The 117671-nt window shown below is 43.3% G+C and overlaps 7 protein-coding genes and 1 non-coding gene across 15 annotated transcripts; 4 read left to right on the forward strand and 4 right to left on the reverse strand.

Moving 5' to 3' along the window:
- The first annotated feature begins 2854 nt into the window (after window positions 1-2854).
- cxcl14 (chemokine (C-X-C motif) ligand 14) lies at window positions 2855-9395 on the forward strand. Its single transcript, XM_053879489.1, has 4 exons — window positions 2855-3083; window positions 4275-4380; window positions 7557-7670; window positions 8245-9395. The coding sequence occupies exons 1-4, from the start codon at window positions 3020-3022 to the stop codon at window positions 8258-8260; spliced, it is 300 nt and encodes a 99-aa protein (XP_053735464.1). The 5' UTR covers window positions 2855-3019; the 3' UTR covers window positions 8261-9395.
- An 864-nt stretch (window positions 9396-10259) lies between these two features.
- fam13b (family with sequence similarity 13 member B) lies at window positions 10260-46277 on the forward strand. 4 transcript variants are annotated; one of them, XM_053878285.1, is made up of 24 exons: window positions 10260-10488; window positions 19210-19361; window positions 20796-21005; window positions 23030-23242; window positions 24029-24206; window positions 24353-24497; window positions 29846-29976; window positions 37028-37072; window positions 38351-38446; window positions 39445-39547; window positions 39719-39792; window positions 39862-39913; window positions 40283-40406; window positions 40657-40728; window positions 41025-41298; window positions 41456-41594; window positions 41667-41748; window positions 42296-42469; window positions 43642-43847; window positions 43909-43992; window positions 44058-44153; window positions 44224-44564; window positions 44633-44734; window positions 44808-46277. In XM_053878285.1, the coding sequence occupies exons 3-24, from the start codon at window positions 20840-20842 to the stop codon at window positions 44929-44931; spliced, it is 3021 nt and encodes a 1006-aa protein (XP_053734260.1). In that variant the 5' UTR covers window positions 10260-10488; window positions 19210-19361; window positions 20796-20839; the 3' UTR covers window positions 44932-46277. The 4 variants fall into 4 exon arrangements, with proteins under 4 accessions (XP_053734260.1, XP_053734261.1, XP_053734263.1 ...); XM_053878286.1 differs by lacking the exon at window positions 40657-40728; XM_053878288.1 differs by lacking the exon at window positions 20796-21005.
- Window positions 45904-55649, reverse strand: klhl3 (kelch-like family member 3). Its single transcript, XM_053878290.1, has 15 exons — window positions 55485-55649; window positions 53980-54114; window positions 53803-53909; window positions 53613-53734; window positions 51430-51592; window positions 51245-51354; window positions 50478-50594; window positions 50256-50405; window positions 50066-50183; window positions 49772-49972; window positions 49607-49708; window positions 49422-49550; window positions 48401-48541; window positions 48195-48338; window positions 45904-48135 (listed from the first exon to the last, which is right to left on the reverse strand). The coding sequence occupies exons 1-15, from the start codon at window positions 55502-55504 to the stop codon at window positions 48107-48109; spliced, it is 1788 nt and encodes a 595-aa protein (XP_053734265.1). The 5' UTR covers window positions 55505-55649; the 3' UTR covers window positions 45904-48106.
- A 4530-nt stretch (window positions 55650-60179) lies between these two features.
- LOC128767133 (heterogeneous nuclear ribonucleoprotein A0-like) lies at window positions 60180-61731 on the reverse strand. Its single transcript, XM_053878886.1, has one exon. The coding sequence runs from the start codon at window positions 61632-61634 to the stop codon at window positions 60744-60746; it is 891 nt and encodes a 296-aa protein (XP_053734861.1). The 5' UTR covers window positions 61635-61731; the 3' UTR covers window positions 60180-60743.
- A 5479-nt stretch (window positions 61732-67210) lies between these two features.
- LOC128767134 (heterogeneous nuclear ribonucleoprotein A0-like) lies at window positions 67211-68671 on the reverse strand. Its single transcript, XM_053878887.1, has one exon. It carries the CDS (start codon window positions 68610-68612, stop codon window positions 67731-67733), a length of 882 nt encoding a protein of 293 aa, XP_053734862.1. The 5' UTR covers window positions 68613-68671; the 3' UTR covers window positions 67211-67730.
- Window positions 68672-70395: 1724 nt separating this feature from the next.
- maea (macrophage erythroblast attacher, E3 ubiquitin ligase) lies at window positions 70396-79847 on the reverse strand. 2 transcript variants are annotated; one of them, XM_053878939.1, is made up of 10 exons: window positions 79658-79847; window positions 76967-77157; window positions 74808-74990; window positions 74483-74686; window positions 74165-74287; window positions 74029-74105; window positions 73834-73942; window positions 73218-73351; window positions 72333-72528; window positions 70396-72260 (listed from the first exon to the last, which is right to left on the reverse strand). In XM_053878939.1, exons 2-10 carry the CDS (start codon window positions 77033-77035, stop codon window positions 72165-72167), a joined length of 1191 nt encoding a protein of 396 aa, XP_053734914.1. In that variant the 5' UTR covers window positions 77036-77157; window positions 79658-79847; the 3' UTR covers window positions 70396-72164. The 2 variants fall into 2 exon arrangements, with proteins under 2 accessions (XP_053734914.1, XP_053734913.1); XM_053878938.1 differs by lacking the exon at window positions 79658-79847 and adding an exon at window positions 77734-79273.
- Window positions 79848-81251: 1404 nt separating this feature from the next.
- Window positions 81252-81324, forward strand: trnak-uuu (transfer RNA lysine (anticodon UUU)). The gene has a single exon. It is a non-coding gene; the product is annotated as a tRNA-Lys (tRNA).
- Window positions 81325-82183: 859 nt separating this feature from the next.
- Window positions 82184-99921, forward strand: LOC128767146 (C-terminal-binding protein 1). 4 transcript variants are annotated; one of them, XM_053878935.1, is made up of 12 exons: window positions 82184-82402; window positions 83042-83141; window positions 91687-91841; window positions 94533-94677; window positions 94925-95028; window positions 95146-95248; window positions 95547-95671; window positions 96137-96226; window positions 96300-96430; window positions 96500-96627; window positions 97320-97434; window positions 97581-99921. In XM_053878935.1, exons 2-12 carry the CDS (start codon window positions 83114-83116, stop codon window positions 97774-97776), a joined length of 1320 nt encoding a protein of 439 aa, XP_053734910.1. In that variant the 5' UTR covers window positions 82184-82402; window positions 83042-83113; the 3' UTR covers window positions 97777-99921. The 4 variants fall into 4 exon arrangements, with proteins under 4 accessions (XP_053734910.1, XP_053734909.1, XP_053734911.1 ...); XM_053878936.1 differs by lacking the exon at window positions 82184-82402 and adding an exon at window positions 82423-82917; XM_053878934.1 differs by lacking the exon at window positions 83042-83141.
- The last annotated feature ends 17750 nt before the right edge of the window (window positions 99922-117671 follow it).

A 117671-nucleotide genomic window follows, 5' to 3' on the forward strand; every position in this document is an offset into this window, starting at 1 on the left:
TTCATAAATGCAGTGCTCTCAGTCTCACAACAAGCGGCCAGCGTGGAAATATGTCACAGACATAGCAAAGTCTCAAGAGACTCACCAAACTGCGACGTCTCACGTCAAATTTCATGTTTTTATACTTGTGTCCTTTTGATATAATAGTTGCTGCATTCTGCAAGTTTTTTTCTCTATTTTTTGTCTTCATGAACCCCCCCGGGTCATATGTACTTTTTGTCCACTTCAAGGTGCTTGTGCTATCTGCTTGAGTGAAAATGAACGGGGATATATGTTTCTTTTATACTGTTGTCTTTGTCACAGTTGTTCACCTAACAAGGGTGTTGCATGTAGTCTAAAGCGAAGATCTAGGTATTTTGGTTGTGTGCGGATGATGCGTTCTGATACAAGTTTTCTATACTACTGAAAATAACCACGAATTTTTTTTACTGGATTTAAACTCCTATGGTGCCGCCAAACTATCTGAAAACAATGGCCCTGTGTCTCTAGTTTTAAACGCCACTAGTCATCACGTCAAAACATCGTTCTTCTCTGGGTTGTATACAGTGCTCATGCATGCACCACATCATCTCTTCCGATTTTTGCGCACACATTTCGCCGCTGCCACATAGAGGCCTGGCATGTGTACTGCATCTCATTCTCAGTTTTCCTGTGGAATTGTGGTTTTTAACAAGCTGATGATGAGACAGTTGCCACAGCATCAGCTTTAGAAAAGTCCCAAAAAACAGCCAGAGGTTAAGTGGCGAACTGTGCGAGGGTGTGTGCGCGTCGTTACGATAATTGCTGGTCATTATACTCAGGTGCATTCCTCAGGTGCAGCTTTATTGTTGGAACACAGCGCTTGTGCTCAGAGGCTGTTGTAACGGCACAGATGTTCATGACACCTGCCTTTTGTTTTCTCATATTAGCCCTTGACAAGAGCATTTCACTTTCAAATCCACACATGACAGTTGTTCACAATGATTGCTTATTGCCCTCGGGGCCGTGAGCCTCGCCCTTCACCTGGGACACCTCAGAAACCGCCATCACAATTCCTCAAACATTGTTGGTGGAAGGATGTTGTTTCCCTCTGTATTTTCGTGGTTATTAAAATTGTTTCTCTACTCTACGAGGTCCTCCACTGCTCCCTGGTCAGATGAACATGCTTCCATCAGAGTTCCTGATGTGTCAAGGCCCCTGGCTGACTGATCACAGGGGCCGTGTGTGACCGCCAACGAGTCCCTGGTGATTCAGGGTGATGATGGACCGTTTAATCCTGTGGTCACTCTGTCCCTGGGGGGAGGTGGGTCACAGCTTCTTCTCTTACAGGTCAGAAGTTGGACCAGACCGAACACTGAACCTTCTTTTATCCAATTGTTTGTCATTATCTACCTCAGTCGTGAGGTGGGCGAGGCTGTCCACAACACGGTTTTGGCACAGTTAGCGATTTAGATAACGCATGTAAAACACTAGCTTACGCAGAATAAGCACTGTTTTAGCGGTTTATTTAGAACAAATACGAACCAATGTGTAGTACGTTGCTCACATTAACAATATATGTCCGAGTATAAGCCAGTATACCGCAGCCACAGGCGATCATGCGATGCAGCCTTTATTACGTACATACATACCAGACCAGTGCCAAATCAATGGAGTCATTCTGATGTTGGTGTTCTCAACAGGTTCCTGTCAACCCCATGTTTCATGTTACATTTGGTCCAGTGTGTTGACATTGGACAGTAACACTCATGCGAAAGCATGCTACTCATGTGTACGCTAGGAATAAGTTGAGAAGATGTTTGCCGTTAGCTTGACGTGTTTCGACTCGTGTTTGTCAATGATCGCAAAACTTACCTACAACTTGCAGGGAGTGAGACATACACTGGGATACGTCAACAGTTTTGTGCAGGGACGAAATTTCGGAAAACATCTGCCTAGCTAGTTCCTATAAAACGTAAACTTTTTTGACCCCGCCTCTTCAAAGAATCCGAATTGAGAACCGCTAACTGAAATAGAAATGAGGAATCAAAATCATTTCCTTTCAAGTGAAGCTCAACCCTGGTGAGCGTGCTCTTATCTTAACCAGTGTCTAATTCAACGTACACCTGGGTATTTTGTGTTTACGTCATACGTCGGAATGCAACGCAGTTGCTGATGTCATGCTATACACTAAATTCTTTGCAGCAATCTGTCATCCATTTCCTTCACTCAGCACATTTCCTAAACTGTACTTTGTGAAACCTAGCGTTGGTAATTAGCACGCCATGATGAGTCTCACACACAGACTTATCGGTGTGAGTCTGAACCATGTGAGAGCCTGGCGTCCTTTCCAGGGTGTCCTACTCCTCTTGCTCTCTCGCAGGATCAACTCCGAACTGCAACTTCGTGACGGCGAGCCGTCTGGTGGCCACTAGCAAAACTGCAATATAAAACAAATACTTTTGGATTTATTTACTCGACAATAGCTAATGAAAAACAGATGCTTATGAGATCGATTGATGTAAAATAGTGTTTTCTGGACTGTGTTGTTGCATTTTTCGGTAAACTAGTGAGTAAGCAGAGATAATGGAATGAACCAGTATTAGAAGATGTGTGAGTCATTTGTTACGCAACACACCCAGAGAGTGAGGAGAGTTTGGGAGGTGCAACTTTGAGATATCTTCTATACAACGATGATATGGATCCCGACCAAACAGGCTCAGCTGATGTGTGTATATAACAGTTTCTCCTCTTCCTCCTCCTCCTTCCATGCGCTCAACTTCTCCCTCGCAGTCCACAAGTGTTTTGATTCGCTGTCTGGCTGTGAATATTAATGATGCGCGGTCAGAAAGAGCTGCAGCTCTCCTCTCTTTCTCTCCTCAGTGAGCCGAGCGACTGAGGCTTCATCCAGACCATTTGGTTGCACAATCTGAAAAGCAGCCTCCTCCGACTGACTGGATACCACTGCTCCTCCGAACTTTGCTTGCTTTTGAGGGGCATTTGACGAGCTCTGATTCCAACCTGCTGGGAGGACTCTTTTTTATAAAAAAAAAAAAAAAAGATGCAGCGGGGAGCAGCAGTGCTACTTTTGCTGGTGCTGGCGTTCTATGTGCTGAGCGCAGAAGGTAAATTCACTTACTTTGTTGTGGTTTTTTGAGACACTAAACGCTATAAAGACTATATAAACACTACATTTATGTGTTTATATTCATTAAAAAATACAAAAATGCTTTGGATTATTGCTTCAAAAAGTCGGCATGTAATGATTTAGTTAATAATCTCTGCTTTTGATGATTAAAAAGGCATTTATTAGTTAAACTTATTAAAATAATATTTTATATATTATTTCCAAAACATCAGATATCATCTATTTGAGTCTGGAGTCCATTGTTTTGCAAAATCAATTTTCAAGTTTTCTCGTTCATTGAATCTTGCGCCTTCTTCAAGAGAGACATTTCTCCAGACCGTGTACGACGGATGTAAGAAGGATGTAAAAATCTCGCCCTGTTTTACGGCTCTTTGTGGTCCAGTGTGTCTGCGTGTGCCTCAGCGACAGATTAAGTGTGAGCCGGTCAGATGGGTTGATGGATGACAGGAACCTTGAACCATCCAGGTCGCCCCCTCGCCGGACAAATGAGCTGCAGAATGGTGTCAGACATGAAAAAGTCATTTTCAGGAAGAGGATTTTCTGAATCTACTGAATAGATTTTAGTACTCACACTGCTGTTTCTGATCATCTGCAGTTTGTTTTCTTCGGGAAAAGGATCATGTGACCAGAAAGCGACCAATCAGAGGAGATATATGTTTGATAATCTCGTGTGAATGTTTTTTTTTCAAGGGCATCTGCGCTTTTGGGAAAAACGTAATGATGCATCAATGAGTAGTTAAAACGGACTCTGAAATATAGATGTATGTATTTTAAAATATCTGCCATTCTTACATTGTATTATTATTATTATTATTATTATTATTAATAGTAGTAGTTGTAGTAGTGGTGGTGGTGGCAATTGTTGAAATTTATTTATTATAATAATGTTGGGGTTTTTTTCTCTGCATTTTTTTGGAACTTAAATCTAAATTCTATTTTTCAATTGTTTTGACCACTTTTTTTTCTTTTTATACATCACCATTTGCTGTCTGCAGCCCTTTATTATTATTATTTAATTCATTATCACGTGTGACTTTCTTTAACTTTATTTAATTGTAGTACTTTGCGCCTTTTTTTTGTTTTTATATTGACCATTAGTTAAGTTAAAAAGACCCGATTGATCCAGATTCATTTGAGGTTGAAATTCATCTACTTGTGTCGTCGACAGCCTACAAGTGCCGATGCACCAGGAAGGGTCCCAAGATCAGGTACAAGGACGTCCAGAAGCTGGAGATCAAACCCAAACACCCGTTCTGTCAGGAGAAGATGATTTTGTGAGTCAAATCCTTCATGAATATTTGTTCACTCTGTTCTTTGGTGTGTCAATGGAGATTTCAAGGACATTTTTTTCTGACTCAGTTTTGCCACCAACATTAACCAGTGAGCCAAGATGATTGAAGTCAATCATCGGGTCTGTTGAAAATAAACACACTGTGACAGAATTCATTGCTGGTTCTTGAGATGACCACATTGAAACGCAGCCAAGTTTGGAGCTGTATTTACAAATCAGGTTTGTGAATTCACTAGTATTTGCCTCTTGACTGAGTCTGGCATTGACCCCAGTCCGGACTTATTTTCTACTGAAGAGATTCTGTTCTTTTTCTGGCTCAACACAGTGTGTGTCAACAAAGCAACAGTTGCTGAGTCAACCGAGTGTGTTCTCATCTCAGGCTTCATCTGATGCGTTTGCTCGTGTTACTGCCATGTTTTAAAGCTTTTCTCTTCATTTGGTTTCGGGTCCGAATGGTGGCCCTGGACCTTTCAAATTCACCTGCACACAGACAACAACTAACATCAAGTGGAAACGTGTTCAGGAGTCGTATGCCTTTGTGTGACAACCTTTCCAGGGTGTCCCTCAGTGGTAGCGACACCCATATAAGCAAACACGACATCTAGTGGCCAATGCTGGAATTACAACAGTCGTTCGTTCTCTGTTGCAATAATGAATCGGGTCCTTCCCTGATTTTGGGGAAATCTTTTCTGGGCGGTATTTTCATGTCAGACCAGAACTAGTCACTAATCTTTCAAAAAATAAGACTTTTGGGGAGTGGGCTGTGATTCTAGGTATGAGGTTCTGAACATCTTTAATTGGTCAATTTTACTAACATGGAATATAACATTAATATTATATAATATTCTTTAATATCTTTAAGAATTAAAGAATATTAAAAATAAAAAAGTGTTTTAGGCTCCACTTAGGCTCCAGGCAAAAACTATTACCGTTGGTTATTCACCTATTTTGTTTGATTGCTTTGTTCAATTTCATTTATTTATCGGCGCTCGATTGAAAGCATTTTAGACAGTCAAGCTTGAAATGTGTTTTATTGACGTGACCTCTGCTGCCGCCTGCCGTCGACCCGAAGTAGTGTACAGTAACTTTTATTTACAAACAAAAACACAAATATTAATCTAAACCTAACCGAAGGTCTCAACCTAAAAGAAGGAGTGATATAAATTACTGATTTATGACCATTTAAGACTTAAATAAAGTCTGAATATGGAGTACTGTTCTGTCGAGGGGTGTAAAGTTCAGCTGATAGGCGAACACAGGCTGCCTCAGATGTCCTTGACATTAATGCCCAGACCAGTGGTGTGAGTCAGAGAAGTGTGTTTGATGCTGTGATATCCCTCAGGTTTCCCAGCGAGTCAGAGCAGGAGGTTCTATTTGCATGTGACAGAGCCACCACCCGCTGCTGCTTGGGGAAAAATGAGTCTCTGCGGCTCCGGAAAGCCTCCAAAAGCAAGAGAGAGGTTGCGTCTTTGTTTCAGCTGTTTGCCTTCCAGCTCACTGTTTGGCATTCAGTAATGATACTACTCAGCACACGTAGTGGGGAGGGGGTGAAACCCTCCCCCCATTCTCCCAAAAAAGAGGGCATTACCGCCAAATTTGTTTTATTATATAACCATGCTCTTGTTTTCATGTGCTCCACGTTATTTCTGCAGCATTTTAACAGTCTGCTGTCATGTTCTCACTGTAGTCACATGACTGCAGAAGTGTTGAATGATGCGCTTTCCAGCTGCTTTTCATCTGTCATGTGAACTTCATCCTGCAGCTGTTCCTGTCTGTTCAATAGTCCAGCAAATATCTTCAACCCCACTCAATACAGACCTGTCACCCCTAATAGTTCACAGCTAAGGACAAGAACGTTTCACATTCATCTTCATCATTAATGCAAGAAGTGCGTTTGATGGTTGGGTAACAAACACACCACGTATGTTGATGTAGCCTATAGAGTGTAAACAAGCAGGGATGACCTTTGAACTTTACTAGTCAGCATTAGCCATACTGTTTCATTTGTGTAGTCAGTGGCACTGCCTCCGCTGTTTCATGCTTCAATTGATTCTTTTTAAAAACGTATTTGTCTGTTTTGTTATCATTTAACATTTATTCAGAGTCACGTAAAAACGGAGCTATAGTGTCTCAGCTATATATATATATATATATATATATATATATATATATATATATATATATATATATATGTATATATATATACATATATATATATATAACAAATAAACAGATCACAATTTATAAGTGGAATATGAAGCAAAATCTTTGGCCCGGGATCTGAAACAGATCCTTTGGATTGTTTTCAGATACAAACACATTTTCAAGCCGTGACACACACACAAACACACACGAAGCCCATAATCGTTTTAGACACTGAATGCGTCCTTTCTTGGTGAGAGTCAATTCTTTTCTTCTCGCGTCCCCTCATTGAACATTCATGCTTGTTTCGGGGCAGAGGGTCTCTCTGGCATCCCGGCTGTTTTTCCCACATTGCTCTTGTTTGGCCTGAATACGCCACATGCAGGCAGACTTTCTCCCGCTGCTGCCCAGAGACTCGGTGGCAGACAGAATCGAGGGATTCTGGTGGTTCAGATGTCGCGTTTTTCAGTGGCAGCAGCATAATATTGCTCCACTGCAGCGTGGAAATCTTATTGCGGCTCTGTGTGGAGGAAACTAAAAGCGAAAACATGTCTTCACGGTTACAGCAGCAGTTGTTTTACATCTATCCACCCGTCGCCGTTGGCTGTTGCCATGCTTTATGGGGCCTGTGTATGAGGCTGGTTTTTACGTGAATATAAATGACATTATGCTGCGGGCCATTCATCACCCTGAGAGGCACGAAAAGAGCTGAGCTACAAGGATTTGAAATGATTTCAAAATCATTGACTGAGGTGTTGCCATTAACATCAGGCATCTGTCTCAGACTCAGAGAAGACCTGTTGCAGCGGCGAAAAGAAAATGTATTTGCAATCTGGTTCAGGAACATCTCACGACTTTCCAGAGACTTAGATCGAAGGATACCATCAGAGTTCTGCTCAAGCTTTATTGGAAGTTGGTGCTTCAACACACAAAAATGTGTTTAAACAAACGCAAATGCTTAATAATGCTTAAGATTTTATTTTGATGTTTTATTTTATTTCATTTTTTGTCTCTCAGTGTGACGATGGAGAATGTTTCACGGTTCAAAGGACAAGAGTACTGTCTTCATCCTAAACTCCAGAGCACCAAGAACCTGGTCAAATGGTTCCGGATCTGGAAAGACAAGCACAGGTAACGTCAACAGAAACAACAAAGGAAAGTTACACAGGGCATCTTCAAGGTTTCAGATGGCAGTGAACACATCGGCCATGGTTGCTGGACAGAGAAGGGGTGGAAGGTCTAGTCCAGGAGCCAGGAGGGATCCTGGTCTAGGAGTAGGGATCCTGTTCACGAGTGAGGGAAGGATGGAGCATCAGAGGAATAACTGCAATAGACCTAAGACTCTGTTCCTACTCTCCCCTATAGTCACAAGCTTTTGGTCACAACTTAAAGATCAGGATTGCAGATATGCGCTGTGCTGTGAAAGACTCAAGAGTAGAACCACTCTTCCTCTATGTTGAGAGAAGCCAGTTTGCCTCTGGTGAGAAATTAACTCTGTAATGTCCAACTGGGAGGAGGCCCTGGTTCAGACCCATGTTAGTCAGTTGGTTGGTGTGGGAGCCTGTGGTAGACCCGGATCTCTTTGTGCTGGCTGCTGCCCCCGTGACCCAACTTTTAAACCAAGAGTACAGCAAGCAAAACGGGTGCGTCTATATTCTGTCTCAATACAGGTGGTCATAATGTTCCGGTGATGTCTCCTCTGCAGGGTCTACGAGGCCTAACTCTTCAGCTTCACCACAAGAGGAGAGAAAATCGACAAATTTTCACCACCAGGACTGTTTTCTGTGAAGCACAATATGTCATCTGCAAACAAGCTCTTCTGCATTGTTCCTCCACATCCATCCAACTGTCTCACGTATCAAGCCACATTGCTTCGCAACAAGTGAACTTGCTTTTGAGAGATGAAGAGTGGAGGTGAAGGAGAAAAGAGTCTCAGACTGAGGCTGGTCAGTGAGACGGCGTGTTGGATTTTTCTGAATCAACTCCACTTTTTAAAATGTTGTGCCATTCTGTGTATCATTCCGTTGATGAGCAAATATGGATGACGTGCACTCTCATGGCACTGCTGCAAAAAAAACAAGTCTTTCATTCTGTTTTCTCATTTTACAACGTGTGTTTCTATGAGACCATCTGTGTTCTCTCATGGCTTGAATCCTGAGCCTCTTCTCGGACATCATCGCGAGACTCATGACTTTGCGGTCAGCCTTTCGCTCGATCCCAAGACTATCTCGACGTCATTGCGGACGGACCACATGCGCCGCTTTACTTCCATGATTTCACCCTTAGTGTATCTCAACTTGGTCCGTACAACTTTAAAGACATGACTCTTCCCCCCGCTAAAGTAGCTTTTGTAGTTTCTCAGTCATGACTATAATGTTGCGACTGGAGGAAGGCACTATTTTTTCCTGATTAAAATAGATAAAGCTCTAGTTTCAGTCAACTAAAAACTAAAATTATGTCCAGGATTTATTCATACGTCATAAATATATGTAGTCCTACGAATTTCTGGGATTAAAAAAAACATTTTGTAATGATGTTAATTATACTCCTCACTAGTTCACCTGGATTCAACTCTCATCCATTTAACTCCATCTCCATCACTTTTGATGAATGTGCGTTACTTTTGTTTTATATATGCAGATATACATGTATAAATATATCAAGAGCATTTTGTAAATGGAACACACTTGCCTATATACTGTAGAGAGTCAATCCACGTGTAGAGTCATGTATATTGTATTACTGCAGTATGGTTATTTTGATATTTAAATCTTGGGTTGGTAACAGATTTTTGTAAACACACCAATGTACATTCCACTCTATGTGAAACAGCAGAAACATGAAATAAAGTGTCTATAGAGCAGTGTGTGCTTCTTCATTGGATCTGATGTGTTTCATTGACACTATGACACCAGTACTTTAAAGTAAATGACGACCAATTGATGGGTTTACAATGTACTACTACGACCAGTACTAATATTACAACTAATTCTACTTCTGCCTTTATTACTACTAACTCTGCTTTTGTAACTACAGCTTCATCTACCACTACCACTGACTACTACTACCACTACAATGAATCGGAGAACAACTATTACCGCCACTTCTTCTTTTACTACTACTACTGCCACTACTTCAAGTGCTGCTACCATTAGTAGTACAACTTAGTAACGCAACAACTACTTCACTACTATTTCTGCTTCTACTTGAAGTACAAGTACTACACGTACTATAAATGCAACTACTCCTACTCCTTTAGGACAAAAATACTTTTACTACAAGTACTGCGATTACTGTTACTACTACTATTACTTCAACAGGACCTAATGATGGCCTACGATGTCATTACTCAAAGTATACACTAGATGGCGGTATAAATCTACATCTGTATTTTGCAACATTTAACCACAAGTGCAAAAATATATTGTGCCGTATAATGAATTACTTTCATATGGGATTTGATATTGTTTATTATTAATCCATTTACGGCGATAAATGATCATTCCAGGGTTTCAGATGAGAAGATACACAGCACTCTGTCCGTTGTTGTGTAAAACGCCATCTGATCGGATGAAGATATTTTAGATGTTTTTTTTTAGTCCATGAATTTAGTTCTTAACTGTAGCCATGCGGGTATTGTGAGGCGTGTCTCGTACATGTCTGTACCAGGAAAGGCGGGGTCAGTATTTGGCATCTGTCTCTCCCAGCGATGTGACTGAAGGAAGGAGGCGGGGTCACTATTTGGCAGGTTCGTCCCTTCGCTAAGCAACGACCTGCAAACGGGCATCCGAGCAAAGAGAGAAAATACACATCGCTGCAGAACTATAAACGCACGCCTGCCATGTTCTCCACACTCTCCCTGCAGTTCCACGTCTGATCTCGTCGAGCTATCGCCTACAAGGACATCGGCTGCAGAAAACGAGCCGGAAACCGTGTTTGTTTTGACCTGGTAAGGAAGCTGCTGATTAGCTGAGCTGGCTAAGCTAACGGAGTCGCTCTGCTTTTGTCTTGTCATTTCCTTGGATACGCTTCGCTCCCGTTTGCTTTCGCTGTGTTCAAACTAATTTGTACAGCTACTATCGTCCTAGACTGACTCGCGAGGTTTTGCCGTTTGTAGTTGTCTGTATATTTTTGGAAGCTAACGGCTAACGGTTAGCAGCTGTAGGAGGGTCGTCTCATCACATCTGTAGCTCCTGCGCAGAAACAAGCGCTACAAAAAGTCAGTCTTCCTCGCCAAATATCTCATTTTAACTGGTCAAAACTCCTAAAATTATTCATTTAAATGTCATTGGTCATGTTGGTCTTTTTCTTTTTGACATTTTATTTGAATTTCACGACTATATATGTCGAAAGTATTAGATCGATAAACGATTATTTGTTGTTGTGTTCCTTTTGTATTTATGTCCTGTGTTGTTGCCAGTTGAAGCCAGTAGTTCTAACTGTAGATCCGATAGAAAGTGGTCACGGACGCCTTCTTGTGCTGGAATGTTCTGGTACAGCCGCCTCTGCTCTCGGTTTGACCCTGAGATCTTCAAGGCTGCTGTCTGCTGCTGGTTTAAACGTCTTTTCAAAGTTGAAAATCCAGACTGCTGGCTCTGATTTTGATCGATTTTGATCGACTTTGTTCATTACCACAACGTTACACTTAGCTGCCTTCGATAACAGGGAACTGATGCTTGAACACTCAATGTGTTTCCATTCAGAACCATCACCGTCAAAATGGATTGCGTTTCTGATCATTGCAGCAAAGTTCCACGCATTATTAGGTTTCCTTTATTCCTCAATTTGATGAGTCACTGCAGCAACAGTAAAAGACATTAATAACACAAACCATCAGCATAAACTGAAACACAAAGCTTGCATACCGAAACATATTAAACATTACTAAAAAGATGAATTATTGCCATAAAATACAGACATTAGCCAAGTAAATATGATAAACAAACATGACAAAAATTATACATATAATACTGATCTGTTATAGTGAATGATGTGATCTGTATTTTTGCCCCTCTAGGGCTCAAGATGTTCCCAAACTGTTGGGTTTAAAAGGTGGTCCTTGTGGGCCTGGCTGTTATAACATGACCCGACCAGGGGTCTGTGCTCGATAAGAGCAGGTGATAGTCATCAGTGCACTTTGAACCGCTCACTAAAAATAGGTCAGTTTAGTCGGAAATACATGTTTAATCATTACTGTAAAAACATGGACTCCAGTATTGTTCATCAAAATATGTTTCTTTCCGTCTTTCTGCAATACTGACTGTCATCCCTGCTTCTCCCCACTCTGACTAAAATGTCTTGCATTTCTGTCATAAGTATACGCTTGTGTCCAATTATTTTCTTGTCCATAAAGTTGCTGCATCTGTTTATTGTTTAGCGTTTATATTTTGTGGTTGCAAATACTAGACAAACAAATATTCTCGTTGTCTCCTTGGCCCAGGAAATTCTTCCTTCAATAAATTGCCCAGACGCGGAAATGCTGAAGATGAAAAAAATGCTTTTTATAACATTCAGTTTTATTGAACATGTAAAGAGGATTGTGTTGCATCAAACATTGTATAAGCGCTTGAGCAAGTCACCTCTCGCAGTGCGCTGGGTTCGTGCACATGTTAACAAGGCCCCTCGCTTCTTATCCTGCCTTAAACTTTACAGATCCAGTAACTCAACACCTCAGGTTACTCAAAAAGCATCTTGCATAATTTCTCCCCATAGGTCAGCGAGGTCTAAGAGGTTAGCAAAACAGTTATGTAAACTAGGGTAAAGGTTTGCCTATGGATGAGCAGGATTGGAGGAAAGGTCATTCCTCCGGTGCTGATGTTGGAAAATTGCTTCCTTTGCAGTTTGCATGTCAGCTGATAGACCACACCGTTGTTTTATTACTAGTTAAATAACTGTTGCTCCATAACTACTGACCTGAAACGGGGGTTTGTTTTTACCTGGTCTACTATACTGTTTACTGAATCTCCCTCCAGTATTTAGTAGTGAGTTTGATGAAGTCAAAAGTCAATATACCAAAGTAAAGGTGTCATCACTGCTCAATGTGCACTATCTCACGTATGCACATATCAGAGCGATACAATAACTGAGCCACAGCGCTCCAGAGGTTTCCTGCAGTGTGAGAATGTTTGTTACTCAACATGACCTGTTGTTTTTGTACAGTGGATAATAAGCAATGGAAAATATGCCTGAAAACCTACCAGGAGCTGAAACAATGATTGTATCGCCCACATTTTAGCTGTGAGGTTTGCTAGTACTAATCCCTTGTTTCACTTTTTACTCTTTTTACTGCATGCATTTCGATTTAGTTTTTTCCGATTTTAGCACTACATCCAATTTTCTAAAGAAATCTGAATAACATTTGCTACCTGCAGGCCAGAGTAAGTTGTCCAAACAACCTGGCTTAAAAACCTGCTCCTCAGGGTGGACCTTCTTACACAGTGGTGGGGGGTATCCATTCTGATCAGACACCTGAAACTTTATCTCATTGCAACTGAGTTTTCACTTGGTGGATTTCTCCCAGTTTCTGCTGGATTCTCTTGTAAGTCAACTATAAGTAAGGCTAGGTAAATTGTGTAAAGGTGAAGCTGTGCACCCAGAAACGGAAACAATCTAAGGGTGCATTAGTCAGGTGACATGGTGCAAAGTCAATCCTGAAAAGTAGCTGGCTAGTAAAAATAAATTCCACCGGGCAAACCGATGCTTGTGTTTTTACGCCGCCAAGAAAACTTTGTGTCTTTACTGACTTGGGCTGCCTGCAGTGTGGGATTGTTGCTTCCTGTCCAGTTTGTTTAGGACTTTGTGGAGAGGCGCCATTCTAAATGGAACATGGTCCAAATCTCCTTCAAAGCCTGCTTTAAAGTCTGGCAGATATTCATTCGTCACATTCTGTCCCAGGCTGAAATGTGTGTTTCATGGATCTCAAAACACTTTTGTATCCTGTCATTGTGTGTTAATCTTGTGTGAATCTCTAAATGACTCGAAGACAAGTCAGAGCATGTTTGTTCTTTGCAAATGAGTGTATTTACTTTCGTTTCCTTTGTACGACTGAATAACTTTCTACAGCGGCCTTTGTTTTCATTGCGTCATGTGCAGTTTGCACACAAAATGTCACCACAAGTGCAATTTATTTTTCAGAAAATCAAATTTTAATGTTAAATGTCCGAGTGTGATCAATAATTTCCACTTGGACGACTTTTCAGTTCGACCAATGGTTAGTGATCTGACTGATTTGGGCCGTGACCTCAGTTGATCCTGTCTGGTTTCAACTTGGCACTGATTGTTGACGTTGATAGCTCTGTGAAGTCGCGTGGTTGTTTCGCACTGGCCTCAGTTGTTTCCCTGAGTGAGAACCACTGTTCACTCTGTAGATATCCTGCAGTCTTAAATGTCAAACACTTCAAAGATTCTATTCAATTATTGATGTTTTTTGGCATCAATATTTGATCAACGTTCAGGAAATTGGCTTGAATTCAGTACAAAACTCAACACAAGCTCATGAAACCCCTGGTACAATGGTCTATTCAGAATTGAATAGTTGTAGCTTTGATGAGTGATCCAGTTTTTTCCCCATCAAAATAAGTTCATAGCCGACGTTTGAGATCATTCTGAATAGGCTGTTTGAAACATCACCAGGTTCCATTGACAGAGACCAATGGCTGAATAAAAAATCTTTGAGGTTTGAGGCTTGCTGGGTTCTCACTGCTGCCATTCAAAGCATTGCAAAGCTAGTCTTCCCTCTTCTGTTTCGCCTGGTCACTTTATGTCAGCTTTATTTAGCGAGCATATTGTCGCAGCTGCTGCTTTTGCAATTCCTCTCTGACAGTAGCACAGATGGAGATGACAGGACCGGCCTGTGTTCTTCTCCGAAGTCACGCCACAAATTTGAAGAGCAAATTGTGATATTTATCCGCCGGCCCTGGACGTCTTCCTCCACAGTGTTCTCACTGTTTCTGTAAAAGAGCTGTCCCCTTCTAATAGGCTCCATTGATCTTAAGTTGCAGAAATGACTGAAGGATATCTATCGATCGTGGTCTGGAGTTGCTCTCTGTCGGGGAACTTCACGCACACGCAGATTTGGATCGATGATCATTCAATTAGATGCTGTTGTCTGTGACGGTGCAAAAGTGGAAGGCAGTGGCTGTAACCACTCAGCTGGCAGCTTTACTGCTTGTTGTTCATGCTTTTATGTGCTTCTGGAAAGGTTTATCGCATCATTTCGACATTCTAAATAAAAATAAAAAAAGGAAATTATTAGGCGTGTGTTAAACATACTGAGGACGAGGGACGTCTCTCACCGTCTGCTGTTTCATATCAGGCCACGTAGAGAGTTTTTCAATTATGTTTTGGATCCCAAAATTAACCAGGATTAATGCCGGACTGTGGGAGGCAGTGCCCTGGGAGAACCCACGCCTGCAGAGGGAGAACATGCTCGACAACGATTGACCTGGATTCTAGAGAGAATCCTTTGCTTTGTGTTACTGTTGCTTTACCACTGAAACAAATACACTGATACGAATTACGTTCACTTTTTGTTTGAGTTATTTAAATTAATTATCAGACATAACTGGTTTAGTTACGACTAGTTTATATTTCCCTTCATTTGTTTGCCTCGGTGACTTTAACACACAAATACACCAAAAATGTTCAGATGTGTGTGATGTCTCATTTAACTTTATTATATCAAGCAACACTGTGGCACTGTAAATTGCAGGGTGTTGTCCTTTTGTTGACCCATTTGTGGCTATTGGATGGAACCTAATCCTCTCTCGCAGCTGCCAGACTCGCTTGACAATAATCTGTAGTCTGAAGTAAAAAAGCATTAATCTGTATTAAACAGTCAGTTCAATCCGAGACCCGTCTGGAACACGGAGGGGTGTTGAGCTCTGGGATGCCGAAGCAGCAAATTCTATGTAAATGCATCTTCTCTGCTTCTCCCACACGTGTAAACAGAGGCGCGCTTGTGTTTCTGCAGCGTCATCGTCCCTCAGGCCTGAAAACAATGTGTCTTTTCTTCTGAAGATTTCTCTGACATTTTCGCTCTCTATCTAACCCACTGGAGAGATGGTGACATCATGCAGGGCTGAACAGAGCTGATATTTACTGACGCTCACACACATCATCTTTTATTTTTTTATTATTTCTATTGTTGGTTTGCATTTTCCGTACTTTGACAGATTTGATTTTTGTTTATTTCCTTGCGGGTTATCTTCTTATTGTCTTATAATGGCTACCATTTGCCTTTGTTTTCATTTCTTCCTCTTGTGTTCTCGTTATTGCTTATTTTACGGTCTCATATTTCATTGTCTTGTCATTTTTATAGTCTATATTTTTCAGATTTCTATTTTACCTCTTCCTTTCGTTGATGTTATTTGCGATTATTTTACTGTTTCTCCTGGTTCTTTATGTGTTGAGTCACAGTATTTTATTTTTTTTTACAAGGTCTTCTTTCAGTTCATTTTATCCCCTTCAACTTCAGTGTTAAATATTATGAGTGACAAACTACCGATATATAAGACCGGAATGTTGTCATGTTTCACAAAAGATATTTATTCGCATTAAAAATGTCGCTTCAATTTCTGATTTCCTCTAAAGCTCCCTGGACTGGATTCTAAGGCTGTCATACACACATCCACCACCATAACCAGTCAAAAGCATTTTGTCGTGTTATTTGTTCCAGCAGATGGTTATCATCTGTCACATGTCCTGTTGTTGATCAGTGAGATTATCATCTGTGTGTCTGTATGATTATGAACCTGCTGGTTCAGATTCATGAGAAGAATACACTCAAGGAAGGACAGGCGATTCCACTGTAAAAGATGGGTCATTTTTTAAATCGTGACGTCAACGTCTTGAAAATGATTTTATGTTTCAGTCCACACAGTCATGTTTAAGTGTAATGTTTAGTAGTAATGCTGTTGTTATTGCAGTAGTCATAAATATTGCGGCACATTATTACTCCCTTAATACCTGCTACTCAAGGTCCCTTGATAAATGCTGTCATATGCCCTATTCCGACGACCTGTTTTCCTCAGGGGTGAAGTAAGAATGACCAGACATTTTAGTTCAGTTAAAACGTGCCAGAGACTTTGACCTTTACCAGCAGAGTCTGAGAAAATTGTACCTGGTAATATTAATCCAATGTGACTAGACCAGCAAATTCTGGGTGAACCAAGACAAACGGCACTGTTCATGAATGCCAGTGTGACTGCTCTGTTTAGTAACCCAGGTGCACAGTTTAGTCTGTGTTCCTGTTTCTTTATAAGTTTTAAGAAACCTATAATTGTCCGATCAAATTTCTGTCTCAGAAACCTGCTTTCTTGATGGCTGTTCCTCGCAGTCTAATGTTTGAATCTAAGAAGAATATTGCCGTTCTGTCCTGTTGATGTTATTCTTCACCAATTTTCCAAATTCTGCCGACAATAGCTCACTATATGGCAGCACCTTAGATGGTTCAGCCACATTTATTGTCTATATTATGTGTTGTTATTTTCGTTTGTTTTTCAGCAGAACTTTGACTAATTATCAACCCTGTCAAATATGTTTGTTACATCATCGTTTCTGTCTGGAGTGCTGTTGGACAATAAAGGTTTTTGTGGGGTTGTTCATTCACGTCAAGGTCAATGGAGCATAATTATGCGGAGTGTAACAACTCACCATTAACGTACCTTATGTCTCGTGATTTGGCAAATACCAAATTGAAATAGTGAAGAACAGAGTGACAGAATAACCAGATCTGCGATGCTAAACTCGTCCTCGTACCTTTTGTCAGTCCCCTCACTTCCATTACCAGCTCTGTCTGAAAGGCTTATCTGGTTTTCCCTCTCTGCATTCCAACTCCATCATCTCTTTCTTCACCCTTTCAACCTGGACTTTCTCGGCTTCCCTCCGAACAATTGAGCCATTGTTGGTGTCTGAGGTTCGGAAGGAGGCCGTCAGGACATTTCAGGTCAGTTATGGGCGATGTAGTGGAGTGTTGAACAGAATTACCTTGTGGTGTGATTCACTTTAAAACTCTCTCACCGGAGGAACTGACAAAGGCATTCGTTCACAACTTGGAAAAGTGTCCGGCCAATTATCAGCTGCATAGTCTGCTCAGTTATTTTCTGCCACCATTTTGAGGAAACCTTGGGCGGAAAAAGCTGCATGAATTAAGTCTCCTCCTTTGTTGTGCTGAAGTTTATTTTGGCACAAGTAAGTTGTCACTTCTGTTTGGTGATGTGTTATGCCCCAGGTGGCATTGTCACTTCATTTATTTGAAGTTGTGTCTAATCTTTTCAAATGATAGTCGTATGAGCCAATAGTAATGCAATAGCTTCTCATCAGTGTGAACTGCTCTGCACAGTTGTTTGTGAGTCATGAGAGGTCAGACAGCAAGTTTGTCGATCGACTTTTAATACCAAGCCAGCAGGTCCCTGCAGTAGCAGAAATGGAGACACTTAAATGTTCTCCTCAATATTTAACTTGAGTGTTGCGAGCTGCTCCGTCTGTTGAGGTGATGCAGAGAGCCTAAGTAGGTCATATGGCTTGTGTTGAGTCAGCGTGGCTAGGACGGGAATGAAGGGAGGAGAAGGATGGAGGACAGAGAAACGTTCTGAAAGCATCAGCAGAACTGGACTCGATCGACGGGTTTGTTTGTTAATACTCGTGTTGCAACATGTCTCATTAATGCTTGTTATGCAAATGTTTCTCACGAATGCAGCTGCGGAGGACTGTGTCAGACGTGTTTTTATGTGATCTGAAACACATACTGTTGGATTCATGTTGTCACCCCACCTTGGATGTTTGAGCGCAAAATGTTTGTGTCACTCGAATAGGGAGCTTTTGTCCTCAGTGTTTTTGCCTTCAAGCCATGTGACACTTGCTGCTATTATCATACCTGCCATACCCACTGTCTTAAATATGGTTAATAATAACAAATAGGTCAGTTGTTTGTGGACAAATTCAGCTTGAATATGCTGCAGAAAGAGCGGAAAACAAAAGCTGGATTAATGCTCTCCAGTCCCTTGTAAACAACAACATTGGCTCGGAATTCTTATTAGCTTTCCCAAAAGACTGAGAGAAACTTGAGAGCTGCTGCTGTTGGCTTGAATTGGTTTTGGATGTATTTTCAAGACTTAATATCTTTTTTTTCATCTTGTATATCTCAACATTTTTTGTTGAATGTTCTTCATAACGTCTACCTTGTATCACTTAGCAGTGATCCACAGCTTGCATTGCTTTTGTTTTGTGTGTTTGCTTGGAGAGTGTTTTACGTTGCTACCTGACTAGTTAGGTCATGGTTCAGTTTGATCTGTATCCTGAAGCATTCCTAACTTTGTTTTCAGCCAGAAAATGTGGACTATCTATTGCCATTGAGAGTTCTGAAAACTACTTCACTTTCTATATATGAAGGATTTGTGATGAAATATATCTATGTGGAAAAAAAGTCAATTTTGATTTTTGTGTTTAACATTCCCTGTTTTTATTTATTAGTATCTAGTAATAAGCTTATAGAGTCCTCGCATCACACATTTGATTGTGCTGAACTATATGCAATATATTGGAGACGCTCAGTGATGGATTGATATTACATAACAAGTTTTTTCTCTCTGTTCCTTGTCTCCTTACATCTGTCTCCTCCTTTCTCATCTTTCCACCACCTTCTTCTTTCTGTCCTTTGCTGGTTTCTCAGTGAAGTTAAGGGGAATCCTGCAAGAGGGATTAGCGGTCCGTCAATGAGGAACTACCGGCTCATCTTCTGCCACAACCTGAAGCAGCCATAGATGGTTCACTGGTTCACTGGTCAGAGGAGGAGAGGCTAGGACATACTTTCACTGCTACACGGTAAGAGACATTACGACCCTCCAGGTGGCTGATGTGGTGTCATCATCTGTTAAAAGTTTATGGTGTATAAAGAGCCTCCTTGTAAAGCACAGTTTTACAGGCAGAAGGTAACGTTTTATTTTATCAAAGGTCACTGAGGTCGTTCCTCTGCTTAATCTGAGTCAAAAAGTTGGATTGTGGCGTATCGCTTTTGATTTCTTGGTGTGTATCATTTGTTAATGTCAGAAGAACATCAGCTCCCAACATTGCTAATTTGTATAATAGTAATTTTCAAATTGTTTATTTTTATACGTGACAGTTTACTATGTACGCAACATTTCTGCACTAACAATCTATTCAATCTGGCCTCAAAAGCATGAATGTATTGTTAAAATGTTTACGTTTTCCTAACAAATGTGTTGCAGCGTGATGGGTGCTGCGCCTCGGCTGCCTGTTTATCATTTTTCACACTCCAACAGTGATGCAACAGAGTCACTTTAAAAAGGCTGCAAGTAAATAGTTGACTTTCTAAAATAGGCTGTCAGGGATGAATGACCTTGGGATGGGCGTTTGAGCTGAGTACCGGCGAGTATTTACTGCGGACGACTGGAACATTCTTTGAGGTCGCACCCTTCTTTTGTTCCATCAGCCCTGAATGACACTTGGATACTAATTGAACTTGTTTTGCTCAGGAACACCTGATTCTTGCTCAACAATTAGAAGCATCATCGACATGTGCTTGTTTTTTTAACACCACTAATTGTTGAAAGTCATCTCTGTTGTTGTGTTAAGTCAAAGTCCAGAACATTCTAATGCAGGAATTCACCATTAAAAAAAGCTTCGACAGATGCCACACCCCTCCCCGTCAGTATTTCTTCCACGGCTTGTTCAAAGTAGTATTTAAAGCCTTATTTCTTCTGTGCAGCCTTGCAGTATCAGTGCTGTTGTTCTTCCATCCATTTGCTTTTTCTTTGGAAATTTATAGTTGTTTGTTTAGGATTGTTCAGTGTATATTTATGTAAGTGAAATCACTGCCCTCCATTAGACGGCTAATGCTGACTCATTGTCAGTGTGAGCAATGATAAATCATCTATTTGGTTTGTTCTTTCTTGCTCTCTTGGCGTTCATTTCAAAACGTCAGTCATTCCTCGTATAACTCATTATCGGTGTGAAAATGCACTTTCTGTTTGTACTGTCTTCTTCCTGCTTCACTGATGACTTGAAGGACCTGCTGCGAATACCTTCTCTGTCCCATGACCTGTCTCCTCCCACTCCCCCTTGTGATGACGTGTTTGTTTGACACTCGTGGTCAGTTGTTTGTGACCAGTGAAGGATGAAAGGACTTGGTTCACCTGGCTCTCGATTGCTGTCTCAGGGTTCCCTTTTCCTTTGGAGTAATGGTGTGTCATCGTTCGCTGTATTGTGTATTCTAACTTACCTGTCTGTTCTCTGAAGACGTGCGCTCTAGGCGGGGTTGTGGTGAGGAGGAGGAGGTGGCCATGAGGAAAAGCGGCCCTCCGTTGCCAGGGAACGAAGGCGAGAGCTCGCCCAGCACCACGCGGGTATTTGGCGTCCCTTTAGAGGAAGTGTCACGCACGCACACGGTGGGCGGCTATGAGGTTCCAGAACTGGTGAAGCACATTGTCGACTACATCGAGGAGCACGGTGAGTGATGTTTTAGTTACCAGGTTTCGCTTGTCCAGCCCTTATGCTCTGGTGCAACTTATTTATAATATCAAAATAATCATTTGTTTCTTAATGTTATTTCACACTGGCGGAAGGAATAAACAATCCATACGTCCGTAATGCGCCCTGATAATCTTGAGTCTGTCCCACTGCTGAGTGACTCGGATCTTGCGTGATCACATCAGAATGAATGCCAAAATTTTATGTTCCATGTCATGTCTGGAGCAATGATTTCCACCAACGTGGTGTTACCGCTTCATGCAACGCAAAATCTGACTTATATATGCTGTTTTTGACTTCATGATGTGCATTTATAGTGTGAAAAAATGGTAATTTAGTCACTTAAAGGATAATGGATATATGGTCATCTTATAAGTCTCCAACACCTTCTGTGTCTCATTTGAAATACAAAATGCTTCACATTTCTGCTCATCTTAATGCAAGTTATCATTTCTACTAGAAGATGTTTGATACACAATTTTACCCTTTAGTTTTTATTAGTCAACTTCAGGTGTGCTTGAATTTCAATCGAGGCTATTTTATCATTGCTTATTTTGCTTTCATCTGAATGAACCTTTGTGGGGGCTTTCTCTCTGTATTCCCTCATTTTTGTGGTCTATTTATCATTTTCTACACACGTCTGGTCACTGGTGTTTACCTGTCATGGCTTAACTTGGATTTAAGAAGAAAAGACTTGTCAACCACTAAAGTTCGAGATTCACTGAACCCTCTGTCAGACGTTTCCACGGTCCACTTCCTCCTCCGTTACATAACAGCTTGTTCAGCCTGAGCTCCACTCACAAGAACAGACGGCATTGACTGATGAGAGCGACTGACTGATGTCCCGGCCCCGGGCACTGGTCGTATTCCCCCTCTGGAACATTTCTGTTCAAGCCTCGCAGAGCAGGAATTCAGGTCTTATGTAATTTTTGTTGTAAGAGTGTGGTGATGGTTCCAACTTCACCCTTAGATCTGTGTTCATCCAAAGGAAAGCAATACAGAATGTGACAGCGGAGTGGCTTGTGAATTTGGACTAAGCATCAATTGCACTCTCTTGAACTTGTGTTACCAGGCTTTGCCAGAACTCTAAGTTCCTTCAAACATTAGGAAACATGGTTTCTGATAAAGTCAGCTCACGAGGGAGAAGGAGGGAATAAATAAGAAAACAAAGCATCAGCATTTTAGTGACACCACTTCTCCTGTTGCCGACTTTCAATTGTTGCGAAATTAGTGTTGGGTTTTTCCAAGCTGATGAGGGTAAAGTCTGAGGACAAGATGAAGACCTGCTATCAGTAACTATAGGTCTTGCTCAGCGGTGCTCGAACAGTCTCTGATGTTTGCTGAACCTGTAGTTAAAAATGGACAGATTTCATCGGTTGCAATAATGCCCTTTACACCTGTATGATTTGTTTGTGCTTTCATTTTTATCAGAAAAATGAAGTCCTTAAAATTGAGATTTTGAGGAAAATATTGAGTTATTGTGGTCTTCTCATGGGTTTTACCCAAACTGAAGTCCTGATATGTTCAGTTGAAATGAATTTTAGCAGTTCATTTGGCAATGAATGACTTTGCTCTTTGTTTATGAAATATTCACTGCTCGCAAAACGTGTTATTTTGACAACCTTTTAGCGGCAGCTGACTGGTGAGGCAGGTTGGCTGTTCTCATCCCCTGCAGGGTGACTGGAACCACAAATGTTTAGGTCATTTTCTTGTGGCCATTTCAGGCCTCCACTGCGGTGGCATCCAGATATTGGCTGAATTGACGACTATGATGTCTTTTCTATTGTGCAGCTCTGCACTTCAAATGCTGTTTTTGTATTGTCATTATTACTTCAGCCCTTGAGAATTTCACTTGATGTCAATTACTCGGGAGGATTCACAGGATACATTTCAAGTATAGATATATATCTACGTTTAGATTCCCCCATGTCAAGTTGATGTTGAAAGAGTTGCTGTTGTTTGTTTGTTTGTTGTGGGATTTAAATCAGTATATGTCTTCTCAGGACATCTGGACTTGGAAGGACTCTTCCTGGTAAATGGCAACGCAGAGCGAGTGGATTGGCTCCGCCAGCAGTACGACAGCGGCGAGGAAGTGGAGCTGGAGAAGGTAGCGGACCTGGCGTCTGCTGTCAGCTTGCTTCGACTCTTCCTGCAGGAGCTCCCGGAACCGGTGATCCCGAGGGCCATGCAGGGACACATCCTTCAGCTACACCAAGGTGTGTGTGGCCAGAAAGCGCTAGAATATTCTAACCACGTGTTTCATTTAGATTTGGACGTTAACAGCTGCGCCGGAATTATCCCCGTAGTTCACTCCATATTTAATCTGAGAGATATTTGCCAGGTCATTACGTCAGTGTAGTTCAGAAATCAAGTGATGAGTTTCTTTTCAGCAAAATTGAAACTACAATATTTGAAAGCTATGCTGGTGGAAACACCACAATTTTGCAATCTTAACAATTTTCACAGTCCTCTTCTGTTTTGTTAAGGTAGATAATCAGCTTCCTCTCTGTCTTGCTGCTTTTTTAGATTAAATGTATGCCATGAAAGGTTAGGTTGACCTGTTTAGAGGATTCACCTTATTTTACCTCATAATATCCATAATGCTGTAATGATAATTATTTACTTGTATATATTTTTTATATTTATTAAAAACATCTTTTATGTAGTTTTTTTCCTCAACAAAGAAACTAAGATGTTTTTTGCACACCTGCCAAAACAGTAAACCGCCTTTGCCCAACTGCATATTTATTGCACCATAACAATAATTCTCTTGTAAATCTGGCAAGCGATAAGATCTACTGCTTACAAGAAGAAACGTTTACAGTGAGCTATTTATACTTAAGGAAGTCCACATAAACTTCCTTCTTCCTCTAATGTGTATTCAGGACTCAGACTAAATCGTTATGTTGTAACATGACGGTTGTAATTTAGGCAATAAAAGTGACTTGTTATGCTTTGGGGGTAATTACCGTAGAACTCACCTTCATCTTTGACATTCCCAGACTTCAACAATGAAGAGGACTTCTGCAGAAACTTGAAATACCTGCTGCAGCAGCTTCCCCCGCTCAACTACGGTCTTCTGCGGTTCCTCTGCCGCTTCCTGTCCAGCGTAGCTTCGCTTCAGCAAGAGAGTTGGAACATTGGGGCGCTGGCCGCCGTCTTTGGACCTGACATCTTCCAGTAAGACCGGTGTTCATGAATAATCTCAGTCATTGTTCCAGTGTGATCAGATAAACAGATGGAGAACCATGTTTTCCCCTAAGTTGACAGTTGCTTGCTCACTCTGACCTTCCTTGTAACACACTTGTCCTTTCTTGCTACCGCAGTCTGTCAACTGAAGGAGAAGACCTTTGGGACCAGGAGTCTGTCAGCCGAGTTCTGGCTGAGCTGTTGGACAACCAGGATGGCCTGTTTGACTCGGAGGACGATGACGTTTCCACCACCAACGACTACAGCTCCATCAATGAACAGGTATTGACCGCTTCACTCTTCTGCATCCAAAGTTCCTCCTACTAGGGCCATAATAAGATCCATTTCCTGTCTGAGAACGAGACCTGCCTTTGTTATTTGGAGGTAGGAAGTCTGCTGATTGGCTCCTTTGTCCAGATGCTTAATGCTTCCACCACCCGCTCAGATTTGTACGCGTTAAGTCAAAACTTTTCCCCTGTTGCCAAGCAACGTAAAATGAACCATGGTGCCAACTCCGCGGACAATAACATTGCAAACGTTTTACCTCACAGGGGAGAGATTGCATTGTGTTTTTAAATGGCACACCAAGACAGCAATTAGCCCACACGTCGTGATCGCTATCTTGCTTTTTCCTTTTAACATTTAACGGCTGATGGCAACGATAAAGAATTGGCTGTTGTTTAAATGTCACAAACTGCGATATAAGATGTGTTTTAGTCACTCTTGGCTCATTTCTTGGCTCATATTGGTTATTGTTAACCAATATAGGACTGAAGTTATAGAGTACAGAAGTTTGGCACCCTGCTGTACAGTGTAGATGCTACGTTCAGTCCTTTAATTTCTTTCTCATATGTGACATTGGTTTCAGGGTTTGCAAAATGGGTACAGTGCTACTTAACTACCCTAATCTTATCAGCGGGGAAACACCGATTCTTCCCTTACTGGCGTCAAATATAATATAAATCTCGACATTTGTCACATTTGAAAGTCATTCGTCATCTTTTACTAGTTTATTTTCCCGGTTTTGTACAGCACTTCTAGACAGACGTGGGAGTATGAAGTCGAGGAAACGGAACAAACAGAAGAGTGCAAAAGAGTGATATATAGAGAGACTGTGGGCTGCACAATCAAAACATCTGCGCTCAGATCTATGTCACTTATGTAAGAGTCGGAACTAGTAGTGTGCAGGGACAGAGTACCACACGCAATGTGAGTTCTACACAGAAAGTAATGGAGGGATTGAAGTCAAGAGAGCGGAGGCTTATAAAAAGACACTGCTGCTTATGTAATGATGGAGCCCACACCTCTGTGGCTCGAGCAAGTCTCAGTCATGGAGGATTATCCCACTCACACATATGCACAAAGTGCATATGCCGCTTACAGCCGGTTAAGCCATGTTACTAAAACCAGCACGAGGTCTGTGATGAGGACAATGCCAACAAGGTGACATACTCAAAGAGGATGCAAATTGTGGACTCATGAATGATGCAAATCGATGTTCGAAGTTAGGCCAATATATTTTCAAATCACCTATAGAGCAGAGTGAATGAAGGAGATTCCCTCCATCACTTGCCGGACGTTGTGTGCAATATCAACTAAGATGACTGGAATCAGTTCCACTGAAGAGAGTAACTCTCTGAGGAAATTCCTGTTAGCATGAGATCAGGTTCTTCTTTAAATGTTGGGGATCCATTTCTGAATATTGACGGCAAGTTCTGGGACACAGACGCAAAACCAAATCAAATTATCTTGAAACAATGTCATGGGAGAACGTCCCAACAATGATGTCTTGAAAAGGAGGAAGTGAAACTCGTGAGACTGAAGCTAGTGCATAGGCATCTGTGTGTTTGATGTGCTCACCACGATGACTCCACAGAGCTCAAGTTTGCTGATCACAGACAAGGGATCGAGGCCTTTATTCTGCGATGTCAAGCTGCCGATATCAACACTTGTTTTTACTGTGTAATCAAGCCACCAGGACGCAGCAGCGTGTTACATCCTTGTTCTTGTTCATCCGCATCTCAACACGGTGCTGGTCTTATTCTGCTGTTCAGACAATACAGCAGCTGCTGGATTTATTGGTCAGGATGCGATGTGTGAAAATTCAGACCTGTAGCACGACAAAAAGAGCCTTTCAACCTTCATTGTTCCTCTTTATTCAGTTTACCATTTAAAATCAGCTGTATTAAAGTGAACTAGATAAAATTTGGAGGAAAACTGTTCGACAACATTGTAAATAATGCAATTAATGTTGATATACAATGCAACTGTCACTTTTTTGTCTGTGCTAGCTTGCAGTTGAAACTGGTGCTGCACCACGCTTGGCCAAAGGTGTAGTGCAAGCGTGAGAAGTAGGTGAAACGTGGTGAGAGAATTGATGCTAAAGTCACTGAAGGTGTAATTGTTTCACTGTTCATTACTCTATTACAGTCTAATGAGGTTTCGGTAATGGCTTTCAGTGTCATTATAGAGAATGAACAGTAGCTCCTCAGCAGGAGGAGTGGCCCACTTTATGATGTCTGTGTGCAAATAACAAAACCAGACCACTTCCTGGAGTCCGTCTCCCACTCAGCTTTCTCATATGAGAAGCGTTGATATTTCTTTCTTGACTGTGGTTTCTCAGCTCTTATTTTGAAGTTACATTCTCCTCATCTTTCGTCGGCTCTCCGCTCTTGTGTTGATCTTGTAGCTTCGATTCTTTTGTCGTTTTTATTTGTTTCACTGCCTCTCTTTTTCACCTTTTCCACTTTGTTTTTATGTTTTGTTAACTGTCAGTTCCTGTGTCACCACTGTTCAGGTTACATTAAGATTTGTTTTTTTGTTTTTCTTGTGACTTTATAATGTCTGACCCTATATATATTGAAGATGGGTGCTTCCTTTTTTGCCTGGGATACTCGCCTGTTTTCTCTCCAAAAGCATTTCTTAATAAGCTCACATTTGTATATCCACAAATCTAAACTCACTGTATTTCGACACGTCGCATTGCCACAGGCAATATATTGGTTTATTTACTTTTATTTTTGTGTTTTTAAGTGCCGACTTCCTGAAGAGGTCCAAGAACTGCAGATTTGTCAAGTCATGAGTCAGTAACCTCCGATTACTTGATGCCGTCAGACGGATGTCATCGCAGTTTAGGGCCTGTTGTCTCGTTTTAAAATGCTAACGTTGGTTTCTCTCACTGAGGACTGAGTTTAACCGTCAGAATATACTGTCGCGTGTTGTATGAATCATGTTAGGATCAGCAGGGAAATCATAAAGAGAGCTCTTTTCTGGAATAGTTTACCAGGGTTAATGAGGCTTTATACCAGTAAACTTTCAGCCTCCTGTCCGAACACACCACTCCGACTTAAATCCAGCTTCATTTTGGTACCAGCTCTCAACCTGGGCAGCCGCTTCTGACTCATTTATTGTCCAAGTTCTGATGCCTGTGATGTTATGACTTAAGTATGTGCTGCAGTTAAATACCACTGTTGTATTTGTGCAACACACAAGTACAACAAAGCTCTTTCCCAGGCAGCTTAACAACCTTCAAAGAGGAAATACTCTGCTGGCACTGGGTAATAATTGGTGCCTTGTGTCGACTGTGCTGATGACTTTTTAGTCGGTGCGACAGGAAACAAAGAGCTGCTGTGCAAGACCATGAAATGTTTCGCAAACTCGCTTCTGACTTTCTCCTGATCTGGCCGGCGTTGGCTGAAAAGTTTAACCGATGATGTCAGTGGAGCTGGATGTTAAATCCCCTTTCTTGATGCGGCTGAATTCAGGCCAAGGTTAAGACCTTTTGTTCCAGCGCATTTGTCTGCCTGGGTCTTCACCCACTGAAATACACCCGCACTCCCCAGTCCTTCAGAAGGGACGTTGAACCCATGTCCAGCAAGGGCACAGCAGCGCTTGTGGTATGCTGACGGAAACACTTAGTAACTCCGCTAATGCGATTAAAATCTGCCACAGACTTCAAGGCAGGATAATATTTGAACCCGCGGCACTTCCTTCTCAGCTCATTAATAAGCAGCGTTTATCCGCTGGTATTCTTGCGTCACCACTGTAGCTTTCTTGTAACTCAGCACAACCTTCTGACGCTTTGGATGAACATCGATCTAATGCAGCGCTGCTCTCCACTCATAACCCATCATATCAACAGCTTCATTTAATGAATAGACGCTAGAAAACGTTTACACAACCAAGCGTTTGGTGTTTTTTTACACATCAGTGACCAGTTAACTGTTACAGTTTGTGCGCTAGATGGGTGAAACTTATCTCAGTTCACTTTTTATGTGTCTTTAGTCTGTATTGTTATTATTGAAACATACCTGTTTTTGCTTCTCAGGTCTCAAGAAGTTTTTGGTGCTTTAGCATCAATTCAAATGTTTTGCTTCTCGCTTCTAACTCGATATTATAAGTCGTTTTTATTTCCAATTTGTCTGGTCCACTTAAATTTGCTTTCTTGCTGCTCAACCCAACTTATTTGCGATTGTCAGATCCACTGGTTTTACAGCTGGTTTGTCCAGATCCCTCTGCATATTCCTTGCAACATTTCCCATTATTTCCAAGCATGCTTTAATAGATGACTTAGGCTCTTGATTTTAGTGCAAGACCGATGTCCAAGATGAAATCATTTTTATTTAAAAGGAAGTAGGTTGCTAGAGTGATAACAGTATACACGATAGTCCCATGTGATCTCCACAGAGAACCTGTATGCAGGCAGTAGTGCATCTTCTGACTCATCCCTTCAAGTCTCCATGTGACCATGCAAAAAATGTTTCCGTAGCCAATCAGAGCCACCGACACAAAGGTGTTGCCATAGTGACACTCCAGTCAGAGCAGCAGAAGCAAGCCGAGCAGAACCATCAGGTAGCAAAGGGAGACAACGAATGACAGACTGAGATGTGTATCACTTTGTCACGTACCGTTGAACCACAATCGAGGTCTCTCCGCCAAACTGGCTCAACCACATGTTTCTTTCAGGTGTTGAGTACATGCTGTTTCCGTGTGTGATGACTGACCTGAATTATGAGACGGTAACCACGGAGAAAAAAAAATCATTCATACACAGCAGGAAAAATATCTATAAATCACCTTAAGTGCGTACTACAGTAGTTGCTTTCATCTGCCCTTTCAGGAACATTTTGCAAGGCTAGCGTTCCTCTATATTTAGATGTGTTATGAAAATCGTGTTGCTGTCCGGCATATGAACACGCATGGATGGAACCTTATCTTCTGCCATATCTTTTGACGACTCCAAACTTCCTCATTGTTAAGGTCACCGAAACAAGAGTCTTTCGGGAAGGGTGGCAAAACATTAGCGTCACCTTTTTTGGAATGAGAAAACAATTGCCTTTGTTGAAATATTGCATCTGTTGATTTCTCTTTATACTTGACATTGTATTTATATTAAATTCTCTCATGACATTTGTATATATTTATAAATTCATTTTCCAGTGCATGATTTAGCTATATTACGAAATTTTGTACTTTATACTAATAAATTAAGTTGTGTATTGTATGGTTTGTTTCCTTGTTGAGCGAAAAAACACTGAAATTCAGACTGGAACGAAACATGAACTGTCCCCTCCTGTGTTTTTAAGCCCAAACAGCAGCTGACTTTGGTGCCCTTTGAATTGTTTGCGCAGATCACGGAGCTGCTGGATGACGACAAGTGTGAAGCCGAGTGTGAAGATCTGCCACAGGATGAGGGGGACGAGTGCGCAACCTCCTCCGACTCACCACAACAGACACCATCAGAAGAAACCCCTGCCTCTAGGTGAGAGCTGAGAAAGTTCTTTGTCAACACAGTATGTGCGGGCTAAAATTAGCCTCAGCGAAGTCAGTCACATGCTCAGCTAGTTGCGCTTCGCAATACTCTACTATTGACTTTATTCTGTTTGCTCAGCGACTCAAAACAGAAGTCGACACCGCAGCACCACTACTTGTCAGAAACATCATACAGAGATTTGCACCCGAGTTCAATCCCCCCTGCTGGAACATGGAGTTCTTCTCTGTGTCTTCTGATCCGGTGATCTCCTTAAGTTGATTACTGGGTGGCACACAAGCAGCTGCAGGAAGTCACCTAGAGAGCGTGTGGAACATGTTTGTAGAAGAGCTTCCTGCCATTGTCTCTTCTTCAGCTAGTTATATTTAGGTCCACCTTCGATTATCTAATGGAACACGCAGATCAGAAAAGTGTAGTGAAGAAAACAATAGTTTTATTGCTGTTGTGACAGCTCTTAGGAGAGTTAAGACTGTGCTAGACTTTAAGTCCTATTGGAAACTGCTTGCAGTTTAAGTTGTTTGTGTGGCAATACGGGGAGATTTATGTGTGTAGTCAGTGCAGCAGGTCTTTGGGACTGAGACCTACTTCATCCTCAAGTTTCATGTGGTCGCTTTAGTTGGTATTAAGTCCACGATAGCTGCTGCTGGCCCGCTGCCACCATTCACACCGCAGTGTCTGAGCTCAGTGTCTAGTCTGAGGGATTACCGCTGCATTTGTTGGCCCTGGATTCCACTGCCTGTTTCCCAAAACCATTTAATGAAGGCTGTAAGATTTACAATACATGAATCTCGCTTGCATCTCTATATTTAGCAAGGCTCCCTGATGCATGGTTTGAAGGTTCCGAACCTGATCACAGGCTTTAACAATCGGTTGAAGGGTCAGAGTTTTAAAGGGAAAAATGGAATTGACCTGATGAAAGGTTGTTTTTAGAACCAACCAAAGATAATATCTTATTTATTCTTATTTTTTTTTATCAGTTTTGCTGTACTAAATTGTGAATACTGCGGTGGTCCAGTAATAGTCCTTGTCTGCTTCACATGCTCACACGTCGTACTTGCTGACGGCTTCCACTCTATATATAATTCCTGCTTTCTGTCTCCTGTTCCTCTCACCGCCTCTCTCTCTTTTTATAACTTGATTTTGCTGTCCGGCTGCTTTCCTCCTCATCAGTCTAATCAAATATCCTGCCGTGGCTTGCAGGATGAAATTTGGCAGTGATATAAGGGAGAGCGAGAAGCGCTGGTTGGAACGGCGTAGGTCAGTGAGGGAGAAATAAAGCGGCTCAGATTTGAGATTTTAGGGTTTTAGATTAGATAACAGAAATAAAATGCATGTGACCAATAATTTGGATGAAATATTAACTTGATGATTGAAAAAAACACAACACTTCCGACTATTTATTGGAGTTAAAGTTGTTGTCTCGTGATTGAAGGAGGAAGGGAAAAGTCAGGTCAGTGAAGTTGATCAGGAAAGTTGTAAAACTCAAGTCATGTGTTGTGACACTTATTAGTTTCACTTTATGTGAAGCGCTATTGTGAACGTGCAGGGAGTTGAGTGTGCTGTTGCCTGTTAGCGTGGCATGACGCCAGAGACAAGTCAGCGACTGAATCTCTGCCATCCAAGCCGTCTCCTGCTCTGCATCCTTCGTGTCTGGGACCCGTGTGTTCTGCCATCTATACATAGATGTGTGTTGGATATATAGGTCAGACCGTGTGTTGGCAGGTTCAGGTTATGTCCTCAGTGTTTGACCCAGTTACCACACGATTCCTTATCATAGGAAAAAAAAAACAGTTTCACAAAACATAAGTTGATATTGAAATCATGTATGAAATGTTTTGGGGACGTCACCTGACTCTGGTGTTGCATAAGTTCCTATATCTGTGCGTACGTTCATTGTCATCCACAACACTTATCGTCCCCTTTAGTTGGAGAACAATGAGTAATGTGATACATGGTCTGAACTGATAGCACGTCTTGGTGCCGTGCTTTATCTCTTCTCACCCACAGTCCTTGTACCACTTACCTCCTGGTGGTTCCAAGAAGCACTCACGGTGAAAACACATCCTAGAGTTGTGTCTGACACAAACCGCCTCAACATCCAGACTCAAAGGGGATTTTTTTGCCGGTCACTAGGGGAAAGGGATTTTTTTGCCGGTCACTGAACAAAAACAAGCCGAAGCCAAACCGATTCCCCTAAATGAGGCGCCGTATTAGTTAAATAACAGTTTGGTTATCTAATATTCCTGCCTCTCGAGAGTGCAACACTACTATCATTTGTCGTTGTCAGTACTTAACCTATCTTAATATTCATTATTAGTGTTTTCCAGGGAAACATTTCGTTTTGCATCTCTCAAAGACGTTTTGTAATGTGACCAGCAACAACACCGAATCATTTGTGATGAACTTCACAAAGATATAATGTGGCTTCTCCCCACTCATTGTGTGGTTTTACTTGAGAAACAAGGAGATGATTCAGCACTTTGGATAAAGTGGCTGATACTGCAAATATTGTGGCATGATAACTGAGCATTCAGGTTGGGGATGTCTGCATTTTATTTAAGAACTGAGTTCAGACACAGGAACATGGGTTCACTAGCCATGGAAATTGTCTAATTTGATTTTTTTTTTTTTTACATGTTTTTATATTTGTTTTAAATGTATTTCTCAAGTGAAAATGCTCCCTGTGATCAAAGCATTGCCTACTTTCCTGTCAGTGGTCTTGTTTGTTTTTCACACAAGCAAAATAGATAAATGGATTTAATTTACTCAGATATGATCCTATCAGTTGTTTGGACATTTCATTTCGCAATCTTTATTTTTGGGTTGTTGTTTATTTTCTGAGCTGTTTCAGGTAGTGTTTGAAGTGTATTAGACCAAACCCTGCAGCTTGTGTTGCTACTTTTCACTTGTTTAGTCAATCAGATGCATCATTCCTGGTGTAAGCGTTTATCTCCAAACTTCTCTTATCTTTAAAGCCGTCACATGACCTCAGTGTGAGGACGTTGAACCAAACAGATGGAAAGTACACAAAAACTTAAAATGGTGTGAAAATTAGCTCAACTAAAAGGTTATTCAAATTATAATACCATAAATATATGAATGATTTGTTTTGTCTTCATGAAAGAACTGTGCACCAGGTCGATATTTTATCCAGTTTTTGGTCGTAATTTATTTAGCGAAACAAGAAATACTCAACAAAATTTGGGGTGTTGAAGAAAGGCAAGGCTGGTTGTGATACAGGTAACTAAATATTGACTATAAAGTAAATGTAGGGAAAGAAAAAGGGAAAATTATTCTATCAAAGTAAGAAGGTATGAAAACTTTTCACCACAGGGATTATTTAATATTTGAACATAAACTTCAAGCAATATTTCTAATAATAACTCTGCTGGGCCGCACAAATGCAGTCAAAGGTGCCGCATGTGGCCCTCGGGCCGCGCTTTCACCTGGTCTGAGTACTTCATTTAAAGCATCCATATTAGTCTTAGCTAAGTTGGATTTAGTTTAATATGCGTGAAAAGAAAGTGATCTCATAAGTACAGAAAAATGACGTGATTTATTGCCACAATATAAAAAGCAAATCCAAACCAACATGAGCTGCAGCGTGACTTCTTCCTTTGAGAGACGTAAGTTACACAACAGAAGAGAAAAGTCCAGTAACTTCTGTGCAGCTGCTGTTATTAATGAGAATTATAATAATTATACCCCCTCCCACTTTTTTTTTTCTAATGACTGGTTTATGAAAGTGTCTGCCTGCGTGTGATTGGCTCCCAGACTCAGCCCCTCCCCTCTCATTGGTCCTCCCCGGGCTGTTGCCTGGTTACATTGGAAACTCCTTGATTTGAGCCGAGTGCTGGATGTTTACTGCAGCACTTTTGGAGGAGTGCAGGCTTGGACTAGGATCCCTCCCCTGCAGAGCCGACCCGGCCAGACCGGCTGATGCTGAGCAGCGCTGAACTGGGAAGATACTGGACCCAGAGAGGGACTAGGGAAGCCAGGGTGTGATCCTGTAGGAGATGTGTCAGGCGGATCACAGCAAGGAGGAAGAAACACGGCTGTGCAGGATTTGGGTAGTAACCTTCTCAGCAGGAAATAATAAAAGCTGATTTAGTTGGGAGAGGAGAGCGCAGTCCGAAGATCACATCCAGAATCTCTAGTCTGAGACCGGACTCCACAACAAACAGGGCTGAACTAAGTTGCATCAATTCACAGCAGGGAAGATGAGAATGGCCTGTGAAATTCTGCTGCAGAGGTAAACATCACCGTTACGCAACTCATCTCTGACTGAATGGAAGCATGAGGGAATGAACGCAGGCATGTCGGCTGTTGTGGTGAAGGATGTGCTGTGGAAGAGCGGAAGACAAATGAATGACATCAGGGTGAAGGATGTGTGAGTCCTTGGTGCGTTGGTTTTAACCTGCACGGCGAGTGCGATTGTGTCACTGCCTCTTTGTCTTGATGAAAAGGGAGAAGGGAAGAGAAAGTCGGGTTCTTTTCACAGTCAGAACAATGAGGAGAAGTGGGTCGTGGTATTATCGCTTGATTTCTGATGTGATGTTATGCAATGTAAGTAGAAACTGAAAGCTGGTGAAGAATGTCTCAGCACTTTTTCTCTGTAGGAAAGTTGGTCTCATTGCCAGTGTTGGTTTTGTAGCGCTGTGTTTCAGTCCAAATTGTACTTTGCTGTAATGATTGTCCCCTGGAAGTCAGTGTCAAACGCAAGGAAACCGTCTCACATGTTTCCTATAGAATGACCAGGACCCCCGATACTGCGATTTTGCTCGCTTTGAATGTGACCCTCCATTGGTCCCGCTGCACCAGTGCGCTGACACCTTCAAAAATAGATTTGTCTCATTCCCCCAGATGGATTTCATGCTTAAGGTGCTGATAAATTAAAGCCTGTTCTTGGTAAAGGGATGCATAAAAGCATGAAAATCAGTGGCACTTAAAGCCTCAGACCTCGACCTTTGGTTCTCACCTGGTCAGACCAACTTGACTGACTCCACTGGTCACTCAGGCTGAGTCAGTGTGTGTGCACTTTTAACACACCTACTTTAGTTGTGCTGCAGGAATACGATCCAAGCCCTCATCTCTCTGTGTTGATGGTTTACATGTGTGTGGATGTAACTTTTCTACTGTTTATAAAACAGCTTTGTGTGTGGGAAATGTTGTGGCAACCGCAGAGAGTCTTGGTCTGAAATAGGTAAGCTTTCCTGCTGCGTGTGGGTGTGCTCGCTGGACAGAGGCAGCCGTTTGTCTTCCAGTCAGGAAGCAACACAGATGCTGACAACAGAAGGAGAGTGATAATCTTTAACTCGTCTCTGTTGTGAAACGTCTACAGAAGTATCTTCAATCAGCTCTTAGGCAGACTGAGCTCAAGAGATGCTCTTGATTTTCGCTCGCACTGTCTGTGAGGAAGCTGCTGATAGCACAAGAAAATCATTCGCTTCAGTTGTGGCCAGACCTGGACGTGCTTCACTGTCACATGCAGCCGCTGTCTGGAGGCAATGTTACAGCTGTTACAGCCGTCATGGAGGTCGTGGCTCAGATTTGTAATTGTTAGATGTAACAGACATGTTTAAGTTTCTGACAGCTCATGGTGCTGCCATTACCTTGTGTTGAAAGTTTAAAAAATGACTCCCAAAATACTTCACTCCATTTCAATTGTGAGGGATGATACCAAACTAGCATGAACAGATTCAGCCAGTTCCATCTTATATGTATAAAGTGGCCTCTGTTCTGGCTTGTTACACTGAGAGTTGACAATATTGCTGCCACCTAGAGGTGTTTATTGCCCCCTCACTGCTCTTTTAACGCAGATAGAGAAGATAATTTGCGGCCTCTGAGACACTAGATGACCCCCAAGCAACTCTCAGTTCATGTTCTCCTGATAAACCCAGTGTATGATCAGATACAGATGGTATCTTGGCTTTGTTTTTTCCCTAACATGACTCCACGTCTCCTGAGGGCGATCTGCTACATTTTCTTGATGATAACAATCGCTGTCCTCCAGGGGTCAGCGCAGCAGGAAGGTCTTCTGTCAGACCTTATCTGAGCTTGAACGTGACAGTCGCTGAGCTCGAAGCAGGAGTGGAGGTTCTTGTTCTCACGTTTGATTTTGGAACTAGATTTGAGAGAGAACTGACCCTAAATGTGAGGAGTCGAGAGTGTTGTAGTGGAGACCACCTGACCTGAGGCCAAGTCAAGACCAGGTCCCGAGCATACAGAGAGCAAGACCAAACAAACTCAAGACAGAATAGACACACATTTATTTCTTACAGCAGAAGAAACAGTAAATCGAGCTGAAATTGGTTGGTTTCAGTCTCATAGATGTGAGGACCAGTTTGTATTTCATTTTCTGAACCAGCTTTAACTTTGTTGTCCCCCATCACTTTGCAATGGGCAGTGACTCCGTCCTAAACACCTCACGAAATGAAAGAAACATTTTTAAAGAACAATCATAAGGAATAAAAAACTATTCAGCCAAAAGAGTAAAATCTTGGGGACGTTTCGATTTCTGTCTGTCGTATCACTTTCAACGCCGAGGCCTGGATTTGAATGGTGGCCATGATTGAACAACCTGAGTTGGTGTTGGTGAAAGCTGAGAAGCGAAACCGGGCCACAACTTTGTTGCGTAAGCTCAGCTGCTGTGTCTTAATTGGAGACGGGATCGACGGCCGTATCTGAGACGCACAAATGTCTGAAGTGTAGTCTGGCGTGTCCTGTGTTACATAAACACCCAAGTCCTTGAATGCTTGTCAGTATTTATGAGAACAACCACTGATGGATGAATCAACAAAGTCAGCGCACGCACACACACACACTGTAGGAACAAACATGACCTCCATCACAAAGTTCTATCTGCTCTGTAGCCTAAATAATAATCCTCCCACCTACTGTGGCGCCACACGTTTGTGTGTGTTCTCCTGCCATCTTCCTGTCGTGACCCTTGCTGCCCAAAGACATCCACCCGAGGTTGGTGGTGTAGATAGAGTTTGTGGTGTTCTAACTGCGCTGTCCTTCTCTCTCCTTGTCTCCGCAGCTCCCACCTCTCCCCCATATCCATGCTGCCGGCCGACCCTGCTGAGTAAGTACACACACACACACACACACACACACACACACACACACACACACACACACACACACACACACACACACACACACACACGCACAGGCACACACAGGGGATTGAGGCAGTATTTCATCAGGAGAGTTAAAAAAATGTTTAAAGTCAAAAGAGTTGAGCTCGTGAAAAGTTGTGAGAATGTTTCTAGCGATGAGAGCAGCACAGAAGCACGGCGCCATGAAAACATGGCGTCAGTGACATCACATGACCTTCACCCGTCTGACGCGGCGAACCGAATCAATCGTCTGCGGTTTTACACGTTGACACAACTCTGTGTCCCGGAGCCTTGACATGAGAAACAACATTCTCAGGCTCAGAGCTGCAGAGCGAACCTCATGTCGAAGTTATGAACCGTCGTGCGCACAAACATGTTGCATAAGAGTTTCATCCCAACCTTGTCCTTTTATTTCAAACCATTGGTCATGTGAAGACCAGTCTGAGTGACTCCCGTCTGGCCTGTTTTACTCTTGACTTCGTTATTCCACCTCGCCTGCACTCTCCTCTTCGCATCCCTTAATCACCGTAACTCTTAATGGTTGCTCCCGATAGAGAGCTGTGTTCCGCTTCTCAGTGAGACTCCTCAGAACCAAACTGAAGTGTGTCTGATGATGAAGCCATGTGCATCAGTTTATTCTAAATTCAGTGAGGATATGAACCAGAAGAGTGAGTAGTCAAGTTCCTGGTGTGGAACGTCACCATCTACGGTTCATTAAAATAGGCTGGTCCACGGAGAACTTGGCTTCATCGCAGCTATTATTAAAGCCTGGTTGAGTCAGCGGTGCACGTCGGCTGTGCAGAGGTGAAAGCGCAGCGTCTGATGTTGCCTTTTATAGGAGCTCATCTGAGGCCTCTCATGAGCTGTGAAAAGTGATTATAGCCTAAAAGTGTGACGGTTCAGACTGTTGTGTCGCACATTTCCATGGAGACGACAGTGAGCTCATGCGCTTTGTTGCATCATATACCTTCAGCCTCAACATTGAGCCGTTCACACGCATCTTAGATTATCTCTAGATTGTGATGATTTACTTAAAAAAAACCCCAACATTTTGGCCAACAAGATTGGTTCCTGTTCCTTACCACTCACTGTTTTCCATTATTTTCTTTCATTTATTATATTTCTGACTGCACTTGAAGATTATTGAGGAGATATTTTAATCCCAGTGGAAGCCATGATGTGATGAAACTGGAGAGAAGGTTTGGAATGAATGTGAGCAGGTGATGAATGTTTTTCTGCAGGATCATCGAACGCACCATCCGCGCAGCAGTGGAGAATCACTTCTACGAGCTGAAGACCTCAATCAACCACGAGCAGAGCAACATCGAAAGCCGAGAGTGAGCATCTGCGTAGCTATGTCACAACTTCATTAGATGCATGCTTCTCTCGGGCCACACGACGCGCCCGTGTCGGGTCACTGGTTAACACGTTGACAGCCGCGACCTCAAAAACATGGCTGTTTATTAGAGCAGCTGTCCCGGGTCACTTGTGTCTGGTGTGAACCCCCTTCTATTTCAGGGTTTGTGACTCCAAAGACACGCATCAAACATCAGACAGGCCTGATGTTTTTCCACTGCTTATAAAGGTCACCTTCATGCTGCAGTGGCAGATTTACTAAAGGAAGTAACATAAAATAATACCATTACAACAGCTTCCCTCACAGCTCTCACCTTAACAAGCAGTCATGTCGTACTGTAGCGGCTGGTTAGCTCACTGTGTGACATAATTCTGAGCGGGAAGTCATGGGTTTGAATCCCAGTGAAGTAACTTGTGCCATTATACTTCCACTCTGTAGTAGTGGGGAAAAGTTTGGATTATGAGACCTCTCTCCCCCCAGCAGTGTCATCATGTGACCAGCTGGATGTGCAGCATTAGTTCTGCCGGTCACTTAGTTATGATGGTGCTTCCTTTGGGATTTTTCTGTAAAAACACACTGAAAACCACCAATAGTCCTGTCCACTTCCATGATATCTGCACTTTGTTTGAATAGGTAAGGGATCATTCATCTGGAGGCATGGCGGCCCTCATTCGAGCAGAAACCCTGAAAAACCATCACATGAATATTTAGTGCTCCCGCCATGACACACACATCTGAAAACTTTTTCCACCACTGTGTTAAAGCATCCGCTAAATAACATTTCATAATGTATTCTGTCGTAAGACTGTATTTGTCAATGGCTGGCTGGTGGAAAGCACCCTCGTACCATAATGCACTGCAACAGTTGAAGCTCTTATTGTAAGGGTTTCACAGGCCAAATGCCCCGTCTCCACTTCCCCTTTGATGTGAAATTCAAAACTACTTTTCAAACTTCTGTTTTGTCCTTCTCCATTCCAGTGTGTCAGAAGAGCAGGGTAACCATGGGGACCTAGCAGACCGCCGGGGAGACCCAGCCCAGTTATCACTGTCTGACCAGCTCACGCAGCAAAAAGACCCAGAAGTGAGTTGTGCAATCTTAATGGCTCCAAAACATTTTCCTTTTCCCCATGATTCTAAGTGAAACGCTGAGAAAACCAGCGATTATGTACACAGGAAGTGAAACAACCTGAGTCACATGTCCAAATGGCGAGTTAGGTTTCTCTTTCATCTGATCAACTCTCGCTCCCTTCAGAGGTCGGCAGACTCCGGCGCTGCCCCAGAGGAGGGTTCTGGGATGGACCTGGACTCCGACACTAACACTGCCGGGTGAGGAGGCAATGGACACCCAGGTGCTGAAGGAATCTCCACGCTGAATTCTCCCTCTTCTTTTCTCAGGCACGACAGTCAAGCCTGCGACATCATGGAGCAATCTGAAACCATGAGCTACGTGAGTTCACATCCATCACTGTCGAGTCACTCACCATGGTTCTAGCTCATCTGTCCGTCAGTGTCACTGAAAACTGTCTGAACTTTGGACAGTTTTTGGAGAGTTAGTTTTTGTGCTGCCATTTTTATTAATCCTGGTTAATATTCAACTTAATCCTGTTTAATTTTGTGTGAACAAACTTGAGCTAATATTTGTTGGTTAAACCTGCCACAAAGAATTCTGGCGTACCTGAACGCACCAGAGGGCAGAGCGTGAGAACTTTCTTTCCAATCTTTCCAGTAAAATTCGAATCAGTTGAACCGTGACGGCAGATTCATGTTGTGGGTCGTGTTTTATTTTTTTCCATGTTTGTCCTCCCAAATCGTCCAGGATTCATGCGGGTGGGACCAAAACGCCAACACCAGCCAAGCCAACAGGAACCTGGAGTCTTCATGTCCCTCCAACAGTAGCCACGCCCCCCGTCTCCAGCTATTCCCCGACCACCAGTGGGAAGGTACGTGTCCCCTCTGCCCAACTACAAGCGAGTTGGTTCTCATCTCCATTCACCCAAACGAGTGCAGCTTCTGTTTAATTCAGAAAGTGATTTGATAAAAGAAATGGAATATGTAACCATGGCGACAGACTTTCATCCAGTGCTTCTCTGCCTGGTTGTGTGGACGGATGCGAAGTTTGTGACGGACCACTCTCATTGCTGGTCTCCTCTGCTGTGTCTGTCGTCCATCCTCTGTCCCTCCATCCCAAAGCCTCCTCTTCCTCTCATCTCAACGTCCCCCCCATAGACTTCTCATCCATGCACCTGCAGAAGGAAGGGACAGGTAAGTTCTTACTCATCCTCCCAGCGCTCGCTCCGCCACCTTCATCGCCCCCTTTGGTTCTGATGTGAAGTGCCTCTGTCCAGCTGACCCGCACTTGCATGTGTGAGACACGGCAGACTTTAACCATCTTCACTCTTTGAGTTCCTGCACTCACTGGCGAGGAGCTTTCCTTATGTCTTCGATTCTCTTTGTCCCAACTTGAGTTTGCAGACTAACAGTGAAACGGCTGACCTTGGGTTTCAGCTTCTGTGGCAGCAGGCGACCTTGTACTGAGCTGTGTCTCGGGTTCTGTCCAGATCCGGTCCCAGCGTTTAAATCCTGGCAGGACGAGAGCGAGAGCGGTGAGGCTCAGCTCTCCCCGCTGGCTGGCCGCATGGTGCCCCTCCCTCTGCTGCCCCTGGAGGAGGACGCAGAGGAGGACGCAGAGGAGGCAGGACAGGCAGTGTCACCTTCGTCGTCCCGCTCCCACCCTCACCTCCTCGCCAGGCGCTTCCTTGACTTCGGAGCGCACGCCGCCCAACGCTTCCTCCAGCAAGATCCAGACGCCACGTCACCCACAAAAACTCAGAGGTATCATCATATCGATCATCGCCCTGCTGCGCTGCTCTGATGCCAGCAGGACCAGGCTGGTTCAGTGCAACAGAGCAGGAATATAAACTTTCAAATGGTAGAAGAGCTTCAGTGAATTATGGGACCTGTCAGGATAAATGTCTCCTGCCCCCTTCAGGCCGCGGCGAGCATCGTTCGGCTCCAAGGAAACCTTCCGAGGGGATTCGATGACCCACCAGCTCACCAAGAAGCTCCAGCACCTGAAGAAGAAGATCAAGCAGTTTGAGGAGCAGTTTGAGAAGGAGAGGAACTACAAGGTGAAGCTGAGACGCTGGCCAACCTCTGTCAGGTTCCTGGCTGGACTGACACCCGTCTCTCTTTTGTTCCAGCCCTCTCATGGAGACAAGGCAGCTAACCCCAAAGTTCTCAAGTGGATGACCGACCTCACCAAGATCCGGAGGCAGATTAAAGGTAGGACCCCTGGAGGTGGTCAGCTGTGCGTGTGTGTGTGTGCTCGCATCGTGACCCATGCTGAGCAGCTCCACCTTACCTCACCTGTGCTGGTCCAACACCCACACGCTTGGAGCGGACATGACGTCCACATCATGACCCCCATCCTCCAGTGTGCTGGTTTCTTGTGACCCCAACATTCATCCCCGGTGGAGGGGGGCTCCGTATAATGAGGCACAGTGGACGGGCTGCACACATTGGTATGTTGTTGGAGACCCAAGTTTAGCTTCCAGATGCCCAGACTCCAGATCCGATCTAAATTTGAGCCTGTCCATCGCCAGCGGTCTCGGAACCAGCCGCTGTGTGAGTGCAGCTCAGCAGCCCCGCCCGTGCCGTCATCAGACGGAGCCCGACTCTGGACCCCCCCCCCTCCCATGCGAGGCGACCGTCACGGCAGCCGAAACACTTTCACTCTGTTCAAAGTTAAAAAGTCCAGAACCAGAATAACGTGAGAAACCGCTCTCCTCCTCTGCTCTCCCTCGATGTGATTGGCTGACGGGCCGCGCAGGACGCCAGCACCACCTTTTCCCCAGAAGCTCGCTGAGGCACCAGGCTTTGCTCCACTCACACAGACGCCACCACTCCCCCTCCCCCTCCGCCCCCTCCTCTGTCTGCCCGCCCTCTCATTACGCAGTCACCCCCCCAGCCCACCCCCACTCAGGCCCGACCTCTAGACTCCTCAGTAAGTACCAAACACTCAGTAAGTAGCCAGAACCACGTCTTCGTCAGGTGCCGTCGTGAGCAGTGTTGTGGTGTTGTCTTGTTCCGACGGCATGTTTCTGTCCCGGCCAGACGGCGGCGTCTCACCGCCGCGTCCTGCGTCCACTTCATTTGTAGCTCAACCTGCTGTCGCGCGACACCGTCAACTCAACTTTCACCTGTTGGCATCTGGTCTGGAGCGAGGTGTAAATGACTCGAGAGACGCGCCGTGGTGATGCCGCAACACCCGCCATTCAAAGTGCTGACGGACCAGTCGGACAGACTTTGGTTCTGTCTAGTTTTTTAAAATATAATGCTTATAAAAGATCTGGAAACTGTCAATAATGTGACTGATTGAAATATTATTATTAGTAGTAGTAGTAGTAGTTTCACCAGAATTAGTCTTGGATCAGATGAATTGGCCGCAGCTGGGCGAACAGCTGGAGGGCTTCACATGTACTCATAGAACTGGAGTCACATACTTCTTCTCTGCACATGCTCCGCCCTCTTCACTGTCGATCACTGAGCCAGTAAATCATAGCAACACTTGCTGCGAACAGAAACTAATTCAGTGCAAATAAATATCAACTGTAATTGTGTTGTGAGTCCCAAAACACTTGTGAACAAAGTGTTCCTGACCTCGCCATGTCACCGTCGGCAGGTGTTTGTGTTTAATAGTCCGACTCTTGATCGGCGAGGCCGATTCAGGGACTCGCTCACCACAGACTGTAGTGACGGGGATTATCTCGACTTTTGCTTTCAGTTCTGGGCCCTGCACCATTCCTGCTTCCGCTTATTCATGTTTGTAATGTTAGCGTCACAAAGACACTGTTACACACTCGCTTCAGTGACACGTCACCGTGAACGGATTCATTTGATCTGAAGGTGACACGTCACTGGTGATGCCCTCATGAGAGTTCATTTTCAGAGGCCACTAGATGGCGCTGTCTGCTGCATAATCCTGAGCTTGCCATGTTGGAACGTGCCCATCCCAGGAGCATACGTTGGGCCCGAACATGAGCTCTGAGTGTCGTGTGGGTTTGTGTTTTCCGAGCTGGTCCTCGTTGAGCTGCCGGCCACTCGCTCCTGCATGTCTTCACCCTCCGCCACCTTCGTTCCCGTTTTTCACCCCTTCTTCTGTCGTCACCCCGGCAGACGCCAAGCACCGCGCCGAGAGCGAGTTCGGCCCCCTGACTCGCCCTCGAAGCAACACGCTGCCCAAGAGCTTCGGCTCCACGCTGGACCACGGCGCAGCGGGCGAGGCCAGGGAGCCGCGGCCCACCAGGGAGGAGACTCTGGAGCTGATCCAGCAGCGGGTGAAAGGGAAGAGGCAGGAGGACGGCTGGCCAGAAGACGTGAAGGTGAGAGGCGGTGCGGTGGCTCCGCCTGCAGCGGCTCGCTGACCTCCTCTGCTCCCTGCAGAAGATGACCAAGGAGCAGCTGTCCTGCGAGAAGACGGTCCTCCAGAAGAACTTGCTGCACTACGAGGGCCTGCACGGCCGCCCGGTAAGTTCACCTGACCCTGACCCTGACCCTGACCCAGCTCCCGCTGACGGCCGCGTCTCTTGCAGGTGACCCGCGAGGAGCGTCTGGTGGTGAAGCCTCTGTACGAGCGCTACCGACTGGTCAAGCAGATGCTCACCAGAGTCAGCATTGCGCCGGTGACGGTAGGACGGCGACCCCCCCGCCCCGCCCGACCATGCCGCGGCCCGCATCACCCACACGTGTCCCTCGCAGGTGTCGCCATCCAGCAAGAGGCGGAGCCAAACCCTGCAGCCCATCATCGAGGGGGAGACGGCCCACTTCTGGGAGGAGATCAAGGAGGAGGAGGAAGAGGAGAAGAAGGTGGAGCAGAGGGAGGAAGAGCGGGAGGAGGAGGAGGATTACGAGGATGAGGAGGAGGAGGGGGAGAGCAGCAGCGGCGGAGAGATGCAGGGCTCTGAGGTCATCATGGCCGTCGAGCCCCTGACCCTGAAGAACCAGGCTGATGGTCAGACCCGCTGCGGAGGCCCCGTGGAAGAGGGGTCTGGGAAGCTGGCCATGGACCTGCGGCTGTCCAGCTCCAACGCTTCGTCCATGTGAGAGAGACGCGCTCGCGCGCTGGCGCACACTGATGATTTCACACACGTGCTGTGGGTCGTTTCAGGCCGGAGCTGCTGGAGCAGCTGTGGAAGGCTCGGGCCGAGAAGAAGAAGCTGAGGAAGACCATCCGCGACTTCGAGGAGGACTTCTACCAACACAACGGCAGGTGAGTGCAGACAATACGACAGAGGTCCAGACCCGGCCGCCCGGAGTGACCCGAGTCTGCCCGTGCCTTGCAGGAACGTGCAGAAGGAGGACCGGGTCTCCATGATGGAGGAGTACCGGGAGTACAAGAGGATCAAGGCCAAGCTGCGGCTGCTGGAGGTTCTGATCAGCAAGCAGGACTCGTCCAAGTCCATCTAGACGGGCGGCGCCACCAAAGCACCACCTTCAGTTTCCCACGCTTTTAGCTATTTATCGCCACCGACTCCAGTTTTAAGGAACTCATGTCACCATTTTAATGTTTGTAAATAGAGGACGACGTCATCGTCCAGCCGTCGCCGCTGCTCACCTTCGTCGTCGTCTTCATCACTCGGCTGATGTTCTCCTCCCGGCTGCTCCACTCACTGTGACTTTTTCTCTTCTTTTTTAACCTCAATTCCACCTGCGGAGCCGGAGCCGTCGGTGACCCGCGGAGCCGCGGACGCCGGCGCCGCTTCCACTCCCAGCTTGTTCGGAGGTGTCGGAAGGCAAACTGAGGCCGAGCGTCACGAACGAGGAATGGAGAATCCGGCACCACCCAGCTTTTACCTTTAAACTTCCCAAATATTCTCACGCGGTCAGCGAACGCACCGGCGGAGGGTCACTCTGTGACACGACTCCAACGGACTGCAACGCTTTTAAACACTAGAGTTCAGAAATTACAGGTTGATGGGGGAACACGGATCTCAAACACACAAAAAAGTAGGTTGTTACAAAATAAACAAAAAACGAAGTCCAGCCCGGACTGGACCACGGATTGACCGGGACCTGGAAGCGGCACTAGAAAGTGGTGCTGGATTCTCAACAAACGTGGACTCGCGAGCCGCGTCTCCACGATTGTCTCGGCTGAATGGATCTGCTCGTAGCTTTATGGAAACACGGTGCCAACACTGCCAGCACTGACCTGAACGCAGCGGAGCGTCTTTTTCTTTCCTCCGGCGGGCATGTTCAGAGGTTTTACCGACCCGGCGAGGTTTCATTTCCTGCTGGCGGGTCAAATGAGGACGGCGTTTTAACCCCTGCCGCGGGGTCACTCACCCTGCGGCGCCGCGGCCGGGGACTTTTTAGGGAGGCGGGTTGTTAGTCTGCTGGTGATGATTGTAAACGTCTGGAGCTTTGATAGAAAACAAGATGTTATTTGCACAGCATTCGCTCGGATGTGTTTTTGTTTTGTATTTCTAATATGAGGCACTACTTCTATACAAATATATCCTGTACATACATTTAAAAAAAACACCTGAAGGAATGAATGTTAAGTTATTGTTTGGCTCTTTGGTTGACCCTGGAAATGTTTCTTTTTTTTTAAGTCCTGCTAAAGCGATCATAACTTGGTTTCTCGTGACGACAATTCTGTGTGTCTGCGTCATTCTGTCGCTGTGTTGGATCAGCTGATGTGTATATGTGTGCGCTTGCATGGCCAAACACCATCCTATAAACAACACCGTGTGTCACTTGGTTTCCCGTCTTTCGTGCCATGATGACTCAGCAATAATAAAGAAGTGGAAGAAGTTGGACGTTTCGTGTGTCTTTGATTGCCCGGAAGGAACGAAGCGACATGACGCGTCGGCTTCAGTCGCGAGGTTTCGTGAGAGCAGAGGTCGCCCTCTAGTGGACTGTGGCAACAAGGGTCATTCTTACGACGCTTCTGGAAAACTAAAAAAAAAATCATCGTGAGAAACACCTCCGACTCTTAACTGAACAAACTTCCCTGATTTACTCAAATGAACTCAGCTATCCCTCCTGCCGAAATACTACTGCGAATACGTGGTTTTGCTCTTTAAAACAATGATCGGAAACATAGCGGCGCAGAACACAAATAAATAAACAGATCTTGCCATTAAAAGTGATTTTTAAATCCATGTTGACATGAGCAATTCGACCGCAATGTCCAGCTAAAAAGCGAAACGAATTTAACATGAACCGTAACTTGACGTAGTGACATTTTATTCCGGCGGCGCAACAGCGCCATCTACCGGACCATGAAAGTAATTAAATTCTGACGCTGTTGCTGCGAAAGTTTGTGTTTTTATATTGGAACCATTGATTCCTACAGCGGTCACATCTGAAGGGGAAGAGAACTGTCCGACATTAAACTGGTCAACGGATCCGTAGAGATCGATACCAACACGGCAATATATCGAAATACTTTGACCTCGTATATAACACTTCACAAGAATAATTATCGAAACTGACAAATACGTATCTTAAATGACAGACATTATTTCATACATTTAAATTTCATGTTCATAAATATATATATATTTTTAATCCAGTCCAAACTTAAAATGTAAAAATAAAACATATCTTTAAAATTAAGAATGTACATCCTATTCATGCACATATTTTTACTTCTGCAGGACTTAAAAAATATATTTAACTAAAGGGTATAAAACGCTGGATTGTTCAGCACCGGCTGATCAACAGTCTCAAGGTTTTTCACTTTCGTTAAATAATATGAAGAGCAAAACCAAGTCATTAATGTATTAAAATTTAAAGTGAAGGGGCCTAAACTGTATAAAATATTTTAGGTGAATCGTATTTCATGACGAGTTCGAGTTCGGTTTCAGTGAAAACAAAACATAGTTTTAAAACAGAAACCGGTGCTCGCTTCTCCGCTTCAAATTGCGTTTGGCGCCATCTGGTGATCGTGACCCGACACTGCTTGTATCATGGTGAGCGTCATCTTGACATTCCTTTGATCGTAATATCCAGTGGAAATGAAGCCCGTCGATCACTTGGACCCATCCAACTCACCTGGACTGGGACACACCACGCAGGACCAGCAAGCCGCCGATGCTGCCGAAGAATGAACAGCGCTGATGTGGATTCAAGTTCTTTATCACAACGTTAGAATCACAATTGTTTGTTGGGCTAAAAACAGAGTCGATAAATAAAACCCATCTGGAGCCTCTACAGTGTAATCGACACGTCTCTGGACCCATGAAATGTTTTGGCTGTGTGGAAATGCGACTGCAGGTGGTGGCGGAGCGAAGCGCTCTCAGGAGGCCCGAGCCTCCGCGGGTCCCGCTCACATGACGGTTGGGAACACCCACTCCTGGCTGCAGTCCACATATTCCGGCCCAGACGCTCCGAACTTTAGCACTTGAACTGTGGCAACACTACAAAATTGGCTCAAAAGTGCGTCAGCAGGTCGGCGACCTCTGGAAGGGGTCGGGTGGCAGCAGTGGTCAGTGAGGACTCGCTCTGCTCGGCTTCTCACCCTCAAGTCTCTGTGGCTTCTTCTTTTTCCAGTGCAGCAAAGAAAGTCAGGAGCGGCTCCGGCAGAAGGATCCAGTCCCTCGGCAGAACTCGCCCACCTGCCAGCGCCTGTCCTTCGTCATAGCGGCTTGTCGATCACTGCGACACCTGCAGGGAGACGGTGGGGAAGCCTTGTGTTCACACAGCAGAGCGCCAGGAGGCCTTACCAGCGTAGCTGCGTCCGTTGCTCATGTTGGTGGGAATGAGGCTCCACTTGTCCGTGGCGGGGTTGTAGAACTCCACGGACGAGAGGTTGCACGAGCCGTCGTCGCCGCCGATCACGTAGAGGAGGCCGTTGATGGCGCACACACCTTCGGGGGGACGGCGAACGTGAGCACGCGGCTTTGACGCGGATCTGGTGGCGGTTCCTGACCTGCGTTCCTCCGACACATGTTCATGTCGCACACCGGCCTCCAGGAGTTGGACTGCGGGTCGAACACCTCCACGCTCTTCCTCACCAGCGGCCCATCGTGGCCTCCCGCGGCGTAGAGGTGACCGGCCAGCACGCCCACACCTGCGGGACATGAGGCGCACCGGTCAGGCCGGAAGCTTCCTGTCAGTCTGGAGGAGACGCTCACCATACTTGGCCCACCATATTGTGATATTCCACACAGTTACAAAATAAAAATATAGAAATATTACTGAAAAACGGACATAACAAATGAAGTCAAAGCCGTTCGATTAAAAACAACTTTTTAACGTAACAATTCTTTTTTTTAATTCTGCAAGTGTTACCCAGATTAAACTGGAGAACAAGAAGCTAAAAGTAATAATAATTTCCAACTGTGACATGTAGAGATGAGACACGAATGTGAAAATCAGAGGTCAATGTGTCATGACTCATGATACATTGCCATATTTATTGCAATCTCTTCAGGATATTGGAACATTTTGTGGATCCGAAAAAACGTTTTTGTGAAAGTTCAATCACAAACTGCAAGGGAAAAAAACTCTCTTTTATATATATATATATATATATATATATATATATATATATATATATATATATATATATATATATATATATATATATATATATATATATATATATATACATATATATAATTTTATTGTCTGCGTTGTGTACTGCTAAGTCACCACTGTTTTATCCAATCTTGGAGTTGAAAAAAACAAAAACGCAAATATGTGCAGCAAAAGGGAGACAGAGATTAAAAACTAAACCTAAAACTACATACAGAGACGCTGACAGATGACAGTGTGTGACAGCGATGAGAATCACAGAAGTCGCCCCAGATGAAAACAAAACCCACCACAGCTTGTAATAAGCAACAAACGGACCTCACCAGATAGACATTCATTTTAAATATGTTACAGTAGAGTGATTCTAATGGTAATAACTAAAGAGTCATAACTAAAGAGAGAGAGAGTCTCACCCGCCCCACTGCGCCGCGTGCTCATGTCAGCCACGTAGCACCACTGGTCCGTGGCGGGGTCGTATTCCTCCACCGAGCTGAGACACTGACGCGACGCTCCGTCGTAGCCCCCGACCGCGTACAGCTTCCCTGCAGCACCAGAGCAGGATTATTTTCACCCTGGGACCAGATGAAAGGCTCCTCACCGTCGACAACGCCGACCCCCACGCTGCTGCGCCGCGTGTTCATGGGCGCCACGTACGCCCACTCGTTGCTTTTGAAGTTGTACGCCTCCACGGTGGACAGACCTGGGCAGCGTGAAGCAGCAGGTCAATGTCTTGGGACTGGACACAGCCAGATGTTTCAGGCACCTATGCTTCCGTTGAAGCCCCCCACGGCGTACAGCAGGTCGCCCAGCACGGCGGCGCCCAGGGTGCTCCGTCTCTCCTGCATGCTCGCCACCGCGCCGCTCCACTGGTCCCGCGATCCTTCGTACACGTCCACTGTCCGCTCGCGCGACGAGCTGTTGAACCCTCCGATGGCAAACACCCGACCTGCCATGGAGACTACACCTGCGAGGAGAAGGTGTCACGGTGAACTGAAACTGGAGCCACAAGAGGGTGTCCTGACCACAAGACTCCTATCCACAATCCCTTCTCTGGTACCTGCCCTGCAGCGCCTCGACGGCAGGTCAGCCACCGAGTACCAGCGGTCCTCCTGGAAGTCGTAGCACTCCACGTTCCTGATGGCTTTTGGCGCCTGGCCTCCGACCACGATCATCACCTGTCGGGCCGAGCAGATGCGTTAGACGCCGCGGGACGCCAGAGTGGCGGAGTGCATGCCGCGGGTCGGGACCTTGGGGATGCTGACGGGAGTTCTGGGCCGGGTCCGGTCGGTCTTGATGAGGTGGCGCTGGTCAGCGGGCAGCAGGTGATACTTCATGGCCTCGATGAGGAAATCTTTGCAGGTGTTGTTGTTCTTGATCAGAGCTTCTTCCTCCACAATCTGAGGAGAGACGTCACTTCAAGTCACGGAGCGAGGCAGCAGGACCGGATAGAACCGGACCGGAGGGTTCACCTGCACCAGGTAGTCGCGGGACAGGAGCGGAAGTCGCACGTGCTCCATCAGAGTGGGCATGAACTCCATGCGAGCGGGTTCATCGTACTTGATCCACGAGATCATGGCTTCAAACACCTGCAGGGGGAGAGCCAGTTTACAACCGACGACAAGTACGACCCTGTACGACACGACATGAATGATATTCTATGAAGAAAAAAAACATTATGAAGGCTCCTAAAAAGCCACTTGCACCATGTTTCGCCATTCACACACAGTGTTAAACCACCGTCTGAACATCTGCTGCTCTGAACCGACTGTCTCAGGACGTTCCCTGACACTAGATGGAGTGAGACACCCATCAAACATGTCACCACTGATCATCCAACAAAAGCTATAAATGAAAAGGTCTGATGGAGACCAGAGAGCGAAAGCTCCAGAGTTGGAATTAGATATGTGGCGTGTCAGGACTACAGACTCTCTGCTTTACATTTTTTGGTTTATCCCCTACTTTGATTTGTCTCAAGATTCTGCCTGCTTTCACAGAAAAAAACATCATAATAACTAAACAACAGTAGCTTGCAGAACAGAAGTAGCACATCCAGCCAGACGTCTGAAGAGACAGACCAGGTGAGGACGGCTGCAGACTGGAGACAGATTTACTTCTCATAACTAAAAACTAGCGTACGTGTTATAGGTACAGATTCAGGTCCAAGTCCGGATCTTAGACTGTACTGCATGTGAGTTTCAAGTCACATGACACTCGTGGTGTGAGTTGTGCGTCTCACCTTTTCCTCTGTGGAGACTGTCAGTTTGTCGCTGGAGATCAGGCTGCAGAGCTGCTGAAGTGAAAGAGCCAAAAACTCCTCTCCCTGGACGACCTCTGTGAAGTGCTGCTCTGAGAGACAGAAGAACCCAGTCACCAAAGACGGCCTGTGAAAACCAAAGCGAAGCCAGGACAACAGTGAGCTACCTGCGTAGGCATGCGCCTGGTTGAGGAGCTGCGTGCAGGTGTGCAGGTCAGCGAACGCCAGGATGCCCAGACAGTTGCTGGGGTGAAGCTGAGACTGCAGGAACTCGCAGCACACCTGGCGGACGTCCATCAGCTGGAGGAGACTCGCTGCTGGGAGGAGAACCTGCAGCACACAAGAGACTCCCATGATTCGGTTGTATCAGAATTCAAGGTGGACCTTTTTTATTATGTTATTTATTATGTTTATTAGGCGAATCAATAGGCATCCATTCAATTTTAGTATTTGCCACCAGACTGATCAAATTTAAGATGTTTTTTTACACATAAATGATGCGCTTTGTGCTTACATTTTAAAATACAATGACACTCAATGGTCTCCTTCACCATGATGTTTTGGCGATGACATCACGGTGTTCTGTAAAATGTGGCGCACAAGGAATTGACCACTGAAAATGTTTCCTTTGATGTTGTTTATATTGATAATATACGTGTATATTATTCATCTCGCCTGTTTAACACAGTACGTTTCTCCACTTGAAAGTGATCAATGGGTGCACATTGTTGGGTGCACATTGTTGTTCCTGATAGTGATACTCCAAAAACTACTTCTTACTGACAGCAAACTAGTCGCAGAAAATTCTACTTGGAGCTGAATTACACTATACAAATACCTGCACCATCGAATATACTCTTATGGAATTATTTTATTATATCATACTGTTGTGATGCAACAGTTTTAAGATAACATAACCCTAAGTTAGATCTGTAATTTTATTCATCTCAAGATCAATAGATATCAATGCGTGTTATAATAACCTTGCACAATATTTATACATAAAGTTGCATATGGTTTTGTGGTTTTAGGTTTCTAGTGTAATTACATTTGGATGCAACATATTGCAAAATGTTGTAAAAGTTATAGTATATATTTGTCACAATAAATGATTGAAATGTGTAGCCTTTTAAAAAGTTACAAAAACATGAGTACAATGTGATTTTCTGTCATCTTATTTCATCCTTTCTGACACAAAAGTGTTATTTCAGATGTATTCGGAATCAGAAGATTGATAAAAGGACGTGCAGTTATAAAAAAGTTACCACAAGATGGTGGCATGAAGACAGTTTACATAAGTTAGTAAGTTATACTCGTACATTGACAAATGGTCCTTACAAATATGTGACTTGCAACATTCGAGGATCAATATTACAGGGTTTTTTTGGTTTTTGTTTTACCCTTCCTAAACATGTTTCTTGTGAAATGGGCACGACGCTCCACACGGTTCTCCAGGCTGCAGCGAGGGTAAATTGGAAACTTCTGAAACAAAACTCACTGCACTCGAGTCTTGAAAACGAAGGAAGCAATGATGTGATGTTACATGCTAAACGGAATCAAAACTCACTGCAGAATCAGATCTGAAACCTGCAGGTGACATTTTACCGACTGTGTTGCTGTAAGATCAAGTGATACACCCTCTGATGCAGCGCATGTGTAGTAAAGTGAGTTTCATTAAAGGAAGGACCGCTCAATTTGACAAAAAATAATAATGTTACGTCAAATTTCCAACTCCTTTAAAAGTCTGAAACCTGCTCTGGTCTTCACAGAGACGCAGCAGAGCTGCTCTGGAGCTCAACATCCAAACAAGGCTTCAGTCTGTGAGAGCCAGGCTGGTGGTTGTGTGGTGAATTATGATTGACTCAGACAATGTGACTCTTTGATGAGGTCCTTCTTTTTCGCTCCCCTGGGTCAGCAGGAGAAAAGACAAGGCCAGCTTCTGTTCTGCCCCTTCCCTACACGTTGAAAACAAGCTGAAGAAACTGTTGCTGTTTGACTGAATATGTTAGAAAAACAAGCATTTTCGGAGGGAGCCAATCAGGCGAGCAACAGAGGGAGGATTTCCTGCTTCTCTCCCAGCTCACTTCCAAGAAGAATAATGAAAGGAAGTATCCACGCTGAGGATTCAAACCCACTTTTTGGGATTCAAGCAGAGCAGCGTCAACAGCCGCTGCAGTAAAACCGTCGGCACCGTCTCATGATACAAAAATGCTCCAGGTTGGAAAACAGTCCATGAATGATTCACAGAAAACACCGACCTCAAGTCAAGGTCGTTCACTTCAATCTGACTTTCTGCCCATTTACTTGTGTGCGGAACACTTTTGAGCTTTAAAGGAGAAAGTGACCTCACCTGAACGTTGTCTTCTGTGATCTCGATCTCAGCGGTGTAGATGTAGTCCACCAGCTTCCTCAACGTCTGCCCATCCACCTCCCTGATCACGACCTGACGGGCTTTACTCTCGCTCATGTCACCTGACCACACGTGTTATGAGTCACATCTCGGGGTCCCACCACTCTGACTCTAACAGATGTGTGTGTACCTGTAAACATGGCACAGAAGTAGGGGCTGCAGGAAGCCAAGACCACGCGGTGGGCTGGCACCTCCACACTGTCGGCCACCAGCTGGACGTCACACAGCAGCTTCTTACTGCACACAACACTCAGTTTACTTCTCTCCTCCCAGCCACCTGGCCTTCCACTGAGCTCCATTCAAACACCTTCTCAGGTCGTTCATCAGCTGGAATGCCTTGCTCATGTGCGACTGGTTGAAGGTGAGCATCCCTCCGCTGACCATGTCCTCCTCTGCATCCGCGGTGCTGTTGGGATGTGGCGAGGCCGGCATGACTGCCAGACTGGGAACACGTGAGAGGCATTAGTGATGCACGACTTTCTAATCTCCATTATCCTGAGCACTGGAAAATGTCAAGCGACTAGTGACAACCAGGACTGCAACTGAGCTGCAAATACCTCAGTTAGTGAAATGAAATGAATTTTGTTGGAGACACTAGTTGTGTGTTGAAGCACAACCATACTGACAGTTGACTAGTCACAGCTGTCTTAACCAGGGGTGGTTGAGACCAACTGTGCCACAAAGGGCCACAGTGGATGTAGGTTTTGTTCCAACCAGTCAAGAGTCACCAATAAGGTGTCTTATGAGGGGAAACCATTGACTGTCAGTCTGGTGTTGCTTGTTTCAGGCGAAACCTCACTGGTTAAACACTATGTGCTTGATCTTTAGAACATAACCCTGCATGACTGTGTCTGATCCCTTTGAGGATCAGACACAGTCATCTTAGCGGTAAATGTGCGCGAATTCACCAATATGTAACTTGTTCGGTAGTATTGTAAATCGCAAACCTTCATATAATGTTCAGTGTCGTTTTGAAACTACATTTTAATTGCTCACAGTAGATTCGTGCACCGACGCCTCAGAGCCTCAACAGCTGGCAACTTATCGATGATGGATTATAGCTGACTATGTCAAGTGATCCTTGCAGCCCTGGTGACTATATTAGAAATGAGTCCGGTGGAGAAGTTTGGAGACAAAGTTAGGGTTCAGACATGTGAACTGACTGATGAAAGAATAAAAGAAGGCACTACATATGTATGTTTGGGTCTTGAATCCAACATGGAAGTCACTTCTCCACTCTGGCTTGGGAATGTTCGCCAGTGATGGCCAAGACCTCAGAAGTGTTTCTATAAACCACGCAAAGTGGATGGCAAAATTCAGTGTTGTCACCTGAAATTGATATTTAAGTTTATACATGTGCATGACAGGTAGGAATGCTAGCGCGCTTTGTTGCAAACTGGTCTAGAAAGTCATTGGAAACCAACGGAAAGGTTTGCTAACATCCAGCGGGAGTTGTTTGTTTTGGTTGTTGAACGTCAAGTTAGCTTCAGGTGCTAGCACCCTCTTAAGAAGCGGACATCCGTCACTCACCCTCGACTTATTCCAGTGCATGAGGACGATGCTATCCTGGTTATAAAAACACATGGAAGCCACGGAAGTCTGATTCTTAAACCACATTTAGCAGCCAGAGAAACAGCACCAGCAAAGCTAGCTAAACCCAGCTAGTCAACACAGCTAGCAGCAGGAGATCAGCCACCGAGGGTTTCTGGGATGAACACCCGCGGAGAGAGCGGCCCCCGCGGGCTGCGGTGGAAGTCGAGGCGGAGGGACTGATAGCGACACCGAGTAATCCGGAGATAGAGAGCGACTTACCCCGGCGACCCTCCGTCCATCCTCCTGGAGCCTCGGAGCTCGAGCAGCGGGCGCGCACACGCCTGACCGTGCGCACCAGCCGTGCGGGAGCGCGTACACGCTTAACCTCTCTTTGATATTTTCTCACAGAACACCATTTGAATGTCATGAAAAACAGCGATCTTGCTGTTAAAGTAGGAGCTGTCAATACAGTTGTACTTCTTACAGAAGTATTTCTTTAATTTCTTGCATCATTTCCTGCTTTACCTTTATCTATAATACAAATTTGTTGTCTCCCCACTCTTTATCCCAGTAAACTTTGTTACTTGACTGATGTGATTCTACACTGAATGCAAACCGATCGTCTCATCCTGTGTTGTCCTTCACCCAAAGGTAATGACTAACTAACATAAGTTCATGTACTTCAACTATGTCTTTGAGAAGAATGCAGTGGCTCAGCAAACATAACAGTCTGAATGTATGGGTCCACTGGGCTTGAGCTGCCCACCCAGACCTGTTTTGTCTCCAGAGGTTCTTTAACTGATAGCTTTGCCTGGTTTTTGACACCACTCTCCCACAGTGAAAGAACCTGCTTTGGAAGTCCAGAAGAGGTTCAATTTGAATGAGAACACCAGCAAAGCAAGCAGAATGTGCCATCTAAAGTGTGACTGCAATGTTAAAGTGACAAAATTTACATGTTTATTTTACTTTTATTATAGAAAACATTATCCAGGAACGGCAGGACAACTCAGGAAGACACGCTGGACATTTCAAAATAATGTCTTTAGATTTCAAAGCCACATAATGGGTAATATAAAACAACCTCTGCACCCTAATGCAGACCCAACAGTAAGGTGGGGCGCAGTCCCCGCCTTCTCTGCTGGGCCCCGTGCCCGGAGCCTCAGTGAGCTGCTGGTCCTGAGAACAGTCGCTATGCACCAGTGGATGTGATGAGTTTATTTCAAAAGAAGCAAACCTTCTCTGGTGATTCTCTGTCCTGCAGCAAACACTGGTGGAGCCCAGAGGCCTGGAAATACACCACAAAATGGAGCACCCAGCCGCTACACAGCGAAAACATGTCTGTAGATGTTGTTCATTTTGCATTGTACTGTGATTAAATGAGAAGTCACAACAGCACTTTTTCCTCAACACCTACTTAGAGGTTTCAAAAATAAATAATCAAATGTGAAACTCAGCCCAGAAAACCAGAAAGTGTAGACTCTGGAAATACCAACATCAGAGAAAAAGTCATAAATCAACAGCCAAAGAAAACAGTAGCATAATATCATGCATTCTTTCCAATCACAAATCAAAAAGCACTCCTGAAGTATTTCAATCAATTGGATTGATAAACAAAGAAATCCAATTTTGCCCTTACTCTTTCACAGTATCTATATTCTAATGTGGAGATGTAAGTGAACAAGACGACAGTTTCCTTATTCAAGAAGAAATACAATGAATATAGTCCCAATGTGAAATCCAATTGTGCAAAAATTAATAGTCAATTTTAAAATCACTCCATTGCCAAAACTATTAACCCTTGAGGAACCGGTGGAGTCCAATATATCTTCCCAAGTTTCTGAGTTTGAGTGAAAGTTCAGATATTGCAAAACCATGAAGTCACTTAGAACAAAGTATTTTGAATTAGTTCACGGATACACCGCTTCCGCAATCTTACTGGGATGTTTATGTCTGTAAATGAAATGGATTAAAAAAAAACAAAGTAATTATTTGTAGAATTTAGATTTTGTAATTCTTCTTCTTGCTGTTGTGGACCTCGATCGGTAACAGACTTGAAGGTGTGTTACCGCCATCTACTGGAGTGGAGCGTGGCCATAGTTTTTGTTACTTTATACTGAAGAAAAATGTCATACTGTAAATCACTTTGACGTGAGCTGTTAAAGGTGGTTGTAAACAGTTGAGTTGCTGAAGCTGAGTCACGTGTGTGGCGCTGATTCCATCCAACAAAATTGGCAACACACCCTGTAGGTGGTCCTGACAACAAAGACAGTAAAATAACAAATGGAAGCGATAAGTGTGTGAGAGGGGCAGATGGGGAGCAGGTGGACGAGCTTCATTGATCTGGTTGGGTGAGGGGCACTTCTTGACTGTTCCCTCTGAGCTGAGCGTGAAAATTCCCTTCTTAAAAAAACCCCCACCACTGACTGTCCTCAACATTCTCACACGTGAGCAGACAGATATGATAATATTGTGTTGTATTACGCTCATGATTTAATCCAAAGAGAAGGTTGTCCTGATCCTCACCAGGGATCCAACCTTTGACCTTCTGCTCCAGAAGATTGATCACATCAGTAAATATCACAATGGAAATGTAGCGATTCCAATACCAATACCAATTTTATTTATAAAGCACTTAAAAAGCAATGCAAGATTGACACTAAGTGCTGTACAGCAGTAAAATCAGGATAAAACAGACATTAAAGACAATACATACATAAAGTTAAAACAAGAAAATAAAATAAAAATTACTAAAAAGAAGATCAGCTGTGTGGTTGTATAAAAGCCAAAGAGTAAAAGTGCGTTTTAAGAAGTGTTTTAAAAGTGGACAGTGATGGTGCCTGTCTCACATGGGGAGGGAGGGCATCCCATAGCCGGGGGCCACAGACTGAGAAAGCCCGGTCCCCTCTCATCTTCCGCTTGGTTTTAGGTACCTGAAGGAGGAGCTGGTCAGCTGACCTCAAGGACCGCGGAGGAACGTAGGGGGTTAGAAGCGCCGCTAGATACGGAGGGGCAAGACCATTTAAAGCTTTAAAAACGAACAGAAGAACTTTAAAATCAATTCTAAAAGTCACAGGCAGCCAGTGGAGAGAAGCTAAAATTGGGGTGATGTGTTCACTTTTGCGTGACCCCGTTAAGAACCTGGCTGCAGCATTCTGGACCAGCTACAGACGGGACAGCGACGCCTGGCTAACTCCTACAAGGAGACAGTTGCAGTAGTCCAGTCGGCACGTGATAAAAGCATGAATCACTGCTTCCAGATGCTGCCTGGATAAAATGGTCTTCACCTTAGAGAGTCGACGGAGATAAAAGAAACATGACTTGACAACCGCGCTGATCTGAGAATCAAATTTTTAACATAGTTGGACAGAGGACCCAGGTTAAAAGACAGAGGATCACAAACATTACTGGGTCTAAAAATCATCACTTCAGTCTTTTTATCGTTAAAACTCAGGAAGTTTAGGGTATTATATCATATTATACAGTGTATAGTATTATATAGTGTATTACATATTATATACTTATATTATATACATATGCGTGTATTATATTGCACAGTTCTATAAATCAATGCATCACAGTTCCATATGTTTATAATGAACTATGACACCTAAAAACAAAACATATGAAAGCAGGATTATACAGAATGAATAAGATTTAAATCTTAAAATCTGGATCCCATCTGAGAATATTGAAGTAAAACAAGAAGTAATAGGAAGAGAAACTAACCTTAATTTGCAGAAAATGCATTCAATAAATAAAGTGTGTTTTCGCTTCATTTAATAAATGTAAACCAAAATGCCTTATATTAATGAAATAATATACCAAGTTATTTCTGTTGTTTATGATTGTAATTGCTAATCAGCAGATCTTTTAAAGGGAAGCTGCTTTGAAGGTGAAAAATAGGCAGATGTGCCAAAGCATCACAACAAAAAAAGGCTTTATATTTCAGTTGTTTATATCTTTAAATGGATAACATGACAGGATCTTAATTTTATTTTAAAGGGATTAACACGTGCTGCATTAACACATTCAGGTTGGGTCATGAATGTTCCTCTGACATGCACTGGAAGTGTTTTTATTGGTGTGTTAATGAAGTGACTGGCACATCGGAGTGGCCAGGACAGTGGCGCACATTTACATGGTAATTTAGAGGCACCAACTTGATGACTTCCCAGCTGGACTCCAGCTCAACTTTCACACTTGGATGATGATGTGCTGAGATGGCTCCATTTTAAACTCGTGACTGTGGCCTGCGGTGCGTCTCCTCAGGTATAAATGACCCACAGAGACACGTGTTGTCGCACACACTTTGTCAAAGCTAGACTAGGACTAGGGATCTTTTTAAAAAGAGCTATTGTAATGTGTTTTTATATGGTGTCCATTGCACAGCCATTGTGCGCATCCATCACCAGCTACATTGTGGCCACTGTATCGAGTACATTGGCTGGTTTCAGGTTGCTGTTGAGCGTCTCTTATTTTAGTTCTTGAAAAAGAACCCTCGCCCTGTGTGTTTATTGCAACTTATAATAGACATTAAATGTATCTGTAAAAACCATCAATCACATATCACTAAAGTAGAATTTATGTTCTGATTTCACTATTATATTCATCCAAATATGTTGAAGCACTAAATAGATGAATATTTCTTACAAGACGGACAGAGAAGTGTTGAGGTTGTTGGGTAGATTCATTAAAACCAAACAATGTCAGAGAAAATGCGGTTCATTCGACTGTTTTCTTCATGATCAGAGTAAACAGATTGACGTGTTTCAAACCACATCGTGTCTGTGGACGGGTACTGACCACTGCAGAACTCTTCACTTCAGGGAGTCTTAACTGGTGCAACAAGCACAGAATCCAGGTCACCAGCATACAGCGAGGCGTTCAGGGTCAAGCCTGTGAAGTGTCTGAGGGAACGTTACATTTCAAGCATTGTTTTTGCTGACTTATTGACCTTGATGAAAGAAGACATGATTGTGATTTTCAAAACATTAAAATGTTTAATAAAACCAGAACATAGGGGCCAACTGAGCACTTTACATTTTAATTTGAACAAAAGAGCCTAATGGGACGGGAGAAGCGGAATCTGAGCGCAACTTACAATAGAAATCATCCATCTATCAAAAAGAAATATCGTCACAGACAGGTGTTTTGGATCAAGAAACTCAAACACTCGAGTCCCATGCTGTCCTGTGACACCGCCACCGACCTCACTTAAAACCCTGAGTTCAAGAAGCGACAGAACAAAAAAGACTGGTTTGTTAGACAAACTCAAATGAACGTTGATAAGCAGTGACAAAAACAACAAATTTCTTCCAACGTAATAAAAACAATTCACAACTTTTTGTCAATAATGTCCACACAAATGGAATAGGAGGACAGATGGGGTCCAGGTGGGGGCAGATGGGAACCGGAGGACAGTCTCATTCATTCGGCATGGGTGATGGGCGCTGCTGCTTCAGTCGATCGACTCACCCCCCACCCTGCGTGTGTGTGATTTCAAGTTCGTGGTACTCGGATTGATACTTTACATTGGATCTAATAGCCGCCGCCGAACCCACCTCCGCGGCCGTAGCCGGCTCCAGCACCTCCTCTGTTGTAGGGAGCCCCGCTCCTGTAGGAAAAGTTGCCCCCCTTCATTGCACCATAGTTGGAGTGCTGCTGTCCGTAGCCATCGCCAAAGTCCCCGTTACTGTAACCACCCCCCATCTGGTTGTCGTAATCTTCGTAGCCGCCACCGTAGCCGTAGCCTCCTCCGTTGTTGTAGCCGCCGCCGTAGTAGTTACCACCGTAACCACCGCCGTAGCCGCCACCACCGTAGCCGCCGCCGCCTCGGCCACCGCCATAGCCCTGCATCCCCCGTCCGCGACCTCGTCCTCCGCGGCCGCCGGTCGACATTTCCTGCTTGGTCATGGCCTTCTTCACCTCCACCTTGTTACCGTTGATGGTGTGGAACTTGGTGAGGACCGCCTTGGTGGCGGAGTCGGTGTCCTCGAAATAGACAAAGCCGAAGCCGCGCTTCTTGCCGGTCTGCTTGTCGGAGATGATCTCGGCCTTCTCCACCACGCCGAACTGCGAGAAGAACTGGGTCAGGTCGTCGGCCTCGATGTGGTCCTTCACGCCGCCCACGAAGATTTTCTTCACGTTGGCGAGGATATCGGGGTTGTTGGCGTCCTCCCGTGCGATTGCCCGCTTCAGCTCCACGTTGTTTCCGTCTACGACATGTGGCTTCTCCGCCATTGCTGCGTCGGCCTCTTCGGGCGCGGAGTAGGTCAGGAAGCCGAAGCAGCGGGACCGCCCGAGCTGGGGATTCATGACCACCACGCAGTCGTTCAGCGTGCCGAACTTCTCGAAGTAGGCCCGGAGGCCCTGGTCCGTCGTCTCCACATTCAAACCTCCGACGAAGAGCTTGCAGAGTTTGGACGACATGATGGCAGGATCTCTGGAGAGGATGGAAGTCCTGACTGTCCCTCGTCTTCTTCAATGAACAACGAAGGGGCGGTCCGGCTGACGCGCGCCGGGCTTCTTGTGTCGTTGCGGTCGCCGATTGGCCAGCTTGAAAGAAACTCGCCCCATCCATTGGCTGTACACATCGTCATCGCCATGCTGCTTTCAAGCGCGTCGGAAATTTTGAATTCCAAAAGCCGGCATGAATGAAAAAAATGAGAATCTTTAACATTTCCAGGCGGCTTTTCGAACTCATTTTTGTTCAAAGCACATTCATAAAGGGAAACGTTGCCTATCACGTGCACTCCGACATCAAAACTGTCCAAACACCGCTGGAAATATCGAGAATAAGTGCGGCCTGGAGATCATTGTGTTTAGGCGCCATCTTTGACCGGAGCCTGCTTTAGTGCCACTATTGTTACGTGCGTGTTTGTCTGCGAAACTACTCGAGAAATCAGCATATAATTTGATCAAATACGCGATCAAAAGTTGCTAAAAACAACGCAGAATAAACTACATGCTATTAGAATTACGTCAAAACAGTACATTCTCATTCTTTTCAGCACTTCCCCTTTGCTTCAAAGATAACACACGTCCTGGTATCATTGATAAAACGTCTGCAAAAGCGTCTTAAACCTGATAACTCTGATTAAATTAGAGTATGAAATGCATCTTTAGTGAAACCATTCTAGCAGATGAGCCCCGAGGACATCACACAGCTACATCAGCCATCTGTCCTGCAATCGATACCTCTTACAACCAAAAACACAATTATCAACAAAGACTCGAAAAGTCTCACAGTAACCGTCACAAACAACACGCAGGTACACATTTTTCCACTGATATAATAGTAAATAAAGAGTAAGTGAAGTATTGTAGTATAAAAATATATCGATTTATTTAGAATTCCGATTAAAGAGCCGACAGACCGGACACCCGCTTCAGTCCTACAGAGGACAAGAGAACAAAAGTCAAAACTTAAACCCTGTCACGTTTCACACACAACAGTGACTTCTCAAATGGCCTCCTGAAAGCGTGGTACCCCACTAGAATCGGGGGGTCGAAGCCAAACCTGAGTTGATCAGTCTAATGTCTTCGTCAGAGCTACTGTAACTGATTTTAATATTCAGCAGATAATCAATTTGCTCCCCATTGTCAGGGTTTTGGGCGTGGGGGAGGTCGGCCCCGGTTTCAATGGGGGGTGGGGCATGAACTGAGAACCGAGGCCCTGCAGAGCATCAATCAGAGGGAGGTCAAACAAAGGCAATCCTGATTAATCTGTTTAAAAGCTGTGAATTCTGGGTTTCAGGTTTCACAGCAGAAGCCGGGTTTAATCCTGTCAACACACCACAAGCGTCATGATGAACCTTCATTTGTCTCACAAGTATTTTCAGCCTTTTCAGTTAGATATCAAGTGAACAATCTAATGTTCAACCCACTAATATTTAGATTTGAGTTTTTCAGCTCCAATTTCACTTTCTCTTTATTCTCATCGATTAGTTTCACTTCCTCTAAATATGGAAAATATGATCTATGTTTTTATTTTCTGATTACTTTGAGCAAAAATGGCTGACCACATTTGTTACCACTGGATCCTGCGCTTGTCTGCTGTGTACATTCACTCTGCTCCACGAGATGTAAACGTTTCTAACCTTCCTATGATCATTCTGGCCTGCAAAACATTCCTAACAATGTGACAGCTTTTAATTTTTTATTTTTTGCAGTTTACATCCTGACAATGTACAATGTTTTGGGTGTCATGCTCATACTTCCTGTTTCAGGTATAATTTCATGTTGGTGTTTCTCAGTTAGTTATACAAGCATATCCTGTTCAATAACAGCTAAAGACAAACATGTCTGTAAAAAAACTGTAATATTGGCAATATTTAATTTTATTTCCGATTTTAGTGCGAGCATGAGCACACTGGAGGAAAAGGCTATGAAAGCGAACAAAAAAAAAAACTACACTACACTCAACATTTTCATAAAACCACGATATTGCACATTTGTATATTTGTAAATATGTTGTGATCACTACATGTATGATGACTACCTGCTTGCACGAATCATTTTTACTTATTTCTGTCTTTGCACTAACAATATAAGAGCTCCCGTAACGGTGAATTTCTCCTTTGTGAGATCAATAAAGTCTATCTTATCTTAAAAACAATAACTGAAAATGCATTGTCTGTTAACAAAACTAATCGAAACTAAAATAATAGTGAAACTGTCCTTTGTTTTCGTCCCTTTTATTTCATAAAGAAGCATTTTGAGATGATTTTAAATCCATTTATTTTGGTTGAGCTGGTTTTATGACCTGACAACACTGACTAGTACATCTTTACAAACTTGATGGATTGGAGTCTATTGTTGAGTTTTTATTACTATTTTTGTGACCTAATTCCAATACCCCCATTGAAGGAAAAAAAAACCTCATAAAAACTAAACTGAAACTAAATTTTTTTCAAAAACAACCCAAGCCACTTTAAAAGCTAATTAAAACTAACTCAATTTGAAGGACAAAAATCCAAAACGAAATAAAAACAAATGAAAAATCCTAACCTTGAGCAGAGGCCCTTCATTCAGTTGAAAAAATCACTACTTTTAAAAGTCTCTTTTCAAAGCTTGTACCTGACTCGAAATGTTATGTCGAAATGAAATACTAAGCTGATGTGAGCTTGTTTTAAGTGGTCACTCATTTAAAAAGACATTCCATACTTAACAGTTAAAACAGAAGAGGGGACTTGTTGAAGTTCAGCAGAAACATACTGAACCATCTAATATTAAGTTTATAAAGCTTTGCTCTGCAGCAAGCCATTTATGACAAGTTGTTTAAATGGTGTTGCATCAAACTTCTTGTCTGTCAGCACTTCCTGTCTGGAGTTTTCACAGCCAAGTCAGCCTGTACCACCTTCACCTATCTTTATCATCCTCCCAAGTCACACCTCTCCTCTTCAAATCCTGCTTTATCACACGCTTAAACGGCACAGGTTCCTTGTCCAAGATGTTTCCTGTCCCCTGGACATGTCCAACCCATCTGTCCTATCCAAAATGGTCCCTCTGATCGATTCAGATGCTGCGTTTTCTAGTCACTCCCAATGAAAACCTGAGCATCTTCAACTGTCTCTGCTTCCTGTGTCTTGTGTCAGAACTCCTGTGTGAAAACCAAACATCACGGTTGCTCTCACTACTGTCCCACTGAGTCTCTCCTTTACTGCAGCTGCCTCTCCTCTGAACACGCCGGCAGTTCTCTCCACTCTCCTCTTTACCCCTTTTTAATCTCTATCACTCTGTAGGACTGATCCCAAATACTTACCTTGTCTTTCACTACTCTCATCTTGACTGATTCTCCTACTTCTCATTTACACACATTCTGTCATAGTTTGCACTCACATCGTCAGCAAACATCTACAGACACCTCCCCACTGTCCTCACACACGTTCCGCACAAACCTCTCTGATGCTCCTGACTTCCTCTCTCTAGGAACTCAGTCTCTGGCTTTCAGCATGAAGCTCCTCCTATCAACTCAGTCTTCTTTATCTTATCTCCATGACACATTCGCCAGTTGAGCCCTAAAACAAACACTACTGCACATATTTTGAAAAGAAAGCTGGTCTTTCCACTTTTCTCACACTAGTTCATACTAGCTTTTTTGCTGTGTTTAGTTCCTTAATACAGCGTGGCTTTGTTATAGTCACATTTACTGCACTACAGTGATATAGTTCTCTCATATGCTTCACTGGCAGGTATCATTGGTAAACTAATTATTTCTGCTGAACTGATCTAAATATTTTCTGTAGTTTTTAATAGTTAATTGAATGACATATCTTTCAGCCATCTATTTGTCAATTTAATTTTGGATGCACATGAAAAAAAAAACTTCATAAAACAATATTGTCTTCTATAGACTACGATAAGTTGAGATTGCAGTACAACTGCACTAAACTGCGTTGCAACTCTTCCCATGCCTGACTGTGTACTACTTATTAGTCTAGTATAGACACAAATGTTCATAAAGAATGACGCTTTATTTATAAAAAGCATGAACGCCAACAGCATCTGCGCACCCACGTTCAGCCAGCTCACCTTCGTACCATGTTACAAGATCATTATCTCCCTGGTGTAATTACACCCCTTGGTTCAGATACAGTTCCCCTTGGAAAAAAAAAAATTCCTCTTGTCAGACAAATAAAGGTTCAATAAAAGCTTGTGTCCTCCAAAAAGCAGTAATTTCATCCGTGTCTTGTCCACGTCTGGTTGACTTTAAAACACAACTTGAAGTCTGCAACCCAGTTCAGCTCATCAAGACAAGCTGTCACTTATGGACGGGGTCGGTGGTGTCCCACCACCACAATGAAGACTCACTACAGACATACAATAAAATACATACAATAGATATCAGATAATTCAGTTTATTAAGACATAACACAATATCACAGTAGGTGATCGCACCAGTACACGTGCAGCTTAACATACAATACCTTTACATGGCGTAAGGTTAGTGGCACTGGAAATTTTAGAGCCTACATTTACCTCCACGTTAAAAGTTCTATAAAATCCAGTTAGGCACCATCATATAAACTTACCAAAGTCCATTTATCCTCTTCGTAAATATTCCCCTACTGCAATGCAACTATGAAATAATTACAACACAAAGATAATAAAAAGGTTTTTTATTGTATTTGTGCAAAAGAGTAATAAATTGTGAGCCTTCATTGTGTTCATCTAAACCCCTGTGGTCCATGAGCAACAGCCTCGGAAGTAGAAAGCAGTCTTAAAAAAACCTTCACTTGATCCTTTAAAACCCCAGTTTCATAACCCACTGGTGAATCCAGAGCGTGAACATCACCTTTGGGGGAGGGGCTCAGCATCGACGGTCCCCCATCAGCGAGCAGGCACACCCCGCCATGTTCAGGGTGATCCCCCTCTCTCATGTCCAGGTTAGCTTAGCAACCTGGAGGAGACGAGAGACAGATAGTGAGATACAGAGGCAACAGGGTTTATTCGGAGACTCCATGTCGACGTGAACAGAATGGTGGGGTCTCCTTCCACCGTTTCACTTTAAATTGTTCAGCCACGTCCTTGTAATTTAAAATGTAAATATGCTTGAGCTACGATTAAAGATGCAATCTTCATTTCACCATACATACGGTTGACCAACACAGAGTAAAGACAGGTTGATTACATACCTAGGTTGCTGGATGTGGATATCCTAAAGAGATATTTCAGACGCCTATCACAACCGACCCCAGGTAATGAACAGGGTCCTGATGTAGCCTACAAACAAACTGCTACGGCTATTTTGGCTTGGATAGCCTACTGGAATACATGTAACACCTAAATGTAAGAATAAGAGATAAATGACACAACCCTCATCAAGAGAAATAAACGTTAGAAAACCACAATAAATTATCAACACAACCCTACAGAGCCTACATGCATTGGCTGTGGGTTTTATTCTGAAACCATGGCACCCACCTGAAGTAAGATAGAAGCCTATAAAGATGACCTGTGGATAAACTTGAGGAATCCTGGTTAAATAAGTAAAATAACTAAGCTAATTTTTTATAAGATTTTATTTAAAAATGAACATACATGTGCATACCAGAGCGTTTTAGACAGTAAATTTGATCTGCAGACATTGAATTACACAATATACATAATATATCGCTACAATAATGGAAACTAAGACTGCATGAAGGGGGTGAGGGGGGGACAAAGAAACTGGATCCTGTAGGGTTGTACAAAATAGATGTCCACCTGTAACAACAGTCTAATTCTTCATACATAAAGATTCACAAATAACAAAACTTCTAACGACTTAAAAGGGGGAGTCAGACAATAAAGCAACGTAAATAAAAATAAAATTCCTCTAAGCGACATCTCTGTATCAAAAGTGTGTCCTAGTCAGGTTTCTGGGAAGTGACCTTCCTACCTGTTTGCTTTTTGTGGTGGGGGGTTCTGTGTCCGCATCTTAGCCATGGGTGGGATTCACGGCATTAGAGAATTTTGACGTCCAGATCCTGGATGGGGCGGGGAGGAAGTAAGGGGGGGTCGTGTTCCACTCTGCAGTCTCGTCTAGTAACCCCCACCGTAGCCCCCCCTGGGGTAGCCGCCGCCACCTCCCCCTCTGGCGTAGGGAGCGGCGCTCCTCTGGCCCCCGAAGGGCCCCTTCATGGGCCCGTAGCCGGAGGAATGCTGGCCGTAGCCGCTGCCGAAATCGTTGTAGCCGTTGCCGCCATTGTAGCCGCCTCCCTGCTCATATCCGCCGCAGAACTGGTTGCCGTATCCACCCCCGTAGCCACCTCCGTAGCCGCCGCCATTTCCGTAGCCATAGCCGTCTCGGCCACCGTAGCCATTTTGGTTTCCCCGCATGCCTCGTCCCCGTCCTCTCGGCATCATGCCGCCGCCTCTGCCGGACGCCTGCATCTCCTGCCTGGTCAGGGCTTTCTTCACTTCCACCTTATGGCCGTTTATGGTGTGGAACTTCACCACGACGGCCTTGTCGGCGGCGTCGTGGTCGGTGAAGTAGACGAAGCCGAAGCCGCGCTTCTTGCCGCTGTCCTTCTCGGTGATGACTTCGGCCTTCTCGATCTCGCCGTACTGGGAGAAATGGCTGATCAGGTGCTCCTCCTCGATGTCGTCTTTCAGCCCGCCGACGAACACCTTCTTGACTTTAGCGAGGGCCTCGGGTTTGTTGGCGTCCTCCCGAGCCACAGCGCGCTTCACCTCCACCGTGTGGCCGTCGACGTTGTGCGGCCTAGAGGACATGGCGTAGTCGGCCTCCTCCATGGTGGAGTAGGTGACAAAGCCGAAGCAGCGGGACCGCTGCAACTGCTTGTTCACCACCACCACGCAGTCGGTGAGCGTTCCGTACTGCTCGAAGTGCTTGCGGAGGCCATCGTCATCGGTGTCGACGTTCAGTCCCCCGACAAAAAGCTTGCAGAGCTGGTCAGACATTCTGGTCGAAGACGGTCGACTCCCTCAACAGTAGTAGGCAGAGCTCAAAATGGTGGTCGGAGGCCGACGCAGGCTTCATTTATACTCCTCTGTCATGTGACATCCCCTTTCCGGCTCAGTGTTTTTAATCTACGTCACAACTGCGGCCGAAGCGTTCTTAATTTCTAATCCTCTTATTTAGTCACAAAAGTATTTTTTTTTCAATGCTATACCACTTAGTATTTAGTAACGGTAGTTATTATAATCGCAATTCTCCTCAAAGTTCCTTTTTTTTAATTTCTTGCAACTAAACACTTCTGACAAAATAACTATAACTTTTATTTTCACGATAAAATCGTAGTTGTTTCTCTAAAAAAAATATGCATTTCTAAATAATAATATTGTATGAAAATATTAACATACTGTATACTCTTTTATTCACTCACTTCTTGAGAGCTGGGACTTAAAAAATGCAAAATTAAAATTGCTAGTTGCTCTTGTTCCAACTTAGTGAAATAAATCAATGACATTGGGTTAAAATGTGTCATTTTTTTAAACATGATTAAAAAAAAAATGACATCACAAGCAACGTGTTTGCAGAGAAGTCATCAAAGATGATGACATTTTCTTCCTCCCCCACTCCATTCATCTCTCCATTGTCATGCCGCCCCTCAGCTGACCCACATTCACACTATTAGCACGTGTATGAAAGCCAACAGAGCACAGCGGTCCTTTGACACTGAGGAACTGTGGTTTCAGGTGAGAGGCGACCACATTTGCACGACAACAGTCGGCCATGTTCCCCCCATGCCTTCATTCACTGCAGCCTCATGAAGTCATCAGAGCTGAGGCGAAACTGTGAATGAGGCGATTCACATTCAATGCATCCCCATGACCCCACGTTGGGGAGTAGATGACCAATCTCTGGCCAAACACGGGCAAAAAACACAAACAAAGAGAACGCTCCTGCAGTTCTGGTCATACTATTTCACCTAGACTGTAGTTTTCTTTAGCACTAAAAACTCCAGCTACAACTTGCTTCACACTCAAGTCGTACAGTGGCTTGTTCAGTTCAATAAATAACCGTGACTCCAGAAGTAACAAGCTGGCTGATACAAAACTGCACTGGAGGAAATAAAGCAAGTTCACCCTCCAACCTGCTTGAAGAGAAGCTGTTTTTTTCTTTTAGGAAACACAACTGACACAGAGTAAAGGCAGTTACTGAAACACAGTTTGTATGAGTGTGTTATATGTGTGGGATTTAAACATGTTCATTTTGATGAATTGCAAATAATAATAATCACAAATAATGTTCTGAATATTTTCAGTCTCCAATACCCACATTGTACAATGTGATATAACCAAAACATTCATGGTGAAGGAGACTGGCAAAGCTCACAAATTAAATGAAAATTGAATTTCATTTTGAAGTTTAAAAACTTCACAATCGAGACAGAAAAAACGTTCGGAGCACCAACGGTTCCCTCACCATCTTATTGTTGTGAACAGATTTAACTTATATCGGTTTAGATCAAATATTGAAATGCGATTAATGATAAAACCTTAAGTGTATTACTGGAGGCCGACCTCTAGTTTTGGCACCTCCAGGAGGTCGTTGCTGTGCTCTGTTCGAACTGGGAAGTGAGCTGCATCTTGTTTATCATCTTGAACAGCTGTGTGAACACCAGGACATGAGCAAGCTGAATATGTCCTGACATCATTGAGTGCAGGAGGGAAGCAGGAGTAACTGACGCCTCAGCTTTTTCAAGAGAGGAAAAACAGGACCGCATTGAGAATTTCCACACAGTCTTCTTTATTGTCCGGCACATTCTTGAAAAAATAGCTGTCAAGTTCAAAATAAATCGTCAATACTGAACTACAATCACTATGAAATGAACAGCTCGTTCTAGTCATGAATGGAAGATGAGATCCTCACGCACGAAAAAGGAAGACGAGAACGTTCCAGACGGTGCTGACGACACGTTTGATCAACGCGAGAGTTTTTTTTTTTTCTTAAAAAAACTTCCACTGCACCAAGCAAAACCTCTGCAGGTGTCTACCTCCAGAGTCACGCGAGGATCATCGATTGGGGTCTACTACAGTATCTACAGGAGCCTGTATGGTCCAGATCTGGTTCACAGTCACAATGGGAGGAAATTCAATTTTCACACATTAATGCCCAAACAAAGAGTGGAATTTCAAGAACAGCATGCATCACATAATGAGATGCTACCAAAGGACATTGAGGCCATATTAGTTTTGCACGTGTTATTCGGGTTAGTTGGTCAACACAGGATTGCTCCGAAAACAAAACCCTACCAACATTTATTTTTTAAAAATCTCATCAGAACCAAACAGCTAGCTAGTCTACGCCCTTCAAAGTGACGGCCTGTACGATAATGTCCGTGTGCTTGACAGGAGTCGTTTCTGGCGCCGCGTGGTGATGTGAGGGGGGAGGGGCGGGGTGTGGTCACCTGTCTGCAGGACCAGTTTCAGAACCAGGAGAGCCGCACAGAAACAGGAAGTATTATGTGAATTTCAACAAACATGATGTCAGCTGCGAGGCGAGTTAAAATAAACAGAATATATTAAGAATATACGCAGTTTAAAAAATCCTAAGAGTCGTTAGGTACATCAAAGCACTTCTACTACGACCTCAACACCTTTTATTGATTATCTGAAGTTTGCCTTCTCAGTGGAATTTGGGGCCCCAAACTTTATTTTGTCACAGAAAAAGTTCTAACACTAATCGAGGGTGTTTCTTTAGAACAGCTTTTTTTATCGTAGAAAAGAGAAAAAAAGATGTGAAAATGACCTTGAGAGTAAGTTGGATGAACTGCTTCGTCCTTTGTCAGCATTACTCTTCATTTCCATCAAAAATTTGGACCAACTAGTTGCATCCAATACAGTGCTATGAGACTGTTTGACTGACTTCTGCATTGTAATACAACACATTCACAATGTATTTAGTTCAAATAAAAAACAAAAAAACACTTGAGTTGAGATCTTATTTTAATCCATTTCAACAACCCTGAAGCTTATCTCAACTCCTGTTTTGTTCCATAAGTGTATTTGAACTGGTCTTTCCATGATCAACCTGGCAAAGTACGGGACACCTAACAAAGGCCGTCTGAATCCAACTATCAGGGCTGCGTTGCATTTCGACACTAAACGCACCACACCTACGAGAATTGTTGGGAATATTGCAACCATTTTAACAACCTTAAACTTCTTCCGATACGCTTTGATTTTAGTGCAGTTTTAGAGTCCTGAATTATCTGTACTTGTCCCACCAATTGAGCCCACTTTTTTTTTGCAGAAAAGATTTGCAACTTGATGAACAACTTTGACGTTGACTTGAGTACAGGTGAAACCCTTTTAAAAATGTTCTTAATGGTATGGATCTTTTGAACAAACACCACAGTGGTCCTGAATCTGCATCTGTGCGCTGTTAGTCTGAACTAGTGAGTTGTTTTTGGGAGTCGGGGAGGCACTGGCCCCGCCTGCACGGAGCCGGGCCAGATGGACAACAGGCTAAGAACGTGTTACTGCTCAGATGTGGCTGCACAGCAATCACATTATATAGACCTTCTCAGCCTGAGAGAAGTTGAAGACCTCTTTGGTTCGGGGGCATATCACCTTGTCGTCCTGGCGGATGGACAGCAGGGACTGTGAAGATGTAGAGAAGAGATTAACACATGCACAGAGCCCGCGCTGCTCCTCAGGTGATGCAGGACTCACGTTGTAGCCGTACACATATCCGTTAGGCAGCATCATTGGAGGGTTGTTTTCATTCATCACCTCTCCAGAGATCTTGCACACTAGTCTAGAGTTGGCACAGTGGGCCATAGGAAGAGGCTGGGCCAACTTGTTTAGGGATTTACTGCAGACAGGGCAGTCGGGGTTCTTGGAGGTCCCATCCTCCTTGTAGCACTGACTGTAGAGACGAGGAGTGAAGGAACTTTGATGATACTACGATCAGATAGTAAACTCTGTACTATACAGACAAAATCAAATCTCCTGATAATCGAGTTGGAATTGAAAAAAAAGAGACAAAATAGCATTCATGTTTTAAATGAATGAGCGGCATCAACTTCCACGACCGGCTTCATGACCTGTGACGGTGCAAGGGCTCCATCTAGTGGAACAATGTCGGCGATATGTATCCCCGAGTGAAAGGGACTTCAGTTTTTCAGCGTTTAGTTGTAGAACATTTCAACTTAATTTTCCGGATGTAACACCAAAAACAATATTCTAACATATGCATTTATTATTTAACCAGCCTCAAAACGCCTTCTTTAGTCTTAAATACTCCATATTGTAATGTAACATTTTGTAATTTAAAATAAACAAAAACAATCTAGACTCTGAGAAACAATTTAAATATTAAAACAAAAAAATATGTCAACTTCAATTCTTCTTCAGAAGTGATGTCACCAGTTGATAGTCAATACACAACTAAATGGCAAACTCATCTAGTGTTATGTTCTCGATAATAATGCTTGTTTTTTTGTGGGTACATCCAAAGAAACTGCCTGCCACCAGTGATTCACTGAAATCTTAAGGATGAATTGAGTTTCCCACCAGATAAATCGATATACATTGTAGTGTAACACAGAAGGATACGGTGTCTTGATGGCAGACAGACCGGCCTGCAGAGTGATGGTGAAGACTGAGTTGTTCCCCAGTTGGTGAAGTCTGTAGTTGTCATAGCGGAACTGCTGGATCAGCATCCTCCAGCGGGCTGGATCCAACAGGTCCTGGTGGAAAAAACACAGGAATCTCATGAAGCCACTGTTTCAGAAATGTGCTTCAACAGTCGCGCAAGTCACAAGATGAAGGGATTGTATTTTTTGTCTTGAGACAAATCATATGTGAATATTTGAGATTGCTAATACATTTCTGCCACCAGTCAAAGTCCTGAGCAAAAAAGTTCAATTCTATTCTGGGACTTGTTTTGACGAACAGGGATTTCTGACTGATCTACAGGGGTTGGACAAAATAATCGAAACACCTTGAAGCTAAAAGGCTTCAAGGTGTTTCCATTATTTTGTCCAACCATTGTATTATTCACATAGAAAGACTCAAAGTGCTGTAATGGCTGTTAAACTGTAGACTTCAGGTGACAGCTGAGGCACAGAACACAAGTGAAGACAAAGAGCATGAAGATTCCCTCAATGCAAATAAGACACAACATGTATAATCACTCTTTTAGAAATGTTTAGTGGTGCTCAAAGGTTACCCTGTAAGGAGAGATGTGTGTGTCCGATGGGAAGGCCAGCATCCCCATCACCTGCCGGACCTCATCCAACTGTCCACCTTCTGCCTGGCTGAAGTGTTTCCGTGCGTGTCTGTCGCACAGACAATCAAACACAACCCATAATGGTATTAGAGTCACTGAGGCTATCGCAAAAGCTGGGATTATACAGTTCCTTACCTCACAGCGTCCATTCGTTTGTTCTGCCGTATCAGCTCGATGAACTCCTGGATTCTCAGACTGAACTCCAGACAGCTCTGGAAGAGGGGCACGTTCAACAACTTCGGTTTAACACCATGAATTCAGCCAATCAGACCTTCATCTTGCGGAGGCGAGACTTGTTGTCATGGCACCAGGCCAGACAAGTAGCCGTCTCCTGCCTCTCCAGAGACTCCTCCACCTCCTTGGCTGTGAGGAACATCTCGATGTTCACTAGGTCCTGCAACAAAACAGGTGCCGGGTGTGAAATGTCACATGTGACCTTAAAGGTTCACGCTGATGTCTTCAGGTCAGCACACAACTGTAATGATGGATGTCAGAGCACAATTGCACCACAGAGGAGGAGCCCAGACAAGGGCTCAGGTCATCTCTCTTTAAAATACATGTTGGCTTCTCTTAAAAGATCAAGAGCTACCTCGATACCACTCTGTCTGGCCAGCTTCACGGCTGTGTTGTAGTATCCGCAGCGCAGCAGGTGCTCCACCATCATGCGGTCCATGCGTTTCTTCTTCCACAAATTGACGGACGCAGGCTGATCGCTGCTGTGCTCCTTCAGGTGCTCAATGCGTCGTTTGCACAGTTTGGCGCTTTCATCTTCAGCTTGGATGGACTCAGCAGCCTGATGGTGGGACAAACACGGAGTTGCATACTTGTGAGCGTGTTAAACTGCTTGAATAGGCCCTGTGGACATCATTAAAAGCAGATGACTATTCACTAAATGAGTGTGCTTCGTCCCTCACCTTTCTTTTGAGAGCACTGAGCTTCTCCACCACACCGTCCAGCAACGACACAACCGAGTCCACCACTGGGAAGCTGCTGAGTGTCTTCTCCAGCTCAGCCACCACCATGGTCACATGGCTGGTCTCGCGGTCAATGTTCTTCTGTGCAGCTCTGAAACGTTTGTTCAGGGTCTCATAGGGAACCTGTTAGATTATACAGTAAAATCTACTATTATGAGCTGGAATGAAACACCAAAATAAAGAATTCTGATTTACACCACACACCTGTAAGGTCTTAAGAAATCTAAATGATAAATGAGTCATTAACCAGCTTTATGCTGACTCAGATTTCAAGCTGAATCCAACATGTTCAGAGGCTTCAGAGGATTTAAAAACACATGCCACTTACATAACCTGTAAGTGCCATGTGACAGTAAAAGGAAACACCATTCACATATTAAGAAACAAAGTTGTGACAATAGGAGTTAACCAGTTTTAACATTCATCAATCACCATCATACATTTTGTTCAGCAGAAATAATCTCAAGCGCTCAAAGACCACCATACATTACAGGAGCAAAAAACATTCGGAGAGGAGGATGAGAAGGAATCTTAACCTCCCCACGCATCCAACAATGTTATCTTCAACATCATTGTTTTTTTTTTCCAATACTATTTTTCAGTTCCAACAGTGCAACTGCAGTTAGTTGTGAAAAGAAGAACCGTTACCAAGCGCTTTGTTATTCGCTCACCTTTCGTGTGAAAAAAATAGTGCATACTGATGGGCCTTTTTCTTGTGCTTTTATTCATCAAGTGTTTTAATGAAACAGCCTCTCGATCAGGTTTCTGGTGTGACCCCAGTGCACGCCCAAATCCCCATAATAACTGTATTGTTTAAGGTTTACATCAAAAAAATTTCATAAAGGCAATGAGATTGCATTCAATCTATATCATAGTTTGATGCAGAAAATAGATCATTTGTCACATTACCTCACACAAGAAGCCAGTGTGAAACTACTATAGTATATAATATTTAGGATAATGTCTTAGCATGCTCAATTCGTCAGGCTGGATCTAATTTATATTCAACACCAGTGATTATGATCATCAAACAGATGAGACTTTCCCAAATTCCCATGCACCATTTTAAGTCTCCACTCCAACTGCAGACCCCCATTTGATGCCTCTTTCAACAGGCACATCTCTCTTAAAATGGTGCCCATCACGCTCCTTGCTGCAGCATCCAAACCAAGAATGAATTAATTTATTCACGTTTGGCAGAGCCTCAGTGGTCAAAGCCCACCACCATGCCGTCAGCCACGGTCACATGGAAGAACAGGTCTCACCAGATTTGAGGCCGTTTTGACCGTGATGTCGCAGTGTCGTTTCTAAACTCTCTCGCTGGCCATTTTGTAGGGAAGCTAACGAGATAGCGACGGGTTACCCATCCGTCACAAATACACAGCTATTGCGACGCCACTCTGAGATATTTGGAGCTAAAACAGCGCCTTCGTTGGGGGGTTTAAATACGTATCTTGTCTATGAATATCACAGCTACACGACAGCTAGCCAGCTGCTAACACCGTCGCCATGTCGCATGTGTTAAATGTGACACACAGATGGGAGCATGAACAGACATGTTGCTCACGTTCTATCCACAGACGGGAACATTCATTCTACTATTATTATAGCAGACGAGCGTGTAAGATCTTAGCATTGCTGTATCTCAACAATCAGGCGAGACAAAGACATAAATATTCAAATATGATATAAATATAATACATCGTCACAACGAACTCACTATGCAATGCGATCACACTACATAGAAAAGCAACGCATGTATTTTATAAATCAAATTAATTCGCACTGCTGTTGTCCTGCAATCGATGAGCAATATCAGACAGAAACGAGCACGAAAGAAGAAAACAATCACGCGTTGACGATTGTTGATGCGGTATGACAAACGATCGCCGTTTTTTATGGTAAAAATGCGATTTAAAGGACATTAGCAACCTAGCAACGCTAAGTCTGCTAATGTTAGCCTCCCAGGCAATCTCGCTTCTCATGCTTCTAAAATACGAATAATCTTTATTATGCAGACGAAAAAATAAGAAACATTGCTTCCAGAAAGAGCCGATAGATTCGTGCCAACCAGCCGAGGTGTTGTTGTTCTAGTTTACCTTCAGCGTGGGGTATTCTTGTACTTTAAGAGCCATGGAGAGTTGAGATGCTGTCTCTTGCACCGCCATCTTGGTTTTGTGGCATCTCTCTAGTTGTTTGTGTTTTTTCCAGATCCAGTCCGCGCAGGCACGTTACCGCCACCTGCTGGAACGGTGTCACACTTCGCTTCGTCCACTCAACAACCAAGGAGCTAAATAAAATAGAAATATTCGTTATCAAGTAATTTTTTATCAACCAGTCGTATGAAATTACGAGGAGAGTAACTTCATATCAACACGGACTTATTTCTGTTGAATTGCGGAGGCATTGATGGAGAGATGATTTTGGAGGAGACTGAGACGTCAGAGTTCATACTAAGCTTCATTAATCTGACTTTTACATACATGTTTTGGCGTGTAAAAGTAATGTATTCATATAAAGAATACGTATTAGTTTATAGATCGGCAAAGCTTTTTAATGTTAAAGTGACGGATCAAACCTGAAACTCGAATTAAGTAAGTTTACTTTACGTATGACAGAAATTGTTATATAAATCAAACTCAATATACTACTCAAAGTACTATTTGTTTATCTAAGTTTTGAGCAAATCTATTAATCTACACATCTTATGATCAACAAGAGTCACAGAACCCACCTGCCCTCTGCAATTTTGGACCTGACAGAGAGAGAGTTTCAGGTTGTGATATATCTATACCTTAGTCATGTGTGTGTCTGTGTCATGTGTGTGTCTGTGAGCCAATGTTTAACAAAATCCACAGTGACTTACTCTTGTTTCTGTTTCGTCGTTCAGCTCCTTCGAGGAGATTAAGACGTGAGCCAAAACAAATATACACAGCTGTATACTGCAGGAGCCTGTCGCAGGCGGGGTGAAAAACAGGGCCCAGCTCTCCAGACAGAGTTGGATCGCGCGTTGTTAGCAGCACTCTGCTGCGATGTAAAAACGTAATTTCATTGTAATCTCCACGCCACATGTCAATAACAAATTGAAATAATTTCATCAATATTAACCAAATAAATACATTCTTTAAAGCATGAAACAAATGTGTTGAATTCGGTCATTTCAGAAAAAAATCCATCCATCATATGGATGTCAACAACTGCGGATACCTCAACATCAATTCAATTCTTATTCATCCTTTTATTGTAGCACAAATCTACTGTGTCTCACTTTGTCCTACTGACCCTCCATCTATTTTCTGCTTCTGTAAAAGACCAAATGTCTCTTGTCTTCAGAGCCTGATATGTGATACTTCCTCTGCTCGTGCGGACAGAGCTCATAAATCAAATCCTGTGTTGGTCGCATAATGTGCATGGAAGTTCACCAACACTCATGTTTTGCAAGAGGTGCATGTGAGGGAGAAATGTTGGCGTCATCGTTCTGTGTCGCGTTACAGCTGCATGTGTGTGTCAAGATGCCGCGTCCCCGGTGTATTTATTCTGCTTACAGCTCCGTATGTGATTGTGCATTGATTTTCCTTGCATGTGTGCGAGCATATTTGTCAGCATGCGTCCTTGTGGTGCCGTGCATGTGCATTACGGATCGCTCCAGGTCCAGCAGGCTGTCAGTCCTGATAAGGCCAACACTTGCGAGGCAGCAGTTGCTTGCCTCCGCTCGGTGCTGAGAAGGAGCCCAACCATTAGACATGCTGCAGTGACTACTGAGGAGGAGGAGGAGGAGGCAGATATGGTGGGGGTGAGAAAACAGAGGGCTGATCCAGCGATAGAAGGGGAGATGAATCGAGACAAACTGAAGATGAAAAAGCGAGATGAAAAGCAGCAGTGGTGAGGTTTAGTCTGGCAGCGAGAGGAAGAGGTGGGAGGACTGATAAGAGAAGAAAAGGGTGTGAACACAGAAGTGTCAGACCAACACAATTTATGTGCCAATAAATTCTTTGGTTCCATGCATGAGAGGATGATTTGACTCTAGAAATGCACAGAATGTAAACCAATAAAAGACTTCAGAGGAAATCTTCAAATTCAAGTGAAACCCATTTTTAAAAACAAATGAAAAACCACATGACATTAGACCTCTTTGAACATGGTGAAGGCTGTTCAGTGGGTTCTGCCAGTTTGAATTGTTCGTTCTTAAGCTCCTTAACTTGGGCGCCAGTTCAGCTTTATTCTGGAACACGCTTGTGCAGTTTCAATGGCAGGTTCCAACATTTACAAACTTCACACTTCACATTCCGTTAAGTAAGAATAAAATGAAGCGAAAACTGTGATGTTTATTTTCCTTTCTTTAGAAATCAAACATCACAAACATGTGGAGTAGCTCTGCATTTGAAATGCATTTATGAAGTGATATTTACGAAAAGGATGCGCCACATGGACAACAACAATGGCCGATGCTCCACATTCACAAGACTCACAGTTTGTCCCGCAATTCTCTGAACATTTGTAGTTGATCCGTCCCAGTCATTGAAAATATCAGTCACAATTTCATAATAATAAAGCATTATTTATAAAGTGACTTTCAGAACGCCGTTCACAAAGTGATTTACAGGCAGAACAGCGAAGAATGTTTTCACTTGTTCAACCGCGATGGTGGACAGCGTGGCTTAGAATTAAGGAAATGTTCATAGGATATTATATACATTTACATTAAAAAAAACTATTTGAGCTCTCAACAGAAAAGGCTCTGTCTCCTCTAGATGTAGGTTTATTCTTAGGGACAACTAGTCGAGGCCTACCTGAGGATCTGAGGTTCCTGCCTGGCTCATATGGGGTCAGCAGTTCTACAATGTCGTCAGGGGCCGGGCCCAGACGGGCTTTAAAAATGATCAATAAAATCTTAAGAGTCAATTCTGAAGTAGACGGGGAGCCGGAAGAGCCAGTTAGAAGCCTTGCTGGCGAGTCCTGAACCAACAGGGGGCGTGGGAGAGAGTTCTTGTTGAAGCCAGCGAGGAGGGAGTTACAGTCATCTGAACACATATGAACACATGGATTTGAATTTTTAAGTCGCCCTGTGAGAGCATGGGTTTGATGTTCGTCAAACAAAAGTCTGTCATGTCAGCAAAGAAATACAGCTCGTATCTGAACAGTGTTTTCGTGACTGAAGATAACTTTCGACAAAAACATAGAACAAGAACAAAGACACGGGTGGAGCTTCTTCGAAAACATCATGACTCAGCAGTTTTGCATCATGAGTTTACAAACTCATGATCGTGTTCGCTTGAAAAGATTTCTGATTTCTATATCAGCACAGAAAATATGAATAAAAATAAACTGCTGTCAAAAAGCTACATTGTGCTGCTTTAAAACCCAACTGTGCACCCAGGGCCTCGGAACTACCTGATGGAACCTTGTTCCGATTTCCCAGTAAAACCAGACCATCAAGAAGCTCAAATATACTCCGCTTTAGTCCCACACCTAGGCAGTTAGCCACACGGTCTGCCGTTTGAGGAAGAATTTCCTTTCAAACAGTTCTTCAGTCGTGAGTCAGCTGGTGTTGACAGAGGTGACGATGAACAAACCCAACAGCTGCAGACGTGTCCGTTGCATCGTCTGATTTACAGCAGTAAAGTATGAACAAACTCCCGCTGGGGAAACTGTTTCATTTCTGATTTGACTTCTTAAATGATTAATGGCATTAAAGGTGAGGAGATGCGGGGGCGGCTTACCGGTCGTGTTGAAAACCTTTTGGAATCGGCCCACGAGCTGCCAGTGACATTTACCACCATGGAGAAGGTGATGTAACCAGCACTGCTGTTAAATGAGGTTAGATCCCGGCTGCAGTGGTCGTGGGCTTATGCAAGATCAGATAAAACTGCTGCCGATTTTAGCAGACAAACGATCAACAGGAGGATGCTTCCTCCATCGTCACTTTTTTAAATTAGAACCCAGCCATTTTGTCTAGAAAACAACTTGCGTATGCCTCTTGAGTATTAGCTGGGTCGCAGGGGCAGCACTCTCAGACAAGAGGTCCAGACCTTGTCAGCATGCCGAGGCAATCCTTGGACAACTGTGTGTCTTGGGTCTGCCTGGGAGGGGCAGCAACTCAGAAACATCACTTCGAACCCAGGCTCTTTTCCCGTCATGCGTGAAGACACAGCACCAAGTAAATCTCAAGCAACAGCCCTCTCTCTTGATCAAAACCCCAATAACTCCTCAGCTTGTGACACCGTTCCCTCTCACATCCGCTTTAGAGGAGTTGATCCTCATGCTGGGCTCTTCAGGCAAATCTAGGTGCAGCAGCTTCTTTTAATCCTCAAAGAGTAATGACCTAAATAAATGAAGTGACAACACCTGCGTCGTATTCATGGTCTTTCCAGAGCTCCTTACAGAGCCTGGATAGCTCAGTCGGTAGAGCATCAGACTTTTAATCTGAGGGTCCAGGGTTCAAGTCCCTGTTCAGGCGGTGTTGTTTTTCTGAAGCACAAAAGGAGAAATGAGGCAACCTTGAACAGAAAACTGCATTTCAGTGACTGAATTGCTTCACTGGCATTGGTAGCAAAGCACTAGTTTCACATAGGAATGTTCTAGGACTGTATATTTCTTTGCCCTGCCTTGGCAAAACAGGAAGTAACTTCTATAAATGGTTGGATTCTGTCTGGGCTTCACATTTCAACTTTTATCCCAAACATTTTAGATGTCCTTTCGTCTTCCCACAGTGGGGAAACTTAACAGAAACATTACCGACATACAATATATGTGTCTTTTACATATACCTTTTGTAATTATTCCATATGAAATATAATATAAGAAATGTTGACATGAAAAATAAGCACCAGAGCTACTAATCTTATTACAGAATGACACAAACATCCAGGAAACTTCACGAGGAACAACAGTGATCACAGGGCGATTGGTTTGTTAACCTAATATAACCAGTAATAACATGCTTATTACTACTAGCCCAACGGCATCAGTGAGATTGTAGCCGTGCTGTGGTCTGAAGAGGTGTTTTGACTATATCGTTTTTGGCAGACAATTTTTGTCTGACTCTTCTGGCGCTTCAGGAAACAAAAGCTAGCCCCGCCCCGTTCCTGCTCTTTCACACACTCTTTCTTCTCTCTCTGCTCTGCGGCCACACACTCTTCTGCACTTCTGTTCTCATAAATGCAGCCGAGCTTGAATTTTTGGGCTGATTTTTTTTTTTGTTTGACAGAAAGGTTCGCTGTAACCCAAAGTGAGTTGGGAGGTAGGCACAGTCGGGGAGGGAGGGGTGAGGTACTGAACAAGCGAGTGGAAAGGGAGGGAGGGGACAGACACAGAGAGATAGAGGAGAGAGAGAGAAAAGAGGGGGAGCACATGTGTATGCTTGTCACTGAGGGGCTGGGAGAAGGACTGAGGGAAGCGAGGTAGCTGGCCACGGCCGCCATATGCTGACTGGATTTCTGTTCATGCCTGCTGTGTGAAGAAGGTTGTGTCGGAGCTGGCCGGCCGGGAACACACCATGGGAAGCTCACATCTCCTCAACAAAGGCATGCCTCTAGGTAACCTCTGCTTTAATGTGGGAGCCGTGAGAGTGTGTGTGTGTGTGTGTTTGTGTGCGCGTGTGTGTGACTGCCAATTTTTCTGAAGTGTTCAGTGTACATTATTCTTCCTCCTCCCCTCCCCCCTCTTTTCTTCAGTCTCCTCCTTCCTCTCTTAATTCTCACTCACTCCATTATCTTGTTCATCTGCACATTTCGCCTTTTCTCACATGAATGGTCCGCCTTTTCTTGAGCTCCGCGCCTGTGTGTGTGTAGACCTCTTCTATTGAAGGCTGTTTGAACACCTCATTTGCCGAGACAGAAATAGATCTCTCTCTCGTTCGAGGGCTAGCAAGGACATGACACATAATTCTTTATTATTGTGACTCTGATACTGAAGGCTGTTCATTGAAGCGCACGCACAAAGAGGGATTCATGTAGAGGCACATCTACACACACAATTGGACTCACACACAGGTGACAGGCGCACCTCCTGATAGGGGCTGGAAAAGACCGTTCTAGAAGGAAGAGTCAAGGTAGGGCTGCTGGGGAAGAATGAAGGGTGCGGTTTACATGGTTGGGAGCAGAATTTGAAACCTTGTTCAGCCTTTCTGACAAATCCTCTCCAACCTGTGACTGAATTTGTGATGTCATCAACAGGCTGCGGGCCATGTCTCTTGGTGACATCAAAGATTTAGGATCTGAGTCAATCCTTTTGAGGGATTTTTCTCAATGTCTGCCAAGAGCCGGAGTGTCCAAGGTCAGTGGAAATAGCGGGGTTGGCGCCGCCGTTAATCACCAGCGATTCTTGAGAATGACACTGATCGGCTCCAAAGATTGTTCAGCCTCCGAGAGCCATCTCTGCTGGCTTTCTCTGTTTTGGTGGTCACTTTACTTTACACGAATGATATACCTTCTTGTCAGTGTTGAGATGTTAATGATGATGTCATTAGAATTTTCGCGCATGTATCACATCATTTTAGGCTACTATGACAAGATATATGGTCGATAATCTTGTGCAGGAGATTTACAGATGATTCAATGTGATAAACATTCCATCACATTAGGATAATAAACATATAATAATGCACAATAATATGGTAAACATTCTGAAAAATGAATCATGGATGTAATACTTAAACAGGAACCTTTAAATTCAAACCTGCACAGCCACTCTGGAACAAGAACCCTTTCAACCAAAAAAATTAAGTCGTCCATTAATACTCCAATAAACGCTCTATAACATCACAAATCAATCATCAGTGAAGAGTGTAGCATTGGTTTGATCTGATCTGGGTTGAAAACAGTTTGTCAATACTCGACAATGCTGGTAGAAGGTTGACTATTGATCCTGTAATGCAGTAAAATCTGACCCCGTCATTGATCCCGGCTGAAACTATACATCCACCACAATGTATTGATCATTCCATCAGCCACTCACTCAGCTCGAATCTTCAGCAAATGATTCTCCAATTATTTTGCTGTTTGTCGGTGCTGAAGCCATCCAGTATAATTAGAGCAACAAGGACAAACATTTATTTATTTCAGTTACGTAACTGCATAGAGTACTACTTCGCACAACTCCTTTCTTTTTTTACAGGTACTAGTTATTCTGTTACTACGCTAACTCAATTATTACTGGTCTAATTATGAGTAATAACAATAAAAAGTGACCGACAAGCAAAGCTAAAATAAATTCTCCTACCTTCAACAAAAAAACAATTCACTTACCACCGTTGCTTTAAATAATAATAATAAATCACTTCAACATCAACATATACACTTGTACTGCTACTACCACCAGCGGTACTTCCAAGTGACTGCAACCTTTAATGGCACATGACTTATTAATATTACTGTTGATTGACCTACTGCAAACAGGCATACATTTACTTGCTATTATCAGATTAGATGAGATGGCCTTTATTAGTCGCACAGTGGGGGAATTCAACGTGTCACAACAGCTAATGACAACAAGGACACTGACACATACCAAAGACATTAAAGATACACAACAAACATCGAAGACATCCACAAAGCATCAGCATTATGTAAAAAGTCACAAGCTAGCAAATAAAACAAGACATATAAATAAGATATATTACTGAAGCTGTTTTTGTTTCTTTGTTGCTCCAGATAGAACAGCTACAATCACTAGTCATTGCTCCAGTAACATCTACCTTGACACACAGTCCATTATTACGTCACATACACAAACAGCTGTCAACATTTCACCTCATACAAACTGACTTATTTCACTTCACTAATGTTGTTTCACTACTACTACTACTACTACTATTTCTTCTGTCCTTAATAACTAATGCTAATGTCAATATTTCGCTTTCCATTACTACTTCCATTACTTCACTGACTACTACAGTTACAATCACTATTTCAACTATAACAATGACTACTTTCAATATGCTACAAACAGTACCTGTAATTACTTCATGTATCAATTATGCCAAGGTTATTTCATCTTCTACTGACAGAGTTTTTTTTCATGTTGATTCATGACCTTCTCGTCGCGGCTTCAAAAACTAACACTGCGGTTTTATTTCTCCTCCAATAAGTAACACTACAACCACTCTCAATAATACATAGTGGGAGAGAAGGTGCTATCAACAGCAGAGTGGCCAATAATGTTTACAATGTTATGTTGTTAGCATGTTCTGAGGTTATTCTGAAGGATGTTCTTGACACTATCTGTTATGTTTGGTTGTTGGAGTAAACAAATGTTTGCATGAGGAAAACATTATTGGCCTCTGCTGTTGACTTGACTGTCTTCCACTGAGGTACTTTTAGAATAGATACAAAATGTGTGATTAATGTCCCATGAATTGTGAGGTAAAATTTTATTCCATCGACAGCCCGAATGATACTGTCCACATTACACCAATGACGACTGCCACCATGAGCTCATTACGAACATTAGCATTGCTCACACTATCCTATACAAGTAGTTACAAGTATACTACTTGTATACTTGTTAGTATACAAGTAGTTTGAGAAGAATATGTTGGATATTCACGCTGGATATTCACACAATCTATGCTACCACATACTTACAGGTGTGTTAAATTCGCTTCATAGTCTTTTGAAAATGCTCAAGCATGCAACTGCCGTGTGCAAACAGGAACTGCTCTTAAGTAAGTAGACAGATGACTAAGGCCCGGTAACAAACAGACAACAGATAACCCTCTGGAAATTGCAGGCAACACAAAGAAAGCTGGAGGTGATAACCTGAAACGGGAGACGACTTAAAAAAAAAGAGTCAACAAGAGATGAAAGGAGGGCTGTGATCAACACGGAGGAGAAGAGAATAAAAGAACGCGGCTGCTTTAAACTGCGCCGTGTTCCTTCTCGCCACAATAGCCGGTGACAGATTTTCTGTGGGTGCGGGTGGCTGCTGCAGTCACAGACGTCTGACTGATCACAGGTGCCGGCAGCCATGCAACGCTTTTCTCCGCTTGCCTGCGAATACATGGTGAAATAAACAAACACCATCTGAAGCAGTCAGCTGCAGGGGGTTCAGGTGAAGTTCAGGCGCACAGAAAGTGGAATTATTTTATCATTAGGATCCAACATTTGATGAAACATCTTTCTGCAGTGATCACATTTTAGATCGATTTCTTGTATTGTCAGGGATCATATGCTTTTATGGACCGAAATATACAGATCTCTGTATCACTATTTATGTGACAATATTACTCAATTATATATTTAAATAATTTCCTCAGTCTTGACCATGACAACATCTAGCTAGAATTTCGACGTCTTACTTTTGGACGTCCAAGTGAAAGTCGTCACAGTCGAGGTCAGTGCGTTGCAGTTATCAAGGTCATTTAGAAGATCCACGGAGGGTCCACGGAAGCTATTCTCAAGCAGGTGCAACTTCATGATAAATGTTCGTACTTCTGACAAGTAAACCAATTTGTGGAATGTGTTTGTTTTCTTTAGTGCATTTTGTTGTTTCACAACTTCTACATCTTGTTTTAGCCATCTTGGAATTCTCCCACATTCCCAACACTCGCATTCTAATACTGTGACCATGAATACATGAAGATAACTTGGAATCTCGTGGTTATCCTCTGTAGTTTTGAAGTAAATGAGGAAATTCTGTTTTCTCCTAGTGTTGGCTCAGTCGCTAGTTTGTAGCTTCATCTCTAGTCCCATGTTATTAACACCCCAATATCTAAAACCCTATAAATCAGATACCCAGAATATTTCCATGATATGGATGAAACTATATTGGGTCATATAATCGACAACCAAAGTCATCTTGAATTTTATATCTTGAGTTAGAATCTGTCACGCAACATAGTCCTGGTCATATAGCTTATTGTGCTACATTGCTGGCAAACAGATAAAGCAAAAGATCGAGTATAAACACACCAATTACCATAATGGAGAGACATACAGTCGTATACAGAGCCAGAAATAGAACATGAGACGAAGTGGAACACACAAGAAAAGGGATCCTTGACAAACCACATGTTCAAGTAACACTGAGAGTAATAAACAATTCAATAATAGGACTAGAATTGCGAAAGTCAGGATCAAAACAGACTCTAGTGAGGGTATACGAAACTGACCCATAACCAGAAATGACTTCAGAGACTAGTAAGAGTTGAGATTCTGGGCAGGAAAGTGACGGGACAAATAGGAGTAGAAACCAAATGTATCTACATCTTGGTATAAAATATCAGATGGGCAACCATAACTAGCAACAAACCAAGTGTTGGGGGGAGAAAAGAAGGGGCAGGGATATTAAAATGTCTTCATCGCTCTGCTCTCAGTAATGTTTGACATAGATTAATGTGTTTGACGTAAGTGAGAATGGAAATGGTGTTAGCAGGAAGTCAAATGGATACCATCTCTACACGCATCCAGCAAGCAGAGCTCATAAATGAGGAACAGCGACAAGTAAAAGGAGATGATAAACTGAAGCTGGTGTCAAACAACCCAGAGGTTGACGCAACATCGGCGTGACAACACTAAAAGACAATAGCCGATTCACAAAGGCTTCAGTTTGCATGTAACCGTTGAAGATTTGGGTTTCAAGAAAATCTAATTTAGTTTGAAGGCCACCAAATGTTCAGGAAGGAACTTGTCGGGGATAAAACTGCCAAGAGTCGACAGCCAGATGTCCTGGAGGAGGAAACTCTTGAGGAGTCAACAGTCCGACGTCTGTTTTGACATATCGCCACCAATGTCAGTGGATTTCCTGCTGACCTTTAGGACTTCACATGCGCCACAATCACAGATCTTTGACATATTTTCTTTGTGAGTGACAGTCTGAAAACACCCTCTTTCCTCTGGGGGAGAGATCCAGCTGTTGTTGTGAGCAGGTCAGTGACAGCTGGGTCCGGTCAGCGGTTCAGGCTGGGCATTCCCACTGGCTCCTCGACTGATGCCTTTTCCATCTCTCAGCGTCAGTGAAATAGATCGAGCGTCGTTGAGGTCTGATTACAAATTTTCCAAGGGAGGCAATTTTCATTTTGCTGGGATGTCATTTGCTACCATGGTCTTAATGGGCTTGGTCGTTACATTTGCACATGGCTATTGTTTTAGTTATGACAGACATAACTAAAGGCTCCGTCAGAGTTTCTGTGGTTGAAAATGTTTTTTTTTAGTTAAGCAACGGAGCAGCTGATCTGTGGTCTGTCAAGGATGTCTGCTGAGACTCAGAGAAGCCACTCAACTGGAAAGCTATTGAGCACAGAGGCTGCATATTGAATGAGAGACAAGAGCATTGAAAGTGATACGAGAAAAGATCAGTCCCTCCAGGATTTCGCTGATGTATTTTGAGATTGTTGCAGACAAAAATGGCCTGTTTAGGGTCAGATTTAAAAAAAAGGTGAGAGCATTCAGCGGGAAATAAAGACCTTTGCCTTAAAAAAACTCTACCACCTTTTCCAGTAGAAATGAGACTCATTATGAGCACACATGAAGCTTTTATGTCTAAGAAAAGAGGAACAATGATAATAAACATGGCATCGAAAATAATGGGTTGTCGCTTGTTGATGACATCATGCATGGTTCATGGACATCAATACAGAACAGACAGTTCCCGGACTAACAGACTGATACCAAAACAGAAGTCATCAATTTGAGTTGTTCTGTCACCATGGGGTATAAAAGTACAATAAGAGTGGGTTGGGTTCAATTGTAGATGGTCATTTTCACCAGCGGTTAGAAGTCTTGAAAGTGAACTGTTTTTGAGGTACTTATGTTTATGCAAGTATTACGTCATTACAAGGTGGGTAAAAATATTTATACACTCAAATGCTGTGATTCTTCATGGCACATTGTTTTATGAATATTTTAAGTCCATTCTATCAGTATTTAATAAATACTTGCATATATTTGTGTTTTTGAGGCGATTGAGAAATTGGTCTCACGCCTTCAGCACCTTGTAATAGACAGCAAGATCTTGCGAGGCTTCCAACAGCCATGCCGTTCATACGATGTGCCACGATGAAGACACATATCCACTGGACACAAAAGACAGACATGACACATTAGAGCTAAGGTGGCACGAGTTGCTACTCAGACAACTTTGGAACAATTTGTTTGAGATTTATTATTCCTTTTCTTGTTAACAAAAAGTACAATATATCACCATGCTCTCAGTATTGCGATATATCATATCATGCATCAGGATATGTATCATACGACAGGATTCCTGCCAATACACAGCCATAGACTTAATCAAGTAGGTAAGCGTCTTAGAAAATATTTTTATGTTTGAGCTGTCATGTGTTATGGGGGTCATTTGGACAACTAAAGACCCCCGCCTTGTTGACTTCTATCATTCATATGGACAACAGAAAAAGAAATCAATGGCGCTGCCCATTTAAATGCCAAGTCATCGTTTACCAATTCGGCAAAGCAAAGGTTAAGAGAGTAACTGTGTAGCATTGTGAGCCAAGAAAAGTGCTGAACTCCAGTTGAGGAGATCTTGAGTGGCAGAGCATGTTGTATTATTATACTCCTGGTCCTCCCAAGGTCCTCCCAAGGTCATGTTTTGATCTGGAATGAGAGCTATTTCCTCCTTCGCTAAGTGTGAGCGGGAAAATGCCAGGAATTTTGCTTGCAATCCAAAACAGCACCACTTTGCAGCCCAATGTGAACGGCCCTCTGCTGCCGAGCATCAAGGTCTTTATCTCAATCGCCTTTTGTTCTCGAATGTCTTGCTTAACTCCACTGAAAAATGAGCCTTTTATTTGCAAACGCTTTCGTCCCCACGGGTCGCATCGATATGCAATGAGATACTTGTGGTTTTTATTCAAGGTAAAAATGGCTGAGCACATTTAGCTGGTAATGAATGTTGTGTTCTCAGCCGCTGGTTCTACATTGGCAGAAGCCCGTGGGCGCATTTTATGAGAGAGTCAAGGCTTTACAAGAACAGACCTGATCTTTAGCTTCAGCAAGTCAAGCTGTAAATGAATAGTAAGGCACCCAGAAAGCAGACTTCAATTGCACACGGAAACAGGCCCTGGTGAAGCGTGGCCCGTGGGCCACATGTGGCCCTGTCCCTGTATTTACCCGGCCTTTGTGAGGAAAGACTAACACTGATCTTGTAGGAAAGTTTCTAACACTAATCATTAATAGTTTAGCATTCAATATTAATAGTTTGCCATTCGATGACTTCTTCGGCAAAAGGTTCTGTCTGTCCGACCTTTAGAATTTCGTTTGCTTCCTGCTGCACAGTGGGTCATGTGACAGGCGAGGGTGAAAGCCAGCAGGGAACCCGTAAAACGTTGCTTTATAAAACACAACATGCACTCGTATTACTGAAATAAAAAAACTTCAATCTCTGCTATAGCTATAAGGACTGAATACTCAAGCAAAGGAACCAGCCACTGTGGCGCAACGCAACACATGGTAGTTAGTCATGGAAGTTGTTTTTTTAATTTCATTTCCCATCATGCTTTGCCCTTGCGTATTCTTTGTTTTGGCTAGACCTCAGATCAGTCGCCGTACATGTGTCCCCTTACAACCTTCAGTTCCCCACCCCTGAGAAAGAGTCCCAAGATTTGGTAGTGGAATTGTCAAGTGTGAACAAGACATATCAGTGTGAATGCAGTACAGCAACACAACAGAAAGTCAGTCCACTGACTGCCAGAGGAGCTACACTTCTACCACCAAGGTTGCTGTGCCGAACTGCAAAACCCTGCTGAAATGAGAAGCTTAAGCGACTTAGCTCCGCTCTCCTGATGTGAGCTTATGCAGCCGGAAAACTTACAACAGAAGAGGAAGTTTCAATGGCTCTCTAAAGGGCACACGCTGTTCGAGCGGGTCTTGGAATTTCTAAATGAGATGATGAAGCGGCGGCAGCAGGCAGATCATCTTGAGTGGGGAGGCAGACGAGAGTGATGGGTACAGTCTGCATCAGCAGAAGGTGATGCAACGTACTCTGGTCTAGAAACTGTCAGAGAGCAGCAAGCCTGCACCAGCGGGTGAGTCACTTGCGTCTGTGGTCTCCATATACAGTGTCCTTTTATGACTATTGGCTTGAAAGAGATCTACAAGAATTTTCCCAGTGAAAACCAGTTGACAGTCTTTTAGCAATGCAAGGACACCGCCTATTAAAAGTGTAAAGGTTGCAGGAGAGTCACACACTAGATGATTTATGCTGTGTCCAGTGAGTGTCTCTTTCACTGATGTCATCCTCTGACAGCATCTGCTATCGCTCATTACACCCCCCAGCCTGCTGACTTTGATTTCATTTGTCATTTTAGACTTTTAGGAGATCTGTCAGTGGCTTAATGTGGCAGAGCCTACAATCAAATAACATCCAGTGCAGAATACGGTCTTCTCCTGGAGCCTCTCTCTTGCTGCCTTTCTGTCTCACACAGATGGATTTCATGGAACACATTGCTATTATCTTATTGCCCACAGCATTTTGGGCAACAACAATGTATTTGTAATGAGGAATGCAACCACAGCCAGCGAATTTGTGACTCGTGGGATGGTACGGGAAGGTTGCGCCTTCCTCACTTCTGATTGACCTACCCTTAACCCTAATCCTAACCACTCTCAAACTGAGATGACTGGACGACTTGGCTTAAAACATTGCCTCTGTTCAGCTACTCCTGAGATGATGACTCAGCTATTTACCTGTTCAAACTGTTTCGTGGACCAATGAAACAGCCAATCAGCGGAGAGCCATTCTAGCCACTCAGAGAGTGAGGAAAGCCGTACCTTCCCCTACCATCCTACCCTTGGCAGCCTCGCCCACAGCCATGTACTGTTGTTGGTTGTTAAGCTGGACTAATGAAAGCCTGCTTGATCCTCAGGTATTAGACCACCTATCATGAACGGGCCGATGCATCCCCGGCCCTTGGTGGCTCTCCTGGACGGGCGAGACTGCACGGTGGAGATGCCCATCCTGAAAGACGTGGCAACTGTGGCCTTTTGTGACGCTCAGTCAACTCAAGAGATCCATGAGAAAGTAAGTCTGGGGTTTCCTGCAGGGCTGTATAGTGGAAGGTAGGAGATTTTACCAGAGTGTGTTGTTTAACATCCCTCATTGCCACCATGTCATAAAAAAAAACATCACTTGTGGAACATAAAGGACTGTAAAAACACTGTCCAACCGTTTTAACCTCCCGTTCCACATGACTGGATGCTGACATGGGTTTATACTTAACTACCATTTGACCAATAGGGGTTGCAACTCAAAATAACTTGTGCTGATGGTCGGTACACACTAAGTATCTCCATGTTATTTTTTTGTTAGTTGCCAGAACATTACAATGCCTCCTACAGGATCCTATGAATACCTTCCTCATAGGTTAGCATGTTGTGCGAATTATAACAAAGGTGATGTAGTTGTTGTACCCAGGGTGGAAGACAATGGGATCACCAATCTCACCACAGTCAACAACATGACTGAGGGTCTCACTGGGTGTAGGAGCAGTGGGCTGGTTGCTGTAATATCGACACATTTATGACACTGCTTATTGACAAAACAGCAAAACAACTTGCATGGATACACTAACAATTTAAACCTAGAGTAAAGCAATACAAGCCAATGTTCATATAGAGCTGAAGCCCTTTGCCTCTGTCGTAGCGGTGTCTAAAGGGACAATACGGCGCCACATACAGGCCTGTCATGTGTGCAGCATCGTTCTGAAGAGATGTTATTGCACTGGCCCGGTCACACACCAGCAAATCTCCGTGGGAAACAACTTGATAGCCCAGTGTTTCGACTCATTACGACCACGAAAATCAAAGCTCGACTTGATGCAGACATCGTTTTATGTTCGTTGTCAAAGGAGTACTCTGATCAAAGCCAATTGCTAGAATGTGACTTTATAATTAGCCTAATGAGACATTTCCTGACAAGACAGTGGGAGGATGGAGTTGTGTTTAAATTGCGGTAATTAAGAGGCAGCTAATGATAACACGACACAGCCGATTCCCAGTTATGACAGAAATAAAATTCACAAAAAAGGGCTGATTTTCCTCATTTATGTTTCAGTTAATCGGCCATTAAATTAATATTCCCTTAATTATTCAGCCTTTTTTCACTTTAAATGAAGCATTCACAAGCAACAGTGAAAACGTAGCAACATTACGGACTGAAATATGAGCTCGCTACGAGCTTGTTTCTATGTTTGTGATAAAACTACTGAGCAATAAACGACTCACAAAGCGACTGAGATGACAATGTGCGACCAGGACAGAGAGCAGAGCTCAAATGTGGGTCAGGCTCTGATCTAGCGCAGCCAATGTGGACTGTAAACAGGTTTGTATGTCTGGCAGGGCAACCGTTCAGTTCTGGGCGCCTGCCAGCCACACTCTGTTTGTGAGCGTGCTCAGTGGACCACAGTGTGCCACAAACAGATGGCCGGCCCTCCCGCCCTCATCCCATCCTGGCTCTGCAGTAATCGGCCACCTCAGTGTGTAATTAAACCGGCCTTTTATTGTAATTGACATGTTTCTGTTGCACACGAAGGAGACGGAAGGCTGAGTTTCTGGGACTCACGTGAGTCGCCCAGTTAGCCGGTCACCCATTCATACCATGTAGCCTTATTTTAAGATTGCAAATGGACATATGAAGAAACACCTTCAGCCACATAAGGATGTGTGTGAATTTCAATTGGCCTCACAGGAAGTTGAAATGAAGTCACAGGGAGTGGAATTAAATTATTTACAATACAGAGACATTTGGTATTGTCAAGTAACTGAGAGAATCTGACACGTTTTGGCTAAAATACTAAACATACTTTACAAACTGTAAAAGTACACACAGTGTCTCTCCATTTGGAAAAGTGATATAAACTAAAACATTCAGGGAAAGCCATTTTTCCATGGTCAAATTATCTGCATAATGGATGATGCTTTAATTCAAAATATTCGATCAAAAACTTGGACTCATGGAGGAGTTGCGTCAAGAATGGAAAACACTGTGAAGCAGTGGTTCTCAACTGTTCTGACTTTGTGACCCACCCTAACCCGTTATGACAAGCCCACACCAGAAGAAATGTTGTCTATTTATGTAAATAAATACTGAAACAACACAACACAAAATAATGTTATCATGAAAGTTGAAAAAAAACAAAAAGCGACCAAATAAAACTCGCTTTGCGACCTAGTTTTTTTTGCGACCCAGGAGTTGACAATCATGATTCTGGAGTCCACCAAAATGGTCATAAAAGGAATTGCAATTCTATTTCCTGTTTGCAATTTTATTGAACTAAAGTTCATGGAAGTACTGCAAATTCATTCATTGCCATAACCCTTTCCCCAGCCTCTCCTCCTAAACCTAACCATCCACCTAAGCCCCTCTAACCTTAACCAGGACTCTGAACCAAACTTAAACCCAGTTATAATAACCAAGTTATTTTTGACGTTTTCACCCTCAAAACCCTATGTGAACGGGCCAAAGTGTCTTCACAAAGCAAAATGTCCTCATCACATCAGTGTCTTGTCAAAGATTGGTCCACACAAGGATATTTATACATGTACACACACGCAACATTTCATTGACGTTCATGCTTTCATCAATGCCTCTCACAATAAACGAAATGATCCAAAACAAATGGCAGGTGGACTGATTTAAAAGAGGATGTTTTGGTTGATGTAGAAAAGCATCTGAAGTTCAGTAGTTCAGAGTTTCACTCTGATGTATTTTCAGGTGCTGAACGAAGCGGTCGGCGCGCTGATGTATCACACCATCACCTTGATGAGAGAAGACCTGGAGAAGTTCAAAGCTCTGCGCATCATTGTTCGCATAGGCAGCGGCTATGACAACATTGATATCAAATCTGCCGGCGAGTTAGGTAAGACTTCAAGATGAACCAAATCATGAGGACACACTCCTCCTTATGAAACTGCAAATAAATAAATAAAAGCCTGGAATATTTTAAAGCCATTTAGGTAAAACACATTCCTCTCTGCGTTATCTTTTAAAATACACTGTAAAAAATTGCTGATAGGGCACTTTCAGCCTCGAGTTCTTCCCTTCCTCATCTTCCTCTTGAAACGGGCAGAAAAACCCATTAGCAGCGGTTATCTTCTCTCCTTCAGGAATAGCTGTTTGCAACATGCCGGCAGCCTCGGTGGAGGAGACGGCCGACTCCACTTTGTGTCACATCCTCACCCTCTATCGTCGCACCACTTGGCTGCACCAGGTTTGTTGCTGGCACCTTCGCTTTCAAACCAAACTAATCTGGAACATGAAAACAAATATCTGCGCTGGTAGATTTTCGAGGCTACAACACGAAGGTTTCATGTCATGTTTTCCGCAGGCGCTGCGAGAGGGCACAAGGGTTCAGAGTGTTGAGCAGATTAGAGAAGTAGCTTCAGGAGCAGCGAGGATCAGAGGAGAGACACTGGGACTCATCGGGCTTGGTGAGTCAACAAACATATCCAGCTGAATACAGGGCCTGCTCCAGTTAGTCAACACTAGTATGCTGCAAGGGCAAGAGTCGTGAATCTTTCCGCACGTATTAGGGCACTTTTGTTCTGAGTTAAATGGACTTTCCAGGAAGTTAGTGGCAATAAAATATAAGCAGATTAGCCAGGGGCTGAATGAAAACTCAGTTGAGTCTGGGAACAGTCAGACGTGATGTAATTCACTGAGGTTAAAACAGAATATTCCGTGATCATCATTGTGATCTTGTGTGTTCAAGCGTGTGTTTGCTTCCAGGTCGGGTGGGTCAGGCTGTGGCCCTGAGAGCCAAGGCCTTTGGCTTCAACGTCATTTTCTATGATCCGTATTTGGCCGACGGAGTGGAAAGATCCCTGGGCCTGCAGAGGGTCACCACACTACAGGTGCTTTTCCCAGACAAGTTTGGGGCTATACTAACATAACAATATAATACTTTACACTGCTGCCTAATGTTGACATAATTACTGACAATATTACTTATAATATATCATTAAACAACAATATTATTGTCCTACTTTTATTTGTAAACAAGCAAGTGAGTTCAGCAGGGCAGCAGGGGGCAGTAGCGTTCCCGAACTGGCTTGCACATCCCATTTGAAACCAAGCAAGAAAGCAGATTGAGCTGGTGCGACAGTGAGGCCACATGGTGATCAGGATCACCACATGAATTTGATAACATGTTCCTTGTCTCATTCAAGTCTGTTTATCAGTTTTATGAGTCAATTTGCTGACAGACAAGTGCTGGTAAAAGTCAAGAAAAACTATGCATTTAAAAACACATCGTGAGGACAATGAAAATGAAGTCTCTCTCTGTAATTATTCGTCAAGTTTTCACTGTTCTTCCACAGGACCTGCTCTTCCACTCCGACTGTGTTTCTCTTCACTGCAGTCTGAACGAACACAACCACCACCTGATCAATGACTTCACCATCAAGCAGGTGGAAGCAAAGAGCAGCACACACACTTCAATCACGTTGATCTCATTACTGACGTCACATCTGTGTGTCAAAGATGCGTCAAGGTGCTTTCCTGGTGAACACAGCTCGAGGCGGCCTGGTGGATGAGAAGGCCTTCGCTCAAGCTCTGAAGGACGGCAGGATACGAGGCGCCGCTCTGGACGTCCACGAGTCTGAGCCTTTCAGGTAAAGTTTTTTTTCCTCTTTATGAGAGTGTGTCATACAGTGTTAGTCAACCAACTGCTGGTGTTTCAGTTTCAGTCAGGGACCACTGAAGGATGCTCCCAATCTGATCTGCACCCCACATGCAGCCTGGTACAGTGAACAGGCCTCACTGGAGATGAGAGAGGAGGCAGCCAGGGAGATCAGAAGGGCCATTACAGGTATCAACCTTGGCAACGCGCAGAGAAGCCTCAAGCTTTACATTATCTCTTGCTACTGTGGACCTTTTCGCTTGAGAAAAACACAAGAAATTGGGCTCCTGTTTCACAAGCAGGAAGCCCTAAATTTCCGCCCATTAATGGCGGTTTAGTGCCCGAATCATAGCGCCATCATACAGGGTTTCCATGAAAAGAATTCGATGAAAATGTGCCGATTCTTATGTGTCCGTGTACCCAAGGCTTGAGATTATTCGCATCTCACAAGTCGTCTTCATTTGATTGGTTGACACGGCATAGAAGAGCGCTGTTATCGGTGGGATGTCTGATGCTGAAAATTTGCCCCTGAAAATGCAGGAGATAGAGCTTCAGGGGGTTTTCAAATATTTTAAATTTCATCCATAGGGGGTGGCATTCCCATGAACCCCTCAAGAGGACTCGCCGTTGGCATGCAGCTGCCTTCACGGCATATATAATCACTAAATACAAAATGGCGACAATCCATCTCAAAATCCCAGCTTGTCACCGAGGAGTGCAGATTCAGATAAAAGACTCAGCGATCATGTGATTCCACCTTCATTCATCCACTTTTAAGAAAACAAATACAATACTCGATCATTGAAAGACTCAAGTACGGAGATGGAATGCTGTGGATCAGTTGAATCAAATGTCTTGAGCATTGACTGTTTGGATTTCAGGTCGTATACCAGACAGCTTGAAGAACTGCGTGAATAAAGAGTTCCTCACTCAGAACAACCACTGGACGGGAATCGACCCTGCAACAGTCCACCCTGAACTCAATGGAGCTTATAGGTAAGTTAGAAAGGAAGTTCCTGAATGGTTGGCTTGTGTCGGGCTTTGACATTGGATGGACAGACAGACGGACAGGCAGCTCCTTCCTCGGCTGCAGTTTCGTTGTAACTCACCCACCTCTCAGTGGTTCCCCTCTTTCCTTCCAGGTACCCACCCGGCGTGGTGAACCTTCCCGCAGGTGGCCTCCCTCCCCCGGTTGAGGGCATCGTACCCAGCGCGGTGCCCATCACCCACACACTCCCACCAGCCGTCACGCACCCTCCACACGCCCCGTCGCCGGGACAGAACACAGTGAAGCCACCAGAAGGCGACAGAGAGCAGCATGCGAATGAGCAGCTCTAACCACAAACACTTGACCGTCGGACAGATCATGAACTGACACTTGTAAATGGTTCCCAGCGGTGATTTCAACCCCCAAAGACAATGGTAACAAAGAAGAGCAGTCAGAGACACACGTGAACAGACTCAAGGCCTCAATAGCCAAACATCTATGGTCAGTTTTGCTGAAATCCCTGCCAGACGTTTCAAAACAAGTGTTGCTTTAGAAGGAAAAATACTGCTGTTTTAGACTGTAGTGTGTCTGAGGCTAGAGGGACAGCTTGAACGTCTTTCTCTCTTTCTATGTGTCCTTACCTTAGTTCGGTGTACATGCAAGAGTAGTAGGATATGAAACGAATGTAACCCGTCTGTGTACATTTTTCCACAGTTGTAATCCAGTCTTAAAGAAAAAAAAAGGGTCAAAGGGTTACAGCGTATGTCCCATGTGGCCAAACAGGTTTGCGAAAATCTCTGTTCTGAAAATTAACTAACCCCTAAAAAACGAGGCAGCTTTTTTTTTTTGCACACCATCTCAGGAAATTAAGTTTCCGCTCTTGGTTTATTTTGTTTTGATGCCACATAGTGCTTTTGTTTTTCTACCTGCTTGCCTTTTCGTGTCCTGCTATTTCTGAGGAAAAATACTTTGGCGGGGTTAACGTCAGTCCTGCTAAAGGGGCAACTGACTCTGATCTTGGGACTGAACCTGTATTTAAGGGATTTGTGAGAGGAGGGGGCAAAATGGTATGCTTGACTTGAACTATCTTCTCTTCATGCTGTCCTTTCACATGAAATTTGGAAATTTGAATGATGTTAAAACCTCCTCTTTAACACAGGACGCAGCACTAATGAATACAAGGCTATTATTTTAGCCACCACTGAACACACAAAATAACCATGGACTATGCTTGAATCCAGAAATGGTCACTAAAATTATAATAAAAAAACATTTGGATCTTATTTATTTTAAGTATTTAAGGGAAGTAAATAAATGCTGACTCATCAGAAAGTCAAATTTAACTATAAGCTCAATTTTTGGAACTAGTGATCAGAGCAATGCCTACAACAGGATTACTGTGTTAAAATTATGTTATGCTTGATGGTCAATTCAGAACAGGTTAGCACAGTTGAAGCACATTCTTGCCCATGAATGGATTAATACAGTGTGTATTTTCAACTGTAGCGTCACTACTGCACCACCAAATGAAATCCCTGGCTGAATACCAGAAGTAGTTGCAATAAACTCTTGGTACTTTTCTGTTCATTCAGCACACATACAGCATTGTAAGGCAACATATAAATATCTAAAACAGGGGTCTCAATCCGGTCCTCAAAGGGCCACAGTGAGTGCAGGTTTGTGTTCCAGCCTTTTCACCAGAGTCAGGAGTGTGAAGACTGTAAACATATGATTGTCAGTCAGGTGCTGCTTGTGTCAGCTGCACCCACTGTGGCCCCTTTGTGCATCAGTTCGAGAGCCGTGATCGAAAATAACAGAAAGCAAAGATGCACAGGGACTTCAAGAAGTGGAAAAAAAGTTTCACTTCCTGCGGTCTGGAATCCCTTTAACATTTCACGATGGTTTCTAATCCTGTGTACTATTACGCCGCCCGCTGTGGCCTCCGTGTCTATGTGTACATATGGTGTTCTGCCTGCTCGTGTCAATGTGACTTGGTTGTATATGTGTCTGAAAAAGCAGTGCTGGTAGGAGGGATCTGGAATTGTTCCATCAAAATGAAACTTAAAAAAAGCCAAATGCGCCAAATACACGATTGAAATTGTCCCTTCTGCCAGCAGCTGAGTGGTCAAACAGTTCACTGTTGCCTAGCAGGTTGTGAATCGGGGACGGACATTTCACAAGCCACTGAAAAAATATGTCACAAACCAGATGAAAATATTAGACAAAACATCACCGGAGTTACTAAGAGTCCTAATCCACTCTCTGAGCAGCTCTGTGAGACTCCATCCCTGGTTGAACCACACAGTCCACTGTTGCCTATCTTGGTCCCCTTCATGGTAAAGTAGTACGCGTAGCAATATACAGTATACATATATATTATATATTCTACAGTAAATATTATTTTTGGTCGAAACGGAAGCCCTGACAAAGATATGTTTGTGGACGTATGCATTTGTATGAATTATTTTAAAAGGAAATAAACTGTGGGAAAGTGATCTCTGTGTTGTCTCTTTGGAAAAAATGTTCATGGATTATTTGGTGTAGTAGGATTATCTGTCGGAAAAAATATCCCACAAAATTTAAGCAAACGCTCAGATAATTGAGCGTTTAACTGAGAGTGTTTCGTGACCATATTTCACCACTAGATGTCACTATATCTCTTTTAAATGAGTACACTACAGGGAGTGATGCAGAAAATGATATGAATACCTGACCGATATATATATATATATATATATATATATATATATATATATATCTGACTTAATCCACAGCCCTCATCGCTAATGTGGCGCCGAGGGAGCATGAAGTCCACCTTGTTCTGATACCACACCTGCTGCCGTGGAGTGGTCGACGTGTTTCACTTTTATGACGTCGCAATAGAACGACCAGGTCTCATTCCTTCATGTCATTGTCAAATGAAGTCATAAATAACTCACACCTGTCAATCTCAGCCAGGCTTAGGGATCAGGCGAGCCAATACTAATGTTCCTTTATCAGTGTTACAGATTTATCTGTGTTGAGTCTCTTACATAATACTAAATCTCTTCATTATTTCTCTCCTCTTCCAGGACCCTGCATATCATTTTCTCTTTCCTCTCGGATTCTCTGGTTCATCCATTCAGGGTTACAACCACTGGAACAGACTCTCCGGCAGCTGGAAACTAAAGATGGTTTCATCTAAACCTCAGGAAGCGGAATAGGAACCAGATGCTGTTAAATAAAAAGACGGCTTTAATTCAGCAAGTGTGGGGACCTCCAAAGGGCACCGTGCACTGGGGAAGTTTTTGTGAGGCCGCTGGAGCTGTTTAGTGGGACACAAACGTCTGCTGAAACCTCAGGGCAACTGGGTTGGCACCAAACACTTCTGCTCATATCTCCCTTTGTAAGAATCAGACACTAAGCCTTGAGCTTTGGGGATTTGGGATTTCTAGATGAAGGGGGAATTCTTGGCTCCAAGTTTTAATTGAGTTACCAGTGAGCTGCCCTTGGGCAAGGCAGTTAGCAATAATCTATGTTCGAGAATAATCCTGTTTTACAGGGTTCAATGTGAGAGTGACGCTTTTCCTCTTGTTTAAAGTTCGGCATTTGAATAAGACACATGGAGGAAGTAAAACTGTTTCCATTCTGACTCAGAGATTCTGAAGGTTAGACTCCATCTCACATTAAAAAAGCGGTAATTTCTTTCAATTCACTTCACCACTACATTTCTATTGTTGGTCTTGGCATCATAAATAACCAGATGTACCATCCATAACCACTTAAACCAACACCTTTATTCTCATTAGGCTACTGAAATAGTTACAAGGATGTTACTCCAGTTCTATGAGTACATGCGACACCGTCTGACATAGTGAAGGGCTGATGAAGCTTCATGAAACAGTGACAGAATTTTAAGCGCTCCATTGAGCTTTTTCATTGAAAAAGCCAAAGACTATACAGCAAACAGTGCCATCTAGTGGCCTCTGAAAATTGGAACTCTGCTTCATGAAGCCTCATCCACCCATCACTACGGCAACACTCGCTCCCCCTGAGTAATAATATTGACTGAATACCAAGGCATTGTTGTTATTCTAAGTGCAGGTAAATAAGAACAAGAATGCCTACGATTGTAAGGTTTCTGTTGTATATCTATGGGAAAGACATTAATGTATGATTCTGGAGTTCTATTTACCTCTGAGACATGATGACCGCTGAAAAACACTACTCAGCAACTTGCAAGTAAGGTAATATTCTAATGTATGCGAGTCAACATTCTGCTGCTGTCGAACGGCTAACATACTCCAGCTGCACAAAATGAAGAACGCAAGACAGCCATCGCTGAGGTTTGACCTTGGACTCTCCAGACAGTCCAAGGTCTTGACTCTGACAAAGAGCTGAGTGTGTGGAGGTGATGGACATGAAGGAAATAGGTGTTTTTTTTACACTTCCTCTGGCATCACCAGTTCCTCTCCACCACTCGGCTCACCTTTCGCCAGGAATCGCTCTGCGGTTTCCTCTCCTGAAACTTTCTCCCATGCTGCTCTGCCTATTATCCCTGAATCAGTCCAAACAAAGTCCACCAATGGATTTATTATCAGTGAAGCCGTGGTGCAACCAGTTAAGAAGTGTGGAAATCAGTTGAGGAGAGTACTTGCTGCACTGTCTATGGGTTAACATACTTCTCCCTCATCCCCGCCAGGCAGGCCAAGAAAAATGTCTGCTGGTTAAAATAACCTCAGATTGTAAATGATGGCTGCACCTTGAAACGCGCCAGTGCAGTTGCTGTGTTGGCAGGGAACCATCATTTTGTAAATGGGAGGCAAACATGGTTGGATTTCAACTGGCCTACTTGTGGAACCACAACTATTAATCCATCTTCACTGCAATTACTGGCTGCAATAAAGTGATTTCATGTCCAAGCTACATCAGTCATGCTATTGTTAGAACACCACGGTTTGGAAAGAACTGGGCAATTAAAGTGTGTCTTACAAGGCTAACTAGGCTAGGTATAAACATTTGGATGGAATTAATCCTCCTCTTCAGACTGACTTGTTTTAAATAGTTCATTGAAAGATGCTGTTGAATGGGCAAGACAATCTGAGCTCTCAAGGGTTGAGACGCTGTACGTAATTGTTGCTTGCTAACTTTGCTCCTCAGTCGTCCAAGAATCTGATTCAACTACATTAAGAGAAAGTATTGAAAATAGGTCACATTTTAGTTTGCATGTCTGATCTGCAAGGCCATACAGATCACCAATGTTTCACATCAATCACAATAAAACAGCGTTCAGGTGTCGGACTGAGACCTGTCAATCATTGACATGTGGCCCGCCCCGTGCCATAAGACTGTGTGTTTAGCCAGCTTCCACACGATTGGCCACATTTGTGCTTGCAAGACAAATCACGTGCTAGTGTGATACAGTGATGGGCAGATGAGGCTTCATGTGATAGTATTGCAGGGTGTCCTAATTCTCAGAGGCCACTAGATGGCGCTCTTGGTTTAGAAATGATGTGAGGTTTCACTGAATTAGTTGCTCAAGTCCAAACATTTCACAGCAGACAGTGCCATCTGGTGGCCTCTTAAAATCAGGACACTGTTTCATGAAACCTCATCTACTTCTATCACGAGTGCGATATGTTTGGAGTAAATAGAGAGGGACATTAGTATTGACCCCTTATTCCGTAATTGTTTCTATTAAACTGCACCTTGGGAATGTACTCGGTAGCGCCATATTTATTCAGTTGTTCACTGGTAAATCCAACATCTTGGGGTATTTTATATTTATTTTCATAATTTAGCTTTCATAATTGACACATATTATAAGTTTTGTTTTGCATTACAATCTTTTGATATTTTTATACAACCACAGAAGTTTTCCCTGCCAAATTGTGACAACAACTACAATATTGATCAAAATGAATGATTACCATTTTGTCCATAACAGCGTGCTAATGGCTACATTGAAAACATGTACTGGATATACAGTTAGCCATTTATATATGGGGTAAATTCTAAAAGAAACATAGCTCATTGTCACATGATGAGTGAACATACAGGGTTTCCTGCAGCGCTATATCGTTCATATATCACCATGACAATAGCTCCTCACCTTTTCTATGTTACCCAAGGAGCCACAGTGTGACCCCAAAAGACAAAGGAGTCAGTGATGTTATGAACACAACAGCAGGGTCGGTGTGCCATCATACCCCCCCCACACATCCACAGACAATGAAACATTCCATCATTACTGTGCCATTGCAGGTGCAGGTGAGTGACAAGGATTGTTTATATATGTGACCTGCGCAGGACGCCCAGCCAGTCCAGGGCGCTCCCTGTCTTTCACCATAAATAGCTGTGAAAAACTACACCACACTTCAGTTAAAAATAAAAAAACGCTTACTTGTATAAAAACCAGCAAGGCTCTGATGACTATTCATAAAAGTGTTGACATTAGTCATTTGCAGAATCAGACAAACCTCACCATTACATTAAATCATCTCCCAGAATTGTACGACTCAATTTTAAAAGGCTACAAAACAGACTTTTCCAATTACTCTGTTTACGTTTAGCACTCAAGTCACGTTTTTCCTCAACGTGCTCCCTGAATGTGTGTCTTATTGTGAATTTTCCCTGACAACTACGTGAAGGTGTTGACCCAGTTTCGCAAGCCAAAATTCTGCGGTTTTCTATACTGCTCTTTGCCCATGTGTGTCAAAGATGGGAGGGGCCAACAGACACCATGTGGTCTACTTAAACACATACTGTAAGAAGGCACCGGGGTAGCTGTAGGATGTAAACGGTCCAAACAAAACAGATCAGAAAAACCCAGTCCACTGATAGAATCGAACTAAGCCCAGCAACAACAAACCACAGTCACCTCTTGCATATATCCTCACCCTGACAGCTGTACTCAGCCTCAGCTTCCTATGCCTGTAGAGGAAGAGCAATGGAAGCTGATGGGTAGCTAGGAGCCGTTTCAGATTGTTATAATATATATAAGTTTAACTGCAGGGGTCCAGAATCGGCGTGTCAGAGCCAAAGTTCAATGCCGTCACGGAGCTGTCAAACAGGTTGTGGGATTAAACTCACAAGTTTCTGAATAAAATGTAATATTCTGGAGATAGTGTTATAATGTATCACAATAATGATAAATGTGGAGGATCTAAGGAGCAGAGTCTTGCTTTCGATTACTGGCGTGAGCCCTGACTCACTTAGCTACCATGCTAACAGTCACTAATGTGGTAGTAATGTCACCTTAAACTTAAATTTTCTTCTGGAAGTAACGATAAAAATGACCTGGGTGAGGAAGCTGAAGACAAGTCTGCAGATCATGGTCATCGCGAGTTACGTAACACAGCTGATATCGGGTTTGTCAACACCGCCGAGACACAAGACTCTGTCCATTGTATAGGAGAACATAGGTAGTAGTTTAGCCAGTCCAGTCACAGTCCAGCTACTGGGCTACATGTTAGCTTAGTCCAGCTATTAACCACATTTTCCAGGTCGCGTAGTCCGACTGAGGGAAATTCCAAATTTTCTCCAGTAGTCGAACTTAGCTGTTTACATGCATTTTATAAGCCCGAACTTACTAACGCAATAATTCAGTTTTCTGTGCCGTCATGTAAACACAGTCATTATTGATACACAAGGATTGTATTCCGTTGACTTCCCAGAGAAGTACTGCACAAGTGCAGGCACAATATTCAGTGCCATCGATCTCAGTGGAGAGCTCACTTCAAGGCATGCTAAGGATAAAATTATCCCCCTGCCTGGAAGTAAAGAGTCTATGAATACTCACAACCGCTCGGTTCGATCTGGTTGACATTCATCCTCATTATTCCATCAGAAACCTGAGAGACGACTGGCAGCGTCATTCACACACCACATTAACCAGTAACTGCTGACACCTATGAAAACAAAATCTGGAGACCATATTATGCAGCATCACAGGGAAGAAATTTGTTTCACTTAAAGAAAACAATCCCACCGCGATCACTCGGAAAATAACGGGAAAATGTGGCATTTACTGCTGAAATATATACAGTTTTCTCTTTTTCTCTTCTCTAAAAAAAACATTTACAACATGACATTACAGGTCATTCAGCAGATCTGCTCAAGTGAATCAACCATCATGGAGGCTGAAAGCAAGCGCCCTAACTTAGGTCGGTGAAGTCAAAAGCATGCTGCTGCTAAAAATGCAAGTGACCACGAGAAACAGAGGTCCAAATTGAAGGACAATGAATTGATGCCATTCAAAAGATTAACTACTTTTGAAACAATTTCTTAAAAACTGAATGAAATTGGAGCTTCCTTTAAGCAGCAAACCAAATGAAAATATTTGTAACAAGAAGAAACAGTGAGTCTATGTTTACACGCAAATAAAACCACTGAAGCCTAGATACTTAGATTTTCCATCCTTTAATTACATTCTCCTTACTTCAGCGTTCTCCAGTGAAACCAGTTTGTTAGGTCAAGACTTCCCCTTCTCCATAAACAACCTCAATATTCCCCATTTTGGGTCTGTTTCTCTTCTCCCTCAGCCTTATCCTCATTAATTCCTATAATAAATAAGATTGTTTTAACAGTTAATACCAATTTTTGGATGTTTTCATGTCTGTAAAATAAAGAAAATATTCTCTTATTTTGCTTTGAACCTAATATGATGCGTTTTAATGCCTCTTATCCATTCCCTACGGAAGGAGTCCTTCCTCTGTCCAGGTCTAGTCTGTTAGAAGGCAGCAATTCCATCTGGACACACCCGAGTAGACTACATTCATGGAGGTGACAGTTGTTCCTGCTATTTTTTAAAAATCTGTGTTTTCGTGTTGTGTGACCAGAGAAGTACAAACAACAGCACATGCTCTATTATTTCAATAATAAAATTAGGACTGCGGACTCTGCTGATGTCTTTTGAGGAAATGCATTTCAAACTTATATTGAATCTTGCTTTGTGAGTTGAATTCTAGATGCTGCTTTCTAAAATCCCATAAATGAGTGAACAGTTTTCTCTTTTGGCTTGAGTGACAGTTAATATCGACCCGCGGAGGCAGCGCAGCGACTCGTGTAAGAATCTTTAGCAGCTCATTTACCAGCTCACTGGTGCACATAGGAATCGTTGAGACCAGTTCCATCTGAAAGGCTACACGCTCACGCTCGGAAAGATGAGGAAGTCAGACCATCATTCAATTGAAATAATGGAGCAGCAAATATTAGACAAAGCTGAGCTGATGAAGAAATTTTTCTATTCTTCTAATTTCTATTCTTTTCAGTTTTTCCTCTACATTTAATAATTGTGAAATGTGAAAATGATCACGATACTGACCTCAAATCTCATTTTTTTGGTGCCACAAACCCAAATTTTCCAGCCGTAGTGTCTGAGTATGGTGAGTATAAAACATACTCACAGAAACATATCCAGATGCGTCAGTATATAACCGCTATTATATAATAAATATGGGCCTTGTAAGTTCACTATTTGCCCCAACTTTAATGTCACCATAATCTCCATGCTGACATCATCACTAAGCATGCTGAGGTCTGCAGAATACATTTACTTCCAAGTTGTGTTACCTGGAAATTGGTTTTCTTTTATTCCTGAGCTGCAAAAGTGATCCATTTTCAAGGAAAAGTGTAGAGTTTAGACTTAAAATCTGGTGCGGTGGAAGGCAAGCGTCGGAAGGGTGCAGTGATTTCGCAGATGCAGGCTTAATGCTTGTTTAAGGAATATTAAAATGATGTTATCGCTGCATACTTAAAGTGATTAGTTCTGTCAGAGTGTCATCAGCTCTTTCTAGGAAATTCTCCATACGACATTAAAGATATCCATCACGCTCCTCTGGGACCTGGGATTACAAGGCTGGGTTGTTATTTCCTTGCTGACTGCAGAGAAAGTCTGAAGGAGGTTGAGAGTTTTCTTCTGACTGCTAAGATAATTTAATATCCCCTCTTCCTCTCACCACTCCAAAGTATGAGTAAGTTGACTGTATCGATGGCTGACAGCTGGGCTGACGTCTGCGCCGTTTCCCTTTACTCCTCCGTCACCAAGGCTTTTGCCCTCATTCACTCTGAGCTCACCATTTATTTGACTGGTTCTTGCACCACACGTGAATCCTCTTGTAAACTGATCTCCTTAGGTGAGGCAAGCGTCTGCAGTCACCCTCACTGCAGTACGCTCTCCGTAAAAGAACCTATTGAAGAGTATACACACCAACATTATCACTCCTTCAGTCAACAAGACAAAGAAAAAAGCTACATCTTGACTACCAGCACTTCCCCTCCTTCTGGACTCGCTCTTCTCTTTGAAAAACAACTGAAATATATTTTACATCTGAGCATCACCTAATGCTTTATCTCCCATGGCGTGATGTATTGACGTTGGAAAGTGGACTTTTGCGTTCTATGCTGACGCCAAAAGGCAGCCTTCAGCTTTGCATGTTGACGCATCAGGCTTTCAGTTCTGCGGAATATCGTGACAACGTTGGCAGAGCGTCACCTAAAAGAAAGACGCTACATGGGGAGAAAAACAAAGGCCTATGCGTCACCATGCAACGTGTAAGGCTGCCTTTGGCGTCAGTATAGGTGCAAAAGTCCACTTGCCCATTGTCAATATATTACGCCATGGGAGTGAGGATAGGTTGGCTTTATTGTCTCACTTGGTTTTTCATCTGGACAAAGACTGTCATTGTTTTCACTAGATGTTGTTAAAAGTCAATTCTGCTGCTTGAACAACACTTCACGCCCGACTCACATCTTATGTGACCGCGGTGGGACATAGATGTGGTAAATAGAGCAAAATAAGAGCAGTCTTTATATCCACAGCAAATCTGTGCCTTTGTACTGCCGTCAAATTGGATCAAGTTTTAGTTTCAGCAGGTCTCTGATGTGGTGCCAGTCAAGTTGAAGCTGAGATTTTGGAGCTTGCAGGATATGAGTCCACAAAAATTACAGCACTTAAAGAAAAATTGCAACAAAATTAAAACTAAAGCACCTTTTGTAGACCTTGAATCACATTCAAGTCTTGAAGTGTGAACATGATGGCAGAGCTGGCATCACAACACACACACGCCGAGGATGAATGACTATCTCACTTGATGCTTGTAACCACAGACGATGAGGAACATGATCTAGACTGGTCATTTAATTCCAAATGAAATACTGCTGAGAGTCACCGTATGCTGTCAGAAGAATTTTCTAGCTTGAATATGTAGCATGTCAACAGCAAACCTTTTTTTCTGGACAGCAGTCAATTGGCCCAGTTTCCATGACTTAGAATGGGATAACATCGGAGCTTGCATATGATGTCACACAATGAGATTTGACCCCGGTCCTTCAGCTGTGACCTTTTGAGAACCTTTCATAACTATGAAAACAATGTCTCTCTCTTCATCAAAATTGCCATTGAGTGGGCTAAACATGGGCATCACCATTTGTTCCATAATTTTCTCATGTCTCTCAGCATTTGTCATGGAAACCTTTACAAAATAATTATCAGGGAAATAAAGGCAATAATATCCATCATAGCGCACAATGGGATTTCCTGAAGCAATTACATAAGGCTCTGCGAGAACATCATAAAGCAACAGTAGCTTCGCTCACAGCGGCGCTGATGCAATGTAATAACTTATCAGTGTTTAGGGAGTGACTAAAACACAGATGCATTGGTGAGCATCCAGAGGTGGAATTTATGAGTTCACTCTGCCACTGTCAGGGACGGTGGGAGTCGGTCCTGGAGCGCTGATGTTTTGAACTAAAAGTGAAGCGCGATGTTGACCAGACACCATGCAGGAAGCCGAGCTGAGCCTTTTCAGTGACAAGATTGATTCGGCAGACGGGATATTTGCATGGAAGCGGTCACGAAGGTCACTGGTGAAGATGTGTGATGGGAGAAAATTATTATTTGTACAGCGTAAATGTTCTCAATGATGACTGGATGGCATGTGTTATGGCAGTGTTTTTCAACCTGTTTTAATCCACTGGACACTACACCATCCATCCATCCATCCATTCATCTATCAATTTATTTGGTTCTGCATTTAGTTTTTAGCCAACTTTTAGACAGCGAATAAAACTTTAACAGACTAAGAGAGTCAATAAAGTATTTAAGGGAGAGAGATCACATTAGCCGTTAGCTCTTTTAGCTCTCTGGGGCAGACCGTCTGTGGCGTCGCGGGTCGGACAAGGAACACTCCATCATTCTGTCATGAAGGTGTGTGGTCAAGTCAAAGGCACCTCAGGTTTAAAAACAAGTACAAGTTGCGCATTTGTCATTTCGCCCATCTCTATCTCTGGACAGCTTAGGTGAAACCGGATCATTTCCCATGGCGCACCTGAGTACCATGCCGCGGCACACTGGTTGAAAAAACACTCGACAGGTGAAGGTGAGGTGAAGGATGACAACATTTCCTGATGATCTTGGAGGAGGTGCAGATTTGACAAACTGCATCTTCACTCTCACCCTTTTCCTTGAGAGTTACCATCCATTCGAAAAGGGCTCAAATGCTGCCCATCTAAATCTCTTCTTTCAAATTTCCACAGCCACAGCAAGTCGTTCTCTCCTACCTGTCCTCATTCACCACCTCCATGAACCTCACTTGGTTGTCCTGCCTCTAACTTTTTCCACCAGTCCTTGTCCAACCCTGTCTCACCTCTCAGTGAGTCCAAACCATCTGGCCTCCCTACCTTTGTCCACCAACGTCTGAGATACTCATTTCTCATGGTGTCTTTCCTTCCAATCAGGCAGCTTTCCACAGCTCCTGTTGACAACCAAGTCATGGAAACCTCCGGCGACCCATCACTCCAACCCCCGCACCAAAAAATAACCACATGGATTTTACGATAAGCATTTCTAATCCCACTAGAAATCCCTTTAAGACAGAGAACCCTGTGGATTGAACGTGGGAGAATTTACATCCTGGATGAAGCTGAAGGACCCAAATGTCTTGACTTCCTAATCAACACAAGGACCCTAAATCCCCACTGGTCAAATGGGGCGGGGCCTGGGTTACTAACTGAAGACTATTCCAACTTAAAAGCTTCCAGATGTCAGTGCTTTGAGCTTTCAGTGTAATTTACTGTTTAAACCCTGTACTCTCTTTAATCAAGCAGCACTTTTATTTAAATATATCACTCCCCAAACCTGGAGAGGCTTTTCCTGGTCAGCATATTGGTTCGTGAGTCAGGCCACCCAAGTTCTGATGAATTCAAACTGCAACGTGCGAGCCTCATGCCTGGAGTAATAAGGCCGCCTTGAAGCCTGTGTCGAACTGTGGATTTTCTTTTTATTCAGTATTATTTTTACATATTTATTGACTATTTTTTCCCAATAAAAAAAAACCCAGTATATTTATATTTTTTGTAATTGTTGAAACTCAGAAACATTTTTTCTTTTTCAGACACTGACAATTTTCTGTCCCCTATATTCATTGATTTCAGTATGAATAAGATTAAAATAAATAAAATAATAGATTGTCCAGATTTTGAATTTTGTTAAATAGAATTTTTTTTATTCTGAAAGGATCTTGATTTATTTTTTCTGCTTGGGGAAAGTATTTCCACAATAATTTCCTTCAAACTTTACTGGCATAACTCAAAAACAGATCAGTTCTTCAACAACTGAACAACAGATCCACAAATCTTGAAGGATTTGTCACTTAAAGGAGAACACTACTGACACCTGCAGTCCAGTTTACATGATGGCCCAGAAAACGGAGTTATTGTGTTAGTCCAGGTTCTTTTCGTAAGACTTTTAAAATGCATGTAAACAGCTTAGTCCAAGTACCGGAGAGAAACTGGATTTTCTCTTAGTTGTTACTCCAAAGTCAGAGCCAGTGGGTAGAACTGAACCTGTCTGCACAATGTGTCGGGCCAACAGGATCTAAAAGTTGACCCTAGCTTCCATGTCTTCTTTAATTTGGACCGCAAAGCAGTTAACACAATGAAGAAACCAATAGCTTCACCAGCGCTAATAGAGTCAATGACCTTGGGCCCCTCACGAAATTGGACCACCCCACGTCATAGCTACAGCAACATATTTCAAATCATGAGTTTGAAGCATTAAACCTGGAGGTCTGCGCTGGAAAACTGATCTTCTCAAAACGTTTTATTTTTTTCTCCTTTTTTTGATGCGAGGGACCCCGTAAATCACGGTCTTTATACCTCCGGCTGGGGGTTCACTCTCTGACTGCAGGATGAGGGGATGATGGAAAAAACACAGCTACATCTCACTTCTGCGGGTCAGGTAGCAGGGGAAAGGGGTAAGAGAGAGGAACAGACTGTGAGAGATGAAGGAGGTGGTCACCGGCTGCACAGCCAGAGGACAGCAGGGGACCAAATAATATCAACAGCATTCCAAAATACACTCACATTTCAACTTGAGTCCAAGCACCCACCACTGCAACCGATGTAGTGCAAATCCTGCTTTTTTGTGCGACCACAAACAAACAAGCAAACGAAACAATACATTTGACTCTTTCTATTAAAACATCCATTTCATCCTTTATACATGCCACCTGTCTTCCACAGTTTATGAGATGCATAAACTTCCACAGTTTACGAGCTGCATAAACAGTGGAAGACAGGTGGCATGTATAAACTACGAGCTGTTTAGTCACAAAATTGAGGAATTTGTTATGTTATGGGAGAATTGAATGAATTGACTGAGATGAATATGGCTTGGATTAATATGGCCATTTTGAATCCTGTGTCAAACGGTGAATGTAGTTTTTATTCAACATTATCTCTGCATATTTATTGACCTCGTTCACTGTTACTAAGTGATGTAACTACATCAGACAACTTTTTTCAAACACTGACAGTTTGATTAAGGTTAAAAAAATGATATGACAAAAATAATATATTATCCAAATGTGTTCATTTTGACTTTGTTAAAGAGCTTTTTTTTTTTCTTTTTACTTATTTTCAGATTCAAAAGTGATATTTTATTTCACTCATATTTATTGACACCAATGGTATTTTTGGGTTACTTTACGGAATAAAATAATAAATAAAACACCCCATTAAAAATCGTTCTTAATGCTGCCCTCATTGTTTTAATTGTAATGATAATAACAATGAACAATCAATATAGTTTTGAAGAGTACATATGGATAATATGGATGAATAACTCAGTCTCAGTACTTGAGATAGAAAGCCACATTAAATTAAATGAGGTTCCATTTTTTAAGGGGCCCACTGGAACAGTTACACTGACCTAAAGCCCTAAGAAAGAGGTAGATGAATAGTTATTAAAAAATAAAAAATCAGCATTCATGAAGAGCAATAGCTAATGGATGATTGTGATATCATGGTCAGCAAAAGATCTGCACATTAAACAGCAGTTCAAAATCAAATTAAAACACAGTTATTGCCATAAAGGGCAGGTCAATAATTGTGATGCATGTTTGGCTGTTCTTCTTCAAATAAATAAATAAATATATTTTAAAAATTAAATTAAAAATATAAAGGTGTGAATTTCTTTTACAACTTTCTCTTTTCCGTGAAGTTACGGTTTTTTAACATAAATTACATTTTAGCTCATGGAATTTTTATGCATTTGTTTGACTCATTGGCTTTTGGTTGGTGAGAATTGAAAGAAAGCTCTGGTCAGAAATATGATGTCAGTGGTAATGCTCTTTAAAGCAGCACTCTAAATTCACAAATGAAATAAAGAGAAAAAAATCTATAGAAACAGATTGTTTTCATAATGAAATACCAAATAAATTGGAAGCTCTTGAAACCTATTTTGGCCACAGCTATGACTAAATATCATATGTAATGGTAACATACTATTGCCCCTCAAAACTGTTTAATGGGCGCCATCTTCCACAAAGTAATATCTGCTAAGCTCATAAGTCAGGAGGAGCTGTCTGTGGTGGCTCCTCGACATGACCTCAATATGGAGCCGTTCTGCCAGCCAGTGACTCGACAACAGGGCGATGCGTGACGCTGCCAACTCGTAGGCAATCCTTGAAAGTGACACGAGATCAAGCGGGAGGGGGCGGGAATCGCCGAGTCAGCATTCTAATGGGGGAAATTTTATGTGTAATGTTTTAATACTCTGCGGTCTTCTTAATCCCCAAAACAGAGCTGTTCATCCATTATTCTCAAGATATAAATCGCTTACGTCCCGATATCTAATATCAGCGAGTCTGACGGTGGTGGGTTTGGATGATTGATGGTACAAACATTCAACAAAGTCGTGAACGGTGCCAGCGGTCCGATTTAGTGGAGTCAAACAGTTGGTTTCAGGTAATGGATCAGGCAGGTCAGACGGTTTACTTGATGAAACGTCTTCAGCAAAATGAATTATGAGTTTGACTCAAACAGACTGGGAGCACAGAGAGAGGGTTGCAGTTCACCCGACATTCTGTTGCAGGGTGATTCAGATATCACTGCTGTTTCCACTCAGACCCGGAGGGTCCGTCCAACAGGACAGACTCCCACTGTGTCCAGAAGACGTGTGAACACATGGGCAGAGATTGCTCCCACACAGCGGCGGAAATTATTCTCGGAAATCAGCATGATTATTGGTGTAACAAGGCCACTGGGACCTGGAACATTGGAAATGATGTTGAATATTGAGCAGCGGTGCGAAAAAAGAGGAGGAATTTCCACACTTATAGAGTCCTTAAGTTTCAATTAATGTCTTAATATATGAAAAAGCCAGTTATAAAGCAGCATAAAAAGGCTACTGGACCAGTTTTTTTTAGAACTTGGGGCCGGTCTCATTCAAAGGACTGAAGGTCTTGGTGTGGTGTGGTTCTCCATCACCCACTTGGAAGCCAAAGTAAGAGCCGAGAACATGATGAAATGCTGTGAGAAGACATGGAAGCTAATGATCTCTGGCTCTTCACTAATTGAGAACAATGTCGGATGCAATGAAGATTTTGTGATCGACTCTGCTCAGAGGATTGTTGAGGGTGCAAGACCACGCCCCATTATTGTGAAATTCTAACAGGAAGTGACGAAATCCAAGGTTCTCAAGGCCAGAAATGTCACTGTAAAGAACCAGACCAGGATAACATTGGACCACTATTGACCACAGACGGTTTATAATGCCAGGAAGAAGCAAGTGGCAATGAGGAAGAGGTTCCTGGAATAGAAGACTGAGGCACGGATTCTCATCTCTAAGTTCAGTTCAAACAGGGTCATGTGGTGATCTACCAAAGCCCAGAGGAGGCTTTTTATTCCCATCACCATAGGAGGCAATGAGAAGTAGGATTGACTGAGAGTTCCAAGTTCAGATCAAGTTGGTGACGAAAGAATTGTCGCTGTATGTACTTTTGATGTAGGATTGGAAAAAATATCTATTAAAAAATGAGCTAGGTCTTTTGTGAAGACCAGTGGAGATTAAAGCTTCAGTGACCAATCAATTCAGTTTTTTGGCTTTGAAATTCAGCTTCCCAAGTGGCTGTTCTTCAAATGAACCTTATTCCATGGTGGTATGGTGCTTCAGCTGGTCTCAAAAACAGTAAGAAATGCATGTATTTTTCAATGTGTGCCATGTTTTCATTTTGGTCTTTGTCTTAGTCTTGGCACGGTCTGGTCTTAACTTAGTCCCAGGTAAGGTTTTATAATATCCATGCATTAAAAGATAGTTTAAGGATTTCTGTCATTTTACAGTATTTATGATTAATAAATAAAATCTTCTACTTTTTCTTTTGGTTTCCCCCTCAGTGGATCATCCTCCTCCATCTCAGCCTGTTCTCTGCTTCCTCTTCTCTGAAACCTACAGACCTCATGTCCTCCTTCACCACGTCCATCAATCTCCTCTTTGGCCTTCCTCTCCACCTTCTGCCTGGCAGTTCCAACCTCAACATCTTCCTGCCAATGTACTGGCTATCTCTCCTCTGTACATGTCCAGACCATCTCCATCTCGCCTCTCTGACTTTGTCTCCTAAACACCTGACCACATGTGCTGTCCCTCTGATCTACTGCTTCCTGATCCTATCCATCCTGCTCACTCCCAGAGAGAACCTCAGAATCTTCATCTCTGCTATCTCCAGCTCTGCCTCCAGTCTTTTCCTTAGTGCCACTGTTTCCAGACCATACAACATTGCTGGCCTGACCACAGTTTGGTACACTATCCCTTTATCCTTGCCGACACCCTTCTGTCACACATCACACCTGACACTTTTCTCCTATTATTCCATCCTGCCTGCACCCGCTTCTTCACCTCTTTCTCACACTCTCCATTGCCCTGGACAATTGAGCCTTAAAATCCTCTACTTTCTTTATCTCTCCATCCTGTAACTTCACCTGTCCACTTGGCTCCCTCTCATTCACAGACAAGTATTCCGTCTAGCTTTTTTTTCCATGTCATCAGACTATTTCTTTATTTAAAATAAATTATAATAAATTGCTGAATTATTGATGATAATTTATTAATGATCAATAAGTAAAATGCATGAATACATAAAAAAGGCAGACAACCAAAAATGACAGGAAATAAAACAAAACAAAACCACACAGATGACACAGATGACTGAATCATATTAAAGCTCCCATTTAACAACCTCAGAGAAGATGGAATCAAAGTTCTGGATTATGTTTGTGTGCATGTCCTCCATCATCTGCCTCTTATTGAGCAACAAGCAGCATTAGCATGTAACTCTGGCTCAGGACAAAAGCTGCAGCAAAACAAGTAGATCCTCCAAAACTCCAAGGTCAAAAGGTGCGTGAACTAGTTTGTAAGTAACTACTGAGCACAACCTGCATCACCTCAGGTCACATGACCTTCAATGAATTCATGCTAAATGAAAGGATTTTATTTCCTTCAAAACAATGTCCAGCTCGAATCAGAGGAACATAAAATCAACAAACTGTTGCCGCCTGCTGAGAACCCATGGCCCGAATATGTGTTTCATAGGAAAGTGTGCCAAGTGGTAATGCAGCAACCAGCTGCTCAGAGGTATGAGGTCAAGAGTACATAGAACTGGAGTTTTCAGGGATGCATGACAGTCATACATCAAAGTTACTACCAATGAATCGCAGGGGCTCTGACAATCTACAAACCTCACGGCCACATTGCCACTCACATATCGGACTCCCAGGTGTAGCAGACATGTGCCAAACCCGGCCCCTCGTCCCCCGAACCCTCGTCGCGTTTCTGACCTATATTCTCTTTACGTCTCCTCCACTCAGGTATTTACTGCTTCACCTCAAACTGCACATGACTGGCCCACTTCCTCCCAAAACACGCATCAGCTTTGACACGATATAGGCTGTAAAATAAAGGAGCTCTGCTGGAACTGATCGCATGCTGGAAGCATAGCTGATGGAAAAGTAGGGCAGAGTGAGTCAAGCGAAAACAGTATCACCAAGTGCCTGAATCAGTTGTATCAGGCATGAAATGATGAGTGAAAACAAGACCACAAGGAAATAGTAAAATTATAGAGACAAAATCAGGAGTTTTGTGAAGGTAGTTAGTTACTTATAACAAGTGACTGTGTTGGCCTTCACCTTACCTTCATTTAATTCCATGAGAAATAAGGAAGCTAATTTCCTTCCTTTGCTGCATTAGCAGCTTTCAGTGTCCTATAATTACATTGTAATTACATTTTTTAAACACTGATTTCTGAGCCTCGTCGTTGATCATACTGACTCTTAAATCAACCCCCAGAATCAGCTGTAGTACCTAAGATAACCTGTTGAATTTGTGATAGAAACTCATGAAGATTGGGGAATTTCGCCAAATATGACCTGACTCATGGCGTCTAAGGAACTGAAACCCTTGTCTCATCTTGTCGCATTGTTCATACAGCCAGCAGAAGAGGTCAAGAGTGAAAAGGCTTCTCAGGCATGCTGTCCAACTCCTTGGTCTTGTTTTTCTGCGTCTCTGAGAGTGTCTGTCTTCCACTCATAACTGGCCTGTAAACTGGTTAGGGGGGGCGCGGGGCTATCACTTTTCAAATTTTCACCGCTAGTATGGACTAAATGCAAAGCAGATGACATATCAACAAGTAAGCCAACACGAGCAAAGACGCGAAAATACACCGACTCCTATCTTCCCAATGGCTTCACCTGTACAACAGCGTGTAATGGTGAGGGACCACAGTGCGTACTGTGTCTCAAAATACTGGGTGCTGACAGCATGAAGCCGAACAACTATGTGTGTGCAAAAAATGTTTGGGAACCACTGGTCCATTTTATGTTTATCTAAATGGAAAGACAAAAACATAAAATGAAGCCCTAAAACAAGGAAGTATAAGTTGCAGGCAGTTGGAGTGGATTGAGTATTGAATGATAGATCAGTGGTCAGCATGGT

This window comes from Synchiropus splendidus, chromosome 11, assembly GCF_027744825.2.
Source record: "Synchiropus splendidus isolate RoL2022-P1 chromosome 11, RoL_Sspl_1.0, whole genome shotgun sequence".
NCBI lineage: Eukaryota > Metazoa > Chordata > Actinopteri > Syngnathiformes > Callionymidae > Synchiropus > Synchiropus splendidus.

Coding starts and splice junctions, on each gene's coding strand:
- cxcl14 (XM_053879489.1), top strand. CDS start 3,020: ATGCAGCGGGGAGCAGCAGTGCTACTTTTGCTGGTGCTGGCGTTCTAT. Junction 3,084..4,274: donor CTATGTGCTGAGCGCAGAAG/GTAAATTCACTT, acceptor TGTCGTCGACAG/CCTACAAGTGCCGATGCACC. Junction 4,381..7,556: donor TGTCAGGAGAAGATGATTTT/GTGAGTCAAATC, acceptor TTTGTCTCTCAG/TGTGACGATGGAGAATGTTT.
- fam13b (XM_053878285.1), top strand. CDS start 20,840: ATGAGGAAAAGCGGCCCTCCGTTGCCAGGGAACGAAGGCGAGAGCTCG. Junction 39,548..39,718: donor CGCAGCAAAAAGACCCAGAA/GTGAGTTGTGCA, acceptor CGCTCCCTTCAG/AGGTCGGCAGACTCCGGCGC. Junction 43,993..44,057: donor AGGGCCTGCACGGCCGCCCG/GTAAGTTCACCT, acceptor CGTCTCTTGCAG/GTGACCCGCGAGGAGCGTCT.
- klhl3 (XM_053878290.1), bottom strand. CDS start 55,504: ATGGACGGAGGGTCGCCGGG. Junction 54,115..55,484: donor ATGGACGGAGGGTCGCCGGG/GTAAGTCGCTCT, acceptor ACGTGTTCCCAG/TCTGGCAGTCATGCCGGCCT. Junction 53,910..53,979: donor CTGATGAACGACCTGAGAAG/GTGTTTGAATGG, acceptor TGTTGTGTGCAG/TAAGAAGCTGCTGTGTGACG.
- LOC128767133 (XM_053878886.1), bottom strand. CDS start 61,634: ATGTCGTCCAAACTCTGCAAGCTCTTCGTCGGAGGTTTGAATGTGGAG.
- LOC128767134 (XM_053878887.1), bottom strand. CDS start 68,612: ATGTCTGACCAGCTCTGCAAGCTTTTTGTCGGGGGACTGAACGTCGAC.
- maea (XM_053878939.1), bottom strand. CDS start 77,035: ATGGCGGTGCAAGAGACAGCATCTCAACTCTCCATGGCTCTTAAAGTA. Junction 73,352..73,833: donor CACACATCTCTCCTTACAGG/GTAACCTTTGAG, acceptor TTTTTCCACCAG/GACCTGTTGGATCCAGCCCG. Junction 72,529..73,217: donor CTGTCTGCCATCAAGACACC/GTATCCTTCTGT, acceptor TCGTCTCTACAG/TCAGTGCTACAAGGAGGATG.
- LOC128767146 (XM_053878934.1), top strand. CDS start 82,363: ATGGGAAGCTCACATCTCCTCAACAAAGGCATGCCTCTAG. Junction 95,249..95,546: donor ACTGGGACTCATCGGGCTTG/GTGAGTCAACAA, acceptor GTTTGCTTCCAG/GTCGGGTGGGTCAGGCTGTG. Junction 96,628..97,319: donor GATCAGAAGGGCCATTACAG/GTATCAACCTTG, acceptor TTTGGATTTCAG/GTCGTATACCAGACAGCTTG.